We start from the raw sequence: 142,595 nt of genomic DNA on the forward strand, positions 1-142,595 counted from the left end.
CGTGTGTATGTAATGAATGAGTACCCATATATGAACTAGTATAATGAATAAGTACCAATATCTTTTAAAGAATAACTAAAGAATAAGCAGAGTAGATAATGAATAATAGGAATAGATAATAGTTGGCCTATTTAAAAAAGAAGCATAACAAAGATATGGTAAAGATACAGTACGTACATTAAGGATTAAATGTTATAATGGCTTGCCATATTCATAGCTGTAGAAAAAAGATTTAATTTAATAATTTAGGTGGAAATACGGCTGTAGATTGTTTATATCAGTGTTTATTTTCGTATAACGTTTATTGAAGAAACTGTAGTTTACTGGCCCTTTAAGGTTTTGAAAGGCGGAAGCGCGGAGTTCAGTCCCAGCGTGCAGCGCGTGAAGATGGCGGGTGTTCTGGAGAGGAGTTACATTGAGATATGCGGTTTTGAAAGAGAGACTGTCTCACGGTTCAGACACATAACACTGAATCTAGGTAACTCCTTTTAATATTAAACTATTGTAGACATGAAATTTTCAGTCAGATGTGCGTTAAAATAGGCTGGGCATGATTGGTGGCTTTGGTGTTAGAAGCTCGTGTGTGACGCCATGGCAGACTCGCAAATGACGATCACATAACGTTAAATGTAAATTAAATATGTTTTTCTTTTTTATCTGACGCTGTGATATTTGCTGTCAGTATCCAGGAATTAGTTTTTTAAGGGCTTTACTATATTAAAATACTTTTTTAGAGGGCAAAAGTCTCAACTTGTTGTTTGAGACTTTCGTTGTTTGAGATTCTTTTTGCAGATGAACCAAATTCATGTTAAGTATCAATAAACTTGTTTAAAAGTGTCTCACTTAAAGATGTTAGGTGTGTGTGTGTAACTTATTCATAACATGTATGCAACTTAAACACATTTTGAAGTGGATTTATGTCACTTTTTTCACTGAAAACGCGTTAATTTTTATTAACGGTAAAATTTATATATGCATAAGCGTTTTTAATATTTTAAGCATGTCACTGATGTGTCCAGCAGGTGTTGGAGTAAGCTCTGGCGGTGTGAAGTATGCAGACAGTGCTGGTGGATTCTCCTATGAGGACAGTGGGAAACTCCTCTCAGTGGCCAGTAACAGATTCATTCACTGGTGAGAGCTTTTCACTCATCAACTATATTTATTAGGGGTGTAACTGTTCACAAAATTCACGGTTCGTTCGGTTTCCGATACAGCAAAAAGAAAGAAATGCCAGAGAAATTTCCTTGATTTTTTATTTTATTTATTTTTTTATTAAAACTAGTGGTGCACGATATATCGGCCGCCGATATAACATCGGCCGATTTGGTCAATTTTTTACACATCGGTATCGTTCCGATGTCAAAATAGGGCCGATGTGAACAGGCCGATGATCATTCCCTGTGTATTTGACGTGCGTGGGGGCGGGGATTGTTTTTGCACGCGTATTAAAAGCGCAAGTGCGTTTAAACATCAAGCGCACGAAGACTGGAACTGGTGAGCTGTTTTCTGCCAGCCTTCCCAATGCGTATTTATGTCCCGCCAAAGCCATATTTGACCGGTAAGTGATGTAGATGAGTGACTGCTGCGCTTGTTTAACTGAGGGAACGAGAGTGAAAGCACCGGTCCCGCGCGCCGTCTTCAAAATGTCTTTCGCTTGTTTAACTGAGGGAACAAGTGTGAAAGCACCGGTCACGCGCGCCGTCTTCAAAATGTCTTTCGCTTGTTTAACTGAGGGAACAAGTGTAAAAGCACCGGTCACGCGCGCCGTCTTCAAAATGTCTTTCGCTTGTTTAACGGAGGGAACAAGAGTGAAAGCACCGGTCACGCGCGCCGTCTTCAAAATGTCTTGCTCTCTCTCCCCCTCGCGCATGTTTATGAATTGAGTTGACTGAATATCTTTGAGAATACACGATGGTAAAAAGTCGGAAGACCGAAGTTTTTTTCTTCTGAACTACTGGTTGTGAATTGTGAAAAAAACCACACTTTCAATAAACCAAAAAAAAAAAAATCCATCGTGTTGATGAAATGTTTTCTGTGTCGACTGTCGAGACCATAGACTGTAAAAATAGGTCGAGACAAATCTCGTGCGATGTTCTAAACTGCCTGGATATATCTGTGCCGTGGTTCCGTTAATGACACGTCCGATTCGCGAACTAATGACTCCTTTGAACCGATTCACTTTAATGAATGGTTAAAACTGATCTGTCCAACACTGAGCTCAAGAGACATAAATCGGAAACACTTTACAATAAGGTTCCATTTATTAAAGTGTACATTAAATGTACACTTTAATAAATGGAACCTCATTGTAAAGTGTAAGGTTAATAGATTAATAGAATGTTAACAAATTTTGTTAACATTCTATTAATATTAGTTTCTGCGGATTTACTCCATGACAAAACTACCCCAGTCATTCTAGAATGATTCATTCTTTCCAAATAGAGCAATTCAAGTAATCTGGTGAAATTGTTTTTATATCACAATATATATCACAGAAAAATAAAATATCACAATGTCATTTTTTACCAATATCGTGCAGCCCTAATCCTCGCTATGTGTTTTCTATACAGGGATATCGATATCGGTAAATATCGGTATCGGCCATAACAGCAATGTTAATATCGGTTATCGGTATCGGCCACAAATTTTCACATCGGTGCATCACTAATTAAAACTAACATCATAAAATATGATATTTTTAACTTTGAGCAATGATAGAGCTTTGTTTGACTTTTCTTAGGAGCATGTAAAACAAAACAGCTCCTTGGACAAAATGAAATGTAATATTGTAGTAGACAGGTTTATTTTAGTTCAGATTAACATTTGAGGGCAACTGTATTTATAATGTCACAATAAAACCGACGTGATGTTACTACTATTCCTGCCAAACTTACAGTTAGTAGTGTTACTACAGTAAACACATGGTGAATGTTGCTGATCTGTGGACACTGGATAGTTCATTCATGGCACAAAGTTTCTTCCTGGTTTCCACGTCAGCGCTGTTTGATCCGTTAATAATGGAGAAATGTGAATGTTTCTCACCAGATCTGGCAGTGATGTTATTACTTCAGTGGTGAATTCAACTTGTCTCTTTCTGATTTGGCTGTGTAGTAACAGTGCTGCTTGATTAAGATTGGCTCGCGCTGCATTGGACCAAACTGATGCACGGTCCGTCAACCACACAATAACAAGTAGCTCAGTTTCGTTCAGCTTACATTACATTTGCCATTTGATGTTGGGTAATGTTGTGGTCACGCACGCCAGCGTTTCTTACATTATGAGCGCACTTGCCATTCGGTTCAAATATGCGCACTTGCCGTTCGGTTTAAATATGCGTACTGAAAACCGAACCGAAAGCCTCGTACCAAACGGTTTAATTCGAATACGTGTATTGTTACACCTCTAATATTTATATAGTGCTTTTCACAATATAGATTGCATCAAATCAGTTTCACAGTATCTTCACAGTAAAAAAATAATAATAATAACAATGTTCGTTTCTTTGGGGGAAAAATATGAAATAGTGTAAGAAAAACTCAACATCATTCACTCATGTAGGGCTGGACCCGAATATCCGAATATTCATTTGGTGGGTTGGTATTCGCCATTTTTTTTTTTTGCACACCTGCATCCCCCTCGAAACGGTTCTCATTCGTGCTTGAATATGTTTTACACTATAAAATCTGGTTAAACAGTCCCTCCAGGATTTCACGATATTTTTTTGTGATTTTTGCGATCAAAATGACTGATTTTGTGGTGGTAATTTCCAAAAATTTGTGAAAAAATTTGCGATTTATATATAACATTTTCCATAATAGTATTCAGTCCTTCCAGAAAAACGCGGAGCTTTTTTGTGATTGTTGCGGGCAAAAATTGATTGATTAGCCTACTCGGCCCGTTTTCTTTAAAAATGCGATGGAATATGCGGGATATTTATGCAATTTTATGCGATGAAATTGCAGGAATTTGCAAAAATTGAGAGAACTTGCAAAAATTGTGGTTTGATGAAAAAGATTTCTCTTTTTCAGTGATTCCCCCAACATCCTGTTCTCACTAGGCTAATGTAAGAGTCATTTCTTATTACTTCCTTTGATAAACAAGCATACTACATCATAGAAAGTGCTGGGAATATTTAATTTCTCATCTTGTTTTATTTCAGACTATAACGAGTGTAAATAAGGTGTGGCCCCTTTAAGAGCTGCGCGCTCCCTGTTGAACTCTCTGCAGTGTTATATGTGCGCCTCAAACACCCCATGTGTGCGGGTAATTTCTGTTTGATGCTTCTTTTATCTTATGTTGTTTATTAAGTAACGATGTGACGGTAGAACGTGTGACAGACAGTAATACGAGTTCGATTTGTGAGACGTCAATCGCCTCCGTGAGTCTGTCCGGCGTCGCGTAATTGCGTCACTTCATAACGTTCCCATGGAAACAGAGGGAAATGGCTGCTCTTGTGTGAAGCAAACGGAACATTTTTTAACTTTCTACTAAAATACACGTGACTTTTTTTTTTGCAACGAAAATGCGAGGATTATGAAATTATGCAAACCCCGCATATTTTGCAAGGAAATCGGCAATTTATGCGGCGAAAGTGCGGTGTATTTGAAAAAATGCGGCCCCCGCATAAATATGCGGACTTTGGCTGATTTTGCATTGAATTCAGCGATCGCATAATCGCGTTTTTCTGGAGGGACTGGTTAAATATAATACTTAACATATTACTTTGTTATAACTATTTAATAAATATATTTGCTTCTTCTTGGACTACTAAAAGTGTTCCTGCAACGGGAGTGTTCTCCGGCTAGAGCGCTGAACAGCGGAGTTTGTATGGACAGAAGTGCCAGAAGAGCTTGTGTTTTGGGTTAAAGGTGCTAAGCGATGTCACACATTTTTTTAGGCCCAAACATTTTTTGTCACATACAGCAAACATCTCCTCAATATCCGTTAGCTGCCTGTCCCCTAAACACACTGTAAAAAAACGCGGTCTGTGCAGACAACCCAGGCTCCCAAATGGCAACAAAAACAAACTGCGGCAACCCGCTCCACGAAACATAACAAAATGTTCCAGCCAATAACTGACAAGAAGGCCCTGGGGGTGGGGTTTTTGGGATTAGTGCAGATGAGGGGGAAGGGAGGGTCTATCTAGCCTCCGTTTTGTTTGAAAATACTTTAAACGTCAACAAGAAGTCACGCCACACGACATCACTTAGAGCACCTTTAACAGACCTGTGTGTGTCCGTTCTCAGAGGATTTAAGATCTGCTTGCGTGAGGCACGCCGCTTCATGCTTGCGCTGTTCTGTAGTTTATTAAAAAAATATCAATTCTGAACCTGTCTCGCCTGTCTATCTATATTGCGCCAAATACGACACTGCACTCCCTTGTGAAGTTGTTTGGAATAACGGTTCTCGAAATAATCAAAATGCAAACAGACGGACGGACAGACAGATATATAGCCCTGAGATTCCAAAGCTTCGAATATTCGATGTTCATTACTACCGCTTCGAAGCTCAAAAAAATGATATTCAGACCAGCCCTAGATGTAAATAGTGTTGTAATTTATCATTTGAATAAATCACTGCATCAATAATTGTAATCTGATATTTTTCAACTGATTGTGCAGCCCTTTTTTGAAATGATGTAAAGGAAATTATATGCATGTTTTCTACCCTAAGGCCACCCTTAAAAATATTCTTGTTTGCCGTAACCCGACCGACCCTGTCAATTTAGGGCCGACCCAATTTTTTATTTTTTTTCCCTTTTAGTCCGACCGACTTGCCGGTTGTAACTTGCGTTCAGACCGACCGATTTTTTTTTTTTTACTCTTCAAACGACTAATTCAAATTCCATAAAATGATATTTTAGTTAGTATTGTGAAAGTTGCTTATGTCTACAAACGTAGGCTACGTTCTTTCTTTTAAATAAAAACCCGTGGCGTCATAGTCATCTGATTATGTTTAACGTTACACGATTGGTTTACCCGTGTCACACTGTCTATAAGGCTTACGTTCGCTTCGTTTCATTCAGTGTTCCCGCTTGGTAAACCCGGTATTAAATGGGCTATATATAAAACATTTCTATATATAATAATAATATTAAACAATTTGTCTGATGCAATTTTGCTGTTCCCAGTCCAGAAGAGAGAGAGCGATCTCTCACCCGGAGCCACAGCGCGAACAACATGACAGCCCTGCTTAATGAGTGACAATGAGGACAGAACGTGGTTACACTTTAGATCTGGGATATTATTCTAATTGTATTTTAGATTTCCGCTTTCAAAGATTATAAAAAGATATTTGAGATGAAACCATTACAGACGCATTCTGTCTATCGCAACTTCCTTACCTTCACAGCGTTGCGCTGTCATTTCTTCCTAAAACCCAAACGTACCGTCAGAATCAGCACGATCGGTAATTGTTGTAAAATGCAGTCTGTTCTGTTGCTAAACTGCGTACGGGTTCAATCATTAAAAGAGCTATTAAAAGCACAAAAGTCTGCGCAAGAGACGCTGTTCACAAGGTGATGCGTGCTCCGAAATGCACTGCAACGGGACAAGAAAAGTAGGCTATAGCCTCATTTTGGGCTTCATGTGCGCAGCTAAACTATCAAATATACATAAAATCTAAAATGACCTGCTCCGAGATTCATTTAAACACAGTTTATGTCTTAAATGGATGTGAATAGTTGGGAGGATATGGTGGTGCATCAGTCATCTGTTAGATCCGCACTGGGTCTTAAAGGGGCAGTAGTCTAATAAACATGTGACGATTGAGCCAGTAATGGGAATCAAACACAACAAAAGGCAGAGAAAAATCACTCGCAGCTCTTGAATTATTAACTTAAACTTTAATAAGCATTAATCTAACTATGATAAACCATGCAGTGTCATTTTACATTTGATTTACTAAATTAAATTTCTTTTCAGACAGCGCAACACACTTAACTGAAAAGTAGCTAATTTTAGACCTTTCTGAAATTAAAGCACTGTGTATATAGGCTAATTTGTATCTTTGTTTAATTGTATTCTTTGTTTCACCATGTGTTTGTACTTGTTTTTGCTTATATCTCATGTATTTGGGGAAAAAAAGCCTGCACACTGCTGCATAACAAATACAGTAGATATTTATTCATTTTGTGACTGGCCTAAAAACGTAACCGGTTGTAGGTTGCAATAACACCTAGTGGTGGATGCACAGTTTGAAGACCCAGTCAGTGACGTCACAGTAGCCTATGCAATTAAAAAAAAAAAAAAAAAAATTCATGATCACCATGACCAAAATTGTACTTTTTTTTTTACACTGAATCCTGGAAAAAAAAAAAATAGACCTACCTACCGACCCTTTTTTAAAAAAAAATTGCTGTTACTGCAAACCAAAATATTTTTAAGGATGGCCTAATTCTAACTAGTGTTGTCACGGTACCAAAATTTCAGTATTCGGTACCGATACCAGTTAAAATTCACGGTTCTCGGTACCAATTTCGGTACCAAAGCTTAGTTTAAATTTACATATATTTAAGTGTTTATCACGGTTACAAGTATGGAAACTAACTGTACATTCGTATTATAAACACTTTAGAAAAAGATTAGATAAAATGACCTAAAATAAACAATAGTATACACTAACACATTTTTAAAGTTGTTTGTAAAGTTTTAATCCATTATTTATTTAATGCACAATGAATTAAGTGAACAAACATGAACAATCAGGTGTTTGTAATAAATAACATTTTCAAACATTAATTAATGTTGTAAAAATATATTGTTCACTCAATGTGTTGATAACTAAGTAATGTTTATGAATGGTATCTTTGTAGCATTACCATAAAACATGTTTTATTTGACTTGACTGTCCTTTTATTAATCTAAAACTGCATTCATATTTAATTTTAAAAAGGCTTTTTAAACCTGCTGAGTTATAAAGGCAAGAATACGCCAAGAACTGGCATTGACATTAAATGATAATACTAATACCATACTCTGGTGTCGGGTAGATACTACTGTGCTCATGTACTCGTAAAACTACCCCGAAAGCACTTTAGAGGCCGTTCACATGTCGCGCGTGTTTTTTAATTATATTTTTGCGCGTGCTTATTCTTTCCAAAGCGCTTGCTCTCACGCGGCGTCTGTCGTTGCTATGCAACGCCAACGAGTTTTTATTAGGAGCGCGCTTGCCTCGCGCCTATATTTGAAATCGCGAATTTGCATGTAATCGGCCTCTTATGGCAACGTGACATTAGCCTAATCCAAAATATTTCCATATGTGGCTCTTTCCTCCTTTCGTTTCAACAAGTGGATTCAGAGAGAGAGAGAGAGAGCCATATCAGCGTTATGAAGTGGACGCAACTGTGCACGTTTCAGACATCGCGTCTAGAACAGAACTGGATTAACCTGGTACTCGGTACCTAGAAAAGCTGGTACCGTAACATTTTTTTTTTTTAGTACCGACTTGGTACCGAAGTACCGAGTTTTTTGACAACACTAATTCTAACCATGTTACATTGTTAAATGAATTGGTACACATTTATGAAAATGAAATTGTCTGTACAGGGGGGATGTACAGTATCTTTACATTTATTTTATCCACCTTTTTCTGCGCCCATACTATTTCCCATGATTCATAGGGGGTTCAACTGACTAGATGGTTTTCTACTTCCTGCTGTCCTTTTTTCACTAATTGTATCTTAATTTCAATCAATGTTTCATCAACCAATTGCCTGGTTTTAATAAATAAGAAGTAGGCCTATATAGTAAACAATCATCATGATCATGACTGAGGCGCAGACTTGACTTTGGTCTCATGAATGAAACTCGGCGTAACGTTATGCCACCTCACAGGCCTGAGAAATAGTATGCATACTATGCATCTTTGAAAGCAGAGGTAGACAAGAGTCAAAGGGCTAACCAGCCTAACCTTTTGGTACTGTTATTCTGCAGCAGTCGCGGTGATGATAGGCTATCAGATGTTTGCTGGAGATCGTGCAGTCATGCATCTGCTATCCTTTGGAAGTTATGAAGCGGAGAAAAACGTTCATTTTGTTTTTATCTGTGATTTAATAAAAAATAACGTGATCAGATCACATTTGATGAATGTTTTTTTTTTTATTTAGTTTAGCGATGTGGGGATGACACAATCTAAAACACATGCAAAAAAAGCATAGACCAGACCCGAACCGGAAGTTGACAACCGGCATCGTCGTCATGGCAGCGCGCATTGTTTAGAGCAGAAAAAGGTGGATACAGTCCCAATATCACTGACTTCCTCTGTTAAAATAAAAAAAATGTTTTTCCTTTAGTATTTACAAATTAGGATGTCTCCTGTCTTCCAGGTCCACTTCAGGTGACACTGTTCAGTTTGTTGAGCAGTCGCTGGACACTAATCTTCTGAATAATGCTGTCCGCTTGCGTATCCCACACTGCCTCTTGCTGCCTGGAGGAGTTTTTATACAAGAGACCCTTAACAACGTCCTCATTCTGATCGTCACCAGCCAATCTGTCCATCGCCTGGTTCTGCCGCACCCCTCTCGCATGTACCACAGTGTAAGTGACAGGATCTTTACTCTTCTTTCACTGCTACTAAATCAACATTTTTTTCCCCCCTGCAGATGCAGCTAAATTGAGCTTAGTTTGTCCAGTATTGCTGTTATCGATGTTCCTTTTTCAATCGATGAGGATACAATTCGTGATTAACAGCATTCCAACAAGTCCTGGACAACCTGTAATTGTGCAGTGCAGTTTTTCAGCCATAGAAAGTCAGTAGTCTTCCATGTTTATCAGGGCAAGGACCCCTTAGGGGCTGGGCCGTTCACTTACCACTTCGTTGTGCGCTCAAGTTCGTTATTTCAAATGTAGGCAGGCGGCTCGTTTTTATTTATTTCTCATCTCCATAAATATATTTAGGAGTAATGCTAATGCAAGGGCTATACCGATAGAGACATGATGGAGCAGAGACCCCCGATACAAAATCGTATCAAATAGAGCTACATATTAGGCCACCCTTAAAAATATTCTTGTTTGCCGTAACCCGACCGACCCTGTCAATTTAGAGCCGACACAATTTTTTATTTTTTTTTTCCCTTTTAGTCCGACCGACTTGCCGGTTGTAACTTGCGTTCAGACCGACCGATTTTTTATTTTTATTTTTTTATTTTTTTTGCTCTTCAAACGACTAATTCAAATTCCATAAAATGATATTTTAGTTAGTATTGTGAAAGTTGCTTATGTCTACAAACGTAGGCTATGTTCTTTTTTTTTTTAATAAAAACCCGTGGCGTCATAGTCATCTGATAATGTTTACACGATTGGTTTACCCGTGTCACACTGTCTATAAGGCTTATACGTTCGCTTCGTTTCATTCAGTGTTCCCGCTTGGTAAACCCGGTATTAAATGGGCTGAATATCAACCATTTCTATATATAATAATAATATTAAACAATTTGTCTGATGCAATTTTGCTATTCCCAGTCCAGAAGAGAGAGAGCGATCTCTCACCCGGAGCCACAGCGCGAACAACATGACATCCCTGCTTAATGAGTGACAATGAGGACAGAACGTGGTTACACTTTAGATCTGGGATATTATTCTAATTGTATTTTAGATTTCCGCTTTCAAAGATTATAAAAAGATATTTGAGATGAAACCAGGGGCGCAACTACCCAGTTTCAAAGGGGTATGCAGCAACAATTTTAGCGCCCCCCCCCCCCCCCCCCAAAAAATAAAAAAAAATAAAATAAATGTAATGTAAGTGTGCTATGTAATAACTGAGTAGGAAGAAATGAAAGCTAACAGAAAAAAATAAAAGTGCAAAATTGTCGTTTATTAACACAATTAAACTATAGCTACTCCACCTTGATGAACCCCCCCTAAGAAAACTAAGCTCCATTGGAACAGCAATAGCAGTGTTTCTCACAGGATTTTAGGTAAAACTGTGGTAGGTGGACCTCTGTTTCTCTAGGGGGGTTCGGGGGCATGCTCCCCCGTAAGAAAATTTTGTGTTCTGTAATGTTAAATTCAGCAGTCTGGTGCACTTTGAGAGTTCAAAATTAAAAGCTCCAACTCATTTTCAGGGTGCAAATTAAACAGAGAAAAATTTGAACCTCTTTTAGTTAGTGTCTGTCTACATTAGCCTACACTACTACATAATAATAGTTATAATATTAATCCCATGATAGTAATTGCCATTAAGGCTATTGTAAAACAAATGCACAGAAAAATAAAGGAAACTTTCATTATTAGTTTTGCACTAATTTCTATACTTGAAAGATACTTGCGCATAATGACATATTTCATGGGCCAGTGTGTCAGAAAAAAAACTAAAGCTGACTTTTTTGACCAATGCATTACACCAGCACAGCGCCGCCAATTAAGCAAAAAACAAAACAACAAACAAACAAATGGGCCGCCGATGTATGAGTTTTGTGGGCCGTTAAGACAAATAAATTAAAAAAGGAAAAGCACGTCGGCCCAGCGGGAATCTCCCGGTAGTCCCGATGATAGCCTATGCCTGGATGTCACATTTTAAATCCTACCTGTTGGCTTTCAGCAATGCATGCAGTTATTTAGCTGCTGTTGCATCAATTGACATGCCATCTCCTTTTCTCTCTTTCTTTTTCTATTTTTAGCCCCACAGCATTTTGTTTTATCCATCTTTTTCGACGACTAACTAACTACTCGTACCTGCTCGCTCAGAGCTCACGGCGCCCCCGCCCGCTCGCGATATTACCCGCCCCCCTTCTCCATGAGGGCGCCTACTCTAGCCTGGCTGTTAGTCCTCTAAAATTTTATATAACATTGAAGGAATGCAGAAATGATTTAGAAACGGACAACGGCAGCTACATATAGAAATACAATATAGCCTATATATAATTTTTTTTTTTTTTTTTTTTTTTTTTACCATCGCTTTGGCGCCCCCCATTGTGCTGCGCCCCTATGCGCCGCATATAGCGCATACCCACTTTTTGCGCCACTGGATGAAACCATTACAGACGCATTCTGTCTATAGCGCAACTTCCTTCCCTTCACAGCGTTGCGCTGTCATTTCTTCCTAAAACCCGAACGTACCGTCAGAATCAGCACGATCGGTAATTGTTGTAAAATGCAGTCTGTACTGTTGCTAAACTGCGTACGGGTTCAATCATTAAAAGAGCTATTAAAAGCACAAAAGTCTGCGCAAGAGACGCTGTTCACAAGGTGATGCGTGCTCCGAAATGCACTGCAACGGGACAAGAAAAGTAGGCTATAGCCTCATTTTGGGCTTCATGTGCGCAGCTAAACTATCAAATATACATAAAATCTAAAATGACCTGCTCTGAGATTCATTTAAAGGTGCCATCTGTAAAAATTGAGGTTAAAATATCCCAAAAATGAGCAACACGCATCAAAAGATTGAGAAGAAATAAGGTTGATGATGTCATTAAAAAACTGACAAGTTATAGTGCTGCCGAGATATTAACCTGAATTAGCATGCTAAATTACTAGCCCCGGCCCGGCAGGTGTCGTAATACCAGTTCCGGCCATGGGAGGCGGTATGCGGGCGGGCAACGTTACCACCAGCCAAACTGCAGTACACGAGTAAGTCGCGCTCGCGCCAGCTTGTGTGTACTTGAACCTGACGTCAGTCGTGTGGAAAATACAGCCCACTACTACATTTCAGTTCAGGGAAGAGTTAAAAAAAAATGATTGGTCGATATTATGCATGAGGAATACATTTTGGTAAGTTGTAGCATACTCTATCTTTCAACAGTGTTCGTGTTCTTTTACCATTAATGATTAAGTTAGCTAGTAGAGATGATCGGTTCACGTGCGTTAGGGATCTGTCGTGTAAAGCGCCAATACTGTATTTATTGTTTGAATTGCGTAATAAAATGAACAGAATCTGAGAGCTGAATCGGTCTCCGTGTCCTTTTCTATGCATGACAAAATTGATGTGTGGCGTGAGAGTGTGAAAAGTGTTGTGAGAGTTGGCAGCTCTGAAAGATGCTAGCTTGGTCCACATCAGGGAATGCTGTCTGTCAAATTAATTCAAACTAATGATAAAAATGTAATATGAACAAATCGAATATCATAAAACTAGAAATAATAGCCTGGGCTTTAATTTTCCCATATCGTCGAAATGCACCGACTTGTCTATGAGACGGCCCTTATAATTTATATAGAATTTATAGAATATAATAACTCCACGTGAAACTGCTGTCTTCCAACCTTTTACTATCGCGTCAATTGATTTGATTAATATGCACGAGGGAGACAGAGCAACACAGCACTCGCCCATATTGTTTGAAGACATGAGAGAGCGCGTGGCCGTGGAGGTATTTCTGGAGGTATACTGCCCCCATCTGGTATGGAACATGTTGTATGATTTGATTTTAAATCCCATTTGGCACCTTTAAACACAGTTTATGTCTTAAATGGATGTGAATAGTTGGGAGGATATGGTGGTGCATCAGTCATCTGTTAGATCCGCACTGGGTCTTAAAGGGGCAGTAGTCTAATAAACATGTGACGATTGAGCCAGTAATGGTAATCAAACACAACAAAAGGCAGAGAAAAATCACTCGCAGCTCTTGAATTATTAACTTAAACTTTAATAAGCATTAATCTAACTATGATAAACCATGCAGTGTCATTTTACATTTGATTTACTAAATTAAATTTCTTTTCAGACAGCGCAACACACTTAACTGAAAAGTAGCTAATTTTAGACCTTTCTGAAATTAAAGCACTGTGTATATAGGCTAATTTGTATCTTTGTTTAATTGTATTCTTTGTTTCACCATGTGTTTGTACTTGTTTTTGCTTATATCTCATGTATTTGGGGGGAAAAAAGCCTGCACACTGCTGCATAACAAATACAGTAGATATTTATTCATTTTGTGACTGGCCTAAAAACGTAACCGGTTGTAGGTTGCAATAACACCTAGTGGTGGATGCACAGTTTGAAGACCCAGTCAGTGACGTCACAGTATGCAATTAAAAAAAAAAAAAAAAAAAATCATGATCACCATGACCAAAATTTAACTTTTTTTTTTTACACTGAATCATGGAAAAAAAAAATATAGACCTACCTACCGACCCTTTTTTTAAAAAAAAATTGCTGTTACTGCAAACCAAAATATTTTTAAGGATGGCCTTAAATATAGCAAATAGCCAACAGCATGACGGTGTGCAAATGCTACTCAAACCGCTGTTCCTCACTAAATGAATGCGAGTGGTTTTTAGACTATGTAAAGGGCTAGCAGTATTGTAAAATGAGTCGATGTGATTGATTATTTAATTAAATTACTTATTTAATAATCAAATATGACAACTAATACAACTGTCACAACGCCGCCTCAGTTGTGCCTGCTTTTCATAATGTCTAACTCCTGTTGTGGACACGCTGAAACATGGCAACTAAACCCAATGAATTCACAATGATTTATTGAAATGGTGTTCTTATTATAAGGCCACCCTTAAAAATATTCTTGTTTGCCGTAACCCGACCGACCCTGTCAATTTAGGGCCGACCCAATTTTATTTATTTTTTTTCCTTTTAGTCTGACCAACTTGCCGGTTGTAACTTGCTCTTAGACCGACCGATTTTTTATTTTTTTTACTCTTCAAACGACTAATTCAAATTCAATAAAATAATATTAATTATATTTTAGTTAGTATTGTGAAAGTTGCTTATGTCTACATACAAATGTAGGCTACGTTCTTTCTTTTAAATAAAAACCCCTGGCGTCATCATGTGATTATGTTTACACCATTGGTTTACCCGTGTCACACTATATGGCTTGTACCTTCGCTTCGTTTCATTCAGTATTCGCGCTTGGTAAACCCGGTATTAAACGGGCCCCGGGACTGAATTTCAAACATTTCTATATATAAAAATATTATTAAATAATTTGTCTGTGATGCAATTTTGCTATTGGCAGTCCAGAAGAGAGAGCGATCTCTCACCTGGAGCCACAGCGCGCACAACACGACAGCCCTGCTTAATGAGTGACAATGAGGACAGAACGTGGTTACACTTTAGATCTGGCATATTATTCTAATTGTATTTTAGATTTCCGGTTTCAAAGATTATAAAAAGAAGATATTTGAGATGAAACCATTACAGACGCGTTCTGTCTAGCGTAACCCCCTTCACAGCGTTACGCTGCCATTTCTTCCTAAAACCCAAACTTGCCGTCAGAATCAGCACGATCGGTGATTGTTGTAAAATGCAGTCTGTACAGTTGCTAAATTGCGGACGTGTTTTTAATCATTAAAAGAGCTATAAAAAGCACAAAAGTCTGCGCAAGAGCTGTTCACAAGGCGACGCGCGCTCCGAAATGCACTGCAACGAGACAAGAAAAGTAGGCTATAGCCTCATTTTGGGCTTCATGTGTGCATCTAAACAATCAAATATACATAAAATATAAAAATGACCAGCTCTGAGATTCATTTAAACACAGTTTATATCTTAAATGGACGTAAATAGTTGGGAGAAAATGATGGTGCATCAGTCATCTATTAGATCTGCACTCTGTTTTAAAGGGGCAGTAGTCTAACACCGTGTCCTAACTACACGCGACTCGATAAAATTCCAGCGACTGCAAGTGTGTCTGTCCACACTAGACACGACGCGACTGTGAGACGCCACACGTTGTGATAAAATCACAACCGTTCAGAAAAGCGTGAGAAAGCGCACTGCACTCACATTGGAAATGTGTAAGGACATAATCAAATCAATAAATAACATTATTAAAAATCTAAACATTAACAAAATATACTCATTGACTAATTTTGTTATGAAGTACAGTTGTATGTTTGCATAGAATTCATTTTGAACGCTATATTATATGATTTCAAAATCTGAGGTAAATTATCCGTTTTCTTGTGGCACAATGACCTATTTTTAACTAAAAATAAATAATGTGTACTCATAACTCGTGTAATTTTTTCATTCTGTCAGCCGCGACGTTGCAGAAATAAGAACCGTCGCGTTGCGTGTAGTTAGGACACGGTGTAATAAACGTGACAATTGAGCCAGTAATGCGAATCAAACCACAAAAGGCAGAGAAAAATCACTCGTAGCTCTTGAATGAATAACTTAAACTTTAATAAGCATTAATCTAACTATGATAAAATATGCAGTGTCATTTTACATTTGATTACTAAATTAAATTTCCTTTCAGACAGAGCGACACACTTAAAGGTGCCCAATGGGATTTAAAATCAAATCATACAACATGTTCCATACCAGATGGGGGCAGTATACCTCCAGAAATACCTCCACGGCCACGCGCTCTCTCATGTCTTCAAACAATATGGGCGAGTGCTGTGTTGCTCTGTCTCCCTCGTGCATATTAATCAAATCAATTGACGCGATAGTAAAAGGTTGGAAGACCGCAGTTTCACGTGGATCATTTGGAGATTTTCAGAGATTAGAGACTTAATGAACAACATCTCAATACTAAATTATAAGGGCCGTCTCATAGACAAGTCGGTGCATTTCGACGATATGGGAAAATTAAAGCCCAGGCTATTATTTCTAGTTTTATGATATTCGATTTGTTCATATTACATTTTTATCATTAGTTTGAATTAATTTGACAGACAGCATTCCCTGATGTGGACCAAGCTAGCATCTTTCAGAGCTGCCAAATCTCACAACACTTTTCACACTCTCACGCCACACATCAATTTTGTCATGCATAGAAAAGGACACGGAGACCGATGTCAGCTCTCAGATTCTGTTCATTTTATTACGCAATTCAAACAATAAATACAGTATTGGCGCTTTACACGACAGATCCCTAACGCACGTGAACCGATCATCTCTACTAGCTAATGGTAAAAGAACACGAACACTGTTGAAAGATAGAGTATGCTACAACTTACCAAAATGTATTCCTCATGCATAATATCGACCAATCATTTTTTTTTAACTCTTCCCTGAACTGAAATGTAGTAGTGGGCTGTATTTTCCACACGACTGACGTCAGGTTCAAGTACACACAAGCTGGCGCGAGCGCGACTCACTCGTGTACTGCAGTTTGGCTGGTGGTAACGTTGCCCGCCCGCATACCGCCTCCCATGGTCAAAACTGGTATTACGACACCTGCCGGGCCGGGGCTAGTAATTTAGCATGCTAATTCAGGTTAATATCTCGGCAGCACTATAACTTGTCAGTTTTTTAATGACATCATCAACCTTATTTCTTCTCAATCTTTTGATGCGTGTTGCTCATTTTTGGGATATTTTAACCTCAATTTTTACAGATGGCACCTTTAACTGAAAAGTAGCTAATTTTAGACCTTCCTGAAATTAAAGGGATAGTTCACTTTGAAATTAATTTTTGATATGTTTTAGCTTACCTGAAGGGCATCCAAGATGTAGGTGTCTATGTTTCCACAGCATTTTCAATTTTGAAATTTTTTTTTGGTCAAACCGTTCTTGTCTGTCAGTCCTATATTGTAGTTTTAGGGAGTCCACCTCAAAGAGCATGCACAGAGAAGTCAAAATTAAACATGATTTAATGACTTGTGAATGTAAGTACACACTGATGGCCTAAGACACGAAACGAGCGGTTTGTGTGAGAAAACTAACAGTATTTATATAGTTTTTACCTCTTGTAAACATCCGTCGAACTGATCTGAATCAGATGTCCAACTGAACTGAACCGTCTCCAGACATTACGCCGGAAGTGATCCCTCGCGCGTCTACGTCACGCATTGTTTACACGGAGATTTCGGAAGTTTTACCTTTCACTAAACATTTTTAGATGTATCAAAATCGCGATTTCCCGTATATCTAACTATGTTACTTTATTATTCTCTTCCGCTCTTCTCTCTCTGTACCCCCGTCATAATAAAAGTCCTTCCAACAACATCCACTTTACCACAATATACTGATGAATTAACAGTGAAATATTCAAATATAACATCAGGATTATCTTTTTAATATAATGTGCTACATTTAAAGGATTAGTTCACTTTTGAAAAAACGTTTGCTGATAATTTACTCACCCCCATGTCATCCAAGATGTCCATGTCTTTCTTTCCTCAGTCGAAGAGAAATTAAGGTTTTTGATGAAAACATTCCAGGATTTTTCTCCATATAATGGACTTACATGGGAACCAGACAGTTAATAACAGTTTCAGATGCAGCTTCAAAGGGCTTTAAACGACACCAGACGATGAATAAGGGTCTTATCATGCGAAACGATCGGTTATTTCAAAACTTATTCCAAAAATGTAACTTTTCTAAGGACAAATGCTAGCCTTGCTCTATTCTGTGAGGCGCGTTTGTAACGTCACGTAATACGTAATTACGTTCAAAAGGTCACGGGCGGCGTAGCCTGAAATACAGAGTCAGTGTTTACAAGTTGAACGCATAGGTTGAACGTGCAAACTAACTCAACGCCGTTTACAAAAAAAGGAATTAAAAGGTAAAACAACGATGTCGGACGATTTTGATTCTGTACTTCCGGCTACGTCGCACGTGACCTTTTGAACGTAATTACGTATTACGTGGCGTTACAAACGCGCCTCACAGAATAGAGCAAGGCTAGCATTTGTCCTTAGAAAAGTTACATTTTTGGAATAAGTTTTGAAATAACCGATCGTTTCGCATGATAAGACCCTTATTCATCGTCTGGTGTCGTTTAAAGACATTTGAAGCTGCATCTGAAACTGTTATTAACCGTCTGGTTCCCATGTAAGTCCATTATATGGAGAAAAATCCTGGAATGTTTTCATCAAAAACCTTAATTTCTTTTCGACTGAGGAAAGAAAGACATGGACATCTTGGATGACATGGGGGTGAGTAAATTATCAGCAAAAGTTTTTTCAAAAGTGACCTAATCCTTTAAGTCTTAAGTAACACAAATATAATTTAGTGCTGCTAGTATAACTGTCTTTTCAATAACTTTATTGAAAACGAAATTGTCTTGAGGAGCAGGGAACCCAGACGGAAATTTGATATAGATTTTTTTTTTTTTTTTTTTTTTTTAAATAAAGGCCTGCCTCTAATAAAAGCCTGCTTCAAATAAAAGCCCAGGTACTTTCTGCAGTTTAGGTAAATAAAGACCCCGGCTTTTATTTGAGGAATTACGGTAGGTTAATTTCTATCTTTGTTTAATTGTATTCTTTGTTTGACCATGTATTTGTACTTGTTTTTGCTTATATCTCATGTATGTATATATATATATATATATATATATATATATATATATATAAAAAGACTGCTCACTGCTGCATAACAAATAGATATTTTATTCATTTTGTGACTGGCCTAAAACGTAACCGGTTGTAGGTTGCATTAACACCTAGCGGTAGATCCTTGAAGACCGAGTCAGTGACCTCACAATATGCATTTTTTTAAAAATTCATGATCACCATGACCAAAATTTTACTTTTTTTTTCACACTGAATCTTGAAAAAAAAAAAATAGACCTACCTACTGACCCTTTTTAAAAACTTTTGCTGTTACTGCAAACCAAAATATTTTTAAGGTTGGCCTACACTCCCAATCATAGTTATTATAAGCAGAGGATTGCTGTTTGAGCTGCGCAAGCTGAAGCGTTGAATGAACACCTGTAACCTGAAACCCTTTGCTTGCGGGTTAACTCAGTGAAAAAGCATACAATATGAGATTTATCGGATATACAAAATCATATTACAAAGAAATTATATCTGCTCAAACTGACACGAGCAACATGCACGCACATGATTCATCGATTAATCGTTAGCATCCCTAGTTAGTGTTGTTTGTTCACCTAGCACGTCATGAGTGTGTCTGTACAATATCCAGAACGGAGCAAGTGTGTTTCAAATTATTGACATAAATACGCCATCTTGAAACTGCCATTTCAGTGCTGATGTTTTGGCATATAAAACTGTCATATATTTGGCAGTTTTTTTGGCATATAAGAAATATGAATGTAATATAATATGAATGTAATATTAGTTATGGATATGATGATAATTGGTATGAACTTTTCTCTTATAGGATCTGGTCACTGAACTCCAGATGCAGTCCATTTTCACAGACATTGGGAAGCTGAATTTAAATGAACCAGCCCACAGTTATGTGCTCCCGTTTGCACAGGGAACACACTCGACCTCTCCGTCCACATCTGCCGCCTGGATCAGTCATCAAGGGGAAGCTCTCTTTGCTCTTGCCTCACCGTCAGGCAGCATTATTATAGTCACGTTACCTCCTCACGATCAAGATGGTTTGTATCTATCTTTATCCATCTCAAGCTGCTTTCACACTTCCAGCGGCATGCAGTGACAAAACGACACAATCCCATTCGTTACAACGGATAGCTGGCGATTACCTGTTACCGTTGGCGACACCAACTAGGCGTGTCCAGCGACACAAAGTGAAGATATAAATTTTGTGCAAATAAAGAGCGACTTTCATGAGTCGTCGTAAATGTCATTCATAAGCGTTATTAAGCAACCAGTAGGGGGAACACCCACTAGCAAAGTCGCTGGCAGTGTAAGCGCAGCTTTACCCTGTAAACATAGTGTGTGGATCCTTAAAGTTTGAAAATGTTTTGTTTTTTTTAATAATTTTGTTAAGTATTACATATCATAAATGTCGTGTTGCTTTTGGCGGCCTGTTTTAACTTTTGTTTTAGTCTAGTCTTTGTCAAACTGTCATTTTAGTTTTTATTATTATTTAATTTTAGTCACGTTCATACTCTTTTTAGTCTAGTCTAGTTTTATCCGACAAAAGATATAGTCTAGTTTTAGTCAATGAAAGTTGCATTTAGTCTCTTTTTAGTAATGCAATTCTATTTAACCCAGTCAATATAGTATAATTACCCAGCAGACGAAGCCAGAATTTTATTTTAGCCAAACCCATTTTAAACAATCTTATCTCCTTAAAGTTATCTTCTTATATTATTGTTACCTTATAGACTCAAGAATACATCCATTCCAGACACGAAAGACGTTCTGATTTGAATTTGCATAATAATTATTTTACCAACCAAACATGTTAGAAGTAGTCTACACACATGATTAAATTAAAGTTATTCCAAATGTCATTTCTTTTTTCTCTCCCAAAGATGAATCCCTTTCTCTGTATCAGACTTAACTTTGTTTGTTGTTGTTTATGCTAATGCCTGTTTCACACATACTCTGTTTGCAGTGCTAGGGTTTCCACGGGGCATTAACAAGCATTAAAAGTCCTTAAATGGATTTTGCGAAAATGAAGGCCTTAAAAGGCATTAAAAAGCATTCATTTTGATTCCTACAGTCATTTTTTTTAAATATATAGTTTTGAAGAGAATTTTATATCAATTTATTTGAATATAGCCTTCATAATTAATAATTTGTATTTGCTGTCGCAAAATATTTACGTTGATGTGATAAACATGCGGAACCGGTTGGCCGGACCAAAACTGCCGTGATGCGGAGGTGACGCGGGTCTGTTGTACAGCAGTGGACAGGTCTGAACCAAAGCCCGTCCTCTTTCTGAATCTTCAAAAGAAGGGAAAGTGCAAATTCCAGCCAAAGTGGCTGGAAAACAAAATTTTAAGACGTGGTTGCAGCCTGTTAGTGGAAAAAATGATGAAGGATTTTGCGGCGTTTGTAAAAAGCATTTAAGTTGGAGACAATGGGAGTCAGCGCAGTGAAATCAAAACAAATTGGCGAGAGTAGACCAGACTGAAGACCAGACAGAAACTGCATGTACTTTAATGGTCCAGTAGCAGAACTTTTGTCAAGCATGTCAGAGGTTCTGGGTTCTAATCCGCACTAAGAAGTATATATTTTTTTCCTCATCAAAACTGATTGTTTTTTAGTGGTTGTATTATCTAGCACAGACATGTTTGTGTGCATTATGTTTTGTGATTTCACCGTAACAAAAAGAGTCTCACCGCAACAGATTGAAGCGCGCGTCCTAGAGAATGTACACTAGCCACAACAGAACACTGCAGGGCTCTCAAGTGTCACTCTTTTCGGTCTTTTGTCACGCACTCCTGCCACACATTGTATTTCTCACGCTGAAAAACTAATATATTTAATATGCCTAAAAAATTAAAATGGCATTAAATTTGGACATACCTGCAGAAACCCTGAGTGCGTATGTGGCATATTTCTCTGCACCCATGTCAATAAGTAAGACAGAGCCTATGGTTGGAGCGCTCATACCGCACGCGGATGTGGTCCGGCAATGCGCTCCAGGAGCGTTGTGTGCATAACAGCAGAGCAGAGATCTACACAGTACCTCAACAACGCGACATAATGTATGTAGGCTTAAATTATTGATTTGAAATTAACACGCACCACATACGCACTACACCCATTTCTCACGTACTCCGTTTGCAGTGCGTATGCGGTGCGTATTTTTTTCCGTACCCATGATAACAGGTTAGAGCTTTCACACTGCACACGGGTGCGGCCCGGCGATCGCAAAGGGCATTTAGTAAAGGACTATTTGGAACTATTTACTTTAGCCAGATTTTTGTCCACTATTTTAGTAGTTCTACTAGTTCTTGCCTTTATAAACTATTACAGAATTTGAATCGAATTTCATCAAAAGGGTAAAAATGTCAGGAAGTTAGTTTCTGATAGTTCATACAACTTAATTCTGCTGTTAAAAGGAATAGTTCACCCAAAACAATTATCAATAGAAATGTTTCCATCCAAAGTTGCAAATTTAACTTGCACGGAAATTGAAATATTGCATAAAACATTTTCAAATAAAGCACTGTTTCCATTCCATGTGTTCAAGTGAACAAAATCATCAAAATACCTGCATGTGTAAAAATAGGTGGATTATTTGTTTGACTTTTGTGGAATAGAAAAAAGAAAAGTGTCAAGAAAATAAAAACACTCCGGCAACAGAACGTAATATTTTGGGTGAACTATCCCTTTTCTTAAGGCTTATATTCACGTAGAAACATTGAACAATGCAAAATACATAGAGAGATCAATTCTGGTGTACGTGGAAGCTCAACTGTGCTTGCTTGGCTCTCTAGAACCAATGAGGTTTGTTCTCGCATGGCTTAACTCCTGTGTTTACCGCATTTGATGAGCTCTAAGTCTTGATTAAGTTTTTTTTCCAAAGACTTGGATTAAACCACTTGGTTCTTATGGATTACTGTCTTTGTATGTTTTTACATTTTAACAAAAAAATAATTAGACAATATTAAAAAAACTATTTTTGTTTGTGTTCTGAAGATGAAGAGTCTTATGGGTTAACCCTCAATCGGGTCATGGGGTCTCATCGAATTTTACTTAATAAAAAAAAAGGTTCTCTTCATCTCAGTGGAATAAAATTTTGTGACTTTTCATACATTATCTATATATACACACAAAAAATACTGGGCTTGATTCGGTTGTTCTGAAGGTATGTAAAAAAAAATGTTTACACTTCAATATGACCCCTACATTGAAATGAATGGGAAATGTGAAAAAAACTAAATATTTTTTCTTCATGTGTCAAAAAAATAATAATTTTCGGGCATAAATCTGAAAATTTTTACACAGAAATGAAGGCCTAGTATTAGAGCATAAATGCAGTGTATCAAAATAATATTCCATATGCAAGCTAATGGTGTAGTTGAGGAATTGTGTGGTAAAAAAATGTATATTTTTTTTGTACAATTACTCAATCAGCCAGCAGCCATATCACCCTGTAGCCCAAGACTGGTTGCCCACTGAAGCTAAGCAGGGCTGAGCCTGGTTAGTACCTGGATGGGAGACCTTCTGAGAAAGCCAGGTTGCTGCTGGAAGAGGTGTTAGTGTGGCCAGCAGGGGGTGCTCACCCTGTGGTCTGTGTGGGTCCTAATGCCCCAGTATAGTAATGGGGATACTGTACTGTCAAAGAGCATCGTCCTTCGGATGAGACGTTAAACCGAGGTCCTGACTCTCTGTGGTCATTAAAAATCCCATGTCTTTCGTAAGAGTAGGGGTGTAACCCCGGCATCCTGGCCAAATTTGCCCAGTGGCCTCTGTCCATCATGGCCTCCTAATCATCCCCATATATACCAATTGGCTTCATCACTGTCTCCTCTCCACCAATAAGCTGGTGTGTGGTGAGCGTTCTGGCGCACTATGGCAGCCGTCGCATCATCCAGGTGGATGCTGCACACTGGTGGTGGTTGAGGAGATTCCCCTCTCTATGTAAAAGCGCTTTGAGTGCCGAGAAAAGCGCCATATAAATGTAATGAATTATTACTATTATTATTATCATCAATCAATTGTTGGGGTTGCATAGACCCCGAAGCCCAGAAGTGTAAACAGGAAACGATGACCATTTGAAGGTTAACAATGTGCAGATGCCTGTGTTTTATAGAGGGATTGAGTCTGTTTGAAACGTTTTCGACTTAGACTTTTAGTTTTCGTTTAAGACTTTTAGTTTTCAATCTGACCCAATAATCCCTCCGTAGTGTTCATGATTCCTCTTTCTGTTTCAAAAAGGGGCTGTGTCAATTCTGGAGTTGAAACAGAGTTCGATGATGCAGCGATTGGCCGGCTGGATGCCTACTGCTATCAGGTACATTATTTCTTTCGTATACAATTTAAATGTTAATCACACACAACAGAACAAAGCAGAAACTATTTAAACGGGTGATCCCATTCACAGGGGAGATCCGAGCACCTCTGATGTAGCCATCAGTCTGGCTGTCCACCAGCTAGAGGACGACACGTTTGTATTCGCGCTGTGTCAAGATCATAAGCTGCGGATGTGGTCATTTAAGGTCAGTTTGGCTCCCAATTATACATACATCCAACTTCATTCTCGCATCAAGCTGCAATTGCTGTGTCTTTAAGACCCCGTTTACACCTGGTATTAAAGGAGCTAAACGCAAGTCTCTGAGTTTTTGCAGAACTACGCCCCCTCTGGCGACAAGCGAAACTGCAACCAGAGCTGTGCGCGTTCATGGAGGAACACACACACACATACGCACGTTTGCACGTCACGAGCTGTTTATAACCTAGGGAGCACACTGTGCGGCACACATCTTTTGTTACAGTCATAATGAGGTAATCCAGTAATAAATCTGCAAGTCATTTAAAATATATGAAAGGAAAGGCATTCGAGTAAATTACACACTTATGTGTGTGAGAGGGGGAAACGGGGATAGTAGAAAACTTCGGTTTTTGTTTCCATCGATCTCCATGTGCTTACTGTATCCACTTATGGTTGAATTATTATGGAAACACGTTCAGTTATCACTTTGTATAGGACCCGTTTGAGCCCTAGAGCAGACCGGAGATCTCTCCGTTTGTTGAAAGCTTCCCGATGTCGACTCTCGTCTTATTCCGACGCCTGGCACTGGACAGACTGAAGTTTTATTTTCTGTCTCACGTGGAGTTTGCGTTGGGGTTTGTAATGAACTACAAGCCGGTCTCTTTCCGCGCCATATACAGATTTAATGAAGTGCACGTCACCGAAAGCAACAGATATGAGCTGGATTTTATTTATCATCGGCTAATTTCGAAATCAGCAAAGACGGCAAGAGAGATCGGCAACAGGCCTGGTAAGATCAGTTCATTTCTTTACTTTTAATGAAGATGGTAGTGTTAAGCGTCTGCGACTTACTTTCACTTTGATTTGCGATAGATTTCGGCGCTGACTTGATGAAGGGGCTCAGCTGCTCATCTGAGGTGATGCGCGTCGTCATATATGACTAAAATAACATGACATAACCTATAGCTTGGTTTCAACAGCCAGATGCATTTACACTTGTCCAGTTTCGTCTGGAATGCGGCCCAGACCACGTCCTCAAGAGCGATCGGATTCAAATCCGTCTCGAATGCGTTTCGGAGGGCATTTACACCCTGGTCTTTTCACGATCGAATAGCTATCCGATCACAGAAAACGCATGAAGTGACCAGGTGTAAACAGCCCCTTTGAATCCATCGTCTACTTTTGTGGAAAGCTGACTAGAGTTGTGTCGCTCGAGTGGTCTTCTCTGATACGGAGAACGGCGGCAAATAGCTACACGAACCTGCCAGACATAGCCAGGCGAGCGTGAACGCGCATGACGTCACGCCCAGTCTCCGATTCGAGCCCGAATCCCTCTTATATATTTCACTGTACAGGATTATAGAGGCGATCGCAGTGATCAAAGAAGGGCTCATTCAGCCCATCAGGCGATTGTTTAAGCATGTATGGGTTAGAAAACGGCTATTTTTAACATGAAAAGTTGCGCAATGCACCTTTAAAATGCGATCTGTATCCAGATAAGTTATCCGGATAATAAGTACTGATTCCATTTACACCTGGCCACATAAATGTGTTTTTGCAAAACGGATATAAATCCGATCTTCACCTCCTGCGTTATATGCAGATTTATTGGATTGCACGCCACCAAAAGCAACAGATCTGAGCGGCATTTTATTGATCATCAGCTAATTTCCAAATCAGAGACATCAATAAGAGAGAGTGGCAACAGGCCTGGTAAGATAATTTCGTTTCTTTACTTGAAGATGTGTTAACTGCGTCTGTGACTTACTTTCACTTTTATTTGCGATGTTTGCACGTTGAATAGACGCTCAGCCGCTCATCTGCGGTGATGCGTGTCGCATCTGACTAGGCTATAACATGACATATAGCCTATATAACACGCTCTCACTCGTTTATTTTTTAGCATTTTTGGGAGGAGTAAAATATACATATGTGGTTTCAACAACCAGATTGCGTTTACACCTAGTAAAGATCCGGACACAATGCGAGCCAGACTACCTCCAGATGTGGTCAGGCAGATCCGATCGCGATCCGATCACAACGCGTTTACACCTTGCATTAACATGCGTTTTTTATTATCCAGATAACTTATCTGGATACAGATCGCATTTTAATACCAGGTGTAAACGGGGTCTAAATGTCAGCTACTATGTGTAGCAAGTTTTTGACTTCATCTAGTTTCATGCCAATCACATTGATGTGTTGTTTGTCTCTCAGCATCAGATGTGCCTGTTGGTGACTGACATGCTGGAGTATATGCCCGTGGGTCGTGGGGATGTAAAGGTTTCTCCAGCTCAAGCTCATAAGCTCCGACTCTTCTTCTCCTCATCCATCGGTCTGTGTCTCGCCGTCTACCTCGCAGTTCCCAAACGCAGTCAGTTCTGTGTGCTGCAGCTGGTGGCCAATGAGAACAATCGCTACAGCCTGGATCACATCTCAACACTGTTCTCAACACAGGTAGAGTTCAGTACAGTAAAATATTGAATCCTTTATATGAATAGTAATGGAATTGTGCTTTTATGTGTTTGTGTGAAACAGGAGACGGTAGTGGATTTTGTCTTGACGGCAACTGATATTTGGGCTGTTTGGCTGGATAATGACAACCAGACTATGGTGAAGTACATCAGTTTTGAGCAGTGAGTAATGCAGAGTTTGAATTTTCACTTGGGATGTGCACTGCAACTAATTCCTTAAGATATTTTGTAACCGATTAGTCTAACAAACCCCTAAAAACTGAATAAACAATCCATTTGAAATAGCCCACATAATCTATGAACTAAAGTGGAAATGAAGCAGTCAAGTTAACATTATTTAGTAAATGGATTTCCAATCTAATCAAATTATGTAACAAAAAATAAATCTGGCGTCTCGGTGTGGACGCAAGGCCAAATCTAAGAGAAAGATGCGTTTTCTAAGAAAACTTGCTAGTGTGGACGAGGCCTATATATTTTACAGATGTAACACGAACACTGGGATATCTTTTTCATTTGCATCACATATTAACTAATTAAGAATAAAATTAATTTCAGAATTAGAAAATGATATCAGCGTTATCAAATTGGAGCAAAAAAGATATAAAGTCAGAAGTACATAAATCTTGGCTTGGCTTTTATGTTAGTGTTGCTAATAATTTCCACACTGTTCTTGTCGCATCTGTGTTTGAAACCAATTTCGTTTTGCAAGGACAAGTGTTGAATACAATTGAACAGAACTAGGGATGGCGAAAACTAAAAATTTTCTTGACCTGCCACCGAGCCTCATTAGCCGGTTGAAACCGGTTAACCGATTGGTTTAAAAATATGCGCGCACACTCACACACGCACAGCCCTGGCGCCGTCCTTCCACTCATGTCACTTTTTTAAAATCCCCATAGAGCACGAAACATGAGTCCAGGGGGTCGCACACCAGACGAGAAGCTCAGCACCGCGTCGCGGAGATCGAGCCACATCTTTCAAATTCGAACACATTATTCTCTACGAGTGTACACACACCGGCGGGTGCAAAGCGCTGCAGTTTCTTCGTCTGTTTGCAATATAATGAAATTGTAATTTTAATTTTAATTTTAATTACAATGGTCAAGTTTGTGATTTTTTTGATTAGGCCTATTTATTATGTGCAACACTTAAATTAATATTCAGAAATGTGTGCTGTTACTTCTATTTTTTTTCTGTTTAACTTTTATTAGACCACAGACCCAAAAAAAATAGGCCTACTTGATGATATTATTTTTTAAATTAGTAGAGATATCTCTACTATTCCGAAATAAGAGGATAGCTGTTTTTTTTTTCGTCTGCAGAACAAAATAATTTGTATTATAATGAATAGTAATGTAATTAGGAATAAAAAAACATCATATAAAGATCAAGAAATCCACAAAAAAATATGTAACACAATTACAAATGTAAGGTTTTGACAGGTAACGCTTCTCAAAGTCCCATACAGACACATGTTGCCGTTAGAGCAGTCAGCTCCGAACAACAGTCAAATACAATAAGGCTAATTAAAGTTACAATAGTTTAGTTAGTTAGTGAATAGTTTTCTTTTTCTTTTGTTCTTAGATCAACATTAATGGTGGCAATGACTGTCAATGCACGGATTCAATAGGCATACTGTTTTTCTTTTTCAACGATTTAAGACAAAACCAACTGTGTTTATGTGATATTTTGACAATTGTGTGTGTATTTGTCCTTGCACTATGTGAGCACTGGCTCTCTTTGCACGCTTTGAATTTTCTATTTGTAACTCTTCTAACTACTAGCCTATAGAAAATATATAATTCATGTTATTGCATGTGAATAAATGGGTATGGTATGGGGCTACTATGAGAAATGTTTTTGTAATTTTTTCCTGATATTGATGATTATAGTCTGGAAACAGACTGTTATATTGGACATTGCGATACTAGCGAGACATTGTCGATATAAGATAATCTCGGCATATTGCCCGATAACTTGTATTACTAGTATGTGTGAATATGCTCGCTAATGCAAATAAATATTCCCCTCTTAGTACAAGTCTTTTATTTTCACAGAAAACATACACAATGTAAAAATTCAATAACCTGACTGTGCATAAAAAATGTGCGTTTATGAATTATATTTTGATGTTGAACATTTTCGAGTTAAAAATAACTGCTTAGCTCTGGTCCATAAATGCAGTCAGAGACAATTGTAGCTTTAAAGGATTAGTTCACTTTTGAAAAAACTTTTGCTGATAATTTCCTCACCCCCATGTCATCCAAGATGTCCATGTCTTTCTTTCCTCAGTCGAAAAGAAATTAAGGTTTTTGATGAAAACATTCCAGGATTTTTCTCCATATAATGGACTTACATGGGAACCAGACGGTCCAAGGTCTAAAAGACAGTTAATAACAGTTTGAGATGCAGCTTCAGATGTCTTTAAACGACACCAGACGATGAATAAGGGTCTTATCATGCGAAACGATCGGTTATTTCAAAACTTATTCCAAAAATGTAACTTTTCTAAGGACAAATGCCAGCCTTGCTATATTCTGTGAGGCGCGTTTGTAACGTCACGTAATACGTAATTACGTTCAAAACGTCACGGGCGGCGTAGCCGTAAGTACAGAGTCAGTGTTTACAAGTTGAACGCATAGGTTGAACGTGCAAACTAACTCAACGCCGTTTACAAACAAGGAATTAAAAGGTAAAACAACGATGTCGGACGTTTTTGATTCTGTACTTCCGGCTAAGTCGCCCGTGACCTTTTGAGCGTAATTACGTATTACGTGGCGTTACAAACGCGCCTCACAGAATAGAGCAAGGCTAGCATTTGTCCTTCGAAAAGTTACATTTTTGGAATAAGTATTGAAATAACCGATCGTTTCGCATGATAAGACCCTTATTCATCGTCTGGTGTCGTTTAAAGCCCTTTGAAGCTGCATCTGAAACTGTTATTAACTGTCTGGTTCCCATGTAAGTCCATTATATGGAGAAAAATCCTGGAATGTTTTCATCAAAAACCTTAATTTCTTTTCGACTGAGGAAAGAAAGACATGAACATCTTGGATGACATGGGGGTGAGGAAATTATCAGCAAAAGTTTTTTCAAAAGTGAACTAATCCTTTAACCATATTAGATCTTCAACGTGTTAACAAGCACATTCACAAAGCAAATTTGCAAAAATTCACAAAATATAAAGTGTAATACTTGCGTGTTGTGTATGAAGTTGTTGCTATTGACTAGCTATTTTGTGGTGGGGGGTAGTCGGGGTGGTGTCAGCTTGCCAGTTGCCAACGCCGGGGGGTAGTGTTTTGTCCTCTTTGACGCCATAGTTCCCCACTTTGAAAAACTAGTCGTTTTCTGAGGCTGGTGTCTTTTATTGGACTAACAAAGCTTTTATTGGACTAACAAGGACGTTTTCAGTTCTGAAACTTTCAGGATATTCTTATAATATGATGACCTCTTAGATGTCAAAAGCTCAAGGAAAATTTGATTTCTCTGTTCATCACCCCTTTAATTAAAGTGTTTGTTTTTTTTCCCATAAAGATAAGAGTAGTTCAATAAAAGAAAGTCTTTTTAAAGAAAAAAAATGCAAGTCACCTTTGTCTGACTTTGCTACTTTTGTTTTAAAATACAGTAACACAACAGGCATGTGGAACCAGGTGTTTGTCCAGCCATCACCAGAGGAGGAAGTTCAGATTGGTGAAGACCAAGACCCACGGGTAAGTGAATCTGGTTCTAATGTGAACGCTGAAACTGGGATGTCATATATTGTGCCATTTTTGAGTTCCCTAACACATTGTTGTTTTTAAACAGGAAATCTATCTTGATGTACTTTTTTCACCACTGCGCTTCACAGCCTCAGCCATCATTAAAGCTCTACAGGTACAAATCTCAATTTACTTTCATTCACTCTGGTCGTAGAGCAAGGGGTACTCAATTAAAGTTCCCAGAGGCCATCTCCTTAAAGAGCAAATATCAGAAAAATCAAGGTCTTCAAATACTGATCTGGGAGTTAAAGGGTTAGTTCACCCAAATATGAAAATTAAGTCATTAATTACTCACCCCCATGCTGTACCAACCACGTAAGACCTTCGTTCATCTTCGAAACACAAATGAAGGTATTTTTAATTAAATCTGAGAGGTGAACCACTGCTACATAGGCTGCCTAAGGGATTGGCCCAGAAAGTCAATGAAGAAAATGTTTAAATATTCCATGTGACTACAGTGGCTCAACTGTAAGTTTATCAAGTGACTAGAATACTTTTTGTGTGAAAAAAAACAACAAAAATAACGACTTTATTCGACTATTCCTTTTCTTCCTGGGCCGTCAAGTTTCAATCCCTTAGGGTGCCTATGTGGTAGTGATCCAGCTCTCAAATTTAATCAAAAATATCTTCATTTGTGCTCTTAGGGGTTGGTACAGCAAGGGGATAAGTAATTAATGACTAATGATTATAAATAAGCAGTTTGCATTACTAGAAAAGTTATTGTACAATTTTTAACCAGAACCCACACATCAGAGAGCACAGCTCACTCAAATGTTGGTACCTGAGCCTCTTTTTCATCTGATCACTCCACGACAAGCAGCATTTTACATGCTGATACAAACCTTCATTCCACCATGTGAACAGAAAAACGAATGTGTTTATACTAGGGCTGAAACGATTCCTCGAGTTACTCAAATTACTCGATTACAAAAATTCCTCGAGGCAAAAAATCGGCCTCGAAGCCTCGTTAAATTCTTATGACACGCACTTTACGCGCACGCAGGGATCTGATTGTTTCACACGGACCGTTATTCAGGAAGCACACCATAGCGTATGATACATTTGACTTCATAAATGGCAGAGAATGTCTTAAGTTTGGGATAATTATATGTTTATAAAGGGCAAGATGCAATGTGTCTGCAAAGTATACCTGGCAGGGCTGCCAACTCTCACGCATTCAGTGTGAGACTCGCGCAATTAGATTTCTCACGCTGAAGTGTCAATCCCTTCGGTCAAATGCCTGTCTATAGATCTACCTGTTGAGTCACTCGTGATCGACTAGTTTTACCGCCGCATATTAATTCGCAAGTTAAAATATCCTGTAATCTAGTGCGAGCGCGCATGCGAGATGTTGAGCTCCTAACCGCGGCTCGCGCACGACGGCAGAGAGGTAAGCGAGCGCGTGCACCTATGTCTCTCTCTCACGCGCCAGTCAGACCAATTGCGGCAATTCATCATATGCTTAAACTTTTATGTAGCCACGCAACAAAAATTTCAGCATACATTCACCGGGACGTGATGGAGGAACAAATATTGTGAGACAAACAAAGTGTGTGTGTCTTGAGATTACAGTTGAAAAAGTCTGATTCTTATTTATAATTGTTTTATTTCCATTTATTCTTTTTATAAATTGTACACATTTGTGTACCTGTTTGGGTTGATGTTTTATAATAATTTATTTTTGTTTCCAGGTGGGTAATTTGCAAAAGGTGCAATCCTTTTTTTGTAATGTTGTATTAAGAAGACAAAACTAAGGCCAAATGGGCTTTACTATTTAAGTTTGTATTCAAAGTTGTACATGTTATGGGCTACATGTAACAGGTTTTACAGTCAATTGTTTTAACTGTATTGTTATATAATTGTTGGCACTGGCACTTATAAACACTAAATGGGTAAAAATTGCAATAATTAGTTGTGCAGCCAAAATGTTGCAGTTGGAATAAATACCTCTATTTTTTTTAAAGAAATAAAAGCCAAACACCTTATCATTTTCGTAATACAGTATTTGTTTTGGTCGCTTAAAAACACACATAAACAAATTATCCGATTACTCGATTAATCGATCGATTAAGTGCTAGATTAATCGATTACAAAAAGAATCGATAGCTGCAGCCCTAGTTTATACTTGTATTTATTAAGAGCTGATTCTGTTCTGCCAGATTTACAAGCGAGGTACAGAGCGATATTCTGACTTATCATGGGAGGATCTGAAGAAAGAGGTCACTGTCGCAGTGGAAAATGAGGTAAGGTGGCGCTGTTTTCCCCTTTGTTCCTTCCTTTTGTTACCCCCCAAATTTTAATTAAACATTGTGTTCAGCTTCAGTCCAGTGTGACCGAGTACGAGTTCTGTCAGGAAGACTACCGCTTGCTACAGGTGGAGTTCTGGTCGAAGTTTTACGCATGTTGCGTACAGTACCAGGACGTTCTGTCCACGCCACTCGCCCTGCATGTGAGCCCTTCCACAGCCATGGTCTGCGTTCTCAAGAAGGTACCAGATCTCAGCCTTACTTCATTTTGTTGAAGTGAAGTAAGAATATGTGTGTGTGTGTGTGTAGGTCAAATTAAATCAAGATTTTCCCTATTTGCTGCTTTAGTACACATCGCTTTTCTTCATTTGAATGCTTCATTTATAGATGGCTGTTTGATTTCCTGATCAGCCTGATATAGAAACATTGCCTCAACCAACAGAGACTGAAGCTTTTTTTTTTCTGAAGCTTCCTTCAGGCCATGCTTGCAATTCCTTTACTCCAGGGGTTCTCGAACTCGGTCCTGGAGGGCCACTGTCCTGCAGAGTTTAGCTCCAACTCTGATCAAACACACCTGAGCAAGCTAATCAAGGTCTTCAGGATCACTAGAAATGTTTGATCAAGGTTGGAGCTAAACTCTGCAGGACAGTGGCCCTCCAGGACGGAGTTTGATCAGAATTGTAAAATAAGATTTTATTAGTAAAATTATAAAATCAAATGTAACCTAATCGTTTATTTAAAGCAATAATTTGTATTTGAATAGGGATTTCATGAGAATCTCCAGACACTGACACTGCTCGAATCTCCCAAAACATAGTATTTCATAAAGTTCGGGGTTGAACCGAATTACAAGGACATTCACGGGCTTCATTGCACAGGTTTTGCCCCTTTGCTTGATGTTATAACGTTACTCTTGCAGTGCGCGTTCTCTCCTGCGGGAATTTTCCTTACAAATGCTTCACAAAGGCATTATTTATGTCTTTTGGAATGCAATTGGCTTATATATTAAAAATATGAAAATCACTGAGAAGGCTGCTTTCCTTTTAAAATACTAACGCGCACTTTGTGAAGAGCGTCGTGCATGCGGCTGTGAGAGTCTCATTGGTTAAATGTACTTGCATGTCAAAATGCTTTTATGACGTGAAATTAATGTCAACACGGTCGGTTATATCTTAAACCAACAAGACAAACCACATTTACAATTTTAAAAGATATCTGTGCATTAGTGTGAATGCAGCTTATCATATCTAAACTGAGGTGGAAATCACTCCAGCTCTTGAATGAAAAACATTCAGACAGCTACTGTTAAATACTGAGACTACTCTTTGTTTATTGCTTGTAATGCCCTTTTTTCTCTTTATTTACTAGCTATTATATTTTAAAGCTATATTAGTTTATATAGCCTATTTAAAATTCTTAAGTCTTGCGTTTTATGTTTATTTTTTTAAAGTATGTTCTAACACATGTAATTAAATACATATTTTAAGAGATTAACATTAATTAATAAGAAAATAAATTAAATCTGATCATGAGCTGCCTAAAGATTCCCATCCCTACTGTACAATGATTTATTGCTTGGCTTTGTCGACTAATACAGAAGGTAAAGGACTTTAAAAAAAATTGCATATTAAATTGCAATATTGGTTAAACAAATCGCCATTAGATTATTTTCCATAATCGTTCAGCCCTAGTTCAGAGACATGCAGAATAAATACGTATTTATACGGGCTGAGACGCTCTTAGAAGTCTTGGAACATAGTAATGACACTACTGTCAGATATCTGCATTGCTGATATATATTGGTTGATTGCTAATCTTTTCACTCTTCTTTTCCAGGGCTTTGTGTCTTTCCTGTTACCCTGCTTTGCAGTCGACCATCTTTACCTCTCCTCGGATGAATACCTGTTTTCTGAAGAGGAGACTACAATTGCTGAGGGTCAGTGTTTGAGAAACTGTTTCATGAAGTCATCGTTACTGAATGATGAATAAAATCGCAAAATGGCTCTTAACAATTACTAAATAAACTGTAAATTGTTACGTTTTCTAATACATGAACAGTAATTCAAGCACGGATTGCTTCTGATATTACTGCGCGAGTTTGCTGCATTATCTGCGGGACACCCTTAGCATGTTAGCCAGGGTTCAAAGCGCAAAATGCTAGTAAAAAACGCCATTGTAACTTAATGAATTTTGACAATACATGGTTGTGAGGATGTGACATGGCTCAGTGCCTTCATCAAATTACAACGATTGTGATGTAATTATATATATAGTCTGATACACTGCATTTTTCAGAGTAAAGCACAGGAGTTTTTATTCACAGTAAATGCTACACTGGAAGTGTGTTTGAGCCGCCTATAATTACGGTTGTGTGCAGAGTACCTCTATGACCAGTATGTGCCGTACTGGAAAGAATCTGAACTAGAGATCACGTTCCAATACCCTTTTTCTCTTCTCGATACCGATTCCGATACCTGGGTGTGTATCTATACAATTCATACTAGCCCTGTATGAATTGATAGAATTATTTTATGGTGTGCTTCAGACTTATCTCTTAATAAAACATGAACAAATACATACAGTGAACTAGAGTATGTTTAGAATCTGATTAATTTAACTTTTCTCTCCATTTGAATGAAACTTCCAGAGATTGTTGATTCTGGCGTGGATCATCCTTCTCTGCCCTTGCCATCGTGTTCTGTGGGGTGACGCATCTTCAAATGCATCTGAAGTGTTGAAGCTGCTAATCTTGTGCCACCCCTCAAAATTGCAGTTTGGCATATGAGATGTCGTCGTTTTACTGGCTGGTTGGTCCAGTCCTAAATACTGCCAAACAGTGGACTCTGCTAGCGCGAGCACGCTTTTTCTTCTTCGCTGCTCTAAACAGTGGTTGCTTGTGGCAAGAGCACAATTTCCTGTGTTGCCACAAACAACCACTGTTTAGAGCAGCGAAGAATTATTGATCTCCGGTTTGCAGCATTAGGCAAAGCTAGCATAACTAGTTATTTTTTAAAGGGATACTCCACTTTTTTGGAAATAAAAAAAAGTTGAGTTTTACTGTTTTCGAATGTATTCAGCCGATTTTTTTTTTATATTTAAAAGAAACCAGACAGTTTCTGGTCTCATTGACTTCCATTGTATATTTTTTTCCTACTATGGAAGTCAATGAGACCAGAAACTGTCTGGTTACTGATATTCTTCTAAATATCAGAAAATCGGCTGAATGGATTTGAAAACGGTAAAACTCAACTGTTTAACTTTGAGGGAGTGGTAAAATGAGCCTATTTCCAAAAAAAGTGGTGTATCCCTTTAAGAGAAGTAAAGATGCACTGATTGATCGGCTGGTGATCAGAATTGGCCAATTTTCACGTGATCGGCCATGACATATGCCGATTTTATGCCTGCCCGTCGAATGCATTCGGGCGCCGCATGATTAACGTTGCGCATCAGTATCACACGTGCACAGACTGCATAAGGAACGCACATGTAGTAAACCTCGTGAATTAAGGCCGTTTCACACCGCAAGCGGGAGCAGCGCGTGAGCGTCGAGCAGGAGCATGTTAATCACTGAGTGCATTCATGCTCACCAGTGAATGACGGGGCAGAGCGGTGCAGCAGCAGTGAATTGCAGTTTTTGGCGCATGCATGTCTGAAGTAGGCTAGTCTATGTCAAAAAAGAAAATGAAGACTTAAAAATATTTACAGAAAATGTACCCATTTAAACTGTTTTTATTATTTCCCAATCGTTTCCCTGCATTTGCTCCACTTGACCTGTTTAGCCTGGCTGGACAAGTGTCAGATGAGAGAAGAACTGATTGAGAAATATAACTTGCCATTGATGTACAAGTGATTGCAATAAGCCTATGTGCGTGAGAGAGAAATATCTATATACTGCAAGGTTTTGTTTATTTGAAATAAAATGCTATTAAATTTCAATTTAAATGCTAATATATCATTTTTTTTTATCTCTGTACTTTAAATGTGTGTGAATTTCCCACACCAGGAGTAATTTATAAAGTTCTGTTTTATAGTAATTATCTGTTCAAAATGTTCTATGCAAACTGTTCAATTAAAGAGAAGATAGAAAATACATTTTTGTGTGTGCTGTAAAGTGGTTTGAAAAAATGAAATCGGTATCGGCAGGTCAAACTCAAGGAAAAATTGGAAATCGGGATCGGCCTAGAAAACTGTAATCGATGCGTCTCTAAAGAAAAGGGTATCGGATCGGTGCATGGGCAAAAGTACTCACCGATGCCAGAATTTCTATTGGTATTGGCGGCATTTCCGTACTAGTACTCTAATCAGAACGCAGATTTCAGTGCCTCATTGAATCGTTGCCACATAACCCTTTGACGCACCCGATCACACCGGTGTCATTAGAAGTTTCAGTGCACCACATGATCACCTGCTAAATTCAAATGTGCCGTTTTGGGTGTCAGGGTTTTCTTCTTTTTTGTCTTTATCTGATCACATGCCTTTGATTAGACTTGGATGTGAGCCGTGACGTCCTGCAGCTGGTTCAGTGTCTGCGCCTGGTGAACGAGTCTCTTCCAGAGGACTTGGCCTATGAGATGGAGAAAGCCCTCGATGACCTACTGTCTCCAGAGAAAGTGTCAGAGAAAATACTGGACAGTCTTCTGGCCAGCGAGTCAGTATGCTTATGTCACTGATTTAATGCAATCAGAATTGATCAGTTTGATGTCTAAAGTGAAATGTTCTCTTCAGGGTGAATGTAATTCAGGAGATTGAAAACAAACTGCAAGACATCTTTAACCCCATTATTGCCATGAACACACTCCTCCGAGAACTGGACCTTGAAGCTGATGCAGAGACGGACACCAGACCTACTGGTACCATTAAATACTCCTTTTTAAGGGTTCTGTGGTAAATATCTTGCTGTCTGAGATTTTTAAAGGAATACTTTACCCCCCTCATTTACTTGACTTGTGTCATTGCAAGCATGTATAACTTGCTTATACATTTACATAAGAACAAAAAGAAGGAACGTGTGAGGGCTAATTTCTATAAAGACCCATTAAAATTTGTAAAAAAAAAGTTATTCACCAGTGAGAAGAATGGTATTTTTCATCTAGGGTTGAGCTAGAGAGATAATTGGAGGAAACGCATACAGATGCAAAAAGGCATGAGCCTATGTCAATTCCATCAGACATCCCACCTATCAATCCACCAGAATACCAAATGGAGGTCAGTGCACTGAAGTGGAATGAGGTAGAGCAGGCTGTGAGAAAGGCAAGGGCTTCATCATCTCCAGGGCCTAATGGAGTTCTGTACAGAGTGTATAAGAGTGCTTAAGGAGTTCTGTGAATTCTGTGGAAATTGATTGAAAGTGGCATAACAGGTTGTGCTTAGAGCATTAGGTGCAGAGCAGGTGGAGTCTTTATACCTAAAAAAGATGCTACAAGCATCAGTCAGTTTCGTCCTATTTCACTATTAATCGTTGAAGATTTTCTTCAGCATTATTGCCCAGAGATTGTCCACCTATCCAGTGGCGGTTCTACTTTGAATTACACCCAGGGCGAGACCCCCTTCAAGCGCCCCCCTGAAAAAAAATACTTTGCATATTATGGGGTACTGTAAAAACTCATAATTAAAGTTGATTTTAGTTGATCATTATGAAAAGTATTAAATAATATAGAATATAGTGACCAAAATGATCACAGAATCTTGTTCAAAAAGCCTAATACACAGTGTCAATTCACCAAGTTAATAACATTAAAGATTTGTTTTGATTTGTTTTGTTCGCGCTTCCCGTGCGCCTATTTGAAACATAGAGGATTTGAAATAACGACCACGAGCGTGCAAAAAACGCGATACGTGAACTAATCAGGAGATCCCCTTGATCCCTTCGCTTCTGCGCACGGCTCCTTCTCAGCAAGCAGGGCGCCGTTGCCAATAATTGAATCGAAATGATAAAAAATAGAAAAACTTCGCGGCACAGAGGATTTTTCTTTAACTGCTCGTGCCGCCCCCCATGTGACATGAAGAAATGCCGCCCCGGGCGACTGCCTGGTTCGCCCCTGCCTAGAACTGCTACTGCACCTACCTATTAAAGAATGGCTACATTGACACTTCAATTCAAAAAGCGGGCATTCCAGGGTTCTCAGGATGCCTAGAACTTATCAATGTTATCTGGCAACAAATTCAGTCAGCAAAAAAGGAGAGGAAGGAGCTCCAAGTGACATTCCTGGATTTGGCTAATGCATATGGTTCAGTGCCACATGAGATTCTTTGGGCAGCATTTGATTTTTTCATAGTACACAATTTAGTGAAAGCCTATTTTGGAGATTTGCAATTTAGTTTCTCGAATCCAGAATTCAGCCCTGTATGGCAATGCTTAGAGGTTGGAATTATGGCTGGATGCACCATTTCTCCACTGGTTTTTACCATAGAAATGGAAGTAATCATTGGGGCATCAAGATGGGTAGTAGGAGGTGAGCGCTACAGGGCTCCAGACTGCGACCAAATTTTGAGAGTGTGCGACTGGTTGTCCGTGGTTGTAATACATTGCATATACAATAAATATTTTGAATATTTACAATAAAAACACCATGGTTTGACCACACAATGCAATTCTTACTTTCTTACGTCTCCCTTACACAACATATACTATATAAATACAGACAAAAAAATACAATAAAAAGTGCAAATATGCTTTGTGCATCAATCAAGGTATCAGTCAGTGAAGATAATAGGAATTTGATATTTCATGCGTTTAGGAATTTAATGAATTTAATTATAAACTGTTTGAGTCTTTTTGTCCTTCATTTGCCCCAGACGGCAGACGTGTTAACATCATCAGTAAATATGTAATACCACAATTACAGTATCGAGGTAAATAATTGGCAATTATGACTTTTGTCATAATTGTGCAACTCTAAGTTCTAGCATACATCTGTAGTGTTTGTGGTCACAATCTGCTTTTGTTGAGGGGCAAACAACTGAATGTTATTATTGTGTTCTGTTCTTTTGTCTTTCGTGGATTTAATTTACCACATGATTTAATCGCCCTTAATTCATTTAAATGGGGTAATTTTCATTTTTGGGTGAACTAACCCTCAGAATGACTATGGGGTGATTTAAATGATGATTTCTTTTAATATTAGACTGAGCTATTCCTCTAACCAGTACTGATGTGATGTGTGCGCAGGTCAGTCTCTGAGAGTGCGTATTAGTCTCTCTCAGCTGTACGGCAGCAGTGTGGCGGCTAGTCTGATCTGTCAAGCTGTGTGCCAGACTGCCATGACCCGAACTCTCCTCTGCAGAGATCTGCTTATCCTGCAGCAACTCTACCTGCGAAATGGAGACAATGTGAGTACAGACACTTGGCATGCGTCAGTCACACCTGAAATTGTCATTTAAATGGATGGTACCCACCCTCAGGCCATCCGAGATGTATGTGACATTTTTTCTTCAGTAGAAATGTAAAGAAGATTTTTAACTAAAACCATGGTGCTTGGTGAATCATATAATGCAAGTCAATGGCTACTACCATTACTAGGGTTGGGCATCGTTTTGATTTGAACGATTCTGATTCCGATTCTTCACAATTAGCAATTCGGTAAAGTGCTTTATTACACTATGATCACTTACCTGATTGTGACGAGGTCGTAACTGACGTTGGGTAGCGAAGTGTTGCCCAAGGACGACGAGACAGTGGACCAGCGCAGCACGTCCAACACGCTACACTCCTTGTTCATTTGTACACCATGCCGGCACAGGCGTAATTTGTGGGTGGGACATGTCCCCAGACTCTCTACCACTTTTTTGTCGATATTGTCCTCACTAAAAACATCTTGTGGCACGGATGTACCAATACAAATAAATAAATCATCTCCAGTTAACTAGCAGAGCATTAAATTAGTTCTTTTGTTAAATAAAATGCGATCTAGTGCTAAAATGTGGAGGATTTTCGCTCCAGCGAAATCACAAAACAAATTGCAAACAAATGTTTCCCTGCTTGATTTACAACCACTGATGAACATATTCAGTTTTGATGAGGAAAAAAAAAACTATTCAAGTGCGGATTAGAACCCAAAACCTGTGACGTGCATGGCAAAAATTCTTCCACTGGACCCAATTACGTACACACGCAAATCGTAGGTATATTTATTCAAATGGAATGAAAATCACTGTACTGGCCCAGGCTTTTTAAGCTGAAATAAAGCCACACTTTTTAGCACTGCTTACTGTGCTCCACGGCTGCAACAGAACAAGCGGGCGTATATTTGTTTATATACAAATAAAAGAATATTATAGTCAATTTTACACTGAATAGGCAGCCAGTGAAGATCTCTTAGAATTGCAGTGATGTGATTTTGGACTTGACTTGGAAATACCGCAATACAATGAGTTGCAGTAGTCTAAACTAGAAGTAATAAAAGCATGAACAACCATCTGTAGTGTTTTGTCAGTTAGTAAGTGTTTAATTTTAGTTGATGATTACTAGATCCAATTAGCGAAGATATGTTTTAAAGGCTTATCTAAAAGGACACCCAAATTCCACTGCTTAGATCTAAATGCAGATAAGCTCCTCAAATTGATGCTTGTGGTCTTAAAATTATCAGTGGGGCCAAAAACTATATCCTCAGTTTTATCTTCTTTTAAAGATAAAAAGTTTTGGGCAAGCCCAGATTTAACCCCATCTAAGCATCCCATCCCCAAAATAAGTTAATGCTGACTGATCATTTCTCTTGATAGGTAAATATATTTGAGTGCTGTCCGCATAAAAATGGAAGGAAACGCTATATAAACGTCTTCATAAATAGAACCCAAGGGTAGTATGTACAGCGAGAAAAGGGAGATGTGCTCATATCAAACTACTGTATCGATATAAACGGTATTGCCTCATTCCATATCGTTTCAAAAAATATAACGATACATCGTACATACTCGATATATCGCCCAGCCCTATATGTGCATTAGTGTGAATGCAGCTTATCATATCTAAACTGAGGGGGAAAATCACTCCAGCTCTTGAATGATAAACATTCAGACAGCCTACTTTTAAATACTGAGACCACTCTTTCTTTATTGCTTGAAATGCTTTTTTTTGTTTCTCTTTATTTACTAGCTTTTATATTTTGAAGATATATTATTTTATAAAGCCTATTTAAAATTCTTAACATTGGTTTAATTGAATGTTTGTTTTATAATTATTTTTTAAAGTATGTGTTTTTACACATGTAATTAAATACATATTTTAAGTGTTATTAAGATTAATTAATAAAAAAAAAAGTAGATCGGATCATGAGCTGCCTAAAGATTCCCATCCCTAGTGTACAATGATTTATTGCTTGTCTTTTTTGACTAATACAGAAGGTAAAGAACTTTTTTTTGAATCGCATATTAAATCGCAATCGCAATATTGGTTAAAAAAATCGCAATTAGATTATTTTCCATAATCGTTCAGCCCAAAATTGTTCAACACAGGAGGAACCAGAGAAGGCTTCTTGAGCAAGGGATTAACAGTAGCCGCTTTGAGATTATCAGGAACAGAGTCGGTAGAAAGACACTTAAGGTGTTGTAATTGTAACCAATTGATTCCTCTCGCGGTTCAAACAAACAAGGCTGGGCAACCACGTTTTTCATTACGTTGTGCGTCAAGTTCAAGGGTTACTCGTTGGCTTAAATCGATGTTTGCGGCCGTCTGCCGGAAGCTAGTTATTTTAGTCGATACAGTTTTAAATATAGATATTTTTCTCACACAAACGCATCGCTTCACTTCACAAGGCCTTTATTAACCCACTAGAGCAGTTTGGAGCACTTTTATCATGAATGGATGCACTTTGATGGACTTCCAAAGTAATACACCCATTCAAAGCTTGAAAAAGCCTGGGCATTTTTTAATATAATATAATTTATTGTATTCATCTGAAAAAAGATGATGTCATATACACCTAGGATGGCTTCAGGGTGAACTGAATTTTCATTTTTAGGTGAACTATCCCTTTAATCTTTAATAATTGGTCACTTCTGTACAATTGAAATGATACAGCAACTGTCATTTCTTGAGCAAGAATATGTGAACATCAAAACATGCAAACTCTGAACGAGGGTTTAAACTTTTATTTTGAAATTGCACTGAACAACAAATCACTCCGAAAACCTGCATATATGTTTTTAATTTAATTGCAGCCTTTGCGATTTCGCAATAACACTGTTGTTAGAAAACGGTCTAATAATGCAAACCATCAGTGTTGTAGTCGAGACCACCTCACTCGAGTCCGAGTCCAGACCGAGACCAGAGAGAGTCGAGTCCGAGTCAAGACCGAGTCCATAGAGAGTCGAGTCCGAGTCGAGTCCGAGACCAGAGACGGTCGAGTCCGAGTCGAGACCGAGACCACTGAGGGTTGATTACCTAATTTACTTTTATTTACTTAGAGAAATCCTTTTTTTTTTACTGAATTTACTTAGAGTTTAAAAAATATGATCAGTTTAGGGTAAAAAGGCCACATAGTAGGTGGTGTTAAAAGTAATTTTATTACAATTTGTCATGCGCAGTTGCGCACTAGAAAATCACCAATCACTGGATGTGTCAATCAATTTAAAGAAATATTTTATTAACATTAGGGCTGTCGCGGTTATGGAATTTCCCTTGCTAGTAATATTGAGTGGCTCAATAGCGCGATATACGGTATTACCGCCATTTATTTATTTAATTTATATGTTTTTGTTGCTATATAAATAAAGTTTACGATGTGGACAAAAACGAGGACATTTTCAGTAAGCATTGTAACCGAAACTAAACAGCGTCTACAGTATGCGCATTGAAAAACTTTCACTCAGCGCGCATATTGTTATGACAACGGACTTTGAGCGAGTCATTGAACCGTTCATTCAACGAACACGTTTAAAAAAGCTGATTCATTAAAAGAGATGTAAAGAAACAATATGTTAATTATTTCTAACATTGATGTTCAACTTTTCAAGGCTCAGCTGAGCAGCAATGCGTCGCATAGGCAACGCTGAAGCTGATGCTTCACTTATTAGAGACCCATTGATTCAATGCGTGACTCACTGATTTTATTTCGGCTTCCTTGTGCTGTGGGATGTTGAACAGCGCTGCTGCTGACGCGCATTTATGGGAAAATACACGTGAAGAGAACGTTAAAATGATGATGCAACAAATATTTCGCTTCCCTTTGACACGACAAGCTTTTCACGACTTCAAAGACAGAGGCAGGTAATTGCACGCGCTCTGCCGATCTCTCTCATTCACTGTCTGTGTGAAGCCTGTAGGCTACACATCACCATGATAAACAGTCTTGTTATCATTATGAACTGGTTTAACATTCAATACACATGCATTACGTTCAAAACAAGAAGGGTATAGCCTTATAAAAAAAAAAACGTGAATATCGCGGTTGCTGCGGTTACGTGCAATCCTCTGCGGTTGTCTTGTCAGAAGCGCGGTAGCTACTACAATATTGCGGTTACTGCGACAGCCCTAATTAACATACATTAATAATCATGAAAAATCTTTTGAATTGAACTCGAGTCCTAAAAAAAAAAATGTTCGAGTCCGAGTCAATTCCGAGTCCAAATGCACACGAGTCCATGACAAGACCAAGACCATTAAAATATGGTCTCGAGACCGAGACGAGTCCGAGTCTCGAGTACTACAACACTGCAAACCATTGATTCTCGTCTGTGGAATGCGCCACTTCTGGTAATTTGCCGGTTAAACAACATTGGTAAATTGCAATAAATGATTTTTTTTTTTTTTAAATCGAGCACTCAAATTATCCAGAAATCGTGACAGCCCTATCTTGTAACGGATGTCACTTCAGTTTAGGGGTGGGCGATATGGAAAAAATATCATATCACGATTTTTTTAGGAAAATCACGATCACGATTTTTTATCACGATTCTTTTTCAAGTTGGTTTTAATATTTTGGCTGTTCATTACAGCCAAATAATGTCCCTATGTTAAAAACAAAGCCTTAGGTAACAAAAGAAAAAAGAAAGGCATACATTTAGGCCAGTGGCGAAGATAAAAATCTTTGTCATTATTTTCTTTGTTATTAAAAAAATAAGACGAGATAAACATTACAGAAATTAATATTCATATTAAATAAATAGTGCTTTATTTTTTCAGATGCAGTAGGTGTATTTAGCAGTAGCATTGAAGTAATTAAATGAACAAATATGAAATTAAAACACTACATAGACTTCACTGAATAAATTGATTCTTATTAATGATTTTTTTAAGTTCTCAGTGAGTGATTTTCTCCTTGTGTTTTTTTTGTTTTTTGTTTTATTAACACTAAAGGGATAGTTCCCTCAACAATGAAAATTGTCTTAATTTACTCTCTCAAGATGTTTTAAACCCAAATAAGTTTCTTTCTTCTGTTGAAAATAAAAGTTATTTTGAATAATGTGGGTAACCGAACAGTTGCTGGTCCACTTATAGTTTTTTTTATAGGTTCTCTCCTGGAAGTTAATGGGGACCAGCAACTGTTTGGTTACCCACATTAAAAAAAAAATTGTCTTTTGTGTTCAGCACAAGAAAGAAATTAATACAGGTTTGCAACAACATTAGAGTGAGTAAATAATGACGGATTTTTTTTTTTTTTTTTTTGTGAACTATCCCTTTAAGGACAAGCGGCAGTACTATTTATTCCTGTGGCTTTTAGACCAGCACGCGACGCGTTTAATATAGACGCATATTACACCAGATATTCTCTCAAATGTTTGCTTTCACTTTAGACATAGCCTGTTTATGTAAACATTGTGTGTATTTAACAGTATTAGCTTAATAAGACTCGAAAGATAACTTAGTCCAGTATTCAGGCGCTGTTTGACAGACTTCTAGTGCCTGTGAGCGTCGGGGGTTATGCGGTCAGGAAAGCGCACGTTAGAACAGCGCATCAGCGCGTGAATTAAATGTTTAACCGGCAAGGCTTATGCAAATAATGAACTTTTGTGAATTGCAGTCCCGTACCTATTCCTTAACGTGTGATCTTGTGTAGGCTACGTCGCGTTGTACAGTTGAGAGACGGAGGCGCCAGAACTGAACTGATAGAATGCACTGTAACACGATACTACGATATTTCTTCAAAAGCAGATCGTGGAGACATTTTAATCGTCCACGATTAAAAATCGTCATATCGCACACCCCTACTTCAGTTCTACTTTCTGAGTGTGAGACAGAACAGCAAAATGCAAGCAATGTGAAAAAAGGTACTGCCACAAACCCAACCCCTTCATGCTGATATAGTGAGACTGCTTTCATCTCGACAAAAAATATCATCATAATTTAAAAATGAGAGATCATCTTGTGGGATTAGATCTCATCTCACCCCTAATTATTACCTGTAATTCAAAGCCTCGGCAAACCATCCTGAGCACGGTTGATGCAGACTTGAGCGTCACATTATGATGTACACTATTGTGATGTTATTTTTTCAGGAGAATAAATTTGATTAAAATTAATAATATGACCTGATGAAATATTGATTAAATGTAGAGGATTTTTGGACTGTAAAACACTGGATCTGGATTGAGAATGTAACAGTGCTGTTTATATGTATTTCTTCCCTTGTTGATTGATAACTTAAAAATCTGGTGTTCACTGATCTTTTCCCCTAAAAGACAAAAAAAAATCTGTTTCTAACCTTTTCAGGTTTTCAATACTGTTTGCCTATTGTTTGTGTGTGCAGGTGTTTCTTGCAGGCGGTAATCAGTTACTGCAGCTGCAGCAAGACTTGATTCCTCGATGCTCTAATCTGCTTTGCACATATCATCTACTCAAACAGATGAGCCTGACGCTTTCCTCATCCGTCCCACTGGACATACTGTGAGTCCACACGCCACATGGCCCATTCCAGAAAATTAAGATCCAAATATTTGTATTTAAGCTATGATTCATTGCAAATGTGTGTTACATGGCTGCCATTATAATAATATTTAATCATTTTTATAGTAACTACATATGCTGGTCATTTCTTTTAGTTCATCTTCGATTGTCATAAAATTGTTCCTGGGTTTATTTAAGGTCATTGTTTTGCTTTAGAAATGCTGATCTTCAACATCTGTCTGTTCTGGAGCTGTCTGACTCAATGACTCCTACTTCCAACAGATCAGGTAAAATTGATTGCCTCAATACAGAAACACAGGCTATGACTGATGATGAGGCTGATTGATCCTCGCTGTTTTTTCTTTCTCTCTCTCTCTAGTGTTGAATCCTCAAACTGTTGTGGAGTTGTTCTACCAGAATGTGGCCCGTAAAGCCATCATGTCTCAGATCTTCTCCCAGCAGGATTTGGAGGGCAACCAGAACATGTTGCACTGGCCACAGATGATCTCCAGTGTCCTGACACTACTCTGTCAGTTCCTGTATCCTCTTGATGTGTAGTACGCTGAACGCTGGTGTTGAGACCAACATTTCAGTAGTCTGTACTTGGGGTGGGCGAAATGACCAAAATCGTATTAATATCACGATGGGAGTAATTTTGTTTGACAATAATGATATACATCACAATATTTATTTATTTTTATTATAATTTAATACCTTTTAAAATTTCATGACAGGGAACCTAAACTCCTTCAGGTGTTGAATATAGTGTAATGAGTTCCTTTGCTGTTAATTGCACTTCAAAATCGCCTGTTTTTAAACCTCAATGCTTAAAAAAAAAACCACAAAAAAAACAACGCGTGCAAACAATAAGCTCTCGACCATATAGCACAGCAACGGTGAGTAACCATGATTTAGGCGATAGTCCAAAGTATCTACAAGATCTGCTTCCAAAGTTGGTAACACTTTATAAAAACTGCACACTATTAATCATTAGCTAAGCATTAATAAACAGTTCATTCATAATTTATAAAGCATTAATAGACAATAATAAGCTGTTTATAAATACAGCTACAAATTCTTTTCTTGATTAATAAGCATATCTATAATGCGTTTAATAATTGTGTTTTCCTACTTTCATAATATTTAGAAATGATAAATTGATCTGATCATTTATAAAGTATTGCATTATTTACAAACCAGTTATTTAGGAGTTGTCTATGGGTTCATGAGATCACTTAGAACATTTGGAAACACTTTACAAAAAGGTACTTTTATTAAACATTAGTTAATGTATTAACTAACATGAACTAACCATGAGCAATACATTTGTTACTGTTTTTGTTAATCTTTGTTAATGTCAGTTAAAGGGATACTCCACTTTTTTTGGGAAATAGGCTCATTTAACAACTCCCCCAGAGTTAAACAGATGAGTTTTACCGTTTTTGAATACATTCAGCCGATTTTCTGATATTTAGAAGAATATCAGTAACCAGACCGTTTCTGGTCTCATTGACTACCGTAGTAGGAAAAAATATGCTATGGAAGTCAATGGGACCAGAAACTGTCTGGTTACTCATATTCTTCTAAATACCAGAAAATCGGCTGAATGGATTCAAAAACGGTAAAACTCATCTGTTTAACTCTGGGGGAGTGGTAAAATGAGCCTATTTCCAAAAAAAGTGGAGTATCCCTTTAACACAAATCCAGCTGTTCATTGTTTGTTTATGTTAGCTCACAGTGCATTAACTAATGTTAACAAAATTTGAATAAAGTATTAGTAAATGTTGAAAGTAAGATTAACAAATGCTGTATTGTTAATGGTAACTAATGTAGTTAACTAATGAACCTTATTGTAAAGTGTTACCGAAAATTTAAGTAAATAATTAATAAAGTATTTAAATGTACATTCATACATCTTAAATATTAACTCCCTGAAGTAACCATGATTTACAGTAGAAGTACATGTTAAAGCATTAACACACTAAGTAACTATTACTGTATGTCTGAATAAAAAAGTATGAATGTACATTTAAAGTTTATTAATCATGTACTTGTATTTCTAAATTAAGTATTGCATTTAACTGGTAAATAATGCAATACTTCATTTAGAAATGATAAATGATCATTAATAAAGTTTGAAAATACAATTATTAAACACATTATAGATATGTTATATAAATCAAGAATAAATCATTAATAGCTTCATTTATAAGCTGCTTGTTAATGTCTATTAAAGCTTTATAAATTAACTGTTTACTAATGCTTAACTAATGATTGATAGCATGCAGTGTTACCCATTCTTTTAATTTTTCATTCTTAATTTATTAATTTTTATCATTTGAATTTTAAACAATTGTTGTAAATGTCAAGTAATTTTCAACTAACTATATATTCAACTTCAAAACATAATTCAGAACATTCAATTCAAAATTTTGGTCTTGACATTGTACATTCCCTTAAGATATGACTGTTGAAATAAAATTGTTACGTCATACAAGGACAGAGTCTAACACATGCAACATGCCGCAAGTTCACAACACACACACACGCTCACCTCTGCACGGGAGCATTAAACAATCGCCTGTCAGTCAGTGAGTTGGGCGTTTTGAATATTAATTCTCTTTTTATTATCGACTTGGTACATCAGCACTTTTGATGTCACTACTTGACACTTGATATATTCAGGCAGTTCTTGTTCGTAAAGTATCTCGGTGATGCTTGTTCACAAGTTCAGTATTTGCCTTGCATCATTGTACTAGCTGGCCCAGCAATCCCAGTTTCCTCTTCCCTGAATGCCTGATGGGAAACTGCCAATATGCACAACTGCAGGTATGAAATACCAGTATGAAATGATACATAACTAATTTCCCAGATTGCACATGGTCTTAAAAAAAATGCAACAGTAACGTGACCTTTGTTACGAAGTATAAATTAGCTATTTTTCAGCCGAAAATGTTATTGCATAACTATTTTCTGTTTTGGGCCGAATTGGTTTTGGAGGGTCGAAATCAGTGACTGAATTAGACTGTACAAACATGATCCTCGCTGTAAGATCTAAGTTGTTATTAATGTCAGATTGTATGACAGTCGAGACGCGTTAAAAACGGATGCTAGCAGGAAAATTTGTCTGGAATTTTACATCAATCAATCACAAGTTCAGTGACCGTGAGCTGCATTACATGGGGCTACAAAGAAATTTCTAACGTTAAAGAGCCCCTATCATGGATTTTTGAAAATGACTGTTCATATGGTGTGGAATATAGCTCTAAGGGAATGAAAACATCCTGCAAAGATTTATATCTGAAAGTGCACCGTATATAAAGTTATTATCTTTCAAAAGTGAGAGTCGACTCTGAGTCTATGAAATGAATTGTTTTTGAAACGAGTCATTAGCTGGTTCGTAGTGACGTAGATACATACTGACGGCGCCCAGTTACTGCCGCGCGCAGAGGGAAGTGTAAACTTGAAGTCTTCACATTCAAATACTTCATCATAGCATCATGTCGAGAAGACGCTGTGTTCTACAATGCAAAGATAGTTCAGCCACTTTGTTTTCATTTACCAGGGACGAGCATGTGAAGAATCGGTGGTTAGAGTTCATATTTGCAACGATACCACAACAGTATAGCCCGATTGTGTTCTCATCATTTTATTGACGAATAACGTTAGTTCAAAAACATAAATGAATTCAAATGTGGATTCGCAAGCGGTTGTTCCTGAAAGAGGGCTCAGTAACTTACTTACCCAGTGTATATGGATCAGCTTCCTCCTATGAATCACAACCTGTAAGTATTATTAATAATTGTTGATTTTATGGGTTTTGAATGGATTTGTTGCGTCGGGGCGCGAGGCAGTATGTGTGTGCGCGTTTATCTGTGTGTGTGTGTGTGTGTGTGTGTGTGTAAGTTACGCTCAGCACAGCTTCTAGGTCTTCAATGTCAATTTTTTTTAAATATGTCAAATGTTTGTCGCTGTTATTGGAGTTGTCATAAAGAATACAGTAGAGCGTCTTGTAGTACTGCAGTGCTTTATCAATATGTTTATTAGGGCTGGGTATCGATTCACATTTCAATATCGATTCGATTTCGATTCACAAGCTCTCAGTTCGATTCGATTTCAATTTTCGATTTCGATTCCTGATTTGATTCTCGATTCGACTATAATGAAGATGTAATACAAATCCTATATTTATAAAAAAAAAAGAACAGTGGACATAAGTTTACTAGTGGTTAATTAATACAAGGAAATTAAGAGCCATAAACCTGTATATAAAACTCTTTTTATTTTAGGTACACTAAATGCATACAGAGAATAAACATGATTTTGATGCAATATGCAAAAAAGTCAGAACAGTCGCACAACTTGATCAAACAGTATCATGTTATTTTATGTTTAAGATAGATAAAGATAAATAAATATATAAATATTTAGACTTTTTTTTTTTTTACATTGATCTTACCTAAATGGTAATGTAATTTTTGTTTATTTTTGTTTTAAGAGTTTATGTATGGAAGCTTAATTTCAATCTTTGAATTAAATTGAAAAAAGTAGCACAAATAAATACAATAGAATAAAGACACAAATTAAGAGACATTTTGGGGTAGTTTTTTGGGTATGTCAGAAATACTACAGAAACTGAATAAAGTAATCCAATGTAAAATAACACTGGATAGTCTTTTTAGTCCAGACTAAATTAAATACAAAGGCTATTAATTCTGATTGCTTACAATTAATACTATATTCTGTTGTTATGACAACAGAATTAATGACTGACACAAATGGCTGCGTTCACTTTAAGAACTAGTGCGCGAATCCATTACTGTTTCATTAACTTTCTGTCACACACGTTTAATGCTAATTTAAGACATTACCGACTGTCTTTAGGAGGTTACTCACCAAGACCAGAGTTTTGACATAATGTCGTGTGTTTTAACTGTTAAAGTGATATAATCCAGGGATAAAACTTTTGTTTCTGTCGAGCTGTTTGTGAGGCAGATTTAGGCTGTAACGTTACTGTGCACGCAGTGAAAGACATCTCTGACAGTGCGCGAGCACGGGATGGTTTAACATTGCTTGTAAAACTCAAAAAGACGTGAAAATGATAAACGTTAGTTACGATCATAGGTTACGATGCAATGCTGGCCCGATTGTTAAGTGAATATTCCGTCATGTCCCGACTCCTAAACGCGTGTGTGTATCGACAGTTGCAGCGCTTGGCGCTTGCCTAGTGCAGAGAGACGAGAAGATGCAGCACCGCGTCCGCGAGCCCTTTATACGGAAAAAATCGATTTCAGCCGTTGAGAATCGATTTTGAATCGAACACATTTTAAAAAACGATTAATCGAAAAATCTATTATTTTGCCCAGCCCTAATGTTTATGCGTTATGCTAACAAACAACTGACTGGGTCTGTCATCTGAACAATCACCGCCGATTAGCGTCACGCAAAGAAGTGGTTTGGAAAATGAGTCGTTGTACGAATCATTTGGGAGTCGGTGAGCAAATCAGTTAAAAATAAATGCATATTATAAGACAAAAAGTGTTTTTTTATCCTTGCATGCATGTTAAACTGTTTTTGGGAACTCCTAAAACAAAAGTAGAAACATTTCAAATGCTATCATAGGGGCTCTTTAATTTTGGTTATGGCGTATCTTGAAGGGGTGATGAACTAAGAAATCAAATTTTCCTTGAGCTTTTGACATCTAAGAGGTCATCATATTATAAAAATATCCTGTAAGTTTCAGAACTGAAAACGTCCTTATTAGTCCTTATTAGCAAACGACTCGTTTTTAAAAGTGGGGAACTATGACGACAAAGAGGATAAAACACCACCCCCGCAGAAGATCAACGGTTTAGCCCCGCCCACCGATTCTCGCTTTACACGCAATCACGCATAGCTAAATAACAGGCCTACCTCGTGATGACAAACGGGATCGATCTACCGAGAAATACAGAATATTGTGCAGTGCCTGGTTGTGGAAGACAGTCGCTGCATAAGCTTCCTCTGGATTCCAATAGGACTGCATGGATAAACTTTATATTTAATTGACGTTCCAGCTGATGAGGGTAAAACATTGTCGTCTGTTCACTTCATTTCACTGAGGATTGTCCTGTAAACAAGACTGGATTTGCAGACCGATTAAGAGTAAAGAACGGTGCTGTGCCGTCTATATTGGATCTGACAGGAATTGTGCAACACACGGACTTTGGGTCGAATCTTTCCGGTTGCCATTTTACAATATTCGACATTTCAAAACAATATCCCCCAAGTACATCGACGGGACTCATTATGATATGCAAACCTGTTCTCCACTCACAGCAGTGGGCGTTTACTTCCAAGTCTTCAGTGCGAGATGCCCATAAAAATCCAGCATTTTTCAGGTAGGCTAAAAACTTGGATACAAAATAGCCTATTACTTATTCATTTTGATGTTATTGAATGCAAAAACCAAGCGAATGTCATAAGTTGACCTCAGACAACAATATAATAAAATTTAAAAAGCCATTTCATGACCCCTTTAAAAAAACGAAAAGAAATTGACCGTCATCATTGGAGAAGTCGCACGGCAGGACTGAGAGGCAAATCTTCTGACACTGCCAGCGTTTCGTAAAATTGAATCGCAACGGTCATTTAAGGTGCAATGTGGGATTTTTTTTTAGCGACATCTAGCGGTTCGGTTGCGAGTTTGCACTGGCTCAGCCCACTGCTCACCCCTCCCTTTCGAAGAAGCTACGGTTGCTAAAACGGGACAAACATCTCGTCGGCTGAGACAGCAGAGAATAGCCAGAACAAGCCAAGAGTGTGTAACATTGTCACTGTTTCTGAACCACAGTCCATTGTAAACCACATCATGGATAAAGTTTACAAAGCCATAGTCAGGTGAGGATCAAGGGTTTTAATATATAATTTAATATAATAATAGTAATCAGCTGATTGTCTCACAAACGTAACCAGCAGCACATTTCTCCCCACATAGCAAACTCATAATACAGCGAGGGAGCAGCTATATATTTTTTATATATAGTTTAGCTGGCTAATATGAGCTGTTACTGTGGCTGAGCTGGGACGCGTACCCATGAGTCCAAAGGTCGGAGGTGTGCGCGCTGTTACAATCATGTCATTTTTGACGCGCGCACCTCCGCATCCCATAGATACTATTTACAACTAGGCTTTTTTCTCTGATTTTGAAAAGTCTTTGCGATCGACTTTAGTGATCCAAAAGTCTCTATCGATGGGTTAGTGATTCCTGTAACATACTGTTTTACGGTCAATGACATGAGTACTAATCATCAGCTGTCTCACGAACGTAACAGCACATCTATCCTCACATAACAAACCCTTAACACAGCGAGGGAGAACTAAGTTACATAAAACAATCCCAACTACATATTTTACACCACTCACAAGGGAAAAGTCACTATTCACAGAGTGTAAGGCTAGCTTCCAGCTTTACTTCTCTTTCAAGGTAGTGATGAAACGCGTTCTGTAGCGCTGTTTGTTCGCATTCGGCTACGGTAGAAATATGATGTCACAACATGGCGACCTTCAGAAAAGGGGATTCCCGCGGTTATGGAGCTATTAATGTCTCATTCTAAGGTAATAAAAACATTACGGTTAATTAAGTAAGTTCTTTATACACCACTAAAAACATAGCTATGGATGTCATATTGCATTTCTGTTAATAGATACTCAACTTTTTTTACACATTGCACCTATAATCGGCTGTCGGTGAAGATGTTAAACTAACGAATAAAGACTTAAGATTTTAGCCTTGGATCAGAGGAATCTTTTAGGATTCGCAAAATGTATCTCGAAAGACCAAATCGTGGTAACGTGGATAAAGTGCACATAAACCAATCATCTCATCTGCTCTTTACTACATCATGAAATAAACATGAATGAACATCATAAGGTATGTTGAATAAGCCTATAAGCAAGCTTAAGTTTATATGCCAATTTGACATGACATGGTCTACACAAAGATGTGGAATCCAATTTTTATGTAGTGATTTTACTTTCGCCCATCCAAGGATGCAAAGTAAAGTAGTGATTGGTAACCACGTCACAGCTGAAGTTGTGATATTGAACCATTATCAACAACTATCATCAGCTATATTATATCTAATGTAAATTTAAAAGTCATATACTGATAATCGTTTATAAATATTTCATTTATTTGTTTTATGCATAAGTTACTTCACCTTTTTACTGTCAGAGAAACAATCTTTCTGTGAGATAATATAACTAACGAGATAAGCCACACTCAACTTAATCACTTGTATTTTATCCGTCTTATGTACTTTTCCTCTATTATTCATGGTATCCCTTTATTAGTGGTAGGGATGGGCATGATTAATCGACGATCGATTATTGATCATTAAGAATTTCGTCGATCGCGTTAATTTGTTATCAATTATCATTAAACTAATGCTGCTGCGATGCGTAGTGTGAGTGGAAAGTGAACGTGTTCCCCGGGCTGGTGATGTTAGCGCGGAGGTACCTGTGCATCCCGCCGGCAACGTCAGTCCCCTCATCAGAGCGGTGTTTTCAGCGGCTGGACTGAAGCATTTGTTTACATTTGATGCGTCCGCACGAGCGTGAAGGTGTGCGCGGCAAAAATGACTACATTGCGGTATTCGGTGTTTCACAGTCAGGTGAGCGCGTATAAACGCCTCATCCGTTTGGGGAGGTGCGCGAGCAGTTTGCAGAGACTCACACTGAAGAGCCAGGTGAAAGTGCAAACAAGGCTTGACGGTCACCATGTGCGGTCGCGTCTGACCCCAGATCATGTCATCAACATGCTTATCTTTCTAAAAAAAAGTCAGTAGACGGGAGCAGAAGTTGTATGCGAGTTTTTTTTTATGAGGCTTTAAGTAGCATAAGTAATTGATTAGTAGACTAATCTCTGCACCCTTTCTCGACTCCGTGCCTTGGATAGTTGAGTTATATTTTGAAAACCTGTCACATCTAAATATTATTATGTTTTTGGGTAAGTTATTTTTTATTATTTATTATTTTGGAACAAACGAGGGTCTCATGAGGGCCAACTCGCAGCTGCAGGTTCAGTTGTGTTAGGTTAGAGCACCGCCGCGCATATCTTCAAATTGAGCCTAACTGAACGCCCAGTTTAACTGCCACAAGTTGATTATCTTGTAATAAAGATCTAATCGAGGAAAAACGCGCTGTATTTTTTTTTTATTTTCATTGCATTTTTAATTTATAAAAAGTTAAATAAATAATACATTTGAATATAAAAATATTAATGATTAATCGATAGTCGATCGTTAATTCTTCCGACGATCGACTAAGAAAATTTAATCGAATGCCCATCCCTATTTAGTGGTGTTAGTTTTTTTCTTTTTTTGTTAATAAAATTTATTTCATTACATTTGTCTCTTCCTTGTGCTGATAAAACAAAAGAGGTTTTTTAGCTGATTAATACTTCTGATCAACCCCCCCCCCCCCCTCCACTTTACATAAATTTTAAATGATTGAACGGTTGGGAGCGTTCCCATACTGCAGAGTTAAAAGACCTCGACTGGAGCCCCAAACCGATGAAAAGTACTCGCGTCATCGCTGACATTGTGCCAATCACTACTAGGGTTGGGTATCGTTTGAATTAACTATTCCGGTTGTACTTATCGATTCCTAATATCGATTCCAATAGATGATATTCACATTCATTTTAAGTCTTATTGCAAAACATTTCATTGTAGCTGACTAAGATGAACAGAAATCAACATGCTAAAAAACTGTTACACAATGAACTTTTGCCTGTGGTTTAAAAACACTGCAAAACAACTTGACTAATATGAATTTTATTACATTTTATTAAAAACAAATAAAACACTCCATAATTAAAAAGAACAAATAAAAAAGATAAATCGCAGAACAAAGATGCGTTTTTTTTTCTTCTTCTTTTTTTTTAAGATATTCAGGTTCACAAACTAATCAAATGTAAAATAACACTGTGTGCATTTTAATATGACTTTCAACCATTCAAGCACAAAGAAATTAATGAGGAATCAATTTTTTTTTTTTTTTTTTAAAGTATCCAATCCCTGACCAAGTATTTTCGATTCCCATTTTTAATACTGACTGATATTGCACTCCCAAATCCACACGAAACTGCAGAGATGAAATTTTTGAGTTTTTACTGTAAAGCGAGCCGCTCTGAAAACATTGTATTGTAAGTTTCACTCATGTAAATGGACACAGTGCCACTCTTCATTCTGAAATACGCAGCACCACTGGCTAAATACTTATTTAAATCGCTATATATATATATATATATATATATATATATATATATATATATATATATATATATATATATACACACACGCACATATATGTCACACTTTCCTTTTTATTCTTATTAATTGTGCTGCCCCAGTTGTTTATGGTTAAATTTAGTTAATTCATTATTAGCTCTTCATCAACACCCACACTAACCCCCACACTAAAGCCTTGTTCACACTACATGATTTTAAAACGTCGGGCTGAACTGTGCGGTTCACACTACATGACTTGCTCTCAGTGAAATCAGGAGTGTTCAAGTTGTTTAGCTGTTCACACCACACAACACAACGTGATTGATCCACAACAGGAGGTAACTCACTACACGAGTTGACAACGCACTACATAAAGATACAACCACAATCGGGTGATAAGAGCAAATCATTTGTGAGTCAATGAGGGCTGTTTCAGTACTATGTTACGGTCTAAATCCTGAAAATAATCAAATAAATAACGAGTTGACAACAACTCTGTCACCCAACGATTCTATCTTGTCTACAAACCACGTTTTGTCACGAAAAAACAATAAATAAATATTGTGCCAATACCCAGCGAAGAAGAGAACACAACACGTGAATATGGACGTCAGACAGAAACTAGTGCTGCACACTGTTTGTGCGACGATCTGCTCTGAGGGAAAAAAAAGCAAAAAGAAAAACTAAGATTTACCTGGTGTCCTCAACCCATGCGTTGCTATGATTGGCTGTACTCATGACATGACTGAGATTGAGTCGCGCGACGGCTCTGGATATCTAGCAGGCTAGATATTTTTCTGGGCTCGGCGACGCGTCTGCGAGCGTTTTCGCTGTGTTGTTGGCTCTTTCATACTAACAGATTGGCAAGCGTTCATCGTCCGCTAATCCCCCGCGATTTGCACGCAATAACACCCTGACCTGTCGGCGGGCTCAACGATTTGCAAATCGGGCATAAATCTGGCTTAAAATCCTGTAGAGTGAACTTAGCTTAACTCTCCTTTTGGGAATCCCCTTAAAGGATTAGTTCTCCGTATATTTTCCTGCTTTTTTGTCCTTAGCCAATCACATGCCTGAAATAACGAAGCTAAAGTTTTATAAGCTCAAATGCTCGCCTTGCTCTGTTCTGTGATGCACGTTTGTGACTCTCCTGTTCAAACTTGTTCATCAAAATGAACGAATCTTTTTCAGAGTCAGTTAATTTGTTTCGTTCATTGAATGAACCAAATGACTCGGAAAAAGATTTGTTCATTTTGATGAACAAGTTTGAACAGGAGAGTCATGAATGCGCATCACAGAACAGAGCAAGACGACCATTTGTGCTTATAAAACTTAAACTTTGAATATTCTTTGAATATTCTTTGAATATATTTGAATATTCTTTGAATATATTTGAAACTTTGAATATTCAAATTCAAATTATTCAAACATTGTGTTCAATCCTCAATTAGGGCACAAATGTGATTGTACTGATTGGGCTGTTTAGTGTTTAGTCACTGGTAATTAATAGATGAACACAACTTGATTTGGATGTGTAGCCTACAAACAGAATATGGAATGCGGTTGCTCAACCCAAAAATATGAACTTGTTATCTTTTTAAAAATGTTGTAACACTTTCACTGTGGCTGTGTCCTGCCTCTCTACAGGAATATGTTCGATTAGTTGGGTCCTGGTGCCAGGTGAATGTGGGATCCTATCGTTTTGTTTTGGGTCAATGCTATCTGTCCAGTGGTGAGGGGCAAAAGGTAAGAAAATCCATGAGTGACCAATGGGCCTCTGTTAGGAAATCTCTATATTTGGATTAAAAAATAGGTACCAAGTATAATTTGACAACACTATAATCATGGATTCGATTCCCAGGGATTGTATGAACTTAATGAATGTGTAACTTGAAATTAAGTCTGCTAACTCTATAAGTGAAGGTAATTTAACTTGGTTGCCATATTCTTGACTCTCCAAGGTAGCTATTTTCCTGCTGATTAACTGCAAGTACCATTGCTGTCAACCAGAATGGAGAAAGACCAAAACTTTTTGTTGAAATTAAGGATATACTCGCACTAGGCACAGTCGTAATGATGACAGTAACGCTCTGTTCTGTGCTCTGGTGTGGTTAGCGATCACACTACATGTGTACCGCACCTGAGCCCAACTGAACTGTGGTCTGGCTCACCTCTTCCAAGTGGGCCAGGGACGGTTAAGTGAACTGTGATCACACTCAAGCAAACCATGATCATACTAGTCAAGCGAACCATGATCACACTAGTCAAGCGAACCATGATCACACTAGTCAAGCGAACCGTGATCACACTAGTCAAGCGAACCGTGATCACACTAGTCAAGCGAACCGTGATCACACAAGTCAAGCGAACCGTGATCACACTAGTCAAGCGAACCGTGATCACACTAGTCAAGCGACCCGTGATCACACTAGTCAAGCGAACCGTGATCACACTAGTCAAGCGAACCGTGATCACACTAGTCAAGCGAACCGTGATCACACTAGTCAAGCGAACCGTGATCACACTAGTCAAGCGAACCGTGATCACACTAGTCAAGCGAACCGTGATCACACTAGTCAAGCGAACCGTGATCACACAAGTCAAGAGAACCGTGATCACACTAGTCAAGCGAACCGTGATCACACTAGTCAAGCGAACCGTGATCACACTAGTCAAGCGAACCGTGATCACACAAGTCAAGCGAACCGTGATCACACTAGTCAAGCGAACCGTGATCACACTAGTCAAGCGAACCGTGATCACACTAGTCAAGCGAACCGTGATCACACTAGTCAAGCGAACCGTGATCACACTAGTCAAGCGAACCGTGATCACACTAGTCAAGCGAACCGTGATCACACTAGTCAAGCGAACCGTGATCACACTAGTCAAGCGAACCGTGATCACACTAGTCAAGCGAACCGTGATCACACTAGTCAAGCGAACCGTGATCACACTAGTCAAGCGAACCGTGATCACACTAGTCAAGCGAACCGTGATCACACTAGTCAAGCGAACCGTGATCACACTAGTCAAGCGAACCGTGATCACACAAGTCAAGAGAACCGTGATCACACTAGTCAAGCGAACCGTGATCACACTAGTCAAGCGAACCGTGATCACACTAGTCAAGCGAACCGTGATCACACTAGTCAAGCGAACCGTGATCACACAAGTCAAGCGAACCGTGATCACACTAGTCAAGCGAACCGTGATCACACTAGTCAAGCGAACCGTGATCACACTAGTCAAGCGAACCGTGATCACACTAGTCAAGCGAACCGTGATCACACTAGTCAAGCGAACCGTGATCACACTAGTCAAGCGAACCGTGATCACACTAGTCAAGCGAACCGTGATCACACTAGTCAAGCGAACCGTGATCACACTAGTCAAGCGAACCGTGATCACACTAGTCAAGCGAACCGTGATCACACTAGTCAAGCGAACCGTGATCACACAAGTCAAGCGAACCGTGATCACACTAGTCAAGCGAACCGTGATCACACTAGTCAAGCGAACCGTGATCACACTAGTCAAGAGAACCGTGATCACACTAGTCAAGAGAACCGTGATCACACTAGTCAAGCGAACCGTGATCACACTAGTCAAGCGAACCGTGATCACACTAGTCAAGCGAACCGTGATCACACTAGTCAAGCGAACCGTGATCACACTAGTCAAGCGAACCGTGATCACACTAGTCAAGCGAACCGTGATCACACTAGTCAAGCGAACCGTGATCACACAAGTCAAGCGAACCGTGATCACACTAGTCAAGCGAACCGTGATCACACTAGTCAAGCGAACCGTGATCACACTAGTCAAGCGAACCGTGATCACACTAGTCAAGCGAACCGTGATCACACTAGTCAAGCGAACCGTGATCACACTAGTCAAGCGAACCGTGATCACACTAGTCAAGCGAACCGTGATCACACTAGTCAAGCGAACCGTGATCACACTAGTCAAGCGAACCGTGATCACACTAGTCAAGCGAACCGTGATCACACTAGTCAAGCGAACCGTGATCACACAAGTCAAGCGAACCGTGATCACACTAGTCAAGCGAACCGTGATCACACTAGTCAAGCGAACCGTGATCACACTAGTCAAGCGAACCGTGATCACACTAGTCAAGCGAACCGTGATCACACTAGTCAAGCGAACCGTGATCACACTAGTCAAGCGAACCGCGAACCGTGATCACACTAGTCAAGCGAACCGTGATCACACTAGTCAAGCGAACCGTGATCACACTAGTCAAGCGAACCGTGATCACACTAGTCAAGCGAACCGTGATCACACTAGTCAAGCGAACCGTGATCACACAAGTCAAGCGAACCGTGATCACACTAGTCAAGCGAACCGTGATCACACTAGTCAAGCGAACCGTGATCACACTAGTCAAGCGAACCGCGAACCGTGATCACACTAGTCAAGCGAACCGTGATCACACAAGTCAAGCGAACCGTGATCACACTAGTCAAGCGAACCGTGATCACACTAGTCAAGCGAACCGTGATCACACTAGTCAAGCGAACCGTGATCACACTAGTCAAGCGAACCGTGATCACACTAGTCAAGCGAACCGTGATCACACTAGTCAAGCGAACCGTGATCACACTAGTCAAGCGAACCGTGATCACACTAGTCAAGCGAACCGTGATCACACTAGTCAAGCGAACCGTGATCACACTAGTCAAGCGAACCGTGATCACACTAGTCAAGCGAACCGTGATCACACTAGTCAAGCGAACCGTGATCACACTAGTCAAGAGAACCGTGATCACACTAGTCAAGCGAACCGTGATCACACAAGTCAAGCGAACCGTGATCACACTAGTCAAGCGAACCGTGATCACACTAGTCAAGCGAACCGTGATCACACAAGTCAAGCGAACCGTGATCACACTAGTCAAGCGAACCGTGATCACACTAGTCAAGCGAACCGTGATCACACTAGTCAAGCGAACCGTGATCACACTAGTCAAGCGAACCGTGATCACACTAGTCAAGCGAACCGTGATCACACTAGTCAAGCGAACCGTGATCACACTAGTCAAGCGAACCGTGATCACACTAGTCAAGCGAACCGTGATCACACTAGTCAAGCGAACCAGACGTTGGGGATCTAACGTGCTCGGGCACAGTTCAGATCGCCTAATGTGAGTACACCCCAAGTTTCAGTAACATTTTGAATCCGTAATGAAAGCAGATGCTTCTGAAGCTTGGATTGTTAAACAATTGATAAGAGACAAATGTCTTTTTGCATTCTCTGGAATGCATGCAAGCGTAGGCAAACAGCCTTTTGGCTCTTTTAGCAATTGTTTATTTTTTTTTCCTGCAATTTACTCCAGACACTACACAAGGCAAACTGTACACTCCGCACAAATACATGAATGGGAAGAATAACACTTTAAAGAGCCAGTGGACTTTTTAAAATAGGCATTCCAATGCTCAAATCATGGCAGATGTAGTAGTAATGGAAGTTCCTCTTTGAAGTCAACAAAGTTGTTTTAGATGCAAAAGAGGTGTTGTGAAATGATGCCTATTTGCAGATGTAGTTTGTCATGTGTGGATGTGCGTTTTGTGGTTTTAGGCATTGCAGTGTTTCCAGGAAGCAGCCACTGAAGTGGATAAAGAAGAGTTTTTAATTAAACTCACGGGTTCACATGAGGAGACAGCCGTGACCGCCCCACGATTACTTTATTACAACAAGGAAAGTGCCTGCTAGATGCACTGAACAGGCTAAAATTATTATTCAGCTTTTGAATGGGCATGTAATAATTCTATATATTATTTACTTGTTTAGGTTTTACGGTTATTGGAGGATATTTGTTTGCCTGAGCTTGTGATCAATTTGGCAACGCTGGCCATATCTGAAGCTGCTAATGACGAGAGAAGCCAGGTAACAACTTTGTGTTTTGAGAGTGACTAATTCAAGTAATGTAAAATTCAATTGTGTATTCCTGTCTTATTGATTTTTTTTTTTTTTTTTTTTTTGTCTGATGAATTGTTTGGTTTAAACCTAAAATGCATAGCTACACATTTAAAAAAATTGTTTAATACTTAAATTATTTTGGCATCCTTTGCCTAGTGTTTCATTATGATAACACACTCATTCATTCAAATGCTTTTAAACCATTCATGTGCGATATGGACAAGGATGAGAGCGTGGAAAATGTGTTCATTTAAATACAAATCTTTTTTTCACAGTATGTAGAGCTTATACTAGTAGAACTAGTGGAAAACTTACCAGTCACAGTACTTAAAATACGCATTTTCCTTTTAGATTTATCTTTTTTTATCCTAAAATTTGTTATAAGGAAAGAAATCATAAAAATATTTAATGAATGTTAACTTCCCATACATTGTGGTAAAAATCAACATAATTTTGAAAATTTCTATCTCCATTTAATATTAATAAGAAACTGCCCTGTATTGTAGGCTGCTCTGTGGACTCGTATATTCAAGCATCATCTGGATCTTGGACACAATAGTCAGGCATATGAGGCCCTGACACAAAACCCTGATCCTAGCAGGTACTGTGCAATGGCGTAATTTTCTTATCTACAGTTTATCATAAAATACTTGAGGTGTGTGTGTTTGTCTGCAGGCAGCTGGACTGTCTCCGACAGCTGGTGGTGGTGCTGTGCGAGCGCGCTCAACTCAGGGATCTTATCCAGTTCCCATTTGTTAATTTACATGATGAGGTAGGTCAGAATACTTGCTCACACATGTGCCTTCTAGATATTTAAAACTGCATTGGTTCCGTTAGACAAGATTTTGAAACAGACATTGAAATAAAATTCACAAAAAAAAAAAAAAAAATAGGGCTGTTGACATTAATACATGCGATTTAATTCAAAATTCTTAATGCGTTAAAATAATTGAACGCAAATAAATTATAAACTGAAGCACATGTAATGATCTTGGGCACAGTAAGATGATCTTGGGAGTCTGGAGTTTATCTACATGTGATTCTGTTCAGTAGCGCAAATTAACTTAAGCTTTTTGCTGTTACAGACTGAATACTGAAAATAATTTTTCATTTTTATTTCTCATTGGTGCTTTGGTGTACATACATTTATGAATTGTATGAAATCCTTATCATTTGGTTATTTGGTAAAGACACCTAAATTTACTTTAAGAAAAGCTTGCAGGAAATACAGTTTTGTGAGAATCACCCTTCAATCTCATGCTTTACTTTGCTGGATATAGCAAATAAAGACAAAATGAACGTGTTAAAGCAATTGGTTGTATGCTTAATTTCATAAGTGTATGATTAATCGCACAAAAGGGTCCGATTGATCGTGATTTAAAAGAAATTAATATATTGACAGCAGACTATTAGATCGGATGAAATCTCCACATCAGAAATATCAAATCCAGCCCCGGATATGTGCAACCCAGCAAACCTGTCTTGTCTGGTACTCAAGACTCTTTAATAGCCTGAGAGTTTGACTGAGAAGAGCAGAAGCAGGAGATGAAGTGATGATAATAAAAGAGCAGAATTTATTGAATAATCATAGTTGTGTATTAGTCTGGTTAAAACCAGACCATCTCAGTTTGCAAGGGGCGTCACCAACTGACGTAGCTCAAATGCCTCAAAGGCGCAATTGGATAGACCTAAAACCAATCAGAGCGCTGAATGAGATGACGTATGCAGAGCGACGTTCGTCTGTTTGAATAAACGAGCAGACAATCTGATTAGCTCCTTGCTCTACGTTTATTTAAAATTAACAGCAAGACAACTATAAGTGAATGTGCTTTCCATTATCACACACAGTAAACAAAACCTTAACAAAAAAACTTTGCAATGAACTTTGCAATTTAGACAGACACGCAAACTGCGTGCCGGTATGGTGAGATCTAACTGTCTATGGGTAAGATGTACATGCTAGGGCAGATTCGGCTTGAAGTCGCTTATCCTCGGACGCGGCGCCGCTACAAAAAAAGCCATGCACACAGCTAAGGTAAATGGGGACGGGAATGGGTTTGAATGAGCTCTTTGCCAGACTAACTTTCAGAGCAAATCTAAATTTGACAGAAGTTGTCTGGGTTTTCCCAGGCTAGTTGCGTATGTCTCAGTGTCTAAATGAGGGGTATTCAATTAAAATTCCTTTCCTTCCCAGCGGAGTCTGGACAATACTTTTTTGGAACGGTTATAAAACATACTCAAAAATAGTCATGAAAGACAGTGATCTCTAAGATTTTTTACCAAAAATTCTCTCAACTGGATATGATTATAAAATTGTTAGATCAGATGTTTTAACAGGCTATTTTTTTACATTAATTTTAATTTAGACACCTTTGTGTATGGCACATTGAAGGCCTTGGGGCTGAGAAACGTACAGAGAAAAGTATGGACCGTTTTTATATTTTTCTCAAAGTAATAAACTACTAAAAAGAAACAATGTACATAATCTAATAATCAAAACACACGCTATGAGCACAAAACAGTTAACTATTCATTTAAAAGATTTTTTTGTCTTCCCTTGCCATCTCTAAATCATTTTCCAAATTCTAACATTGTGTATTTTGGAATGCTCTTTATATGCTGATTAATTATTCTAAATGTGTGGAAAAATGGCTGAAGATGCCACATGTTAGCTTGTCTCAAACCTGGTTTGGTTTTATGGTGAGAGTCATCTGTATGCAGGGTTTCTGTGGATCCTTAAGTCTGAAGATAGATTTTTTAAATTTAAGACCATAAAACTCTTAAGTCTTATTTTTACTTATGAAAGGTCTTTTCAATGGCAATTTGACTTGGACTGCTCCCAAATGAGTTTTTGTATCATATTTATATCATATTATGTTGTTATAATACAATATCACATCCACAAAAGTGCCGTTTACTCGTGTACAATTGCAAATGTGATATTTATTTTGTATAACAGTTAAATGAACACTAAATTAACATTTTGAGTTGCATTTTATAAACATTATTGTGAATATTCCCTTTAATTCGCTGACAAAAATTTCAAAATGAAACTGTAGTCTCCATGCAACAGACAGCAATGATTTTTTTGACTGAAATCTGTTTTTGAACGTATCAGTTTAAGGATTCAATCGATGAACAATCAAGGCAAGGCAAGTTTATTTATATAGCACATTTCATACACAATGGCAATTCAAAGTGCTTTACATAGAAGAAATTAAAATAATCAAAAGAAATCAGAATAATTAAAACAGTTTAGAATAAAAAATAAGAAATAATAAAAAATAAAAATTATGATAAAAATAAAATACAGTAAATTTTAAAAATAAAATTTACTGTTTTATTTTTATCATAATTTTTATTTTTTATTATTTCTTATTTTTTATTACAAACAATCATTTGCTGCTTTCCCGAATGAATCAGCTGTTTGAACAAATCTGTTGAATGAATGACTTCAACTCACTTAAGACAGTACCTAATGGCAGTTTCACATTTAAAGGGATAGTTCACCCCAAATTGAAAATTCTGTCAGTAATTACTCACCCTCATGTTGTTCCAACCCCGTAAGACTTTCGTTCATCTTCGAAACACAAATTAAGATATTTTTGATGAAATCTGAGAGCTGGATCACTCCTCCATAGGCTTCTAAGGGATTGAAACTTGTCGGACCAGAAAAGTTATTAACTCTTTCCCCGCCAGCGTTTTAAAAAAAAGTTGCCAGCCACCGCCAGGGTTTTTGACGATTTTCGCTAAATTTGAATGCCCCCGCTGAATATTTTCTTCCATGAATATATGAAGATGATATATATAAAAATAAAGATCTGAGCCTCTGCTTTTAGGCAAAAAAAAACGTTTTTATTTTATCTTCATCTGTTCTTTTTTTATTGCCTCTTGAACAGAGGTAGGTTTTGTCAAAAACACAACATTTTGGACAAAAAACTGAGAAAAAGGTATTTTTATCAAACAAGTGCATTTAAAAGCAGAATACATTCAGATGTTGTTTCCTTCATATATAAAACTTTCCAAAATAAATTAAAAACATAAAATAAATGTAAAATATATAAAATTTCCCAGGATGTAAGGGAAATGTAACTTTTGCAATAAAGCCTCTGCCTCTCTGTGTTCTACCTGTGAATAATGAATAATTGGAATTACAATAAACAGGCCTAGACACACACACACACACAAATACATATTACAATGTGGTAAATGTGCACAAAGAGAGAAATAATTTGACAATTACACCTTCATATTTAGACAGCCACACATAAATGCCTGCACACACACATACATATTATAGTGTCATAATATTATACGATCTATCTGCGGCACGTCCATGGCTAGCATGAACATGTGCATCTCTCTCACTGACTACTTCGTCCCGATCAGATTCAGAATTATCAAATAAAGAGTGATCGGACTCCGAGTCCATTAACCTCCAGTACTTCAGCCATATACCTCTGCATTGTCTGTCTGATACATTCTCACTACTCCACTGTTTGAGACGATTGCAATCTGTTTCTCTAAACAAAGAGTTGCGCAATCATTCAGGACATGCGCGCGGGTCTTCCTTACCGTATACCACCTAAAACACGGATACCCGGAAAATTCCGTGTTTGGCGCAGATGCGTTTTTTCATTAAACACGGAAAATTCCGTGTTTGGCGGGGAAAGAGTTAAAGACAACATTAAAATAGTCCAAGTGGCCACAGTGGCTCAATTTTAAGTTTATCAAGTAACGAGAAAACGTTTTGTGCGCAAAAACAAACAAACAAAGATAACGACTATATTCAACTATTCATTTCCTTCTCTGTGGGCCTCAAGTGAGTTCACGTAGTGTAACAGCGCAGCGCTTGTGTTGTACGTCAGGGGTTCTCAAACATTTTGGTGCCAGGGACCCCTTTCAGGGGAAAAAAATTTCCAAGGACCCCCCTCATATTTATAACCGTTATTGAGCACAAAGTTAATGTGTGAGCGGCTAATGAAATATTTTTGCACAAAATGAATGGTCTCCACCCAGGGTACTATGCAGGAATTTCTAAATAGCCTATACTGAGGTCCCAAAAGTCATCTTGCTAGGAATCACTTAGGATCCCTCACTTAGAAAATTTTGATGTTCTTGATCTACACATGTACATTTTAAGGTGTTTTAAGGCCCAACAATTGGATAACTATAGATTTAGAAGCATGTCAGTGGGCAGTGGCATACATTTTTTTTTGTCAAGATGTCACGAAACACAATCACATATTCCAAACAGGAATGGCCTTAAAAGAGAATGTTTCAATAATTAGGCCTATTCTGCACACAAATAAAGCCCATAAACCTATAAATACAATGATAATGGCATTATGTTTAATAGGTGCGTGCGTTGTTAATTTGAGCTTCTGTAATTAGCTAAAAAAAACATACAGTATATGTTAAATATATGAATCCATAATGTTAATCTCATGGGCACAGTATGTTTCTATTGACCTGCTTTTTCCTTTGTTAAAGTTGAGCTTGATTAATACTTTGCAAACTGATTGTTTCAGTCGTTTTTTAAAACTTTTATCTAAAACAGCTGTTTAGTTTATGTTAATTAAGGCCTACATCTTATCTCGCACTTTATGACCGTTGACTGAAACGTCGTGCGGGGAACTTTGAGTTCACTCCGACTCAAACATTTTGACATTGACGAGCTATCGTTGTTAGTCTGCTGAAGCACCTCAGACGAGAAGGTCAGTATCATCGCGATGTGCATCCTTGCAACCTCAGTTGTGGGTACGGCCCTGTCACTATGCACTTTTATTTTGATAATGATCAGACTTCTAATGTCAAATCTACAGTAGCAGTGATAGAACTGACTATTGTGCGCGCACGCGAGACGCCGGCGCGCAATTACATGGGATTTTTTCCTTAGCAGTGGAAACAGGAATACTCTTATTTATGGTCATAGATAAGACAAGAGTGCATCATCCGAAACGGTAAAGTGTCCATTTTTTTATTTGTGTATAGGCTACATTATAAATGACTACAAAATGTCATGCCTTTTAAAAATACAGAAAAGAACCGGATGCGGGTTCATGCCGTTTCTCTGTCTCCTTTCTGGCGCACGTCCTGCAAAATCAACAGCAGCTAATCTACTTGACGCAGACATAGATTATCTATCTATAGACAACTTTAAGTGTCCACTTTGTATTGTTTGATGTTAAATGCATTATATAAGTTATTAGGAATAAACAGCATGTTTTCAGATGATAAAGAAAACATGACTCATAGCATGGAAAAAACGTTAGGCTGTTATAAATTATTTCGCGGACCCCCTGGCTTTAGCTCACGGACCACCAGGGGTCCGCGGACCCCACTTTGAGAACCACTGTTGTACGTCACACGCATCACACACATGACCAGGCCAATAGTAGCCGCATTTCCACTGCCGGGCTAGGGCTGGGCCAGAGCTAACAGCGAGCCGAGCCGAACTAGTGGCCTCGGGCCTCAAGCACCGGGCTTGCGTTTCCACTGCCGGGCCAGTAGCCCTAAACCCCGCCCCCTAACAATGCCTTTCTGGATCAAACGTCATACAACCCAACCCATTTCAGCGGGTATTGAATTAATTTGAAATAGTTATGCATGCTTTCATAATATCTCGACTGGACTACTGTAATTCTGTGTATATCGGCGCCCCTCAGGCTTGTGTTTCACGTCTACAATTAGTTCAGAATGCAGCGGCTCGGCTTCTCTACGGGAAACGTAAATATGATTCTGTCACGCTAGTATCGATCTCACTACATTGGCTGCCGATCAAATATAGAATTGATTTCAAAATTCTATTGTTTGTTTTTAAATCCATTCGTAATGAGACACCACAGTATTCAACAGATTTGCTACACCCCTACGTTCAGTCAAGGTCACTTAGATCCGCAAACTCCGGACTATTGCAAGTCCCCGGGACAAGATTAAAAAATAGAGGTGATCGTGCCCTCTCGGTCATCAGCTCCCGGTTCATATTAGAACTGCCACAACTTTATCTACTTTTAAGTCCTCCCTCAAGACGCATTTATTTTCTTTGGCGTTTTAATTATACCTTGATTTGCTGTTTCAGGATTTTATTTTTATGTGCTACATCTATTTTACAGCTTGTGTTTGTTTTATCTTCTTTTGTACAGCACTTTGGTCAACCTCGGTTGTTTTTAAATGTGCTTTATAAATAAACCTTCTATTCTATTAATTTATTTTTTTAAGTTAGGAAGATAGCATGTATATTAACTCACCGGCCCAGCCGTGGCTGCAATAGTGTCCCGATTGTCTCGCGAGTTGCCACTAACAGAGGGACGGTGACCCAGCACACCATCAAGTCGAACCATGGAAAAATCCTTCTCTGAACTCCGCTTTGTCCATTGTGCATTTTAATTGTACAATACTGCGCCTGCAACTTTTATTTATTTTTTATTTTTTCCTGAATTTGAAGTGTTGCTCGCTGAATATTTAACTTAGAAAGTTCGGCATCGATGTATTTTGTAACGTCCTTGTTTCTTCACACGCTGTCAAATTGACGACGTACCTTTTCTTCTGCCCAAATGCTCAGAACAGCTGTGGTATCTTCGACAGACCAGTACAGGCGATTCTCCATTTCGAGCAGCGATTTATTTATTTATTTATTATTATTTTATTTTTTCTTTTGCACGATATAAAAAAGTGAAATGTGCATCTTGCTTCAGATTATAACATTCCATAACACCGATAAACTCGGCATTTTACCTTGAGCACGCCTCTAGCCCGAGCTAGCCCCCTCTGGCCCAAGGTATTCGACGGGCCAGAAATCCTGGCCGTTGGCCCAGAGTAAGCACTGATCAAGCCCCGGAAGTGACAGTGGAAACGCGACTGGCCCTGGCACGCACTAGCACAGCTCGGCCCTGGCCCGGCATTGGAAACGCGGCTATTGAGCCTACGTATGATGTACAACACAAGCGCTGCGTAAGATTACATTTGTGATGCGATTCGGGAAAACCCGTCGGATGTTGCTAATGCGTTTTCAGTAGGGTCTAAAAAATAGGTTGAATGTCAGTTGTTGTTTTTTTTTGTCAATTTCGTTTTCAGTAAATTATTATTCTATAACATCTTTTCTGTCATCTCTGAATATTATAGTGGCAACCTGAAAAGCCTGTCTTTCTCACACCATTCTGACAGAAAACCCTTAAAGGTTCTCTAAGCGATGCTTAGAGATGTCACATACATCAAACGTCTCCTCACTATCGGCTAGCTGCCTGTCCCCTAAACACACTGTAAAAAAACGCGGTCTCTGTAGACACCACAGGCTCCACAAACGGCAACAAAAACAATCATGTCTTACCCGGACCACGAAACCTAACAAACAGTGTTCCAGCCAATCACTGGCAAGAAGTATTTGAGGGTGGGTCTGGGGGGTTAGTGCGCGTGCACATGAAGGGGGTGTGTGTGTGAAGGAGAGCAGCGAAGCATCAGAGGGAAGTTTGAAAAATTACCGACACACGACCAAAGAGACGTCGTTCTGAGGAACAAATTAAAAAGAAGAAGGAGTCGGATAAAGAACGTGCGAAGTTCCGAATTTACATCGGTAGCAAAGCTTTTGAACGATGGCGAGAACTCCGGCGGCAGAAGGGCTTACAGTCTGACATTTAGGTTGCTCTGTTTTTGCTTGACAGGTGGGTAACGTTAAATTGTTTTTTTTTCTTCTAAATTGACGCTTATGTTCGCCAAACCCACACAAGGATATAATTAGCTAGAACTATGCACGTTCACAATTATTTCAGGAAGCACGGAAGGGAGGGGGAGGAGATGAGATGCGGAGGAGGGAGGGTCTAGCTCCGATTTGTTTGAAAATATTCGAACGTCAACACCCAGGATCGCTTTGAGAATCTTTAATGCGATCCGGCCGCTCATTTGCGCAAAACAGTGCCTGGTGGCTTGAGATCGCAAACCATGAAATAGGTTCCAAGGTGCAAGGTAGTGGTATGATATGAGCACAAGAGAACAACGTAGCCTGAAGAAGCGGTTCGCTTAAAAGATCTTGTTCTCTCAATCGTCCAATTTCAAAAATTGGTTTTGTTTTCACTAGATGAATTTTGAGTTTGTAAGCTTTCGAATCATACCTAATCTATGTTGATTACTAAAATATGTGATATGAAAAAAAGAGCAATAAAAAAGCGTCAATCGTCCCGCTAGCCTAGCAGGACCGTTAATAGCTTGTTTTTACGTGACGTCACGCCACTGCGTTGCCATGGCGCGATATGCAGATGGAGGGCAGGAAGTGATTTTCTATATTTAGGAAGCACTATAACACTCAAAATGCCTATGTTTTGCGTCGTTTATGGTTGCTCAAATCGATCAAACCATGAGGAGTTTTTATCGTGTGCCAAAGGTTGTTGTTCATAAGGGTGGAAAATACAAGAAATTGACAGAAAAACACCGGGAAAAATGCCTTGCAAACCTACGTCTGCGGTCGGGAGGAGCCGAATGGGAAAATGCCTATGTGTGTGTGCAGTGATCACTTTGTCAAATGTGAGTTAAACGTACAGTATGTGATTTTTGGCCACCAGGGGTCACTCGTTTAAAATAATAACAAAAGACGTACTTTGATGACGTCGGGAAAGAGCGTGGGCTCACGGGAGTTGTTGTCGCTGTCAATGACAACCAGCTCAGCTCATGACATCATCGTTTCACAAAATATACGGATATACGGCATCTCTCTGTAGATTTAGCTTGTCAAGAAGCTTTAAATGCAACCCCAATGTTTACCTGTGTCATGCTTCTCCTGTCCCAAACCCTTCTCGGGTCATATTTTTCAGGAGCTTTAGCTAATGAGCTGGCTGTAGCAGCAGAACGTGCAGGCAAAGCGTAATCGTGGTCCATAACTATAATACAGACGAATATAAATATTTATATTACGCTCCTTCAATGAATGACCTATTTTAGAACATTTTTCATATATAAAGCACATAAGATACTGCAGTCTAACGTTTGACTGGGTTTGCGTTATTCATCCACTATGTGCTAAAGGCTAAAGGGAATGTAGTGAGTGCGCGGCGCCGGAGGTGAGGCGTTTTTAGTAAGCATGAGAGAGCTGAAGCGGGCACGTACATTCGCAGCCTGACTCATATGAGTATTCAATGTGCGAGGCTCGCTAACAGCAACAGTTGGCTGTTTTGAATGAGACGACCCGGTTACTGTGAACGGGGAGCGCTTTATGCGCGAGGAGCAGCACCGGGGACAGTGCGTCTGTTAAGAGTGAGCGCTCGTGAGCGGGCACGTGATTTACACACATAAAAATACGTACTACTTTTTTTTCTTCGTCATTTTCTTTGCTTTATTGGCGGTAGTCCAGTGTTCCCCTTTGTGTTTGGCGGTTTCGCCAGGTTCCGCAAGGAAGTTAGAGAAAATAGAGGAGTCAAAGGTTATATGACGCCATAGACGGGCGACGAAACGGAAATAAAGAAACGTCCCGTGTCTCCGAATTAAACTATAAATTTCTCCGTATTTGAAATTTGGTGGAAACTGTCGGGATAATGTAAGTACACATCTAACAGAAATATATAACATAGATACAATTATTTGTATACAATAATACAATTATTGTGGCTTTAATACATTATTTATGTGGCTTTTTAATACATTATTCAGGTGTTTAAATACACTTATGTGGCTGTTTGTGTAATGTACCAGTTTCCGAACTTTGTAAAGTCAAAGTATGTCTGTAAAACGAGTTAGTTGCTGATATCTACAGCCTCGATGGCAGGCAAATCTCTCAATTCAGTTGAAAATCGGTCCTCTTCACAACGTAAGGATTACGTCCAACATATTTTTTGATTTTCTGTTTATATATTTCTCTTGTAATTGCGTCTAAAGTAGTACTGTACGGATTTTCCTCCATCTCGTCCATTGTGCTCTTCACTCCTTGCCCTCCATCTGCATTCCACGCGTTAACACAATCACGTGACTGCAAACCACTTATTACTTGAAACTAGGGCTGGGCGATATGGCCAAAAAAAATTATCAGTCGATATCGATAATTATCACGATATATGTCAAATCTTTATTTCTTTCAAGTTTAAAGGCAGATTTTTGCTCCTAAGTGAAAGTTGTATTAACCAGAGCATAAATTGTGGTTTTACTCTTTATTGTCAGAACATATCATGACAAACACTTGCCAAACAGGTCAACATTTCACAAATATGAGGTAGAACATTCAAACAATTTTCCTTAAAATAAATATCTCAATAGAAAAATATTTCTTCAGCACAATTTGCAGTGCAGGCTGCAATATTAAAATTACATGTTTTATCTCAAAATGCATATTTGACAGTGAGTTGACAGTAAATCTGCATCCTAACTCAAGCTAATACTAAGCTAATGTTACATTTATGTTCATTAACAAAAACAGTAACATCTGTTTTTTTTTTGTTTTTTTTAATGTAAGGACCACATTTTTATTTGGTAAAATGTAATATTCTGACTGAGTTGTATTCAAATTAACCATTGGTCATCCAGTCTCATGCATTTAGATGATGATAACTACAGATAAAACCAGGCATAGCCTATAACTTGGCACCTCACTATCATGGCAAAATGTAACTTTATGGTTTCTGTGGAATTTGTATGAAAACAGTTGCCTAACAGTTAAATACATTATTAAATGCTGTACTTATACTCCATAAGACATTTAATGAATTGTCTACATTAATGATATTATACAATTAAATATGTATATCCCACATTTCATGGTGCAGTTAATATTACTTGGCTAACCTTACAGTAAATCCATGGTAGGCTAAATTGATTCAGTATCAATTCAGATTCTGACTGGATCGTTGCACGCAGTGTTTCTTCGTTTTTGTCAGCGGTGTTATCTGCCCTAAACTGGTTTAAACTTGACATCTGTGTTCTTCGCTGAACTCAAGCGCTTCTCGCTTGAGCGAGACGATCAAAGCAATCGCGTCTGCTCTGGCGAGCTTGCGCTGCGCTCACTGCCGTTTGGACTTTGAGCCGAGCGGATAAATGCTCCGTGTGGCGCGCGCGGTTCAAATGAGTTTCGTTCCGCTTTTGCCGCATAAACATTATCGAACATTTATCGACCTCTTGATATCGTTTTATCGAGAATAATTATACCGCGATAATTAACGTTATCGTTTTATCGCCCAGCCCTACTTGAAACCAACTTTAATATGGTATATAAACTGTAATAGGTGAAATTTCACCAGTTGATGGGTTTTCCCAGATCGCATCACATTTGTTTGAATGCATTCGTGAAGAGCGATTGCATTTGTAAATAAATGCTACCTGTTTAAAATGAGCTTTCACCTGATTATATTCAGTTATCTAGAAGGTGCAAACAAATTCTTTGAACTATAACCTCCCGTTGTCCATCGCCGTCATCATAACCTACACATTCTTATTGATATGAGTGATCCATCTGTATCAAGCTAGCTAAATGTGTTCAAGTGAATCCTTGCTAAAAATGCAGTTATATTTTGGGTCGTTGGCATTAATTGTACTAAAGCTGGGTTTGTTTTGATTGGACTGATGGTATGATTCTATGTGAAGCTGTATGTGCTGCTTATATTTAGACACCAGACAGTTGTGTAAATTGAAATAATGATTTCTGCAAAAATGCTCTTGTCTTACTCCCACAAAAATAGATTCAGCATTCCAAAAAATTGCACAGGCAAGGAAAACGGCAAATTTTAGTCAAACCTGCAATGGTTAAATGATACAGACGTACTTCATAGATTTAATCTCACTTAATTCACCAAAGTCTATTCAGCTGGCCTCCAATGATCAAATTTACACATACAAATGACTTCAGTTAAAAATCACATCTGTTTCTTTCTGCGCTACTGCGATGGAAGCATAGCTGAAAGGATCATTCGGGTTGAAATACAGCCCCCATCGCTGACATTTTTAATATTAATTATAGCCATTCAACATTACTTTATTGAAAGCTTTCAATTTATAAACTGTATTAGGCTTCAAAAAACATATACTTTTAATTTAAGCGACCTTCAAACAATCCTCACTAAATGTATAGCCAGCCAAATAACCTTACCTTTTAAATTCACACATTTAAATCCAGATAATTCACATCAACTTTTACATTGAATAGAATGAGATTTTCGTTTGAGTTTGATAAAAGCAGATAAATTTTCACCTAATATGGTCAGTTCAACTGTCCAAAAACACCCTCACTGGCCTTTCTTATTATTATACCCTTTGTCTTTAAAGTTCTCTTAACTCAGTTTATCATTCATTGACTACTATAAGTATGTCATTTGTGTTTGTCATCTTCCTAAAAGTGTAAACATTGAGACCCTCAGGCACCATCTAAACATTGGTAGTCTGCTCGTATCAATACATTTTTCCAGCTAAACCTAAATCTTGAGATTCTATCAGGTGGAGCCAGAGGGACGTTTGCAAAATATAATGTATTTTTGTTCTGCTGGATGCCACTAGTGTCGCGGAAACGACACTCTTCATTATTACTTGCATTTTTAGCAAGCCAATGTATTTTTTGTGCTCTGTTCTTCAGGTGGTCAGCATTATTGAGTCTCGCGCAAGAGCTGTGGACCTCATGACTCACAACTATTATGAGCTTCTATATGCTTTTCATATCAATCGTCACAACTACAGGAAAGGTAAAACTGATGGTCCAGGGATATTTCAAGGATTCAGCCTGAAGTTGGTCTTTAATCTAACAATAAAATGTGTGTTTAAGCTGGTACAGTGATGTTTGAGTACGGCATGCGTCTGGGCCGTGAGGTGCGAACTCTCCGTGGTCTCCAGAAACAGGTGAACTGTTACCTCGCTGCTCTCAACTGCCTGCGTCTTGTTCATCCGGACTATGCTTGGATTGTGCAGCCCTCTTCTGGAGCAGCGGTAGGCATATAAAACTTTTTCAATTCTTTGGGTGGAGTAAAATAAATACTTAAAAAAAAAAAATGCACTCGCTTGTCTCCCTTTTTAAATTATTAAAACAATCTATATTTTTTAAATCATTTATCTGGATCATTCAACTCAAACAAGTTTGAATTGAATGATCCCAGATGTGCTTTGTTGAATTTTTTTTTTTTTTTTTTTTATTATTTAATTTAACACAAGCGAGTGCAGTCAAAAAATTGGTTGAGCACAGTGATTATATATTTTTCTTTGTTTTTAAATGAAAATAGTTTGTTTGGGCTTTTTTTTTTTTTTTTTTTTTTACGAATACCATCAATACTTTTTAGTAGGGCTGTTAAACGATTAATCGCGATAAATCACATCCAAAATAAAAGTTTGTGTTTACATAATATATGTGGGTGCACTGTGTATAATTATTTTGTATATATATAAATACACACACATATAATATAAATAAATAAATACACACATATATAATATAAATTATATATAAATCTATATACAGTATTTGCATGAAAATATTTCTTAAATATATAAAAGCATGTGTGTGTATTTATATATATATATAAAATAATTATACACAGTGCACCCACATATATTATGTAAACACAGACTTTTATTTTGGATGCGATTAATCGCGATTAATCATTTGACAGCCCTACTTTTTAGCAAATAACAGTTACCTAAATCAAATGAAAAAAATGTATAACCACCCTGTGCCTTTAAAACAGCACCAATTTTCCTAGATACATTTGTTTAGTTTTTAAAATGTTCCAGGCATTTAGGAGAGTTGGTACTGTTCCTCATTTTTAAACTCAATTACTACTTTTTTTTCCTAGTTAATCCTAGATTAATTTAGTGCGGTCAAGTTTTTATGTGGTCAGACATCTGTTGTAGGGTTCATCCATAGAAACATCTCAATGCATGATAACAGTATTTACAAAAGGAATGTCTGGAAATCTAAATTGACATTCTACTGGCACAGGAAAATAAAAGATAGAAATAACCACCTTAAAAAAAAAAAAAAGTTGTTTTGTGAATCATATAGACTTTTTTAGACACTCTTTCACAGTACTGTATGTGTATACATCTATAATATAAAATTGTAAAATGTATTATATCATAATGTATTTTAATATGTTATGCCTTGACTAGTATGAACGACCAGGCGCATCACCAAAAAGGAACTATGATGGTGAATTTGCTGCAAGTCCAGGTAATTCCCAAAAACACCCTCTAACATTATGTGGACTATGCTCTCGTTTCCCCCATTCAAAACCTTAATATGATTATATTGGTCATTCAAAACTAGCGTGTCTTTATTGTATGATTTCTCTTAATGAATCATTCCAAAAGTCTTTCAGTTTATCACATTATGAAATGAGGTTTGAGAGATCTAAATTTAAAGAGAAATCTTAAAGTAGGTATATTCATCTAATAATAATAATCAGTTAATTAAAAAAAAATGTATGACTATTAGCAAAATCTAGTGTTCTATCTTATTTTTTAAAAGCTGCATGTTTTATAGTTGTTTGTCATGTGATCACAGTAAATCAACAGATTGACATTCTTGAGCTGAAAGACTTGGAGAAAGAGTATGTTCTTGCCCGGAGTCGTCTAACGTTAGCACAACAGGACCCCCCCTCAGCAGCTATCGCAGGTATGCACACTTATCTAGCGTGTAAGATGAAGATGGAATAGACATATGATCTTTGTGTGCTGTTTGTTTTATTGTTGTCAAAGTACATCCCATTGAAGTCTTTTTCAACATATTAATACATTTAGATTAATACATTCATTTATTAAATATATTAAATAAATACATTTAATTAAATTAATAATAAGTAATGCATTGAATAATATGTTTGTTGGGTTTAAACTTGAAAACCTCTGTGAAAGAATGCATAGTAGGCTATAAACTTTTTTTAAACAACACGGAAATAGCGACAATTGTGCATATAAATTACTATATATGGGCTTAAATTACAACCTGTGGGCAGTTTTTTGTAGATCCTTTTGTGAACTTCGTTTTACACTTGTTTATGCACAGCGGGTCATCTAAAAAGTGCCGTTGGAGTTACTATCTCTGTATAACGGCCGTTGGGCCCTCTGCTGGTAGGGAATCGTAAGATGGCCGCTCGAACACTTCCGGTGGCTTCAGTTTCGAACGTCGTGAGCTATCCAGTCATTATATAGATCAGTGGCTGCTGCTCACAAACATTCCATCTCTCTCCGCTGAGTTTGGTGAAAGCAAAGAAATTAGGCGGCCATAAATATTATTGTAATTTTGTTTTAAAGTAAGATTATTATTTTTATTATTATTTTGTCATTATGAATAAGTGGAAATGTGGCCTGAGACAATTGAAGTGGAGAAAGATTTTCTTAAACTCAGTTTAAAAAAAAAAGGTTACTTACTCCAAAGCAGACAATACTGCTAAATACTGTTTAAATGAAGATTCGTTTTATGAACATGCCCTCATTTATGAATTTTTAAATTTTTATGTGCCATTGAGCAGGGTCTGAAATTAACTTTTTGGCGCACCTGCCATGGGGACTGGTAAATGAAAAAATACACCAGCTAAGCATATTTTTTACCGGGAAAAATAATACAGCCTTTTTGCGTCACATATACATTAATTTATAAGTGTGGTGCCTATAAAAATAGTTCTGTAAAATGAAATGTATTAGTTGTACATTTAATAAAATATATGCTATAATAATATATTATAAATATTTTTAAAAAATATTTAGTTTTACTCTATTTTTTACTCTATTTTTTTACTCCATTTACTCTGACTGATCCGATCAGTAACTGAAGGACTGGAAATATCAGTTGTTCTAACCATTCATTAAAATGAATCGGTTCAAAGGAGTCATTAGTTCGCGAACTGGACGTGTCATTATCGGATGTGTATACGCGTCGTGTGATTATCCCGGCAGGCAGCTAGGACATCCCACAAGATATGTGTCAACACAGAAATCATTTCATAACTGGATAGATTTTTACGTTTATTTAAAGTGTGGTTTAACTTATGTCAGCTGAATGTGCGGAACGCTTTTCATAGAAAAAAAGGTATTTTCAGTATTTTAGCACAATTCACACCCAGCGGTAATTAACGAAAAAAATATATCCGAATGCTCCACGTGAAACTATGGTCCGACCTTTTACGATCGTGTCGATTTATTTGGATTATTCGGCGCTTCAGAGACGGTGAAGCCTTGTTTATACTTTCGCCTGGCTCCGAAGAGAAGAGTGCGCGTGCGACCGAGGCTCTCTCTGCTCGTTCTTTTGTTGCGCCCTGTCACTTTCAAATATCCATGCCGCAAACACAACAACTCCTTCATGCCCATAGCCATCATGCCAGCTATATTATTTAACATTTACACAATGCAATTGTAATAAACATTTTATTACATTACCGTTTTGGTATGAACATTCACCCGCCAGTTGGGGGGAATGGCTTTTGAGTTTTACTCGTCAAATGGAAAATCTCCCCGCAATTGCCACTTGGCGGGTGTTAATTTCGGACCCTGGCCATCATGTTGTTTCACTACAGCTTATGGAAACTGAACATTTTTCCCAATAGTGTCAACTAGGGTATTTTGAAAGGTTTATTTAATACTGGTGTTATCTCTCTTACAGGAGGTGCGTCTTCACAAGAGATGGTTGCTCTGCTTGTCCAAACAGGTCTTTTTGACACATCCCTGACGCTGTGTCAGACCTTTAACTTATCCCTTACACCCGTCTTTGAGGGACTGACATTCAAGTATGTTATGATCTATCCAGTGTCTGGCCATTTTAAATCAGTTTCCGATTTCCGAAGTGCAGATTTTTTTTCTCTGTGTAGGTGTATCAAACTGCAATATAAAGGTGATCAGGACCAGACAGACGTGTGGAACTGGCTTGCTGCCAATCAGCTGCCAACTATTATTACTACTAAAGAGTCCAGGTTTGTTAAAATACTCTGATCTTGATCATTATGATGAACTCCGCTACATGTCTTCTTGAACTGAATTTCTTTCCACACAGCGCAACAGATGAAGCTTGGCGGCTTTTAGCTCATTATTTGGAGAAGTATCCCTCACAGAATGCTCAATATCACCGTTCTGTCATCAACAAGCTGCTGTCACATGGAGTGCCAGTGCCTGATTGGCTGATCAATGCCTACAAGGTTGGTTGCTGTTGTTTTTTTGTTTTTTTTTCATCATGACATCCAACAATGAAAAGCCAATACCGTTGTTTAATTCTGTCTTTGTCTTTTCTTTCAAGGGGGTTAATTTTCCCTTTTCCCTTAATCTTTTGAAAGAAGAGTTCATTGTTCTAAAACATTCTACTTTTAGAACTCAAAACTTACTTGTTGATCTTAAAACAAGCTTTTATTGAATCCTTTTTACATAAAATAGTTCCTTTTATATAAAATAGCTGCTTTATATAGCTGCCAAAACGGCTCAGTTTGGACTTCCTGGTTTCTATTGTTGCAATAGGCAATCACACTCCGCATGTCGTCACATCATGCTCCGACTATTAGCGTAAAGGATCTTCCACCTGCATTATTGTCAATATTTAATACTGTTTATTTAGACTCATTTTACGATGATATTTTCAGACTATGGGCTGGACATATTCCTTTATTTCAATTTGATCTAATTATTGATGATTGTAAGTGCTTGAAAATATTTTAACCTTAAATTATTTAATATAACTTTTAGACTAAAATGGACTTTACTTGCAATTAATGTCCCATTGTCCCTGTGAGCTGAAAGTTGCATCCGACTTAACTTCCGTGTTGTGATGTATTATTTATTCCATGTGAAACAGAATATTGAATAGAGGGCAGGGTTTTAATTTAGCACACATGCTCTCGTCCCTCATTGAAGACATTGAAGAGGAGTTGTTAAGGATATTCAATCCAAGCCGTCAAACTGACTGTTACGACCCGGCTCAAAGTCATAACATAAAGAGGACAGAACACAAACTGTGTTTCAAAATAAATGGTAAATGGACTGCATTTATATAGCGCTTTCATAGACCTAATGGCCACCAAAGCGCTTTACATTTGCCTCACATTCACCCATTCATACACTCATTCATACACCGACGGCGGTGTCAGCCATGTAAGGCGCCAGCCTGCTCGTCGGGAGCAGCTGGTGTTAGGTGTCTTGCTCATGGACACCTCGACACTTGGTCAGGTGGAACCGAGGATTGAACCACCAACCTAAATAGAAAATATAATTTTATTTAAAGTTAAACAAGTAATGTCTAGGGTCAAAATATAAGATAATAATAATAAATATCAACACATCAAATCAATAAACGGTTGGAAATGAGGTTTGTGGAGTGGTGGAAATCAAATGAGAACACAAACTCAAGAACCCACTCTTCAAACAAAGTTACAAAACAAAAATGAGAGAGACTGGGGAAAATCCAGAAGCTCCTTAAATAGATTGCCACAGGTGCAGCTGATCTTCATTGGGCAAGCACACCCTCCAGGGCGGAGTCAGTCCTAGGATTATTAAGAAAAACAGGGGTAGGGGTATAACACTGACGTCATCAGAGAAGGAACGCCAATCCAGAGCGAAAGCAAATTCTCAGATTTTGATTAAAGATTACCGCGACAAATATATTTTTTCTGTCTATTAACTTGCATGGATAAATTGTTCACCAGAAGACTAGTAATGTGTGAGTAAATAGTAAATAGGGTCAATTTTAATTTCATGACAACTTGTCGACTACAATTTGTCTAATTCTGATGTTCTTTAATGTGATGCTCTGCTTTCTATAGGTAACCATTAATGATGTCTAAAATTGGATAGATCAACATGTGTAAAGCTACTAAAGCCTAAAAATAACCATATCAAATTATTTAGGGAAAACTTATCCAACCATGCATGAGACTGATCAGACATTCAAGACATGCATTGGTACTCAAAATGGCGATGCACTAGACATGGTGCCTGTCATTTTTAATTGTTTATCCAGAAAACTAACATATCTAGCAAGAAATTGTCCTAGCATTCACCTTATCTAAAGTTTTCATTGCCATACGTGCAGCACTTAAATCATTGTCAAGGACACAACAGAGATAATTTAGCACTAGTTCTGTTTGATATTACTCAGTCCCCCTACATTGATAGACTTGTTAGGAACCTTGTTCAAGGGATAGTTCACTTTGAAATTAATTTTTGATATGTTTTAGCTTACCTCAAGGGCATCCAAGATGTAGGCTTTGTCTTTGTTTCCACAGTATTTTCCATTTTGATATTTTTAGGTCAAACCGTTGTCTTGTCTGTCAGTCATATAATGGAGGTCTATGGGGTCCACCTCAAAGAGCATGCACAGAGAAGTCCAAATTTAACATGATCTAATGACTCGTAAATGTAAGTACACATTGATGTCCTAAGACACGAAACGAGCGGTTTGTGTGAGAAAACGAACAGTATTTATATCGTTTTTACCTCTTGTATTCACAGTCACGTCCAAGTACTCTAAGGGCGAGGGCGCTTCTCTCTGCACAAGTGCCGGAAAGCCCCGGAAGTGATTTCTCGCGCGTGTACGTCAGTCATTGTTTACACAGAGATTTCAGAAGTTTTATCCTCTACTGTGAAGATCTAAACATATTTAGATATATCGAAATCGTCTTCCATTGCGATTTCCTGGATATCAACATTGATTTTTTTTTTTTTTGCGCAACTGCGCAAGAGATCACTTCCGGCGCCTACGCAGACCGAAGCGCCCGTGCCTTCAGATCACTTGGACGTGGCTGTGGTTACAAGAGGTAAAACTATATAAATACTGTTCATTTCTCACAAAAACTGCTCGTTTCGTGTCTTAGGACATCAATGTGTACTTAAATTTACGAGTCATTAAATCATGTTTAATTTGGACTTCTCTGTGCATGCTCTTTGAGGTGGACCCTATAAACCTCCATTATATGACTGACAGACAAGAACGGTTTGACCTAAAAATATAAAAATTGAAAATACTGTGGAAACAAATACACCTACATCTACATGGATGCCCTTGAGGTAAGCTAAAACATATCAAAAATTTATTTCAAAGTGAACTATCCCTTTCAGTTTACTTTTAAACCCAAATCATATAGATTTTGTTTTACATAAATGCATTTATTTATTATCACTTTTTGCCAACATCCTTGTTTGAATCCAGTAAAGCAGAGTCATCAGCATATAAAAACAAATTACTATCACAAACTGCTCCCATGTCATTTATGTATAGGAGGAATAAAAGGAACTCCATTATTAAATAATTGTTTCCTCGTAGAGAATCCCACCTATTTTCTACCCTTTGAATTCTCCCAGTTAAATAAGAGTTCAACCAGGCAATCACCATTCTTGGAAAAATCCATGACACTTATCTAACAGTATTGAAGATTCACGGTCCAATCCAAGAGTAACATTTTACACATTTTATCTCCATCAGTCTAGACTGCATTGTTTTTTTTTTACTTACTTTATCTTTTGTAAGTTTACAGATGTAATTTCCACACTAGTGTTGTCACGGTACCAAAATTTCAGTATTCGGTACCAATACCAGTTAAAATTCACGGTTCTCGGTACCAATTTCGGTACCAAAGCTTAGTTTAAATTTACATATATTTAAGTATTTTTTACGGTTACAAGTATGGAAACTGTACATTTGTATTATAAACACTTTAGAAAAAGATTAGATAAAATGACCTAAAATAAACAATAGTATACACTAACACATTTTTAAAGTTGTTTGTAAAGTTTTAATCCATTATTTATTTAATGCACAATGAATTAAGTGAACAAACATGAACAATCATGTTGATTGTTTGTAATAAATAACATTTTCAAACATTAATTAATGTTGTAAAAATATATTGTTCACTCAATGTGTTGATAACTAAGTAATGTTGATGAATGGTATCTTTGTAGCATTACCATAAAACATGTTTTATTTGACTTGACTGTCCTTTTATTTAATCTAAAACTGCACTCATATTTAATTTTAAAAAGGTTGTTTAAACCTGCTGAGTTATAAAGGCAAGAAAACGCCTAGAACTGGCACTGACATTAAATGACAATACTAATACCAGTAGCCTACTCTGGTGTCGGGTGGACACTACTGTGCTCATGTACTCGTAAAACTACCCCGAAAGCACTTTAGAGGCCGTTCACATGTCGCGCGTGTTTTTTAATAATATTTTTGCGCGTGCTTATTCTTTTCAAAGCGCTTGCTCTCACGCGGCGTCTGTCGTTGCTATGCAACGCCAACGAGTTTTTATTAGGAGCGCGCTTGAATCACGCCTATATTTGAAATTGCGAATTTGCATGTAATCAGCCTCTTATGGCAACGTGACATTAGCCTAATCCAAAATATTTCCATATGTGGCTCTTTCCTTTCGTTTCAACAAGTGGATTCAGAGAGAGAGAGCCATATCAGCGTTATAAAGAGGACGCAACTGTGCACGTTTCAGACATCGCGTCTAGAACAGAACTGGATTAACCTGGTACTCGGTACCTAGAAAAGCTGGTACCGTAACATTTTTTTTTTAGTACCGACTTGGTACCGAAGTACCGAGTTTTTTGACAACACTATTCCACACTATCCCTCTCTTAGTGTAACATGTGAAGGATGTTTGTGGTTCTCTTTCAGGAAGTTGATGCTGCAGCGCTGCTGCGTCTCTATCTGAACTATGATCATCTGGAGTGTGCAGCGGAGCTTGTACTGGAGTATGTGGACGCTTTGCTTGGAAAAGGACATCAGTATTTTGGTGTAGAGGTATGAAGTCCTCCATACTATTACAACTATTCATGACAATAAATAAATTTTAGACAGGTTAAATATATACCCAAAAACATAGTCTGTGTGTATATATGCACAATAAACTCATCTGTGTTCTGTATCGTGCGCACAGTGTGCCAGAATCGAGTATTGAATGAATAAAAACGCACAATTATGCCAAAATTCCTGTTTTGGCAAGTGTCCTCATAAGAGCAGTTTTAAATTATTGAATAAAGTTAATTGAATGTAAAGGGGTGAGAAAAAATGAGACGTGTGTGAGATCCGCGTCATATGCTGCAGGGGCTAGGCCTGTCACAATAACAAATTTTGCTGGACGATAAATTGTCCAAGAAATTATTGTGATAAACGATAATTTTGTCGTTCTGAGACCATTTAAGTCTAAAATAATGATAATTGCATAATAATGCAGGTAAATCTTTTCAAAGATCTATAAACTTTTATTTCTAAAGACTATTTAACTGAAAATGGAAAACATTTTAAATTTCCCAAATGAAACAACCAAAAACAATAAAAGCAATGTCTCTGTTAACACAAAATGCAGTTGAGTGAATACCAAAAACAATAAATAAAATGGATGTAAACAAAGCCTGACCCTACCCTAAATTATTTGTTATTAAAGCATAACATACAAACCACTGTTAATTTAACATAAAATCAAGCAGCTACTGTGCATGGTCTGGCATAACCCTTAAGGCGAGACACGGCAGGCAAAAACATCGTTTTTTTTTTTTTTACTGGTCAATTTTGATGAAAAAAGTCCGAAATACACATATAGGTCTTTATTTTACTACACTTTGTCTGTTTGCGTCTGTAGATTTCTCATAAATTCTTCAAAAGTTGTCGTTATAAATCATCCTGCTGCTCAGCGATTGCGATCTGCACCCTGTCATCACACACAGTTAGAAAGCTCTCTTTCTCCTGTACAAGCTGTCGGATACAAATATGGTAATTTTCTTTTTTATCAGCAACCAATCGTGAAAGTAAAAGGGGGGATTTAACTCTAAATGCACGATCTCATTGGCTGATGCTAAATCTTTACAGCCAGTTTTCTCAAAATGACTTTTCTCTCATACTCCAAGTCCGAAATCTCCACCTATATACACCAAACTTTCCAGTCTAGTACCTAGTTATATTATGAAGACATTTACAGAGGGATTTGTAAATATATTATTCCTAGCCTGATTTATATAAAATAATTTATTCCATTTTTTTTAAGGCAATTGGCAGTATATTCTGATTTACAGGATAACAAAAGTAGATATCCATAAATCTCTCTGTAATTTTTTTCTCATCTAATATGTGAACACAATAAAAAAATAATTTTGAACCTGGCTTTATCCAATACTCAGATTTCGTTTTTTAAAATACATGCAAATTAGTGCATATTTAATTAGATAATGCCTCATTTGCATATTAAAACATTAAATTACATAAAACTTGTAATATCTTTTTTTCTCATCTTAATGTAGGTAATCAACTAGGAAAGTTTCATGGTGATATCTGCTAGTTAAAAAATTTACCCTATTCACCTGTAGTGACTCGCCATTTTGTTTTAGCTGTTCTTGTTGCTTTTCTGCAACAGATGAATAAAAATCTATTAGTTTTATATGTTCTATTCATAGATATTTATAGTTTGCGGGAGTCCCGCGAATTGTTGTATTCTCCTGCAACGCGCACACACAGAGCGAGTGCATTAGCGCCTGCACTCGTCCATCAAATGGAGTGCTGCGCCGCACGGCAGTGCACGTCTCTAGATAAAGGGTCCGGCCCGAGGATAATAGGGTTGGAACGGTACATGTATTCGTATCGAACCGAAACGGTACGGGTGTCACGGTTCGGTGCACGAATTTACACGAATACATGCTATATATACATGGTAAATAAATAAAACTCGCATGCATATTAATTAATGTAATGCGGGACTACTGTTAGATACGCAGGTTCTTTAGGGACGCATAATCTGTACCATCGGCTAGCTCTGAACGCGCGTTCACTTCAAACGTTGGCGTTATACGCGCATCATCGCTTTGTGTCGAACTAGACGCGAATTTGGCGCTCAATTCGCATTTGGTGTGACCGCATAATGAACAGGCTGCGATGTCAAGATTGCAGTGCGTGCGAGAGAGAGGCGCGATAGAACAGTGGAAACAAAAACTGTTCTCATTTGTGTACACTCGCAATAAAACACAACATTGTACTTTTGTCACCCTGTAAACTCTTGACAAACTGTACCTAACCTACAACTGTCACCCAACCAAAATCACACATACACACTGTTTTGAAAGCAAAACATATTTATCCAACTCCATTTCAAAACAGTCTGTGGGTCCCATTCGTCATATTGCATTGGTTTGAATTTCTTGTCCTCGGAGCACTAATCTTACACATTCTGCATTGATTAAAAAAGAAAATCGAATGTGTAATTATTTTATACAGAAAAAAATTTGTTATAATTCAAATGAGAATAATGTTACATTGTTAATTAATAATGTTAATAAAAATTAAGGAAAACAAATATATTGATCTGAAGTATAGCAAAATGATTTTAAATTAATTCAGGTACAATTACCAAACATATCACAAGGTCTTTTTGTCTTTTAATTCATTTAATTAATAAACTAATTATATAAAACTATTGTCAGTACACTACAAATAAACTGGTTCACATTTTTTCAGTGTGAGAGAGAGAGAGACGAGGAAAACAAACAGGCAAATGGAAATTATTGCGTCCGGAAAAATTATCAAGCTAATTTTTTTTATTGTGCGATTAAGTGATTTTTTCGAGTTACTCATTGAATCAATGCCATAGGTCTCTATTAAGCAGAGATGGGAGACTCGAGTCACTTGACTTGACTCGAGTCGCACATTTAAGGACTTGAGACTTGTTTGACTAAATTAAGAAAATGACTTGACTTGACTTTGACTTGAGATCCAATGACTCAAGACTTGACTTGAACTGTATGACTCGAGAATGACTATATATTGCAACATCAATTGATGAACAAAATGAAAGTAACAGAACCATTGACCATTGATATAGTTATGTATATGATATTACATTTTTGTTAACAGATCCTCCTAAATGTTAAACTCATGAGGCAAGAAAAACTTAAAAGCATATTCATATATCTTAAAGGTGCATTGTGTAATATTTATAATAATAATAATAATTCATTACATTTATATAGCGCTTTTCTCAGCACTTAAAGCGCTTTTACATAGAGAGGGGAATCTCCTCAACCACCACCAGTGTGCAGCATCCACCTGGATGATGCGACGGCTGCCATAGTGCGCCAGAACGCTCACCACACACCAGCTTACTGGTGGAGAGGAGACAGTGATGAAGCCAATTGGTATATATGGGGATGATTAGGAGGCCATGATGGACAGAGGCCACTGGGCAAATTTGGCCAGGATGCCGGGGTTACACCCCTACTCTTTCGAAAGACATCCTGGGATTTTTAATGACCACAGAGAGTCAGGACCTCGGTTTAACGTCTCATCCGAAGGACGTAGAATAGAATCCTACGTAGAATAGAATATTCAATAGAATACTATTGTGTAGTATTTAGTATTTAGGAGGATCTGTTGACAAATGCAATATGTACAAAACTACATTTTCAGTGGTGTATTACATTACCTTACATAATGAACTGATATGTTTGCATTACCTTCGAGCCATTTCTGTCTGCATACATTGCGGGACCCTTACATTGAAATTCCCATTTTGCGCCACCATGTTTCTACGTGAGCCCTAAACAGAAAAAAACGCGTTTCGTCACTGTTGATCTTAGTGCAAAGAAGCTAGCCAAAGTCAACGAGAGACACTGGCACAATGATGAACAAGTAACAATAATATTAACAATAATTTGACAAAGCTATGTGATTAACTTAAATAAGCACAGTAATGCTTATATTGTATTTCTTCTTGTCTTGATTTCCTCCCAGCGGCCGCTTTCGGCTACAGCATCTCTGGTGTGGCTGCCGTATACATCTATTGACCAGCTCTTGAGAAACCTCAGTGAAAGTCAGATCAATGAAAAGGTGAAACATTGTTCATTTATTATAATGTCTGAGATGTTGATTTCTTGTTTAGAAACTGCTGACTTGTCTATTTAGATGGGTTCGTAGGTAGTAGGGGTGGCACGGTTCACGAAACCGACGGTTCGGTTTGTATCACGGTTTTAGTGTCACGGTTTTCGGTTCTGTACGGTTCTTGTTATTTTTTTCTTTTAATCTTTAACACTTCAGAAATGTACTTCATCATGTGATATATAGCTTAATTATCCACACTTTAGGATACAGTATAAAAAAAATTATATTCATGCAATCATGCACAAACTGAATTTGACTCTTTGACTTTAAGCACATTTTGGGACTATCTCAGAGGAAAGCTAGGTGAGATTTTGACACAGCAAGAGAGAAGAAATTGACATGCTTTTCGTTTATTTGGCAAAAAAAAGGAGAATGTGTATCACTATCTCTACAAGAACTTGTGCATTTTTATCACACAAATCTTATTTACACAAAGAAATTAACTTGCATTTATGAACTGACAACTTTTGTAGCTCTTACAAAAATACTATCTTTTAAAAGAAAAAAAGAGGAACTACACTGTCTTTTATGAATAAGTCAATATACATGAAACCTCATTGCCTATAATTAGGCTATAGAAATAGCAAAGGCCATAAACATAAAGTGAAAAGTTCAACCTCAACACAAAAAACAGTATCAACAATGCTTCTATTCCCAAAAAGTGAGGGTACCTTTTTTTCAGTTTAAATTAAAGTGCAGGATTTGGAAACATTTGACTGAAGCTCTTATCTAAACATAAAGTGCCACTGTAACGTTATATTAAAATACCATAACATGAAATCAAAAATGTCCCCACACACCGGACTTATAGACTTATAGGACGCTGGTGCATCCTCCAACTCCCTCATCTCTCCCACTTGCCATTTCTCCGCGTGCCGTGACCTGCAGCGCTCCATACTCCACTTTTACTGGCTTGTTTACTAACTTGAACCGGCGCTGCACAGAGCGATCGGTAATGACATCAAATACCGCGAAAGTGAGTGACGGAGCCGTCGTTCCCGCTCTAGTGTGATGTTATTCACCGGTCGCTCTGTGCAGCGCCGGTCCAAGTCGAACAAGCTTATGTCGCGCGAAAAGAAAACACACGTCACATACGGGCACGAGGTTACATTGCGCATGCGTCGAACCGTGAGACGCACAGACGCTCCGAACCGAGACAAGCGAACCGAACGGTTCGGGTGTTTTTTCATGTACCGTGCCACCCCTAGTAGGTAGGGGTGGTTAAATTGTCTGATTTCCCGATTCGATTACGATTATTGAAGTCCCGATTCGATTACAGTCGATTTTCGATTATTAACGATTCTCGATTACCGATTATTGATTTTCCATTTCACAACAGTAAACGAAAATACACTAGACCAACATATGATTATATTAGCAGCAGCAACATTTTGGTATTAATTGCACTTTTTATTTGTTTGATATTCATTGAAAATATAACGATGGTTAGTGAGGACATGCAAACATGCTTGTTGTCTACTATTAGGCAACTCATTATCTTTAAATTTATTCACTTTAAAATTTTTTTCAAAAGCAATTATGTTGCATTATAATGCAAATGCACCTGGTTCTATTAATTGACAGCATTAAAATGTATTTTGTGATTTCCTTCAATTGAAAATGTTTGAAGCAAGTTTGGGGGACTTGAAGGGCACTCGATTCAGAGAATCACCTAGAAATTCAAAAGAACAGCATTTATCTGAAATAGAAAGCTTTTGTAACATTAAACAATACCGTTCAAATGTTTGGAGTCGGTAAGAATTTTTATTTATTTTTTTGGGCAAAAGAAAAAAGAAAATCTATACTTTTATTCATCAAGGATAAATTAAGTTGATCAAAAGTTAAAGTACAAGACATTTATAATGTTACAAATCAATTATCTGAATCTTTTGTGTGTGACTATAAATAATTTGCTTTAAAAGTACAAAGTAATGACCCATAAAGAATTAATGCACAATATATTTTATTAACATTACAAAGAACGACCAGGAAAATAAATGTGTGCTTGAACTAGGAGCATACTTGTAGTAAATAAATAATATAACGACTGGTGCAGCCGAGTGTTTTTCCTCCTCTGGCTGGAAAGGTGTCATATGGCTTATCATATTTGTCGTGTTTCCGTCGTTGGTTTTATTCCACAAAGCGTACAACTAGTGCGGCTCTTGTCCAGCTCCTTTCCCCCTTCAACTTCAGAAGCCAAAATATTTCCACACGTCAGCTTTTAACCTAACAAGGAAGGTGTTTGGATCTCGCGTGCCATCTCATCTCTGTTAAGCCTAGTTCACACTACGTGATTTTAAGCCCGATTTAAGCCCGATTTGCAAATCGTTGAGTCGCCGTCAAGTCAGGGTGTTATCGCGTGCAAATCGCGGGCGATTAGCGGACGATTAATGCTCGCCAATCCGTTAGTGTGAAAGAGCCAACAACGCATCAAAGACAGCTCGCAGACACCTCGCAGACAGGTCACCGAGCTCAGAAAAATATCTAGCATGCTAGATATCTCGAGCAGTCGCGCGACTCAATCTCAGTGATGTCATGAGTACAGCCAATCATAGCAACGCATGGGTTGAGGACACCAGGTAAATCTTACTTTTTCTTTTTTTGCATTTTTTTTCTCAGAGCAGATCGTCGAGCAAACAGTGTGCAGCACTAGTTTCTGTCTGACGTCCATATTCGCGTGTTGTGTTCTTCTCGGCAGTTTCGCGTCATTTCTGGTTCGTTTTATTGCGTGGTTTTTCATTACAAAACATGGTTTCTAGACCAGATAGTAGGGCTGGGCGATATGGCGATATATATCGTTACCGCGATAGAAAACGTCAGTCGTAACAGATTTTTTTATTCCGTGTATACCGCGAAATGCAAATAAGGGGGCGTGGTTAACTCCCGTGCAGCGCGCTTGACACTGATGCTGAGATTTGTCAAAGAAACATGGAGAAAGCAGATCAAGAGGATCCACAAAGGAATTACATTTTCTAAAGGATTGTTGTTAACGTGATATCTTCGGGGGGGAAAGGCAGCCGTCGACTTGAGCAGAGCAGCAGCACCCAGGCTACAGTTTAGAGGAGTGCACGTTCGCAACAGGGAAAGCATGAAGTTACTTGATAACAACATTTCATAGGCTATATCAATATTATTACGAGAAATAAATAATGTATAGTTATCCGCATCTTTCCTTCTCTTATGTATAGTTACTTTTTAAACATGAAAATCGCTTTCAGCATGAATGAACATCCTGCTTGTTAAAACGAATGTATAATCTTGTTTCTGAGGCAAAATTACTAAATATGCAGCGCGAGTTATATATATATTTTTAACTCCAAACAATTGCCTACTGGACCAGTTGATAAAATCTTCCTTTGATTCGATCCGTGATTACAACTTCACTCTCAAATTAATCGACCGCATTTTGTTGATGTAAAAGACGCGCGCGTGCACAACCACTGAGAGGGAGCGCGCGGTGTTCGACGCACTGTTATAAGTTGTGTATAATTTAAACTACTTAGTCAACACTAACAGTAGCTGCGGTTTGGTTTTCATATTGCTGCTCTCCTTGTCACTTCTGAACTGACGGGTTGCCAGATATAACAAAAAGAATATAACAAAAACAAGCCCGTTAAAACAACAGTGTGTGCAGAGTCCGGTTGTGCAGGAATACCCTTCTCCGTTAAAAACGCAGTATAATAAGCACATGTAGTAAAAAAATATTATAATTATATTATATCTATTATAATTATATAATAAACTGATTGATGAAGTAAAGCAATGCATGAGATTGAAAAATTATTTAAAGTTGAAATGCACCTATGAGTTGTATTTAATATCAATCTGTTGTGGGAAGTTCATCTAAAAGTTTGAGTGTTTTTTGTTAAATATATTTTGATATGTTCTCTTTATTTTATTTCAGACTCAGAAAAACAGAGTCCATAAAAAACATACAAATACGACAGACAGACAAATAGACAAAAACAAAGGATTACCATAGTCCATATAAACAATTTCTCCAGTGCCTCCAGAGCAGTGAACTATACCTAGTACTGCTCTGGTCAGGCCATATAAGAACAATTATAATTCCATTTTGCGAGTCCATGAGTCTCATCATAAATTTATAAACAGCATTTCTTATAACAGCATTTAGTGTGGTCACATCATTCTGCACACACAACTGGCTTGCACTGGTCCAGCGAGGTACCTTCAAAAGAATCCTTAGAGCATCATTATATGCTACTTGTAGCTTGTGAAAAACAGCTTTAGTATAGCAACACCACAGATGAGGAGTATACAGTGGTGTGCAGTAAGCTTTAAACAGTGCTATTTTTACAATTTCTGTACACATTCCAAATTTCCGTACTAGCATATTTGCCTGTGCATACAATTTACAGTACTGCCTCTGGATGTCATCATTATCAGAGAGGTCACTCCTTATAATGTGACCAAGGTACTTCACTTTCTCCACAACTGCCAGACCCCTTCCTGACAAGTGGAACATGGGAAATACAGCATTACGCTGCTCTCCGGTCCTCACAATCATCACAACAGACTTTTTTGGATTAAACTTGATGTCATATCGTTCACCATATTCAGTACACACATCAAGCAATTGCTGGAGGCCTGCAGAACATGGTGATATAATGACCAGGTCATCAGCATAAAGTAAATGGTTTAATAGTCTATCCCCTATCATACAGCCGGTCTTACAGTTTTTCAAAGTTCGGGAGAGATCATCCATGTAAAGATTAAAAAGCATGGGTGACAGGATCCCACCCTGCCTCACCCCATTACTCACAGAAAAAGGTCTTGATATCGTACTACCCCATCTAACCTGCATTGTTTGATGTGTGTACCAAAAACCTAATATCCGGATTAGGTAGGGAGGAACCCCTCGCTGTTGCAATTTTTCAAACAGTTTGCCATGATTGATGCGGTCAAACGCTTTTGAGGCATCCAAGAAGCACAGAAACATAGTGGAGTTCTGCCCTCTGTACTTCCTCACAGCCTCTTTCATGGCATAGATGCACATATCAGTTCCATGTTGACTTTTAAAACCAAACTGCTCGTCAGTGGTAACAACATATTTCTGAAATCTATCCAGGAACACAATTTCAAAAACCTTTGATATGACACTAGTCTATTATACTATTATACTATTATTACTACTATTATAATAACCTATAATTATCCATAGAGGAGATCTTCCCTGTTTTATCCTTCGCTACAGGTGCAAGAACAACAGATAACATAGAGCTGGGCAATATACCATGCATTAACATTGCAGAAAAACATAAAGCAAGTAATACCACAACTCTATGACTGGCAAATTTTAAGTGCTCTGCAGAGATTTTATCCAAGCCACAAGATTTACCCACTGATAGTTTCCCAATGGCTTTAAATACCTCCTCAGCAGTAACACTCACATCATCGGGAGGAACATCCCCAATACTGTTTTTAGTTTCTGCGCAGTTGAATAGATCACTATAATGCTTTCTCCACAGCTCCACAATATTATCAGGCCCTGTAACTCCCTCAACACTAAAGGACAGAGGAACTTTAGCAGCATTCATAACCTGAATTTCTTTCCAAAAGTCCTGCACATCATTTTGCAACAATTTTCGCACTAAGGAGTCAGCCCTCAGTTTATACTCCGTTCTTTTTATGTACCGTACAGCACGTTTAAATTGCTTATCCATCAATTTTTTATGCTCAAATACAGGTCCGGTCCTTGGTTTACCCACAGAAACCCAATTTAAAAAAGCCACTTTAGCATGCTGGTGATGTTTCCTTACATACTCATTCCATCCAGGTCGGGCATTTTGTTTTTTAAAACTTCTTTTACTAAATGGCATACTTGAATCTTTTAATCCAGCCACAACTAGATCATACATCTTACACACGTCCTCTCTATGGTTCAGATTTTCACAATTAACATTTCCACACATAAGTGCATTATATGGAATTGAGATATTCCCAAGATTCCTCTCAGTCAGGTAATAATAGTGCAGTAAATCACTCTCTGTGAGCTTTTCCCACCCCACTTTCCCATCACCCATGTGAGTATCATGAGGGGTTAAAGCAGGTAGACTCTCCACATTTAGTGTAACAGAGACAGGCATGTGATCCACAGTTGCCATCCCATACATGATCTCTAAGTCCACTATACCCTCCTGAGCATCCGCCGTACTTATGCAGTGATCAAGCCAAGAGGTTGTATTCCAGGCTTCACTGACATATGTATAGCTATCACTTGGCAAGAAAACCTTACTTGACACGTTTAGCTTATTTTCTTCACAAAACTGAATTAGATGCTGACCAAATAAGGACTTCACATCAGAAATGTCAGCATTAAAATCACCCATTATATAAATACAAGTACATTCACTTTCTTCTATAAAAGAACCAATAAAGGCAAGTCTTTGCAAATAAACAGCTTCATTGTCATGACATTCAAATGGTGTGTAAATATTCAAAATAATAAAAACATTATTGCCCAAAATAAATTTTACACCTATGCACCAATCGACATTCAGTCTAATCACACTAATAACTGGATCATATTTCTTTCGCCACAATATGGCCACACCTCCAGGTATTCGACCACGCACTATCCCCAAGCTCAAGTCTGTTGTAGACTCCCCTGCCCCGTGGTAGTCAATATTAACGGAGTTAAGCCCCTCCAAATCTTGCTTCGAGAGCCAAGTTTCCTGTATACACAGAATATCAGTGTTCTCAAGCAGTTGATCAACAACCAACCGCCGGGCTTTGTCCGCTGCATTTTGTCCTAGTCGCAGACCCCGAGTGTTATACGTTACGAGCCTCATAGATATTTAAATCAGAGGCGCATTCATCTCTGCATCCCCAAAAGCCACTATTGCCTTGGGTTTACGCACTTCATAGTAACGTCGCACAAATGCACCCTCTGGCCACAAAGCCGGGTCATACATATCTTTAACATCATCACACTCTGCAACAACTTTAAACGAGCTGTATCTACTCTGTGATGAGTCTATCTTTGTGCAGGTAACTTCGCGACCAAGTTTTTTTCGTAGGTAAAGTGAGAGCGTGTCTGCCTCTAGTTCAGGCGCAAACCTCGTAGCAAAGACACTCACCATTTTCGTCCTCACTGTTCGAATGCTACTCCCCGGGCCGGTTCCAACAATGCCACTTCTCTTTTCCCGTTGCTGTGGCCTATTCAATCGGGGCTTAGGTCTCCCCAAGGCAGCAGCCGAGTGAGGTCTGTGACGTTTGGCTACGGTACTCCACAAAGCAACTGCAGTCGATGTGTTAGCATCCCCTTCCGCCGTACTTTCCACTGTGTGCGCACTATGCATAGGCTGAGCCGGTGCATTAGGCGCACTCCCCGCGCCCTCCTCCTCTGTCACCGCATCATTGTAGACCTGCGGTGCCCGTGAATTGGCAGCCTTACCCAGGCCGCACTGCTCCACCGCGGTCAGCCGCCGGTGTAGGTCCTCTGACGCAGCACACAGATCAGCAGAAGCACTTGCCTGTATATTCATTCCCTGTTTCAAAGCAGTCAGTTCTGTACTCAATTTTTGCAAGTAGACATGAGACATCAATGCTGTTAAAAGTCACAGGCGGCAGTTCATCCAGGCGATGCGACACAAAACGGGGAATTTTGTCACCAAGCTCATTTAGTAGCGCCAAACAACTTTTAACATTGTTTGCATCTTTTTGTTCTCCTCTGTGCTGAATATTACGCTGTGTAGACCCAGGGCAGAGATCAAACAGAACTTTCTTTGAACTCGCAATCCATTCCGACGGAAAATGACTTGTAGTTAATAGCACAAGCTCGTCTTGCGCCATTGTCCTCATTTTAACAACAAGAAAATTCAATAATTCATCTTCCACAACGATGTTACCATCATCGGTCGTATACATCACAGGTTTAGTTATCACCAGAGAGTCAGCAGACTCTCCACCTGCATGCTTTCGACGACCAGACGCCATTTTCCTATTCCTCAAATAGATATAAAAATAGTTTACCAAATAAATAATTTACCAAATAAAATAAAAATAAAACAAGGTGACATACTTTTCATTTCTAAAGTATTTGGGTGTATTTATTATACAAAGCCCTTTTTGTCTTTTTTTTTTTTTTTTTTTGAGGATAACTATATAAATAACTATATCGTGAAATATATCGTTACCGTGAAATAAAATTAGTCATATCGTGAAACACAATTTTGGTCATATCGCCCAACCCTACCAGATAGAATCGTGTTGTTGTCAACTCGTTATTTGTTTGATTATTTTCAGGATTTAGACCGTACTATAGTACTGAAACAGCTCTCATTGAGTCACAAATGATATGCTCTTATCATCCGATCGTGGTTGTATCTCTATGTAGTGCATTGTTAACTCGTGTAGTGAGTTACCTCCTGTTGTGGATCAATCACGTTGTGTTGTGTGGTGTGAACAGCTAAACAACTTGAACACTCATGATTTCACTGAGAGCAAGTCATGTAGTGTGAACTGCACAGTTCAGCCCGACATTTTAAAATCATGTAGTGTGAACTAGGCATTATGTGCACGCCACAGACGGTCCGGCCACTGCACTTCCGCGCTTCAGAGTTCCGTCTTTCGCGTTCCGTCAGTATTACGTTATTATAAATACATATAAAAAAAAATTTTTTTAAATCGATTTTTTGACATTTGTGAATCGATTCAGGATCGTCCACGTCCGCATCGCGATGCATCGAGAATCGATTTTTTCCCCCACCCCTATTTGTAGGTGATTCAGAAATGATGGAATAAAAAATACAAAACACAGCCTGTAGCCAGTGAGGAATTGACAATAGCTACTATACTAGGGCCAATGACGGGGAGTGCTTTTGAGAATAATGAGGATGGTATTATATCATGTGGACAAGAGGATATATTTATTTTATTAATCAAGTTAAGCAAATCAAGGAGGCTGATTGGTTTAAAAGACTCAATGATAATAGGCCTAGGTGAATGAATACAGTCCACAGGATAGTGTGATCCACGCAGAATATTTGATCTAATAGACTGCACCTTATCAATAAAAAAAAGACAGCAGCCTATCACAGTCATTTTGGGAGTGTATTGTTGTCACAGTGGCTGGAGGAGATACAATGTTATGTATGGTATCAAATAAAACCTTAGGGTTTCGCTTAGAGGATGATATAAAATGAGAGAAATAAGCAGTCCTAGATTTCGCAACTAGATTGTTAAAATCATGCATAAGTTCCTTAAGATACAGACGGTGCACTTCAAGCCCAGTGGATTTCCACAGACGTTCAGTCGTACAGCACCTCCTCCTTAGACAACGCACATCGTCTGTCATCCAAGGCGCGGTGTTACATATAGGCTTAGTTTTTATCTTTAAAGGAGGCACTTCGTCCAATACAGAAGAGCAGGCATTGTTAAAAGATTGCATTAATAACTCAACATCATTGCTACAACCCATCAAATTAAGAACAGTCACAATCAAACAGAGAGAGAAATTGCTCAGCAGTTGTTTGAGTAATAATTTATAATATAATATAATAATAACAACAACAATAATATAATAATTTAAATAATTTATTGATCTGTGTTGTACTACTTTCATGTTATCACTGTGAAGCTGCTTTGATACAATCTGTATTGTGAAAAGCGCTATATAAATAAATGTGACTTGACTTGACTTAATAATGCGCGATTTTGTCAAACGTTTCTGACAAGGGGGTCAGCAGTCGCAGAAAGATTAAAAAAGATGCACTTATGGTCACTAATCGACATATCCTCACAACATATTGCATTAACATCAAAACCTAATGTGAAAACAAGGTCTAATGTATGACCACCAGTGTGTGTGGGTCCATGAACATGTTGCTTTAGATTATGTGAATCCGTAATGCTGAGAAAATCTTTTGCGGCATGATTATCAGCAACATCAGTGTGCAGGTTAAAATCCCCAACCATTAATAGTTTTTCAAAATGAATAACAGATGACAAAGTCTGTAAACTCTGTTAAACTGTCCAGCAGGACCAGGAGGACTAGGGGTGTGCAAAAAAATCGATTCACATTTGAATCGCGAGTCAATCTTTACAGATTCAGAATCGATTAATAGAATTCCAAAAATCGATTCATATAGGCTATATTTTTTAATGGCGTGCAGGGGCGGAGTGGCAATCGGGTGAGTCGGGACTTTTATACCGGTGGTCCGGTAGTGTTTCTATGGTTTCGAGGCTGCGAGGGCCGGTCTGATAAATAGTTATTATTGCAAGTTCTTGCCGCCCGCTGGTCAAACTGTGCAGCCACTCTGCTCAACCCGTAAATAAATGCATCGATCCGCAGATCTTATGTTTGAGTTCTGTAGATCTTTTGCCAAGCGTGTCAGAGGTTACGGGTTCTAAACCACACTCGTATAGTTTTTTCTCTCTCTCATCAAAACCGAATATGTTTATCACGTTTGTGTGCATTTTATTTTGTGATTTCACCGGAGTCTCCACAACGGCGATAGATTGAAGTGCGCGTCCGAGAGAAGACTGCGCGAGCCACAGAGAACACTATCCATGACACTGATCGCAGCGGACACGAGCGCTCAGCTTGATTTCAAAAACAACAGGTCTCTTATTTAATAGCAAACTAAATGAATGCTCTGCTAGTTAACTGGAGATACCCGCAAATTACGCGCCTATGAACGACTTCACTGGATCTAAACAAATCAATCTAACCATAGATGTTACCAGTAGCGGTGGCTTTTTTAAATCTATTTAAAATATTTTCGCAAGGGTTCTATGAAATTAGTATATATTTTTAGGAAGTTCCATGCGCCCAGTCGAGTTCACATTTCAACAGTCAACCTGGTAGCTGAAGAAGGCCTACTCCTTAAAGGTGCCATATGTAATAATTGAGGTAATAATATCAGAAAAATGAGCTACACGCATCAAAAGAATGAGAAGAAATAAGTGCAATGATGTAATTAAAAAACTGACAAGTTATAGTGCTGCCGAGATATTAACCTGAATTAGCATGCTAAATTACTAGCCCCGGCCCGGCAGGTGTCGTTATACCAGTTCCGGCCATGGGAGGCGGTATGCGGACGGGCAACGTTAGCACCAGCCAAACTGCACTACACGAGTGAGTCGCGCTCGCGCCGGCTTGTGTGTGTGCTTGAACCTGATGTCAGTCGTGTGGAAATACAGCCCACTACTACATTTCAGTTCAGGGAAGAGTTCAAAAAATGATTGGTCGACATTATGCATGAGGAATACATTTTGGTAAGTTGTAGCATACTGTATCTTTCAACAGTGTTCGTGTTCTTTTTTCCATTAGCTAGTAGAGACGATCGGTTCACGTGCGCTAGGGATCTGTGGTGTAACATGTACAAGCGCCAAAACGGTATTTATTCTTTGAATTGCGTAATAAAATTGACAGAATCTGAGAGCTTAACTAACCTGCTTGCTAAGTGTCAATTGCGTGTGTCTCATGGTGAATTCACGGCGCTAGCTTGATCAACATCAGCGAATGCTGTCTGTCAAATTAATTCACTAACAATAAAAGTGTAATATGAACAAAACGAATACCATAAACTTAAAATAATTGCCCAAGCTTTTATTTTCCCATATCGTCAATGCACCAGCTTGTTTTTGAGACAGGCGTCTATGAGGCGGTCTTCATCATTTAGTGTTGAGATGTTCATCGAGTCTCTGATCTCTAAAAATCTCCAAATGCTCCACGTGAAACTGCGGTCTTCCAACCGTTTACTATCATGTCAAATGATTTGAATAACATGCACGATGGTAGGAGCACAAGTCATTTTCTGGAGGTATACTGCCCCCATCTGTTATGAAATATGGAGTAGGATTTGATTTATTATGTTAGATGGCACCTTTAAACCACATTTAGCATAATTGTTTGTTTGATCTGACTACAGCACTTTAAAGCTAAATGTAAAAGCTTTTAATTTAAGTTTTATTTTAAACTTGAATTAAATGTATTTAAAAGCTGGCCAAAGCTTGGCACTTCACACTTTTTAGTTGCAAAATTTTTTATTTTTGTATGAAGACATACAGTAATATCAAACTTTTCTTTTAAATTATGTCTACTGCAATCAATCACATAGGAAAAAGTAAACTACATTTATATAGACCTGCGAATCGTTTTTTTTTTAATCGAAAATCGATTTTGAATCGAATCTCAAGACAAAAAAATCGATATCGAATCGTGACTTTTCTGAATCGTGCACCCCTAAGGAGGACGATAAATGAGGATGCAAAAGAACGGCTTTATCCGGCCGATTCTAGTGATTTGCAGTTCAAAAGAAGAGAAAGTTTCCACGCTCACCGGCTGACAGTAGGGCTGCCCCCGACTAAAGATATTCCTAGTCGACTAACACTCCTGCATTTTAGCGATTAGTCGAATAATCGTTCATTTATGATATTAATATAAAAGCTTGCGTATATACAAGGAAAGGTATAGTCCAAAGTTGAACTTTAACACTTCCATATGACAGAAAATGCTAAAGCATGATATTAGCACGTTCAAACTGAAAATTAAGCGCTTAAAACAGAATAGTAAAGCGTTTAAAGTATACAGCGCTTACGACACGTTATAGGCTAATTATAGAATAAAAAAACAGCAATCAGACTGCCTGTGCAAGTGTGCATTTTAATAATTTATTATCAAAAATACAAACTGTAACAGTTAAATGTAAAAAAAAAACAGTTTTGAATAAAATAAAATAAATTTCGTTCTTTAAAATAAATTAAATAAACTTATTAGTAACTAATAAATAATAAAATAAATAATACTGTCGCAAAAGCACTGGTATAAAATACAGTGGAAAATTAAATTAATATATTTTTTATATTGTTCAAAAGGAAAATTAACAAACGGACAATTTCATAAATGCACATGGCATATCGCACAACGCCAACTTATATTGCGAATAAAAAAGAAGGCGGCAAACAAATCAACAGCCTAAGTATTTGATTAAATTGTTTAGAACAACTATAGCTATTTTTAAGAAAAAATGTGGAACAAATAGGCTAATTTAAAGGACAAAAATATCAGAGCACAGCCGCAAACTGCCATTTAAGACGATGGATGAGTCTTAACCTGAATCAACAAATTGCAAACATCAGACTAATTTTTCTTAGAATAAAAAACGACTTCTGCATTATATAAAAACGAATAAATAAAAATAATATTTATTTATTTGTATAGCCTAACCGTTATAAAAATATCAGTTTTATTTGTTTTGTTTTTTATATAGCCTAACAGATCGCAAACAGAAACACTTCAAAAAGGAAATTAATTATTCTTACCTAAGCTTTCAATTCGATTTTTTTTTTTCATATTATGTGAGAGGAACACCAGCTTGTCCACATTGTTGGGAAGAAGGGAGCTTCTCGACATGTTTACAATGAAGCCGGCCTTTGAAAAGATGCGCTCTGAGCGGATGTGGAGGCGTTTAGCTGCTTTAGCGAGCTTTGGATATCGATGTTAATTTTTTTGCCACCATGATGCCAATGGTCCCGAATCAACCTTTGTTTTATCTGCGAGTACATTTTTTGTTCATCCTTCTCTTCTGCATGCTCCTCCTCATCAATTTTCCTTATTCGTTTCGGGCTCACCCTCCGCAGGGCTAATACTGTCATGATCACTTTCTGGCCCAGCTTCTGTACATAAAATTTCTGTCAGATCCGACACTGTGGAGTACGCATCTTCTCGTTCTTGTTGGTCAAAGAATGACAAGCTCTTTAAACGTGGGTCTAAACAGCTTGTATATAAATTGCTGGTCGCGATATTTTCCGATACCTCTCCCACAAGTGCGTTTTGGTATACCGCGAGGCACGAGGTCTCGTTGATCTCTCGTTGCTTTGATGTCATGTCATACACTGACTGCGCAGCCCCTGATTGCATAATTTTTTCACGTGATTTTTTTTATTTATTTATTTTTTGCGAGTAACCGACTAATGAAAATGTATTCGACCAAGCCCTCCTCATATCGACTAACATTTAGTCGACTATTTGGGGGCAGCCCTAGCTGACAGGAATAGTTATTTATCCATACTATGGCAAGTCCTCCACCGCGGCCAGACAGACGCGGGGATCCAATAAAAACGAGCAGCCAATGGGACACAGCTCATTTAAGTGAATAAATTATGAATTACGTTGCCAGGTTTCTGTCAGTAATAGAAAGTCCAAGTTTTGCCTCACGAACAGATCGTTCAGAATGTGCGCCACAGAACGGGCATTTAACAAGCACACAAGGGTGGTCTACTTTTTCTGGTCAGAATCCGAAGTGTAGATCGATGCACACTCTAACGGCTGATATTGCCCACAGACCATTGCGCGTTGGACGAGGATTCGGTTAGAACTACAAACACGAGTAAAAAGTGTTAAACTACAGACACGTAGTCGATACGGAGGACGCGCGAGTCCCCGCGGTTGTGTAGAGAGGTTTAGATAAAGAGCTTTGAGTGATTAATTATCAGTATCTAACCTGACGAAAATGAATTTATTCAATGTTGTCCACATTATATTGCATTTGCAGCAGCATTGTGAACTTTTGTAAAGACACGTTTAGCCATTACGTTTTAAATGCATCATTATATTCAAATTGCAAACACATGAGGAGAGCATGAAAGACCCACAACTGGCAGATGAACGTGCTCTCCAAAACGGTAGGAAATAAAATTAGATAGAATGGAGGATTTTAACTGTAACAAGATGATTGACAGGGCAGTTTACGGTGACAGGATGCACGGATCACGCGACAGAGCTGTCCGTTAAAGATGACGTGATAGTATGTCCCAAAGCTTGCCTATTTTTTTGCTACACACTCAAAAGTATGTACTTTTTCCTCACAAAAAGAGTACATACTTTTAGGGCGTAGTATAAGTAAGCGAATTGGGACGCAGCATGAGTCTTCAGAGGTTGAGGAAGAAGATGTACATTCAATAATCCTAAGCGTTGGCTGGCCACGCCGAACGCGGCCAAGGTGGGAAGGAGGTGGATCCCTAGGGCAGCACTCCACCGGGCGCATCCGGAAACACTGCCCGCAGGTAAGATGCTCTGACGGGGATCCGGGGACAGTCAATGCCTGGTTGGTAGAACAATTGAGGATTACGATCCACAAGCAGACAGTCCGTCCGGTTGCCAACAAGGGAGTATTTCCATAGTCTGCGATTCTTGGCCTGGAAGCCCGCTCTGATCCCTCGTCTCCTCCGTTTACCACACTTCTTGGGCAGGTGCGCAGGCTTTCTTCTCCAGTCGCGGTACAGCGAGAGATTGTGACCCGGCAAGCCCAGGTGAATACAGGGTGGTATTGGAGGTGGATCACCAATACCCATATAACCGGACATTTCAGCTCTAATAAGCAACCGCAATTGCCGATCATAAACCAGGGCGGCTGATACATGTGTGGACCGCAATAGTGGCATTAAAAGGCATATGTGACCAGGAGACATAAAATACAGAGAAAGATGTGGCAAAGCCGAACACGGGTGCCATCGTCACGTAACGTAACCTGTGTGTGTGTTAGAGATACGCGGGTGCGATCGAACAGTGGAGTCATGAAAAACATCCGTCATTTTGTTCATACAGGACAACATTCGTCTGCAATGTGTTTACTTATATTTGTGTAGGCCTATACTCGCATTAAAACACAGTTTTAAAAGCAAAACATATTTATCCAACCCCTGTCTGTGTGTTGTAACGTCTGTCAGAGTTTGAGGTCTGCCCAGATGAAGAATAGGAAAGACGAGCCCTGTTCCACGAGTCCTTTTATAGTTTTCTTTTTTTCTTAGTTTCTTTCAGTTAAAGGGTTAGTTCACCCAAAAATGAAAATTAAGTCATTAATTACTCACCCCCATGCTGTACCAACCCCGTAAGACCTTCGTTCGTCTTCGGAACACAAATGAAGGTATTTTTGATTAAATTTGAGAGCTGTATAACTACCACATTGGCTCCTAATGGACTGCCTCTTGACGGCCCAAAAAGTCAATGAAGAAAATGTTTAAATATCCCAAGTGACTACCGTGGCTCAACTATATGTTTATCAAGCGACGCGAATACTTTTTGTGCGAAAAAACAAACAAAAATAACGAGTTTATTCGACTATTTCTTTTCTTCCTTGTAGGCCAGAACGAGACTTCCTTAGATTTCCACGACGCATGCGCGAGAATTGCGATCTGAAGTAGTGTAAGCTGGTGTGAGCAGATCGAAATTCTCGCGCATGCGTCGTGGAAATCTAAGGAAGTCTCGTTTCTGGCCTACAAGGAAGAAAAGAAATAGTCGAATAAAAAACTCGTTATTTTTGTTTGTTTTTTCGCACAAAAAGTATTCGCGTCGCTTGATAAACATATAGTTGAGCCACGGTAGTCACTTGGGATATTTAAACATTTTCTTCATTGACTTTTTGGGCCGTCAAGAGGCAGTCCCTTAGGAGCCAATGTGGTAGTTATACAGCTCTCAAATTTAATCAAAAATATCTTCATTTGTGTTCCGAAGACGAACGAAGGTCTTACGGGGTTGGTACAGCATGGGGGTGAGTAATTAATGACTTAATTTTCATTTTTGGGTGAACTAACCCTTTAAGCACACTCTTCACATACATGTCGAAAGAGCGATACCTGTTGACAGGTTAAAGAAAACACTCAAAGTGGAAGTAAACGCATTATAGTAAAAAAAACCCGCGATAGATCGGTCATCTTCCTCTTTGCGCGAGCATTTTCACTCTCACTGAACGTGCGTGCCCACATAACAACATTACGCATGCAATAACGAACGCCATAGAAGAAGTCATCTTAAAGGCATATCAACATGTCATGAACACTACTGAACACTAGGTGGCCGTTACAGAGTTCCATCTTTTGGACATTCATCATACCGCATTGGTTTTCATTTCTTGTCCTCAAAACAGGGCACTAATCTGTTTATTTTGAAGTGTTTGTAGTATTATTTTATACGGAAATCAATTTTTTTAACAATTAACAAACTAATTAAATGAAACTATGATCAGTACACTATAAATAAACTGGTTCTATGCCTTTATTAGTAAATTAAATCTAAGCCTTTATTAATATACTTTATTATTTTTAAGACATTTATAAAAATGTCTTCTATATTTCTTTTCACTCCACTGTACTCCACAGGCGACCGCACGTACGGAATTGACAATTGGTTATTGTCATTTCACCATATTTTTGAACAGACAGTGTGTTTACTTGGAAATATTACTGTATATTTTCCTTTTAATTTATATTTCCATCGTAAGTTTGGTCTTAAATTTAATTTAGAAGTGGTATTAAAAAGTCTTAAAGTCTTACATTTAAAGTGTTTATACCTGTAGCCACCCTGAGTACTGTATGTAATTCATCTCTGGCTTCTCTGTTTGCAGATGTACAAGAATCTGAAAGATAAACTATCAGAATATCACAGACTGGTGGATCAGAGCAGCAGACACAGACTTATGGCCCGTTAACCGCCGCTCACAGTCTCCTTAGTATGAGTAATGTAGATGAAAATGAAGTTTGGTTGTGGCGTGTAGACGTTTGATGTCCCATGCTAACAATGTATGGAAAACTTATTAACTCCATCAATGATTTGATGTCAGTTCAGTCTCTTGATAAGATAAAATGTGTATTTTTATAAAGACACTGTTAAAAACATCTTAATCTTTGTATGTTGTTCTCTTGATTTAACTGGTGTGATTTGAATTAGCAATGCAATAAAACAGTTTTGTTTAAGATGTGTAATGTCTTTACTTACTTCATTACTTTTTTCAGTCCAAAGAGAGCCTATTTTGAAAACAAGCTATTAAAACCACTCATTGAATATAAATATATAAAATGTATGGGTCTAAATGTACACAAAAATGATAGTTTAATTAATACATCCCTCTGTTTGAAGTCACTGTTCAGTATTTTCTGGTTTTGCTGGGAAAAAGAAACCTTTTTATTATTATTATTATTATTAACAGTGGTATACTGAACAAATTATGCATGCCTTTCATTTTTAATTTGAAGTTAATATTCCTGCAGCCGGCAGCAACACTAATTGTAATTGGGGGAAGAGATTAGAATCATTGCACTCACTTTAATTTTGACTTCTCTGTGCATGCTCTTTGATGTGGACCCCCATACCTGCATTATGACTGACAGACAAGAACGGTTTGACCGAAAAATGTCAGAATTGAAAATACTGTGGAAACAAATACACCTACATCTTGGTGAGGTAAGCTAAAACATATCAAAAATGAATTTCAAAGTGAACTATCCCTTTAAGTTTCAAGTGTGTCATCTGTACTCTGTACAGTGCTGCTTCAAGTCAATCACTGTATACTGAATGCTTTCGAATCAGTACTGTGATGTCATGCACCAATCGTCTGTACTCTGTACCAGGTGCGGATTTAGATTGACAGGTGGCACACCCAAACAGATTAATGGGCTATATGCACACATAAGTTCCGCATTAATGGGCTATATGCACACATAAGTTCTGCATTTGACGCAAGGATGCTCTTCCATTTCCGGTAGTAGAGATTAAAGCGGAGGAAAACCGAGGAAAACGGGATTATGGCAGAGTCTTCAAAATTTACTGTCCTCCCGTCTTTGAAACGAAACGTACAAACGTTTAGATGTTTATTTAATATAATTTTAAAAAGAAGCATAAACACAACGAGTGGTGGCGGTTTTTATCACAAAAACTGTGACTAACGTTTCTTTAGTATAACCATGGAGTATAAAATTCAATATAAATTCTCGTTATTGCATTGGACTCTACGATCGGCAGAAGTTTTCGAGCATCCTTAAACCTTCACCGGAAATAATAAAGCAGAGTTTAGTTTCCAATATGAGCTATAAGTTCTTGAGTAAGATGGGTTATCAAAAGAGGGAAAAATAGACTTATGATCGGACAGTGGAGAAGGCAAAATTTCAACCTTGACGTAATCAGATATCAGAGAGTCAGATATCAACCAGAAATCCAAGACCTCAAAGAACCAGAACTGTTAGTCCAGGTAAATTGTGAAGCATGAGGATGTTTTTCCCTCCAAATGTCAATCAAACCAAAACGTGAAATCAGTTCACAGAGGCCTGGTGATCCATTAGATAATCTAGGTAGTCATCTATCCAACAAACTGTTTATAGTTCGGTTAAAGTCTCCACCCAAAATAATAAACAAATTAGAATATTTAGATTTAAAATAGTCTAAATGTGTTTCTATTGTATTAAACAATTTTAAGTTATTTTTTGGAGTGTTAAATCCATAAATGTTACCCAGAACAAAGATACAATCATTTAAAGTAACTAATAAAAAAAGAAAATGAAGCACTGGACAGAGTACAGAAGATTGGTGTATGACATCACAGTACTGATTCGAAAGCAAACAGCATAGAATGGTCGACTTGAAGCAGCACTGTACCGAGCAGTGGCGGATGCATAACATGACAGAGGGGTGGGCCTGTATTAAGTCGAGGTGGGCCAGAATCGAGGGTTTCTAGATTTTGTATTAGCTTGCCTTTACTATTAGATAGGCTATATTTATGAAGATGAGAAATAAAAACTGCACTGTACAGCTATGATCAGCTATTCTGTTGAGCTTTCGAAGTTGTTACTGAAAGGCCGAAGCTGATCAGTTGGTTTTTGTCACATGACGTGTGGTGTGCTTGTGGCACTCTCTGAAAAGTTGAGATGTTTTCATCTCGCCGCGGCATATATGCGCGCCTGGACAATCGAGCGATTGGCTTTATGCCCAGCTGCACTACTTCCTGAACTTCAGCCAGCTCCTTGTTTCCTGTCTGCCATTATTGGCCAAATTGATTAATTCAGGTGTGTCTGATTATTGTTGCCATGACTACTGAGGTCAAGCACACCTGAATTAATCAATTTGACCAATAATGGCAGACAGGAAACAAGGAGCTGGCTGAAGTTCAGGAAGTAGTGCAGCTGGGCATAAAGCCAATTGATACAACAAACAAAAAGTCATTTTTAAACACCCCTTAAACCACAGATCAAATAAATAAGCCACAGCTTGTTTTTGTGTTTTAACTTAAATCCAGACTGTCACACACTATATTTCAAACACTGGTTGGCGAAAAATCTGCAAAAACCACTATCAGTCTAAATAAGGTGTGGCCCCTTTAAGAGCTGCGCGCGCCCTCTTTAACCGTCTGCACTCTCTCAGGATGCTAATCTAACAGTGTAGTTCGACTTTTTCAGTTTTCCTACACATTCACAGGGAACTACGATATAACTAAACATTCAATTACCATACCTCTCAATCTACAGATTCCAGCGTTTTTATCGTTGTATTTGTTGCTGTTGTAACATGTGACCGTCCTCCTGATTCACGGAGCAGGAGCAGCCAGCGCGCGGCCGCGCGCATCTCATTAGTAACCTGACCTGCATGGCCAAACGTCCGCATGTGTGAATATGACAAATATTATTTCCAGAGTTTTTAATCATTTTTTCATGTATTCTTCGGATGTTCATGCCTATTCCACTAGGCGTTGTAAAGATTTGTATCTTGCCTTTTGTAGAACTACAGCTAATCAATCTACACTGAAATACAGAGGGAATTCCCTCTGGAATCATTTGGACCCTGTTTTAAAGACTAAAATCACTATAAACACTTTTAAAAGAGAGCTGAAAAAAATGTTAACATATAATTAAGTTTATTTTGTTAATTTGTTGTATTGACATGATTGATGTATTGATTGTATTGTCTTGCTTGATCATGTCATTTTATGTCCATTTTAATGAGATTTTGGGGAAGTGGTTTTATAAGACCTCATGGTCTTCTCACTTTCTCCCGCACAGTTTTTTTTTTTTTTTTCGTTAATGGATTTGTAAAGTTGTATTTTAAATGTTATATTTGCAAATAAAATCTAAAAGCTCGCGTTCTTAACGTGCGCTTTGTGGTCACGGAAAATGCGCATGAGAAACTCCCGGTTTTGCAGCAAAACGTGCGTCCTCGACGTGTGATCTGCTATTTAAACGAGATTGTTTCTGTCTGCAGGTGTTTTATGCCTCAGAAGTGTTTTTGTAACAAGAAAATAAAAACAACTCTCGGCTTCACGTTCACTGTTGTTTTTTTTTTTAATTATTATTATTATTATTTCAGCACCTTGGACAGTCCCTAATCCCTTGTTCGAGACATATATCGCAAATTTTCCAGTTGTATTTCCAGTAACACTTTACAATAAGGTTTCATACATTATTTATTTAAAAAAAAAAATGGCTTATGTCGTTTTAGTTTATTGTTCATTATTAGTTTCATAGGTTGTTAAACCTAAGACGAACTCTTTCATATTGCGCTGCATTACTGTCAGTGTTGTTGACTGGCAGTGTTGTTTCATCTTTGTGCGTCGAGCTTTTACAGTAACTGCACCACGGTCTTTTGTGATTTTGGCTCGGGCATGCACGGGCTTTGTGTCCCTTTTGACCGCAGTTATAGCACGTAAAGTCCGAGTCTGCTGACGTTAGTCGTTCTCGTCCCCTCTGTTGCGGAGCTGAGGCACTCGCTCTCATCACGTTATCATCACTCGCGCTGGTGTGAAACTTTTCCGTACTCTCAAAACTTCTCAGCTTGGTTTTGAACTGAGCAAACGTTATATCTTCATCACTTTGTGTGATATGGATATATAGCGAACGGTTTAAACGAGTCTGGCAAACCTTTCAAAATCGTCGCAATTAGCAGTCCATCACTGAGAGTCTCTTCAGCACTTCTCAGAGCTGTGATTGCGGTTTCTGCTCGAATAATATAATCCGTGACGCTCTCATTTGCCATTTTCTGCAGCGACGTTAACTCTGTGTACAAGCTGATTATTCGCGGTTTTCCTTTGCCAGCATAATAACCCCTCAAAATCTGTAGAGCTTTCCTACCGTCGTCCGCTGCATCTCTCATTACAAGAGACAAACTTTTGTCATCCAAGTATTGAATAAGCTCAGCATATGCTTCATCGTTTTTATCGACGGGATCTTCCTCTTCTTCACCACGCGCGGGAGGCTCTGATAAAATGGTGTCCTTTAGGCCTAGCAAACGCAGGTGGCCTAGAAATTTTGTCTCCCAAAGTTCGTAAATTTTTTCATCTCCGTCGAAATACAATCTCCATCGGTTACCTGCTTCTCTTCTGGGCCCATAACCTGTTGGCGCAGCCATTTTCGTAGATTATAACCGGTTATTTTTAGTAGATAATACGGAGGAAAAACACATGGACATCACTCGGCTTTCTGTTAAACCGGAACAATCCACCTTTATTAACATATACCCATTTATGGATAACAGATCACATACACGTGAGCACTGAGCAGTATGAGGGCACACATTACAAACTTTAACAAGGCTACATGTCAGTTTACACATAGTTAAAAAAAAACAAAAAAAAACAATGATATTATAGTCACACATAGCTTTGTATTTTGGACAAAAATACACCTGGGCGCTTTCCGTGGTCCATCAGTTATCACTGAGGTAGCAGTAACGTTAACGTTAAATGGCGGAACGCCAGGTCAGGATTTACACGAAAATAAGCGTGAAAAAATCAATAAGAGGAATCGGCACTTTAATTTTATAACAATAAATCCGAATCCTAACCTTGGATGTCCGATTTCAGGATACATTGATCGATTAGCAATTCCTAACCCCTGTAAGTCATAAAATAATGAACGTGCAGGCGCTTCCACCGACTTAACGTGGTAAATAACAAAATGATTAGACCATTTTGACCGTATAAGAGGTTACATATGAAATATATGTCAATAAAATCACATTTAATCAAGTAAGGCTATCAACATAAAAGAAATCCGCGTCTGACTTATACAGACGTAGAACATTCCGCGGCCACTTCTTTCTAACGTTAACGTAAGTAACTCATATGGTTTGCATAAAAATATGAATTACTAACCAGATGTATGGCGAAAACGTTGCCGACCGACAGCGACGCGATGCACGGCCTGCGTGTTCTTACAGAGGGAAGGGAACTGAAGAGTTCTTCATAAAATGGCAGCTTGTTGTGGTTATTTTTCGCGGTCATTTCGTACTAATGTATTTGAATTTACAGTAATATCCCAAATGGCTACATTGAAGAGTAGCCTATCATATACATATTATATTAAAATGTCTAGAATATATTAAATTGAATATAGAAATCGTGGTCAGCTATTCTAAATAACTTTAAAGTTATTAGCTAGAATCCGTTTGCATACACATTATAAGAATTATTACTTACCAGATGAAGAAGTTGCAGGTCGGCAGAAAAGACAGCAGCACCACTGACACGACAGAGAAACTCTTCCAAAGTCAAATATGCTCTCATGCACACCCCACTGACATAAATTATGTCATAAATTATGACTGTTAATGGTCAACCAGTGCTACATTTTTATTTTAAATGTAAGAATAACATTATAGGCTAGCAATTTTACCCGTGGAACTGTGTGTGGTGTTTTTCGCGGTCAATTGCACTGCTGTATTTAGATTAACAGTAACTGATAATTTCCCAGAATGCATTGCAATTCTACAGTAACATACTGTCAGCTGTGTGCACAGTACATAACTGTTGAAAAAACAATTTAATACTGTGAAAACAACTAAATCTACTGTAACTTACTGTACATAGATTATACAGTAAGAAACTGTTGAGAAAAACAGTATAATCCTGTGAAAACAACAGAAATCATTTACAGTGTACCTATTAAGTTCCGCATCAACTACAAAATACTACTACTGACCTATAAAGCCCTAAATGGTTTAGCACCTATGTACTTAACGGACCTTCTTTCGCCCTACAATCCACCGCGTTCCTTAAGATCACTAAATTCAAGGCTTCTGGTCATTCCTAGGATATCGAAGTCCAGTAAAGGAGGGAGGGCGTTCTCGCATTTAGCTCCAAAACTCTGGAATGGCCTTCCCGATACGGTCCGAGCCTCTGACTCGCTGACACAGTTTAAAACTAGATTAAAGACGCATCTCTTTAGTCAAGCATTCACATAATGCTTACCTTCTAGTCCTCTGTTATGCCATACGGAACCGTTTGCCACTGAAACTGCTTAACGCACCAGTGGGGCTCGACAGCCTTTTAGACAAACGGGTCGGCGCGTATGGTCGGCGCGTATGGTTGGGTTGCGGAGAGTTCGGGTTACGGAGAGTTTGTGAGTTATAACGGAAATCATTATGAACACCAGCTATGCTAATTATTTCCCATCTGCCTTTCTGCTGTTATCTCGGGACGCTTGTCCCGAGAAAAATGGCGTTCGTCAGGTCCAGTTTTGTGTCCAGCCTCTCACGGGGATTTCGGATGCCCCAATGCCTGTGATGAGACGACTCAACGCCTGCGATATGTTATGGCGCCGTTTGATTCATAAACAATATTTATATTTAATATTTATATTTAAACAATATGAATGTAAGCCAGAGGAGAACTGGCCCCCGACTGAGCCTGGGTTCTCCCAAGGTTTTTTCTCCATCCAATCTGATGGAGTTTGGTTCCTTGCCACTGTCGCCTTGCTTTTGGCTTGCTTTGAGCTTGCTCAGTTGGGGTTATTTAGTGTTTAGCAATGTTGTTGATCTGTGTTGTGCTACTTTCATGGTATCACTGTGAAGCTGCTTTGATACAATCTGTATTGTGAAAAGCGCTATATAAATAAATGTGACTTGACTTGACTTGACTTGACATTGATTAATACATTCAAACTATTCTTTCAAACGGCTGATTATTTCAAGAATGGTGTTCATGAAAAATAGATGATGTTGCTGAACAAATGCTAAAAATATAAAACTCCACATTTAGATTTTTATTGTCAGTATGTATGTTGTTAACTGAGTGTGTTTGTGTGTGTGTGTGCTGCGCTCATTGTGTAGATTTCTGCTCGAGAGGCTGCGCGAGTTGTCAACAGTGCAACCTTACCATCAGTAATACCGGTAGTCAACAACACTGACAGTAATGCAGCGCAATATGAAAGAGTTCGTCTTAGGTTTAACAACCTATGAAACTAATAATGAACAATAAACTAAAACGACATAAGCCATTTTTTTTTTAAATAAATAATGTATGAAACCTTATTGTAAAGTGTTACTGGAAATACAACTGGAAAATTTGCGATATATGTCTCGAACAAGGGATTAGGGACTGTCCAAGGTGCTGAAATAATAATAATAATAAAAATAAATAAATAAAAAAAAACAACAGTGAACGTGAAGCCGAGAGTTGTTTTTATTTTATTGTTACAAAAACACTTCTGAGGCATAAAACACCTGCAGACAGAAACAATCTCGTTTAAATAGCAGATCACATGTCGAGGACGCACGTTTTGCTGCAAAACCGGGAGTTTCTCATGCGCATTTTTTCCGTGACCACAAAGCGCACGTTAAGAACGCGAGCTTTTAGATTTTATTTATTTGCAAATATAACATTTAAAATACAACTTTACAAATCCATTAACGAAAAAAAAAAACTGTGCGGGAGAAAGTGAGAAGACCATGAGGTCTTATAAAACCACTTCCCCAAAATCTCATTAAAATGGACATAAAATGACATGATCAAGCAAGACGATACAATCAATACATCATGTCAATACAACAAATTAACAAAATAAACTTAATTATATGTTAACATTTTTTTCAGCTCTCTTTTAAAAGTGTTTATAGTGATTTTAGTCTTTAAAACAGGGTCCAAATGATTCCAGAGGTAATTCCCTCTGTATTTCAGTGTAGATTGATTAGCTGTAGTTCTACAAAAGGCAAGATACAAATCTTTACAACGCCTAGTGGAATAGTCATGAACATCCGAAGAATACATGAAAAAATGATTTAAAGCTCTGGAAATAATATTTGTCATATTCACACATACTTATACATAAAAATATGTATGCAATATATGTTAACATTAAATATGGTCAAGATGTTATATTTTATAAATGTCGTCAAGATGTTATATTTTATGGCAAATCGCGCGTCCCTTGGCTGTGTCGAAACGCACGCGTTTGACAAGTCAATCAGACGCCTGACCGCGTCTGTCGCGACAACGTTGCTTCCATTATCAGAACGTACATTTGAAATGACAAACTTGAGTGCGCAAAAGAGGCGACATGTGAACGGGCCCTACTCTTTGTCTTACCAAGTCATGGTGTTCATGTGAACAATGAGCCTCGTCAACTCTCCTTGCAAGGGTTTCGAAGTCTGGACAAAATATGTACAGTGACATGACATCACTGCCAGATTCAAACTGTGCGCTCGCTGGCGCTGAGCCAGAGATGGACGCGCTCAGCGCTTGTCATTACATATAAAGTGTTGGGCGGGCCGTATGGCCAAACTTAATTCATTATTATTATGAAAATTAAAAATTTAAATTGTTTTTATTAATCTGTTTCGGTGTGCCACCTGTCAATCTGGCCGCCCATAAATCCGCGCCTGTTACAGAGTACAGACGATTGGTGTATGACGTCACAGTACTGATTCGAAAGCATACAGCACACAGTGATTGACTTGAAACAGCTCTCTACAGAGTACAGCCGATTGGTGTATGACATCACAGTACTGATTCGAAAGCAAACAGCATACAGTGATTGACATGAAGCAGCTCAGTACAGAGTACAGACGATCAGTGATGTCATACACCAATCGTCTGTACTCTGTACAGTGCTGCTTCAAGATCATACTGTATGCTTTCAAATCAGTACTGTGATGTCATACACCAATCGTATGTACTCTGTACAGTGCTGCTTCAAGATCACACTGTTTGCTTTCGAATCAGTACTGTGATGTCATACACCAATCGTCTGTAGGGGAGACCCGGGGCAATTGTAACGTATTTTACATGTTCCTTATTAACGCACAAACTACTTGAGATAGACTAGTCATCTTTTGATACAAGAAACATATACATGTGCACTAATTAATAATACAATTTATATATTTTTACTTATAAGAACAAGACTAAAATATTCAATAAAATGCAGTGTGGGGGCAATTGTAACACTGAGAAATAACTCCTATTAACCCACTTTATCTCAAATAAAAGCCTACCTCAAAGTAATCACTTTACTGCTGTTAATTTTAAGAGTTTATATAATATTCCCACTTTGTCAAGCACAAATAAAACACACATTATTTTATATAAAAATTGTTAATTGATGATTTGTTAATACTGGAACAAACATTTATTTTAATACACCCTTTTAAAATGAAGTTTTACAATAGAATTTAGTGAAATATGTTCATTTTTTTTAACAGAAAAGTATGTCAACACACACAAACAAGCTTATTACAATGGGCCTTGTGGCTCGGGGGCAACTGTAACACAGTGTTACAGTGTTGTTCATGTTCGTTTTTAATCAATAACCTAGGGATAACATGTATACAAGTTTAAATTGACAGACATCTAAACTTTAGACAGCAGAAGAAAAATACTGTACATCCAAAAAATAACTTTCACACCTCAAAATCAGTTTGTCGTTAATAACTTCTTTTTTTTTTTTTTTTTTTACGTTAATAACTTCTGCTAAAGTTGAAAATGTCACGCTTCTTTTCCACAGATAGAGAGAGAATCCTATTGGACATGTACAGATTAAGTGTCATCACTCTAGCTTGTTTCTGATTGGAGGAATTGAGTGTGGTACAATTGCCCCCTGTTACAATTGCCCCCGGTCTCCCCAGTGCTTCGTCAAGGTGATCAAAGTACACTGCATGCTTTCGAATCAGTACTGTGATGTCATACACCCAGGGATGTAGTGGAGGCTAAATGCACAAATGCCGTTTACGCACCTCCCAATATTCGGGAATTGCGTTTACCCACCTCCAAAGTGCGTTTATCCACCTTTCAATTGCGTTTATCCACCTCTAAATATCCTAGTTCCTAAGACATTTTAAATTAAGCTTATGTCGTTAATTTAGTTTCTTTAATTTAGTTAATTTAGTATAGGTTGTTAAACCTAAGGCGAACTTTTTCACTCATTAAGACGGTCGCCTGCCACCACCTACTGGCGGTTTAGTGTTAAATGTTTAAAAGTAGCATCATTCTTTCTTATATGTAAATTAAAATCAATTTCATAACATTATTTCATGCAATTGTAATTTTTCAGTGTAAATGATTTAATTTGATCAACCCCTAGGGTAACAGCCCTATGGTGTCTTATTATTAGAAATAATTGAATTTATTGATCAAATTTAGGAATTTAAAATGAAATATGAAGCATACATTTAATAATATTGGGGGAGGGGGGGTGCCCTTTAAAGGTGCAGAAATTACAATATGGTGATTTAAATATCAAAGCTGATATATCAATGATGAGAATATTTTTTAAGAATAAGTCAAATTTTTAAAAAATCTGAACAAGCAACTTTTTTACTCGGACAAGTGAAAGGCAGATTTACTTAGCATATGAAAAGGCTTAATGTCGAGCCCTCCCTATATAGCAATGTCATCAGGAGACACACATACACCGGTAGGCAGTGGCCCACCTTACCTGGTGACCATGTCTTGGTCCACCAGAATTTATAGTTTACCCACCTCTTCAACTACACCTCTGCATACACCAATCGTCTGTACTCTGTACAGTGCTGTCGATCACTGTCTGCTGTATGCTTTCGAATCAGTACTGTGATGTCATACACCAATCGTCTGCACTCTGTATAGTGCTGCTTCTAGTTGATCACTGTATATTTTCGAATCAGTACTGTGATGTCATACCCAGGGATGTAGTGGAGGCTAAATGCACGTAAATGCCATTTACCCACCTCCCAATATTCGGGAATTGCGTTTTCACCTCCAAAGTGCGTTTATCCACCTTTCAATTACGTTTATCCACCTCTAAATATCCAGTAGTTCCTAAGACATTTTAAATTAAGCTTATGTCGTTTTAGTTTCATATTGTCCACACTCTAAAAAATGATGAGTTGGATTTACTTAAAATATATATGCACCATTTTTGTATCAAAAAATGTGCACATATCTTTTAAGTAAATCCAACACAGTGCAGGCCATGTGAGATCAAAATAAATCTTAGTTCTGTTAACTTAAAATTTAAGCTCATTTATATATATAAAATAAGACAATTAAATCAGTTGAACCAACCATTTTAACTTAGTTTAGATCTTCAGCTTACATGTCTTAAAATAAATAACATGCAAATCACACACAATAAAGCATTTCACTTTATTATTTATTTAAATTGCATCTTAAAATATATTCAAATAGAAAATAGTTGTTAAAATAATAATAATAATATAGTCACAATATTACAGTTTTTCTTGGATCAAAGAAATGAAGGCTTGGTGGGCAGAAGAGACTTCTTTTAAAAATATTAAACAATCTTAGTGTGTGTGTGTGTGTGTGTGTGTGTGTGTCTATATATATAATTATATATATATATATATATATATATATATATATATATATATATATATATATATATATATATATTATTTTTTTCAAAAACCAATAAAAAAACAACAATTAAATGCAACAAATTAGTCCATTATTAAATACCTATAAATATAAAAAAAATAGTCTATTAAATAATATCTATTAATTTAAACAAAACAGAAGTTAATTAATGACTTTCCTCCAGAGGTTATGAACGAATCTCTTCAAAAACATTTTAGCAGTAACTACTGGAAAACAGTAAAGATCTACAATCTTTATTTGAAGCTAAAGTTTTGTTTAAAGGGTATTTACTTATTTTGATAATAATTTTGAAGGTTTAATTTACTGAATTAACGCTGTCATTTAGGAATAATATTGTGCTAGAATCAAGATTGCCATTATTTAATGATAAATCGTGCACACACGGAGCTGTAGGCAATGTGCTTTCGAATTTAATATTTGTATGTTAACCTTACCAAAAGTAGGCTAAACCGCGCCCAAGGCCCCCTTTCCCGCGATCCATGTAGGCCTATAGACAATAGAGATAGAGAACATGGGAATTTGTAAATATGCAAAGTACATTAGTTTTATCCAAAAACAACTCGCTAATAAAGTAGGCCTATAATCTATCCGTGGGGGAGAGAGAGCGCAGTCCGAATTGGTCACACCGAACGCGTCAAACACGTCAAGTCTAGTTAGACGCTTGAATCTTCTGCAGCCCGCTCAAGTTCAAAATTTTCTACTGAGAAAGACGTTCGCGGCAAACGAGTCACCCAATTCGCGACGCCCGGCGCGAATGATGCGTCTTCGCGTCTTTGCATTGACTATGAATGTACTCTGCTATCGCAATTAAATTCGCGTTCGGTGTGAACACACCATTAATGCATATACGAGCCAACATCATGGTCATATATTCAACGCATTCTCACCCCAAGGCGTCACCTTTGACCATGCTTCAATATTTGACGTTTTAGGCGCCCTTTAGCGTCACTTACATGACGCGATCCTACGGCGTCATCTAACTGACGCTAAAGGAAAGCGTCAGTTAGAGGACGCGGTTAGGTTTAGGTGTGGGGTGGGGTTAGGGTACACGCGATCCTAGGGCGTCATCTAACTGAAGCTAAAGGGCGCCTAAAGCGTCAGACAGGGCCGGCCCGAGGCATAAGCGAACTAAGCGGCTGCTTGGGGCCCCCTGGCCACCAGGGGGCCCCCTAATCGAGGTTATTTTTTATTTTTTTAGATGACTTAAACAAGTGACATAAATCAATGAATGAATGAATATGACTGAATGAATAGTTCAAGACAACAAAATTCTGATTTAATGGTCAATATACCTGCCTACAAGTTACAACTGCTGCTCTGTCTGCCAGCGTTTAAGTCATACGCATAATCTTCTAGAATCTAGACACCTCGCGCGTGCATAGACAATTCGTGCGCAACTGCGCCTAGTCACGGTATCGGTTTAAGTTGGAGAAAATAGCCCGCAGGAGAACTTAGCCTATCCTTCAAGGTGTAAGGGTAGCAGTTTGAATAAATAATAAACATAGCAGTTTGAACTCTTCTCCACTTTATTATACCACACATCAGATCTCCAAACACCCGCGACACTCCAGTAGCCTAGCAAGTGCGCACGACCCATCTACGGCAAGCCCCGAGGGGAAAAATACATTGCATACACACATACAACGAGCGCCAGAACATCATAACCGGTATTATAGTAACAGACTGTGTTGATTATGTCATGTACTATATAACAAAGTCTGTTACAATAATAATAATAACAATAATAAAGATTTTGAGGATAGTTACTCTGTATTGAGACAGTTGAGAAATAGGCTAGTAATATTTTTAGTTTTCAACAATAGCTGAGACCCAGAAAGTTTTTTTTTTTTAATTTAGTTTTTTTTTTTTTCATGTCATCACATTGTTTAGAGCATAATAAACAAATGGTAAAAAAAAAAAAAAAACTTTTTGAAAAATTATATTTTATATGTAATACTTTGTCCTCTGTAGTGGACACCAGGACTCAGTTGTTAAAATTAAATGACATACAATGTGTAGGCAAAAACAATGGGATTTTTTTTCCAATCACCAATACATTTTGGGGTTTCAGGATTTTTTTGAACTAAAATTTGTATAAAGATGATTATCAACTATGTTATGAAAGATATAATGGAATTAATTGATACACCAATTTACTTTATGCAATATATGGGTAAAATTGGCATAAATTAATATTCCCATTCAATGCAAAGTATCTATACACTGTATCTAATTTGCACATTAATGTGTTCTTGGAGCAACATTTAATGAGGAAAGAAGTGTAAGCATTGGCGTAATAATAAGCAACATTTTAATAATAATATCTAATATGTCATAAGAATATTGACGTATAATTTATTTACATATTCACTTGTTATGTCTCCCAGAATGCCTGATAAACATGATTTATGTCCTGATGTTCTCTACAGTGGACATGAATGAAATCAATGCCCTGTAACGGAAAGTCATTTTTTTCATTTGAAACCCCATAACATTTTCATGAGATGTTGGTTGATGAAATACAATTTGAAAAGTAGTTAGATTTAAATTATAATTACAATATATTACCATATTTCAATAAGAGTGCTACATTTGATCACTAAATTAATGTTAGACATTTTTAAAGACCAAGGAGAAGTTGTTTTCATGGTGAAACCTCCAAACATTTGGTTTCTCTGTATTGCCCTGAATGTGCTCTTTACAGGACATCCAGAAAAAAAAAAATGTGACATGCATGGTGTCAGAGAAATACACTAAAATATAATGTCCACTACAGTGGACAAAAGTCTATTCCTGGGTCCCAGGAGGATAGGCCAAAGTATCATTGCTCTTACGTTTCTAATTTCTCAGTTTTGTCATAATTTTAGCAAATAATTTATTGTATATGTTTTGAGACAGTTTTAAGACTGTTTTCAAACTTTTTTATTTAAGTAGGCATCTATTTTTTTATTAATACATAACCTCAGTGTATTCATTTATAATGTATCATTTTTGCGTGACATTTATGTCAATAATCGTCAAACACAGGTGACTCCGCGTCGTGGGAGGGGCCCCCAAATCAAATTCTGCTTAGGGCCCCCAAAAGGCTCGGGCCGGCGCTGGCGTCAGATATTGAAGCATGTCCAAATGCTTCCCAAGGCGTCAGTTAGGTGACGCCTTGGGAGTGAGAATGGGCTGATATATTTTAAAAAAACACAATATATAGCTACTCGCGTGCAAAACACTTATTTCATTCGTTAACATGTAGACTACAAATGTTTGCATTCGTAAGAAACGTTTCTAATTGTTGATGCAAAATTTGTAGCAATTCTGAAATTCAGTTAAAAGTAAATTTCTTGACCAAAAATGCAATAAATGATCATGTGTAGGCCTAAGTACAAAAATTAAGCTTACCGCTTCTCAACGTCTTCACATGTGTTTCATATTTTTTTTGTCTGGATAGGCATCACGGGAAATTGCATAGCCTATATCACGTGGCTCATACAGTTACTTAAACTGATATAATCGATTTACTTAATTTTGATGCAATTATTGTAGTAGTTGACATGCATTATGTTTTTTTATTATTTTATTTATGCATACATTTAAGTGCACCTAGTAGCTTATATTTTTTTGTTACACACATATGTTAAGTAAACGTTGAAAAGTTAGGAATACTTAATTTTTTATGTTTGATCCAATTACTTTTATAAGTATTGGTTGTTCGGCTGCTTCAAGATCATACATCCTTTCGAAACAGTACTGTGATGTCATACACCAATCGTCTGTACTAGTGCTGCTTCAAGATCATACTGTTTGCTTTCGAATCAGTACTGTGATGTCATACACCAATCGTCTGTACTCTGTACAGTGCTGCTTCAAGATCATACTGTATGCTTTCGATTCAGGACTGTGATGTCATAAACCAATCGTCTCTAAGGGAGACCCGGGGCAATTGTAACGTATTTTACATGTTCCTTAATAACTCACAAACTACTTGAGATAGACTAGTCATCTTTTGATACAAGAAACATATATATGTGCACTAATTAATAATACAATTTATATATTTTTACTTATAAGAACAAGACTAAAATATTCAATTAAATGCAGTGTGGGGGCAATTGTAACACTGAGAAATAACTCCTATTAACCCACTTTATCTCAAATAAAAGCCTACCTCAAAGTAATCACTTTACTGCTGTTAATTTTAAGAGTTTATATAATATTCCCACTTTGTTTATATATATATATATATATATATATATATATATATATATATATATATATATATATATATTATTTTTTTCAAAAACCAATTAAAAAAAACAATTAAATGCAACAAATTAGTCCATTATTAAATACCTATAATATAAAAAAATAGTCTATTAAATAATATCTATTAATTTAAACAAAACAGAAGTTAATTAATGACTTTCCTCCAGAGGTTATGAACGAATCTCTTCAAAAACATTTTAGCAGTAACTACTGGAAAACAGTAAAGATCTACAATCTTTATTTGAAGCTAAAGTTTTGTTTAAAGGGTATTTACTTATTTTGATAATAATTTTGAAGGTTTAATTTACTGAATTAACGCTGTTATTTAGGAATAATATTGTGCTAGAATCAAGATTGCCATTATTTAATGATAAATCGTGCACACACGGAGCTGTAGGCAATGTGCTTTCGAAATTAATATTTGTATGTTAACGTTACCAAAAGTAGGCTAACCCGCGCCCAAGGCCCCCTTTCCCGCGATCCATGTAGGCCTATAGACAATAGAGATAGAGAACATGGGAATTTGTAAGTATGCAAAGTACATTAGTTTTATCCAAAAACAACTCGCTAATAAAGTAGGCCTATAATCTATCCGTGGGGGAGAGAGAGCACAGTCCGAATTGGTCACACCGAACGCGTCAAACACGTCAAGTCTAGTTAGACGCTTGAATCTTCTGCAGCCCGCTCAAGTTCAAAATTTTCTGAGAAAGACGTTCGCGGCAAACGAGTCACCCAATTCGCGACGCCCGGCGCGAATGATGCGTCTTTGCATTGACTATGAATGTACTCTGCTATCGCAATTAAATTCGCGTTCGGTGTGAACACACCATTAATGCATATACGAGCCAACATCATGGTCATATATTTTGAAAAAACACAATATATAGCTACTCGCGTGCAAAACACTTATTTCATTCGTTAACATGTAGACTACAAATGTTTGCATTCGTAAGAAACGTTTCTAATTGTTGATGCAAAATTTGTAGCAATTCTGAAATTCAGTTAAAAGTAAATTTCTTGACCAAAAATGCAATAAATGATCATGTGTAGGCCTAAGTACAAAAATTAAGCTTCCCGCTTCTCAACTTCTTCACATGTGTTTCATATTTTTTTTGTCTGGATAGGCATCACGGGAAATTGCATAGCCTATATCACGTGGCTCATACAGTTACTTAAACTGATATAATCGATTTACTTAATTTTGATGCAATTATTGTAGTAGTTGACATGCATTATGTTTTTTTTATTATTTTATTTATGCATACATTTAAGTGCACCTATTAGCTTATATATTTTTGTTATATTTTTTTGTTACACACATATGTTAAGTAAACGTTGAAAAGTTAGGAATACTTAATTTTTTATGTTTGATCCAATTACTTTTATAAGTATTGGTTGTTCGGCTGCTTCAAGATCATACATGCTTTCGAAACAGTACTGTGATGTCATACACCAATCGTCTGTACTCTGTACAGTGCTGCTTCAAGATCATACATGCTTTCGAAACAGTACTGTGATGTCATACACCAATCGTCTGTACTCTGTACAGTGCTGCTTCAAGATCATACTGTTTGCTTTCGAATCAGTACTGTGATGTCACCAATCGTCTGTACTCTGTACAGTGCTGCTTCAAGATCATACTGTATGCTTTCGAATCAGGACTGTGATGTCATAAACCAATCGTCTGTAGGGGAGACCCGGGGCAATTGTAACGTATTTTACATTTTCCTTAATAACTCACAAACTACTTGAGATAGACTAGTCATCTTTTGATACAAGAAACATATATATGTGCACTAATTAATAATACAATTTATATATTTTTACTTATAAGAACAAGACTAAAATATTCAATTAAATGCAGTGTGGGGGCAATTGTAACACTGAGAAATAACTCCTATTAACCCACTTTATCTCAAATAAAAGCCTACCTCAAAGTAATCACTTTACTGCTGTTAATTTTAAGAGTTTATATAATATTCCCACTTTGTCAAGCACATATAAAACACACATTATTTTATATAAAAAATGTTAATTGATGATTTGTTAATACTGGAACAAACATTTATTTTAATACACCCTTTTAAAATGAAGTTTTACAATAGAATTTAGTGAAATATGTTCATTTTTTTTAACAGAAAAGTATGTCAACACACACAAACCAGCTTATTACAATGGGCCTTGTGGCTCAGGGGCAACTGTAACACAGTGTTACAGTGTTGTTCATGTTCGTTTTTAATCAATAACCTAGGGATAAAATGTATACAAGTTTAAATTGACAGACATCTAAACTTTAGACAGCAGAAGAAAAATACTGTACATCCAAAAAATAACTTTCACACCTCAAAATCAGTTTGTCGTTAATAACTTCTGCTAAAGTTGAAAATGTCAGGCTTCTTTTCCACAGATAGAGAGAGAATACTGTATTGGGCATGTACAGATTAAGTGTCATCACTCTAGCTTGTTTCTGATTGGAGGAATTGAGTGTGGTACAATTGCCCCCTGTTACAATTGCCCCCGATCTCCCCAGTGCTTCGTCAAGGTGATCAAAGTACACTGCATGCTTTCGAATCAGTACTGTGATGTCATACACCCAGGGATGTAGTGGAGGCTAAATGCACAAATGCCGTTTACGCACCTCCCAATATTCGGGAAATGCGTTTACCCACCTCCAAAGTGCGTTTATCCACCTTTCAATTGCGTTTATCCACCTCTAAATATCCTAGTTCCTAAGACATTTTAAATTAAGCTTATGTCGTTAATTTAGTTTCTTTAATTTAGTTAATTTAGTATAGGTTGTTAAACCTAAGGCGAACTTTTTCACTCATTAAGACGGTCGCCTGCCACCACCTACTGGCGGTTTAGTGTTAAATGTTTAAAAGTAGCATCATTCTTTCTTGTATGTAAATTAAAATCAATTTCATAACATTATTTCATGCAATTGTAATTTTTCAGTGTAAATGATTTAATTTGATCAACCCGTAACAGCCCTATGGTGTCTTATTATTAGAAATAATTGAATTTATTGATCAAATTTAGGAATTTAAAATGAAATATGAAGCATACATTTAAAATATTGGGGGAGGGGGTGCCCTTTAAAGGTGCAGAAATTACAATATGGTGATTTAAATATCAAAGCTGATATATCAATGATGAGAATATTTTTTTAAGAATAAGTCAAATTTTTAAAAAATCTGAACAAGCAACTTTTTTACTCGGACAAGTGAAAGGCAGATTTACTTAGCGTATGAAAAGGCTTAATGTCGAGCCCTCCCTATATAGCAATGTCATCAGGAGACACACATACACCGGTAGGCAGTGGCCCACCTTACCTGGTGACCATGTCTTGGTCCACCAGAATTTATAGTTTACCCACCTCTTCAACTACACCTCTGCATACACCAATCGTCTGTACTCTGTACAGTGCTGTCGATCACTGTCTGCTGTATGCTTTCGAATCAGTACTGTGATGTCATACACCAATCGTCTGTACTCTGTATAGTGCTGCTTCTAGTTGATCACTGTATATTTTCGAATCAGTACTGTGATGTCATACACCCAGGGATGTAGTGGAGGCTAAATGCACGTAAATGCCATTTACCCACCTCCCAATATTCGGGAATTGCGTTTGCACCTCCAAAGTGCGTTTATCCACCTTTCAATTACGTTTATCCACCTCTAAATATCCAGTAGTTCCTAAGACATTTTAAATTAAGCTTATGTCGTTTTAGTTTCATATTGTCCACACTCTAAAAAATGATGAGTTGGATTTACTTAAAATATATATGCACCATTTTTGTATCAAAAAATGTGCACATATCTTTTAAGTAAATCCAACACAGTGCAGGCCATGTGAGATCAAAATAAATCTTAATTCTGTTAACTTAAAATTTAAGCTCATTTATATATATAAAATAAGACAATTAAATCAGTTGAACCAACCATTTTAACTTAGTTTAGATCTTCAGCTTACATGTCTTAAAATAAATAACATGCAAATCACACACAATAAAGCATTTCACTTTATTATTTATTTAAATTGCATCTTAAAATATATTCAAATAGAAAATAGTTGTTAAAATAATAATAATAATATAGTCACAATATTACAGTTTTTCTTGGATCAAAGAAATGAAGGCTTGGTGGGCAGAAGAGACTTCTTTTAAAAATATTAAACAATCTTAGTGTGTGTGTGTGTGTGTGTGTGTGTGTGTGTGTGTGTGTGTGTGTGTGTGTGTGTGTATATAATTATATATATATATATATATATATATATATATATATATATATTATTTTTTTCAAAAACCAATAAAAAAAACAATTAAATGCAACAAATTAGTACATTATTAAATGCCTATAAATATAAAAAAATAGTCTATTAAATAATATCTATTAATTTAAACAAAACAGAAGTTAATTAATGACTTTCCTCCAGGTTATGAACGAATCTCTTCAAAAACATTTTAGCAGTAACTACTGGAAAACAGTAAAGATCTACAATCTTTATTTGAAGCTAAAGTTTTGTTTAAAGGGTATTTACTTATTTTGATAATAATTTTGAAGGTTTAATTTACTGAATTAACGCTGTCATTTAGGAATAATATTGTGCTAGAATCAAGATTGCCATTATTTAATGATAAATCGTGCACACACGGAGCTGTAGGCAATATGCTTTCGAATTTAATATTTGTATGTTAACGTTACCAAAAGTAGGCTAACCCGCGCCCAAGGCCCCCTTTCCCGCGATCCATGTAGGCCTATAGACAATAGAGATAGAGAACATGGGAATTTGTAAGTATGCAAAGTACATTAGTTTTATCCAAAAACAACTCGCTAATAAAGTAGGCCTATAATCTATCCGTGGGGGAGAGAGAGCGCAGTCCGAATTGGTCACACCGAACGCGTCAAACACGTCAAGTCTAGTTAGACGCTTGAATCTTCTGCAGCCCGCTCAAGTTCAAAATTTTCTACTGAGAAAGACGTTCGTGTAATGGTTATGAGAATGTGTACAGCCAGAAAAGTTCATTATATGTATTTTTGTATGTTAAAAAGAGGAAAATAAGCAATTTGCTTTAATTCAGAGAAGTACTTAAAAAAGAGTGAAGAAAACATCATAATTCATGCCCATATATGGAATGTTGGTAAGAGTAATAACACTGTGATTTCCTGATTGAATGATCTATTAGCGATTATTTTGGTCTTCAAGTTAAAGAGTCATCATAAGATGATGCATTAGCACAATAACATGCCAAAAATGGTATTATTTAAAAGTTACTCTGTTCATTTATTTTTGCACCTTGTTTTCACGTGGTTGCTATTCAAAGTTTGTGTTTAAGAGTTCGCCTGGTGATCGGGAATCGGTTAATTATGCCTGATGTATCACACGGGAAGCGTGTTGCGTCAGCTCGTCCATTATTACACTGGACGTGATAGAAGAAACACCGTGTCCTGTGTCTTATTATTCATTATTCCCCTTTTCCAGGTAAAATCTGTTTATTAATGCATTTTATGTCTGTATTTATGTCCCCTGTAGCCTAAGAAAGCTAGAAGTCAAATTTGTCTGTATAATTGTTATTACTTTGAGTAAGTGCTGCTTAACGTTAGCTCCATTATAGTTAGTTAGCTAGCTGCATCACGTGGTGTACATCGCATGGCGGGAATATACAACTATACGCTTCATGAGCAGTGTTCAGCACTTAAAGAGAAGATGTGTTTAATGAGAAATAACTGGGATATGTTATATTACTTCGTGTATTTGAGAAGAGTGATGTTAATCGCTAAACCATCAATGTGGTTATAGGTGTGTTAAACATTAGGATAATTAAATTCATGTGTGTTAATTAGTCTGTTCAACTTTTATATAAGAGGGATAATACAGCCTGTCCCACGTATTTAAGGGAACCAGTTGCATTACTTTGCATTGATATTTTGTCAGTGAGTGTAAAGTGTTTATTTGGTGCTGATTTTGCATTTAGTGATAACTGTGTAACATTATTGTTGAATTATTGTTCTCGTAAAAGAAATGCATTATTACACTGGACGTGATAGAAGAAACACCGTGTCCTGTGTCTTATTATTCATTATTCCCCTTTTCCAGGGGTGTAACATTTTCTGGAGGCCCCGCTGGGATTGAGTGAAGCAGTGTCCGACTCCTGCCAAAGACAGACGTCCCAAGCTTTCATTCAGTCCCCTTCAACTTACCCAGGCAGGCGACATCAAGTGGATAATACGGTGGCAGTTCGAGTGTCTACAACTAAAAGCAGGAACAATCTGAGGTAAACCCAAGGTACCAGGAGCGCTTCTGTCAAAGTTAAGTACACAAGTTACGGCTGCTACTGAACACCAGATCGTTGCTGCAAAAAAAAAAAAAAAAAAAAAAAAAAAATGGAGTCCGTTGAAGTAGAGACATTGCAGTTGGAAATAATAGGACTTTTGTGTACACTGCCAGTAGAAAGCCTAAAAGAACTGTGTGATTTTCTAATCATTGCTGGGCCAGAATTGGAGCATGTGGCAGGAAAGAACAGAACATCACTCATCTTAATGATAAGTAACCATCTGCAAAGCGAAGAGTTACTGAAACTTGAGGATTTGGGAATGGCGCTGCTCCTCTGCCTTAGAGACAAAATAAGTGAGCTACAGGCTCGGGCAGCAGCTGACCAAGAAAGCGAGCCTCAAGCATCACCAAATAAAAACCCAAACCAGCCTGATGACGCACAAGACAATGCACCAACTGAAAGCAGATCTCCCCAGGTACAGGTACCACAAAATGTTAAAAGTGAACAGGGGGTCCAGGCCACCAAACCTAACCACAGAATGGCAGCCTCAGGTTTATCTCTAGATCACATCCTTCCTCCTTGGCACAAAGAATTTAAAATAGCTGGACAAATTGGGGAACCAGGACAGAAAGACCGTCTCCCATTTTCCAGCTTAGCACGGCAGATCGAGCACGGTCTTCTCAAAGGGCTCCCAGAGACTGAGATTGTTGACGCTGTCATAAGAGCCATAGTTCCTGGGATGCAGTTGCGCAGTTATTTGGAGGGGAAAAGTGACCTCACATTGCCCACCCTGAGAAGGATACTCCGTTGTCACTACCAAGAAAAGAGTGCAACAGAGTTATATAAACAGCTGTCTTCTGAAGTCCAGAGCATGAAAGAGACACCTCAGAGCTTCCTTATTCGCGCTCTAGATTTGAGACAGAAGATTCTGTTTGCCTCACAAGAATCTGAGTCAGGCCTACGATATGATCCAGTGCTTGTGCAGAACATGTTCCTCCACACAGTTATGACCGGCCTGCAGAACGATAACGTAAAACGTGACCTCCAGCCATTCCTGGAGAAAACTGGCATTTCTGATGAACTCTTGTTTGAGAAACTAAATATTTCCTGTGCTTATGAAAGTGAGAGGCAGGATAAGAAGAAGATGACAGCACCACAGCGGCCTGTAACCATTCATGCTGCTCATTTTGACCAGACTCCAATTGAGAAAAAGGAAAAGACAAGCCAGCTGAGTCAAAGTAAGAATAAGGTTGATATTCTTTCAGAACTGCAGGAGATGAAAGCCAACATGACCCTCCTGAAAGACCTTAAAGCTGAAGTGTCCTCTATTAAAGAGTCTATGCAGCAGCCCTCTTCCCAACAGCTGCAGCTGCACCCAAGTCCACCATCAGGACTAGATGGCATCTCACCTCAGCTGAATGACCCACCACTGACATACAGGCACATCCCAGCACCTGCAGCACAACAAGGTTATCTTCAATCCCCTGCCATGCAACACAGATACCCTCAAAGTTCTACAACACAGCACAGCTATTCTCAGGTTCCTGCAGCAGAATATGGCTACCCTCGAGCCCCTGCAATACAGCACAGCTACCTTCCACCGAACCAAAGGTATGACAACCAACACTCTTATCCCACAGCTACACTGCGGTATAGGAGGAGATGCTATGGCTGCCAGCAGGAAAATCTGGAAGACTGCACTCACTGCTTTAGGTGTGGCAGCAGCGAACACTTCTCAGCCGGTTGCAGAATGAGAAGATCAGGCCACCCCAGAGGAGGTCCTTTAAACGGGCAAGGGTTACCCCAGCGGGGCAGGGAGTAACCGCTTCATCATCAGTGCCCCAACTATGTGCACGCTGTGGCGCACGTGGAAAAAATGTGAGGCTTAAGCAATGTACGGTATGTAAAAGCGTGTTATATTGTTCCAAGGCATGTCAATATGAGCACTGGGTTGTTCACAGAAGTCAATGTCCAAAAACCTTGTGTTATACAGTCCAATCCAAACCACAAAAGAAAAGACAAGCTAAAGTTGCACCATTGGTTGGACAAAAATATCTGATAGATTGTCACATCCATGGCCAGCAGGTTAGAGCTTTGTGGGACTCAGGTTCACAAGTGACTGTGGTTAGTGAACAATGGAAAGCAGATCACTTGCCGCATGTGACACTGAGACATATTTCTGAAATCGTTGAAACTAATGACACTTTAAATCTGACTGCAGCTAATGGTGAAGACATGCCGTACAGTGGATGGATTGAGGTTGCATTCAAATTAACTGCAGGTGCAGGAGTCCCTACAACAGAAGTTGTTGTTCCCACCTTGGTGATTAAAGGTAACACTCTTGCTCGACCTATTATAGGTTCCAATGTTATTGGCCTTATTATTAATACAGAGTTACAGCAGGATGAAGCCAATGACAACCAGCAGCTAATCAGAACTGTTAAAGCAGCTTTCTCTGGCTTTGAAATTGAGGATGCTAAAGTATTTGTTGAGAGAATTGCTGCTGAACAGCAATCACTGGAGTATGTTGTCAAAATGACCAGAGAGAATGTAAATGTGCCCAAACATACATCTGTAAAGGTGGAGTGCCGTGTCTTGACACCTCCTCTGCAAGGGGAGACAACACTGATCCTTGAGCCTAGTGTAAACCCACAGTGGTCGGAGGGTCTAGAATTCACTGACACACTTGTGAAACTGAGTAAAGGAAAGAAACCGTTCATAGTTGTAGATGTGCAAAACCCAACAGATCATGACATAGTACTTACTGGCAGGACAGTTATTGGGACAGCGCAGCCAGTTCAAGCAGTGTACCCAGCAACAGTGTTGGAACACCCCTGCTATGCTCCCCCAGTAACAGTAAATAATATCGAAGTCAGTAAGAAACAAACATCTGCTACTGATTGGGATCCTCCAGTCGACTTGAACCATCTTAGTCCCACTGAAAAGGAAATAGTTAAAGGAATGTTGAGAGAAGAGTCAGAGTCCTTTTCCATTTCTGATGACGACATCGGCTCCATTGAGAACCTGCAGCTTTCTATCTCACTGAAAGACACTGAACCTGTGGCCAAAACTTACCTGTCTGTACCAAAACCTCTCTATCAAGAGATGAAGAACTACCTGCACGACCTCATCACACAAGGTTGGGTGCGTAAATCCACTTCTCCGTATGCTTCTCCCGTTGTGTGTGTTCGGAAAAAAGATGGAAGCCTACGTCTCTGCATAGACTACCGTGAGCTGAACCGTAAGACTGTACCAGACCGCCAGCCCATTCCCAGGGTGCAGGACATCATGGATGGCCTGGGAGGGAACTCATGGTTTTCGTTGCTAGATCAGGGAAAGGCTTACCATCAGGGATTCATGGCAGAAGAAAGCCGGCCTCTCACTGCTTTTGTGACTCCCTGGGGCCTATATGAATGGGTCCGAATACCCTTCGGATTAATGAACGCACCAGCCGCCTTCCAGCGATGCATGGAAGAATGTCTGGAGGGGCTCAGGGATGAAACCTGCATCCCTTATCTTGATGACGTATTGGTGTTCAGTAAGTCCTTTGAGAGCCATGTTGAACATGTCAGGGCTGTGCTGAGAAGATTAAGGACACAGGGTATTAAATTGAAACCAGCCAAGTGTGAGATATTTAGGCGAGAGGTTCGCTACCTTGGGCGTGTCATTTCATCAGAGGGTAGTAAAATCGACCCAGCTGATACCCTAGCTGTCAGAGCCCTAAAAGACAAGCAACCAGCCACCGTGGGAGAACTAAGAGCCATCATGGGTCTCCTCAGTTATTATCGTCAGTATATTCGAGATTTCTCTCGAATCGCTGCCCCCCTTTATAACCTTATGAAAGCTCCTGCTGACTTAGAAAGGGATGACAAACGTAGCCCCAGAACAAGACAGAATAAAAGAAAACAAAGTGGACCATCTTCCAACCACCCCATTGTATGGACAGAGAGACATCAGCACTTGCTGGAGGAACTCTTGGATCACCTTGTAGAGCCGCCAATCCTTGCCTTCCCTGACTTTAACAAACCCTTTGTCTTACACACAGACGCTTCTAATCTTGGTCTGGGGGCAGTCTTATATCAGGAGCAGGAAGGAAAAATGCGTGTAATAGCATATGCATCCCGAACCCTCACTGAGTCTGAGAAAAACTACCATTTCCACTCCGGGAAATTGGAGTTCCTCGCCCTTAAATGGGCGGTGTGTGAAAAATTCAGAGACTATTTAATTGGCTCATCCTGTACTGTGTATACGGATAACAATCCGCTTACATATGTCTTGTCCACAGCAAAATTAAACGCAACTGGATACCGGTGGGTTGCTGAATTGGCGGATTTTCACCTCACTATCCGATATCGACCCGGGAAAGAAAATACAGATGCCGACGTTCTCTCAAGGATGCCATTGGATTTGGATGCCATGATGGAACACTGTACTGAGGAAATGTCATCTCGTTCAGTACAAGCAGTTGTACAGTCAGTTGAGGTCCCAGATTCCAACGCTGTGTGGTCTATGGCACTGTCCATTCAATGCAATGAAATTGGTAGGCCAGAGCATCAGCCTCTCTCTACATCAGAGATTTGTCAAGCCCAGAAAGAAGACAAAAATATCAGCCCAGTTATTGAGTGTCGTCAGAGGAATAAAAAACCTGACAGTAACCAGCTGAAATCATTCAGTTCACAGAGTAAAAGGCTCATCAGTGAATGGGAAAAACTCACCATAGATGATGACGGTGTCCTGCGTCGAAAAACAGCTACCCGAACACAACTTGTTCTGCCTGACAAGTACAAGGCAACCATCTTGAAGGAACTGCATGATAATATGGGGCACCAAGGAGTTGACAGAACCACGTCATTGGTAAGAGAGCGCTTCTTTTGGCCTTATATGCAGCGTGACATCGACCACTATGTGACTCGTAGCTGTTCATGCTTGAAACAAAAGAAACCCACTCGAGAGACTAGGGCACCTCTAACAAATATTGTGACAACCCAGCCTTTTGAGTTAGTGTCCATTGATTTCTTACATGTTGACAAGTGTGCAGGTGGGTACGAGTATATATTAGTTGTTATAGATCATTTCTCCAGATTCGCCCAAGCTTACGCCACAACATCCAAGTCAGCGAAAACAGTGGCAGATAAACTGTTTAATGATTACGCATTAAGGTTCGGGTTTCCTCAACGTATTCATCACGATCAAGGAGGTGAATTCCAAAACCAGCTCCTGGCACAATTGAAAAAGACATCTGGAGTACTAGGCTCACGAACAACGCCATACCATCCTCAAGGTAATGGGCAGGTTGAGCGTTTTAACCGCACACTCCTACAGATGCTGAGAACGCTCACAGAGAAGGAGAAATCAAACTGGAAAGACTCAGTGAACAAATTAGTTTTCTCATACAACTGTACGAGGTGTGAAGTTACTGGCTTTTCCCCCTTTTATCTCCTCTTTGGGAGGACCCCAAGGCTGCCAGTCGACATACTATTCCGTCTGACACCAGAAACCGGCACGCCTGATCACAGAGAGTACATGAGAAAGTGGCGCGAAGGAATGCAAGAAGCCTACGAGATAACAAGGAACAATGCAAGAAAATCTGCTGAAAGAGGGAAAAGAAACCATGATTGCAAAATAAAGAGCTCAGAGTTGGAAGCAGGAGACCGTGTTCTGGTCAGAAACTTGACCCCTAGAGGAGGAACTGGCAAGCTCCGCAGCCATTGGGAGGACACGATCCACAAGGTTGTACGACGTGTAAACAAGGATGCTCCAGTGTACGAAGTTGTTCCAGAGCAAGGAAAAGGAAGAGATAGCAGGATCCTGCACCGCAACTTGTTGCTCCCATGTGACCATTTACCCCTTGAAGTTCCTCTCAAAATTGCTAGGCCGAAGGCAAAACTTTCAAAGCAGACAAATGTACAGGAAACTAATAGCCACCAGAATGACAGCGATGAGGACTCGGAGGATGAATGGTTCTATTACCCACCCCCACAGCCCCTTCTGAACGGGACATGTGATGCTCCACAGACATGTGATGAGGAGGAACCCACCTATCAGCTAGCAGACACTGAGCCCACTAGAGCACATGATGGACAAGGGCAGGAACATGACAATGTGCTGCAGCTTGAGGATGAACAAGGGCCGGAACATGACAGGGTGCTGCAGTTTGAGGAGGAACAGGGCGGGATTGATACACATGGCAGAGATGAGGCACTTGAGGAGCTGGAGACTCTTGGAGACAGCCTTGTACTGCCACCTATGTCACCTTTCCCATGTGAAAGTCACAGTGAGAATGTACAAGTCCAAGACCGGCCAAGGAGAGGACGACGACCCCCAAAGCGATTCACCTACGATGAACTTGGTTTTCCAGTTTGTTCCAGCCTAGGACTCCCAGCCAGGCCCACATACAGATGTGATCCTGCGCAACACTATGGACCCCACCAACCCAGAGCCTTGTGGCCAGATCCTGATCAGATCCCCACCTATCACCCTGTTTTCTTGTATGGGTGATTTAAAAAAAAAAAAAACATTTGATGGACTGTTTCATACCCACACACATTCATGGACCCTTTTATGGACCCTTGGGACATTGAACACATACACCTACACTTCAGAACTGTTCCACAAATGGAACATGCCCAGAAACACTCACACACTTGTGACTCTGAAGAAAAACACATAAACGCATTCACAATGGACTGTTCCAACAATTGTGATCCAAGACACACTCTATTGAAAAAAAACACACGAACTTTGAGATGGCCAAATGCCTCTATATGGACTGTGTACGGTTGCATTGCATGCACTACTGCTAATTGGACTACTTTAATATTTGAATGTCGAGGACGACATTTGTGTTGAAGGGGAGTGTGTAATGGTTATGAGAATGTGTACAGCCAGAAAAGTTCATTATATGTATTTTTGTATGTTAAAAAGAGGAAAATAAGCAATTTGCTTTAATTCAGAGAAGTACTTAAAAAAGAGTGAAGAAAACATCATAATTCATGCCCATATATGGAATGTTGGTAAGAGTAATAACACTGTGATTTCCTGATTGAATGATCTATTAGCGATTATTTTGGTCTTCAAGTTAAAGAGTCATCATAAGATGATGCATTAGCACAATAACATGCCAAAAATGGTATTATTTAAAAGTTACTCTGTTCATTTATTTTTGCACCTTGTTTTCACGTGGTTGCTATTCAAAGTTTGTGTTTAAGAGTTCGCCTGGTGATCGGGAATCGGTTAATTATGCCTGATGTATCACACGGGAAGCGTGTTGCGTCAGCTCGTCCATTATTACACTGGACGTGATAGAAGAAACACCGTGTCCTGTGTCTTATTATTCATTATTCCCCTTTTCCAGGTAAAATCTGTTTATTAATGCATTTTATGTCTGTATTTATGTCCCCTGTAGCCTAAGAAAGCTAGAAGTCAAATTTGTCTGTATAATTGTTATTACTTTGAGTAAGTGCTGCTTAACGTTAGCTCCATTATAGTTAGTTAGCTAGCTGCATCACGTGGTGTACATCGCATGGCGGGAATATACAACTATACGCTTCATGAGCAGTGTTCAGCACTTAAAGAGAAGATGTGTTTAATGAGAAATAACTGGGATATGTTATATTACTTCGTGTATTTGAGAAGAGTGATGTTAATCGCTAAACCATCAATGTGGTTATAGGTGTGTTAAACATTAGGATAATTAAATTCATGTGTGTTAATTAGTCTGTTCAACTTTTATATAAGAGGGATAATACAGCCTGTCCCACGTATTTAAGGGAACCAGTTGCATTACTTTGCATTGATATTTTGTCAGTGAGTGTAAAGTGTTTATTTGGTGCTGATTTTGCATTTAGTGATAACTGTGTAACATTATTGTTGAATTATTGTTCTCGTAAAAGAAATGCATTATTACACTGGACGTGATAGAAGAAACACCGTGTCCTGTGTCTTATTATTCATTATTCCCCTTTTCCAGGGGTGTAACATTCGCGGCAAACAAGTCACCCAATTCGCGACGCCCGGCGCGAATGATGCGTCTTCGCGTCTTTGCATTGACTATGAATGTACTCTGCTATCGCAATTAAATTCGCGTTCGGTGTAAACACACCATTAATGCATATACGAGCCAACATCATGGTCATATATTTTGAAAAAACACAATATATAGCTACTCGCGTGCAAAACACTTATTTCATTCGTTAACATGTAGACTACAAATGTTTGCATTCGTAAGAAACGTTTCTAATTGTTGATGCAAAATTTGTAGCAATTCTGAAATTCAGTTAAAAGTAAATTTCTTGACCAAAAATGCAATAAATGATCATGTGTAGGCCTAAGTACAAAAATTAAGCTTACCGCTTCTCAACGTCTTCACATGTGTTTCATATTTTTTTTGTCTGGATAGGCATCACGGGAAATTGCATAGCCTATATCACGTGGCTCATACAGTTACTTAAACTGATATAATCGATTTACTTAATGTTGATGCAATTATTGTAGTAGCTAGTTGACATGCATTATGTTTTTTATTATTTTATTTATGCATACATTTAAGTGCACCTAGTAGCTTATATTTTTTTGTTACACACATATGTTAAGTAAACGTTGAAAAGTTAGGAATACTTAATTTTTATGTTTGATCCAATTACTTTTATAAGTATTGGTTGTTCGGCTGCTTCAAGATCATACATGCTTTCGAAACAGTACTGTGATGTCATACACCAATCGTCTGTACTCTGTACAGTGCTGCTTCAAGATCATACTGTTTGCTTTCGAATCAGTAAGAGCTTGACGCAGCACTGTACAGAGTACAGACGATTGGTGTATGACATCACAGTACTGATTCGAAAGCATGTATGATCTTGAAGCAGCCGAACAACCAATACTTATAAAAGTAATTGGATCAAACATAAAAAAATAAGTATTCCTAACTTTTCAACGTTTACTTAACATATGTGTGTAACAAAAAAATATAAGCTACTAGGTGCACTTAAATGTATGCATAAATAAAATAATAAAAAAAACATAATGCATGTCAACTACAATAATTGCATCAAAATTAAGTAAATCGATTATATCAGTTTAAGTAACTGTATGAGCCACGTGATATAGGCTATGCAATTTCCCGTGATGCCTATCCAGACAAAAAAAATATGAAACACATGTGAAGACGTTGAGAAGCGGTAAGCTTATTTTTTTGTACTTAGGCCTACACATGATCATTTATTGCATTTTTGGTCAAGAAATTTACTTTTAACTGAATTTCAGAATTGCTACAAATTTTGCATCAACAATTAGAAACGTTTCTTAAGAATGCAAACATTTGTAGTCTACATGTTAATGAATGAAATAAGTGTTTTGCACGCGAGTAGCTATATATTGTGTTTTTTCAAAATATATGACCATGATGTTGGCTCGTATATGCATTAATGGTGTGTTCACACCGAACGCGAATTTAATTGCGATAGCAGAGTACATTCAATGCAAAGACGCGAAGACGCATCATTCGCGCCGGGCGTCGCGAATTGGGTGACTCGTTTGCCGCGAACGTCTGCAGAAGATTCAAGCGTCTAACTAGACTTGACGTGTTTGACGCGTTCGGTGTGACCAATTCGGACTGCGCTCTCTCTCCCCCACGGATAGATTATAGTCCTACTTTATTAGCGAGTTGTTTTTGGATAAAACTAATGTACTTTGCATACTTACAAATTCCCATGTTCTCTATCTCTATTGTCTATAGGCCTACATGGATCGCGGGAAAGGGGGCCTTGGGCGCGGGTTAGCCTACTTTTGGTAACGTTAACATACAAATATTAAATTCGAAAGCACATTGCCTACAGCTCCGTGTGTGCACGATTTATCATTAAATAATGGCAATCTTGATTCTAGCACAATATTATTCCTAAATGACAGCATTAATTCAGTAAATTAAACCTTCAAAATTATTATCAAAATAAGTAAATACCCTTTAAACAAAACTTTAGCTTCAAATAAAGATTGTAGATCTTTACTGTTTTCCAGTAGTTACTGCTAAAATGTTTTTGAAGAGATTCGTTCATAACCTCTGGAGGAAAGTCATTAATTAACTTCTGTTTTGTTTAAATTAATAGATATTATTTAATAGACTATTTTTTTTATATTTATAGGCATTTAATAATGTACTAATTTGTTGCATTTAATTGTTTTTTTTATTGGTTTGTGAAAAAAATAATATATATATATATATATATATATATATATATAATTATATACACACACACACACACACACACACACACACACACACACACACACACACACACACACACACACACACACACACACACACACACACACACACACACACACACACACACACTAAGATTGTTTAATATTTTTAAAAGAAGTCTCTTCTGCCCACCAAGCCTTCATTTCTTTGATCCAAGAAAAACTGTAATATTGTGACTATATTATTATTATTATTTTAACAACTATTTTCTATTTGAATATATTTTAAGATGCAATTTAAATAAATAATAAAGTGAAATGCTTTATTGTGTGTGATTTGCATGTTATTTATTTTAAGACATGTAAGCTGAAGATCTAAACTAAGTTAAAATGGTTGGTTCAACTGATTTAATTGTCTTATTTTATATATATAAATGAGCTTAAATTTTAAGTTAACAGAACTAAGATTTATTTTGATCTCACATGGCCTGCACTGTGTTGGATTTACTTAAAAGATATGTGCACATTTTTTGATACAAAAATGGTGCATATATATTTTAAGTAAATCCAACTCATCATTTTTTAGAGTGTGGACAATATGAAACTAAAACGACATAAGCTTAATTTAAAATGTCTTAGGAACTACTGGATATTTAGAGGTGGATAAACGTAATTGAAAGGTGGATAAACGCACTTTGGAGGTGCAAACGCAATTCCCGAATATTGGGAGGTGGGTAAATGGCATTTACGTACATTTAGCCTCCACTACATCCCTGGGTATGACATCACAGTACTGATTCGAAAGCATACAGCAGACAGTGATCGACAGCACTGTACAGAGTACAGACGATTGGTGTATGCAGAGGTGTAGTTGAAGAGGTGGGTAAACTATAAATTCTGGTGGACATGGTCACCAGGTAAGGTGGGCCACTGCCTACCGGTGTATGTGTGTCTCCTGATGACATTGCTATATAGGGAGGGCTCGACATTAAGCCTTTTCATATGCTAAGTAAATCTGCCTTTCACTTGTCCGAGTAAAAAAGTTGCTTGTTCAGATTTTTAAAAAATTTGACTTATTCTTAAAAAATATTCTCATCATTGATATATCAGCTTTGATATTTAAATCACCATATTGTAATTTCTGCACCTTTAAAGGGCACCCCCCTCCCCCAATATTATTAAATGTATGCTTCATATTTCATTTTAAATTCCTAAATTTGATCAATAAATTCAATTATTTCTAATAATAAGACACCATAGGGCTGTTACTCTAGGGGTTGATCAAATTAAATCATTTACACTGAAAAATTACAATTGCATGAAATAATGTTATGAAATTGATTTTAATTTACATATAAGAAAGAATGATGCTACTTTTAAACATTTAACACTAAACCGCCAGTAGGTGGTGGCAGGCGACCGTCTTAATGAGTGAAAAAGTTCGCCTTAGGTTTAACAACCTATACTAAATTAACTAAATTAAAGAAACTAAATTAACGACATAAGCTTAATTTAAAATGTCTTAGGAACTAGGATATTTAGAGGTGGATAAACGCAATTGAAAGGTGGATAAACGCACTTTGGAGGTGGGTAAACGCAATTCCCGAATATTGGGAGGTGCGTAAACGGCATTTGCGCATTTAGCCTTCACTACATCCCTGGGTGTATGACATCACAGTACTGATTCGAAAGCATGCAGTGTACTTTGATCACCTTGACGAAGCACTGGGGAGACCGGGGGCAATTGTAACAGGGGGCAATTGTACCACACTCAATTCCTCCAATCAGAAACAAGCTAGAGTGATGACACTTAATCTGTACATGCCCAATAGGATTCTCTCTCTATCTGTGGAAAAGAAGCGTGACATTTTCAACTTTAGCAGAAGTTATTAACGACAAACTGATTTTGAGGTGTGAAAGTTATTTTTTGGATGTACAGTATTTTTCTTCTGCTGTCTAAAGTTTAGATGTCTGTCAATTTAAACTTGTATACATTTTATCCCTAGGTTATTGATTAAAAACGAACATAAACAACACTTTAACACTGTGTTACAGTTGCCCCCGAGCCACAAGGCCCATTGTAATAAGCTTGTTTGTGTGTGTTGACATACTTTTCTGTTAAAAAAATGAACATATTTCACTAAATTCTATTGTAAAACTTCATTTTAAAAGGGTGTATTAAAATAAATGTTTGTTCCAGTATTAACAAATCATCAATTAGCATTTTTTATATAAAATAATGTGTGTTTTATATGTGCTTGACAAAGTGGGAATATTATATAAACTCTTAAAATTAACAGCAGTAAAGTGATTACTTTGAGGTAGGCTTTTATTTGAGATAAAGTGGGTTAATAGGAGTTATTTCTCAGTGTTACAATTGCCCCCACACTGCATTTAATTGAATATTTTAGTCTTGTTCTTATAAGTAAAAATATATAAATTGTATTATTAATTAGTGCACATATATATGTTTCTTGTATCAAAAGATGACTAGTCTATCTCAAGTAG

At 38.0% G+C, this 142,595-nt stretch overlaps 1 protein-coding gene across 2 annotated transcripts; it reads left to right on the forward strand.

Annotated features, from left to right (window-relative positions):
* The first annotated feature begins 360 nt into the window (after positions 1–360).
* Positions 361–107,698, forward strand: nup160 (nucleoporin 160). Of its 2 annotated transcripts, none has more exons than XM_089127923.1 (35): positions 361–478; positions 1,020–1,131; positions 9,326–9,536; positions 19,974–20,199; positions 24,404–24,479; positions 24,570–24,684; positions 26,895–27,134; positions 27,216–27,313; positions 30,777–30,861; positions 30,956–31,024; positions 33,069–33,152; positions 33,227–33,397; positions 34,992–35,091; positions 37,641–37,803; positions 37,881–38,005; positions 40,324–40,484; positions 46,838–46,974; positions 47,191–47,261; positions 47,354–47,513; positions 49,734–49,803; positions 58,893–58,991; positions 62,848–62,965; positions 63,059–63,156; positions 63,696–63,790; positions 63,865–63,961; positions 76,727–76,832; positions 76,913–77,073; positions 78,250–78,310; positions 78,644–78,754; positions 80,738–80,861; positions 80,943–81,044; positions 81,125–81,266; positions 85,736–85,861; positions 89,834–89,929; positions 107,350–107,698. In XM_089127923.1, exons 1-35 carry the CDS (start codon positions 388–390, stop codon positions 107,431–107,433), a joined length of 4,185 nt encoding a protein of 1,394 aa, XP_088984049.1. In that variant the 5' UTR covers positions 361–387; the 3' UTR covers positions 107,434–107,698. The 2 variants fall into 2 exon arrangements, with proteins under 2 accessions (XP_088984049.1, XP_088984050.1); XM_089127924.1 differs by having other exon boundaries at positions 1,023–1,131.
* The last annotated feature ends 34,897 nt before the right edge of the window (positions 107,699–142,595 follow it).

The sequence above is a fragment of the Pimephales promelas genome, chromosome 25, assembly GCF_988280905.1.
Source record: "Pimephales promelas chromosome 25, fPimPro1.hap1.1, whole genome shotgun sequence".
NCBI lineage: Eukaryota > Metazoa > Chordata > Actinopteri > Cypriniformes > Leuciscidae > Pimephales > Pimephales promelas.

Coding starts and splice junctions, on each gene's coding strand:
- nup160 (XM_089127923.1), top strand. CDS start 388: ATGGCGGGTGTTCTGGAGAGGAGTTACATTGAGATATGCGGTTTTGAA. Junction 35,092..37,640: donor GGAGACTACAATTGCTGAGG/GTCAGTGTTTGA, acceptor GCCTTTGATTAG/ACTTGGATGTGAGCCGTGAC. Junction 58,992..62,847: donor CCAGTGGTGAGGGGCAAAAG/GTAAGAAAATCC, acceptor TTGTGGTTTTAG/GCATTGCAGTGTTTCCAGGA.